Source organism: Hesperophylax consimilis, chromosome 27 (genome assembly GCF_061612785.1).
Source record: "Hesperophylax consimilis isolate HC1 chromosome 27, BYU_Hcon_1.0, whole genome shotgun sequence".
NCBI lineage: Eukaryota > Metazoa > Arthropoda > Insecta > Trichoptera > Limnephilidae > Hesperophylax > Hesperophylax consimilis.
Window position 1 is genome coordinate 25,662,289 of NC_142862.1, and position 115,223 is coordinate 25,777,511.

At 34.6% G+C, this 115,223-nt stretch overlaps 5 protein-coding genes, 1 long non-coding RNA gene and 1 other non-coding gene across 10 annotated transcripts; 4 read left to right on the top strand and 3 right to left on the bottom strand.

Annotated features, from left to right (window-relative positions):
- Positions 1-212: 212 nt before the first annotated feature.
- On the bottom strand, positions 213-65,210 carry LOC149410840 (acyl-CoA-binding domain-containing protein 4). Of its 3 annotated transcripts, none has more exons than XM_089647812.1 (8): positions 65,029-65,210; positions 15,919-16,030; positions 14,177-14,258; positions 13,891-14,041; positions 11,767-11,843; positions 10,101-10,221; positions 5,363-5,478; positions 213-4,274 (listed from the first exon to the last, which is right to left on the bottom strand). In XM_089647812.1, exons 1-8 carry the CDS (start codon positions 65,087-65,089, stop codon positions 4,143-4,145), a joined length of 852 nt encoding a protein of 283 aa, XP_089503938.1. In that variant the 5' UTR covers positions 65,090-65,210; the 3' UTR covers positions 213-4,142. The 3 variants fall into 3 exon arrangements, with proteins under 3 accessions (XP_089503938.1, XP_089503937.1, XP_089503936.1); XM_089647811.1 differs by having other exon boundaries at positions 11,761-11,843; XM_089647810.1 differs by having other exon boundaries at positions 11,722-11,843.
- On the top strand, positions 47,578-47,650 carry TRNAY-GUA (transfer RNA tyrosine (anticodon GUA)). Its single transcript has one exon. It is a non-coding gene; the product is annotated as a tRNA-Tyr (tRNA).
- LOC149410842 (uncharacterized) lies at positions 48,778-50,837 on the top strand. Its single transcript, XR_016304988.1, has 3 exons — positions 48,778-49,401; positions 50,191-50,317; positions 50,563-50,837. It is a non-coding gene; the product is annotated as an uncharacterized LOC149410842 (long non-coding RNA).
- Positions 65,211-68,086: 2,876 nt separating the features above from the next.
- Positions 68,087-80,483, bottom strand: Nacalpha (nascent polypeptide associated complex protein alpha subunit). Of its 2 annotated transcripts, none has more exons than XM_089647773.1 (6): positions 80,396-80,483; positions 76,117-76,277; positions 75,120-75,241; positions 73,562-73,786; positions 69,322-69,480; positions 68,087-68,523 (listed from the first exon to the last, which is right to left on the bottom strand). In XM_089647773.1, the coding sequence occupies exons 2-6, from the start codon at positions 76,238-76,240 to the stop codon at positions 68,509-68,511; spliced, it is 645 nt and encodes a 214-aa protein (XP_089503899.1). In that variant the 5' UTR covers positions 76,241-76,277; positions 80,396-80,483; the 3' UTR covers positions 68,087-68,508. The 2 variants fall into 2 exon arrangements, with proteins under 2 accessions (XP_089503899.1, XP_089503900.1); XM_089647774.1 differs by having other exon boundaries at positions 76,117-76,293; positions 80,396-80,467.
- A 967-nt stretch (positions 80,484-81,450) lies between these two features.
- On the top strand, positions 81,451-95,765 carry CCT5 (chaperonin containing TCP1 subunit 5). Its single transcript, XM_089648189.1, has 8 exons — positions 81,451-81,670; positions 84,729-84,963; positions 85,397-85,629; positions 86,357-86,515; positions 88,430-88,576; positions 89,401-89,763; positions 93,879-94,125; positions 95,005-95,765. Exons 1-8 carry the CDS (start codon positions 81,563-81,565, stop codon positions 95,133-95,135), a joined length of 1,623 nt encoding a protein of 540 aa, XP_089504315.1. The 5' UTR covers positions 81,451-81,562; the 3' UTR covers positions 95,136-95,765.
- A 4,867-nt stretch (positions 95,766-100,632) lies between these two features.
- RpL23 (ribosomal protein L23) lies at positions 100,633-104,454 on the bottom strand. Its single transcript, XM_089648066.1, has 4 exons — positions 104,381-104,454; positions 104,085-104,168; positions 101,731-101,858; positions 100,633-100,971 (listed from the first exon to the last, which is right to left on the bottom strand). The coding sequence occupies exons 1-4, from the start codon at positions 104,391-104,393 to the stop codon at positions 100,774-100,776; spliced, it is 423 nt and encodes a 140-aa protein (XP_089504192.1). The 5' UTR covers positions 104,394-104,454; the 3' UTR covers positions 100,633-100,773.
- Positions 104,455-106,195: 1,741 nt separating this feature from the next.
- Prosbeta7 (proteasome subunit beta type-4) lies at positions 106,196-111,870 on the top strand. Its single transcript, XM_089647713.1, has 5 exons — positions 106,196-106,482; positions 108,391-108,597; positions 109,580-109,715; positions 110,847-110,995; positions 111,633-111,870. Exons 1-5 carry the CDS (start codon positions 106,337-106,339, stop codon positions 111,793-111,795), a joined length of 801 nt encoding a protein of 266 aa, XP_089503839.1. The 5' UTR covers positions 106,196-106,336; the 3' UTR covers positions 111,796-111,870.
- The last annotated feature ends 3,353 nt before the right edge of the window (positions 111,871-115,223 follow it).

Consider the following 115,223-nt stretch of genomic DNA (forward strand, 5'->3'; position numbering starts at 1 on the left):
AGAGGTTTTAAAAAAATAAAATAAATGAATGGGGAAAAAAAACAGATATTACAAAATAATATATTTATTTAAATATACAAAGATTACATCTAATATCCATTTTGTGTTTCAAATCCCTTAACGTAAAGTGATGTCACATTGTTTAAAAATACACATAAAATTACACAAGGTGTTCGGGGGGGGGGGGGGTAAAGTGTTTAAAATGTATTCTAAAAGATAATTTGTTTGTTTATCGAAATTCCAAAACTTCTATTGAAAAATACTGTTTGTATCAATGTACCAAAAAAACTTTTGTTATTTCTTTTACTTCTACCATTGTGTAGAATCACTTCCGAAGTTAGTGCACTTTAATTCCGAACATCCTGTATAATGCTATTATTCACAGAGTAGGTACAACTTATTCATATAAAAACAAATGAATAGAGGGCGAGTGGTACCTGATGCTGAATATTGAGAAATTATAATCTTCATGTATTAAATTTTTTTGTGATGACAAAAAGAGTCCCAACTCAGTTACCAGTCGATTACAGCATCCCCATCATGTTATGAGGCTTAAGGGAGTGGGAAAGGGAAGGAGATGGGGTAGAGGAAGATTGGGAAGTATCCCCTGGCTATTCAGATCTGATCACCAAACACGGTTAAAGTCATTTTAAGCAAAATTTCGATTTTTAATGGTGGTCTTTCACCAGATACTTACTAGACATGTTTTGTTGAATTATTTTATCTGCAAGCATTATATATGATTATAAGTAAAAACACAGTGTGTCCCTTGAGACTCTCGAGGAAGACACTGTGTTTTTTCTAACTGCGGCAGTATTGTCTTAGTTCTAAGAAAAAATATGTTAATAAGACCATTCAAAAAATCTTCAAAATTGTCAAAAATTACCAACCACCTTTAAACGTAATGATAATTTCGATAATATTTTGAATACATAGTGCTTTGTTTTTCTTTTTCCAAATATTACTCCTCATTTGGACCCATACAAAACAATTTAAAATAATTATTATTGTCTTTCTACTGTGATCAAATTGAAGGTACATAATATTTATATAATATTACATACATTTGTATACATTATAATGTATGTGCATATTCATTAATTGAAAACTAAAAAAAAAACAATCGTCAGGACAATAGCGGAAACCAATTTTTGTAAGAACGGGTTTCCAACACCAAAAATTCTTCCATCTTAACAAATAAACATTAGCAGGCATATAATATATCGTCGAGACCATCCGGACAATAGCGGAAACCAGTTTTCGTAAGAACGGGTTTCCGACACCAAAAAATATTCCAAAATTTTTTTATTTTTACAAAACATCATTAGCAGGCATATAATATATCGTGGTTACCATTCGGACAGTAACGGAAACCAATTTTTGTAAGAATGGGTTTCTAATAACAAAAAATTCAATATGTCCTGTAGTTACAATGAACATTAGCAGTCATTATAAAGGGATGAAATTTAAATGAGTTATAGATTTTTTAATTGCATATTGATTGAATATATTTTTGGCACAAATAATGGCTTTAAGAAATATGATAAAAAAATTTAAAGGTCACAGCAAGCTGTGATAATATTATAATATGATAAAATTATTTTTTTCAATACCATTCTTACTTAAATACGTAATATGAAAATTTGACAACTTTTGAGATTTGTTTCCTTCTAGCTATAATATATGTTTTAGAGTCTCCTTTTTATTTGACAGAACATCGAACTAATCCCTGAATTGACAAAAGACCTGATGCTATATATGCAGAATAGTGTTAATCTACTTGTTAAAGGGGAAACTTGGACATTAAAAACAAGCTCAATTAACAAAATCTTAGAAATGTGGCTTTACGCCTTTCCAAGAGATGCCATAAATGTCATGGGTTATAATTGTGCTAAGGGAACTGGAAAATGGTGCAAACAAGACCGAAGCATTGGTGAAAGTGGGTGTATAGGAGTAAAAATCAGGTAAAACGGAACTCACAAGGGTGCTAAAAAAAAAAAAGCATTAGAAATGTGGCTGCACGGATAATAAATAAGTAGATTAACAAGATAAAAGCATTAGTTTGGATAGCATCGGTCTCATGCAAGTTCTAAAAAGATGAAACGATAGGAATGTGGCTTAGGTGCTAACGAGATAGATGCGTTAGGAATATGGTTTTACAAGAGATAGTAGTACGGACAGCACGGGTCTCAAGCAAGTTTTAAAAATATGAAGCGATAGGAATGTGGCTTTACAAGAGATAAGTTAAACAGCAAGGGTCATAAACAAATATGTGCTAACAAGATTAAAACGTTAGGAAATGTCTTTACAAGATATAGTATGAACAGCACAGGTCATAAACAAGTAGGTGCTAGTAATATCAAAACATTATATACAAAGATTTATAAGAGGTACTTTCGACAGCACGGGTCATAAACAGGTAGGCGCTAGCAAGGTCTTGAGGGGTTTTCAAGAGATAGTATGGATAGCATGGGTCTGAAACAAGTTTTAAAAATATCAAGCGATAGGAATTTGGCTTTACAAGAGATACTTCGGACAGCATGGCTAAGAGTGATATGAGTATAAATATGGTGAAAAATTAAAATTATAGCAGTTTTACCATTTGGCTGAGAACTGGGAGAGTTTTGGCAGGGTTATCTCCAACATTCTTAGAAGCATATATAGGACAAAGATAAGATTGAAGTAATATTGCCTTTTCCCAACATTGGCCATTCATTTTGGCTCACTCACCCGAAGGCAAGTAATTCATAGTGATGATTATTCTTTATGTTGCTAACTATATGCAGATACAATCATGGTAACATTATGACTAATTTTTCAATGAAAAATATTTATTTATTTTCCTCAATAGCATTTTTAGGCTAAATGATTTAACCTACAATTTTACCGAGTAATATCCTTAAAAATATAAAACAAATTCGTAATCACAATTATAATTAACTAGGTACCATTTTTTTTTATTTGATCAAAAAAAATTGCGCTATAAAAATGAAGTAACGTGAGCAACTAATTGATTTGTATTTTATTTGTATTATATTATTTTTACTTACTTCATTATTTGTTTTATGCAAATAACTAAATTAGTTAATATGCATAGATCTTTAAAAAAAATAATAATAAAGATATAAAAGTCTAATAAAAAAAATCGTTAACAAAAATATAATAATAAACTCTCTAATTTACATATATCTAAAATAATCACAAATAGATTCCATAGACGAAATTACAAAAAAACTAATTTGTTTTTCTTTGTAATTCTGTTTACGGAAAAACTACTTTATCAAATGAAACATTCTGACATATATTACTAATGTTTTTGGATGATACTTTCCACTAATTGATCCTCTCAAATGACACAAATCAATAGATGATGAGCATTTCAAAAGATGACAGATTCCATTAAATTCTTTTTAAGATTCCATGGAAAACCACATTTCATCGGATGGTTATTCCATCAAATGAAACATTCTAACAAATGTATCATTCCATCTTATTACGTATTCTAATATATGGTGCATTTCATCAGAAAACACACTGGTGACATATTTCATTAAATGATACACGGCATCATTTAAGAGATTCCATCAGATGACAAATGGCATATTTTATTAGCTGACACATTGCATCATTTGAGAGATTCCATCAGATGGCACATTCCACCATATATGACAAATGTCATCAGATGAAAGATTCCATCAGATTACAAATGGCATGTTCATAAGATGACAAATGGCATCACATGTAAAAATTCCATTAAATGACATGTTCCACCAGATATGACAAATGTCATCAGACGACAGATTCCATCAGATTACGAATGGCATATTTTAGTAGATGACACGTGGCATCACATGAAACATTCCATCAGATTACAAATGGCATATTTCATTAGATGACACATGGCATCACACGAAACATTCCATCAGATGACACGTTCCACCAGATATGAAAAATGTCATCAGATGACAGATTCCATCAGATTACAAATGGCATATTTCATTAGATGACACATGGCATCACCTGAAACATTCCATCAGATGATAGATTCCGCACACCAACAAGGATTTAAACTTCCCATATTCGGAGATAGGTACCCCACTAATTATTATTATTCATTGTATTTGTTAGTATAAGATAAGTGTTTAGTTTATTTTTCTTCTCTTGAGGATGGAGACGAGGCGGTTGGCAACCATCGGCCACACCACGATGGCGGCCAGAAGGGCAGGGCTCACGTCTTTCAGGGGCCACCAAGAAGGCCGCCGCCACATTAGACTCTGGAATAAAAAAACAATAAATAAAATAATTACCCAATTATTTATTTATTAGTGCATGAGTATAAATTTTGTATGTCTCAACAAAATAATAATTGTAATATCAAGATTTGCTCCATAACTAATATTATCTTTGATTTATCAGTAGAAAAATAATAGTAGATTCCTCTTTTACCATAGTAACTAGTGTCTTTTATTTGTCACCAGAACGACATTAGTAGATTCCTTTTTTACCATGATAACTAGTTTCTTTTATTTGTCACCAGACCGACATTAGTAGATTCCTTTTTTACCATAGTAACTAGTTTCAATTATTTGTCACCAGACCGACATTAGTAGATTTCTTTTTTACCATAGTAAGCATTGTTCTTTTGTTTTCGATATACTTTTTCTCTTCATATTTTCTAACTAAATGAACAACAGCTTGTGTCCGAAGTATCCTTGTGTTTTAATATTATAATAAAGAAAGGAAGTTGCAAACAAATGTGATTTGACACAGAAGAGTGCCTTTATTTAACAATGGCAAGAAAAAACATTGAAGAAAGGTGGAAAAAATAAACAAACAAACTAACCTAACCTACTATTTTATCACATTCTGTTTTGTCACTATTCTGTATTATCCAGTTGCTGCCCAAATGGGTTTCTACATATTCTATTATTAGGATACATAATAATATTACAGTGATACTGGAGTAAATTATTATTTGCTCAATAGGTAATAAATTAGAAATTTTTAAAGTTAGAAATTCCTCCCATGTAAATTTGAATGGATGTCAATGTCACCATTGACTTAGTACCTTTTGGTTCTAGCCCATTTAACACACGCTCTGCCTCTCTTGCACTGACTGACATTATAATATATTGGCATTCTTCATTCAGTGTTTTTATTTATTTTGTGCATCAGGATGATACTCCATGAAATGAAAATATATTAACGTCAGAAGATGCATTCCTCCAGATAAAAGATTCCTATCAGACATTCCATCATATGAAGGATTTCATCAAATGCCGCATTCTACACATTACATTAATTGGACAAGCACCCAATGAGATTATTGTGCATTTAGAATGTATACCAACGGATAACTAACCCTTTCAAGTCTATTTCGCTCCGTCTCGAAGCAAGAGACCCTCTCCTTCAGCTGCGCCACATCCTTCTCTAGGCAGCTCACCGTCCGCCGCAATTCGTCCAGTACTCTAGTGTTGTCTGTTGGCAGAAACACAACAACACTTTTATAATGCATAAATCATTACTTCTTTTCACTTCTGGGGCTCAATTATCCAATAGCGATCAAGAGTTATTCGTTATGCACCATCTACAACGAAAAATTAGCCATCGTCTCGATGAACTTTATCCAATGTTTCATTTATATGTGTTCTTGAAAGTCAAAGGGTTGAAGAGATGATTACATTGGCAGCGTGAATATTGTTTAACCACTTGAGCGATTTTTGTCATGTTATGCCAAATATGCAAAAACGTTTTGAGCGATCGCTTGTCATAATGTGCCAAATTTATATAACCTAAAAATATGGGACAAACGGCGAAATCTAGGTGGATTCATTGGCTTTAAACCACAGTAAGCAGTTCACATGTTTCCATATTAATATTTTGAGGAATGATATATACAGGGTGTATCGGCACTAACCCGACAAACTTTAACCAGCTATTCCTTAGCACATTTGGAGTAAAAAATGTTATGGGCACTTTGCTCTCCGGTAGCATTTTTTTTTCAATTAAAAACAAAAAAATTAAAAATTTCCACACTATATCACTGTCATTGGCATTGCTTTTCGTGTTCAACAGCTGTTATAAGCAAGTATGTCGAAGAGCGTCTTCGCTCTTTCGCACACACTAAATAATAATAGTAAAAAATGAGACGAATCGTGCCGTGCCATTTCGTTGTGATTGTAAAAGCGCGCCAATATAGGTACACACGTACATTATTCAACGGAATTCGAATAAAATATTGCCAGATGGGTTTTCAAACTGTGACAGAGGATAAAACAGTGGTGACATGTGGTGAAAATATGAATAGTAAATTTTTTATTAAAAAAAAACGTTACCGGACAGCAAAGTGCACATAAGATTTTTTACTCCAAATATGCTAAGGACATCTAGACATCTAGAGCTAAAAAACGGGATGGGGGTAGAGGTGAGGCGTATTTATCGTACCCAGTAAAAGTACCGGGTATTTCCATGCGATACTTTGTACTTGTGACAGATCTCTAAAATACCTGGTTCCAAAATACTCATGAGTATTTTATACCTAAATATTTTTAATAGGTACTTTTACCAGGTATTTTTGGTAGGTATTTTTGACAAGTATTTTTAATAAGTATTTTCGATTTTTTTTCCAGCGAAGTTCTGTAACAACCTCCCCCCCCATGGATTTCAAAATTGTGTGGGGAGTACATACAACCCCCCCCCCCCAGAATTTCGCGAGTTCATTAGAATTACTTATTCTGAATCAATCCTCAGGTCGGTATATTAAATACTTTTGAGTATTTTGTCACCGGTATTTTTACCAGATATTTTTTTGTACATGTACTCATTGTACCCAGTAACGAAAAGTACTCATAGGACCCATCTCTAGATGGGGGTGTTATGGATGGCGGGACGTAATAATGCTTTGCTAAGCCTAAAATTCCTGACGAAGTATTCATCTGTAAAATTAATGAAAGAGTTGAGCCTCTGGCGGAACGTTCTTGTTGGTCTCAAAGCAGATGCTTCAGATTACAGCCAACATCGCCGGTAAATCAGACATTATATGAGACCTTAAAAAATACGATGCTTGTCTTTTGAAGAGCATGCAGGAAACGATCTTAGGTTAGGATAGAATAGACGAAATTTTGACAGCCGTCGAAGACAAGTCGGTTTCAACTGGTTTGACCCACTGGTCGTTCGAGTGGAATAACTTTTGACGTTTGGTGTTTAAGTATGTACCTTTTACGAGACTTGAGAACAAGAGAGTTGACCAATGTATGTACTTTTAATGGCGATTGCGAGCGGCCTGGATTGGAGAATCGAGCCGCTGTAGCCTCCAAATGGCCAGTGACAGCAAATGAGAGAAATTGTTACGTAATTAATTCTTCTTCTTCTTACAGGGATATGCAAGTATCTGATACTTGACAATTTAAGTATCTTGGCAACTATCCCCACACATCTGCAAGGAGGTTCGTACACAGTCACACGTTGCCCACATTTTGTAAACTCGTCGACGATGCAAGTCTCCCGCAAACAGCCGGGCGAAGTCATTACCACTCACATCGTCGAGACTTTAAACATGGCAATAAACAGATACTTTGTAACAATTCAAGTGCTTTAGGAACAAAACAGTCGACAAAGAATGACAGGATATAAAAATGACACCTACAGCAACTGTTTGGTTGTGAGTGAGGTTATGAAAGCATTCTAGGTTTTAAGTTTCGAGAATTCAACAATGATTATTTATTGGTGGCGATGCGGGTCTCGTGATTTCAGTAGTGAAGTGTGGAGACGATGTGTGACAAGTTGTTTGCTACATGAGAATTGGATACGTTCATAGGAAGGTCCTTAGGAGACTTTAAACATAGGTGGTTGAACTGTATAGACGCATACATTGAATACTTAACCGCTTCTGTGCCAAGAGCGAGTTAACTCGCATTCTAGGCCTGCTGTGCACAGCTACACTTCTACCTACTGGCATTTAAAAGGTTAAGAATAAGTGGAGGTACACACCAGAAAACCGGTAGAAATGGAGGCGTTTATTAGAGGCAGTCAACTACAGGATTTTCCAATAAGAGGTGTTATTTTGATATTCAATCGTAAAAGATCAATGGTTTCGTTGCTTGTGTGGCACGTAGCGCCGTCTTGTTGAAAGTAAACGTTGTCCAGATCAATAACATCCAATTCCGGCCATAAAAAATCATTAATCATCTCTCGATAGCGCAATCCATTCACCGTAACTGTTGCTCCAGCCTCATTTTCGAAAAAGTAAGGTCCAATAACTCCGCCGGATCATAAACCGCACCAAACAGTCACACGTTGAGGATAGAGAGGCTTTTCAACAATAACTCTTGGGTTTTCCGAGCCCCAGATGCGACAATTTTGCTTGTTGACGAAGCCACCGAGGTGGAAATGGGCCTCATCACTCAAGATGATTTGCATTTGATTCACTCAAGTGAATTTTAATAATTTCAATGCGTTGTTGAAACGTGTATCATTCCATTTTTATTAATGGCGTAGTTTCTACTTGTCTAATGTCAAAAAATGACAGCTTCAAAAGTAACATCTACCGAAATAGCGGGCTATTCAAAATAACACCTCTTATTGGAAAACCCTGTACTTTCGAGGGTGGTAATGAGTGCCGTGGATGAGATGAATAAATTTAATTGCATTTCTGTAGAGAATGATGGTATGAAGAGTATAGAAGAGTATTTATGAGACGATGTATGAATGTGAATGAGGCAAGAAGTGTGTGCCGAGACCGAGTTGTTTGGCGGTCCGTCCTCTCTGCCTACCCCTGCGGGGAAACGGCGTGATGGTTAGTTAGTTAGTTAGAGAATGATTTCAGTATTTACAGGTTTAAGATAATAAGATTAAAATTAATTAAAGCTCAAAAATTGATAATGCAGACTATTTACAAAGTACACTATATTCACCCCACGAAGGACTTATTTAACGACTTCAAAGTACTCAACATAAAATCCTTATACATCAAAAACATATCCTCCTACTATAAATTCAAACATACGAAAAAAAATATTTTTGAATAGACCCATAATACAAGATATTCCAACAAATCCAATTATACTATTCCCCCAATAAAAACCTCAATGGCACAAAGACAATTTAACTTTCTTGCTCCAAAAATATTCAATAATTTAACGTTAGAAATAAAATCAATAGCCAAATACGACAGTTTCAGGAAAGCGCTCGGGGATTTTTTGATGTGTGATTGTTATAGTGTTAGTAGCCTATTCCAAGTACTCAGATAGAGGTGTATATATTGTTTATATGCGTGAGGATGCGTCATATGGGTGTATGTATACATGTGTTGTTATATGTATATAGGTACCTATGTCTGCTGCTATATACACATGTGTGCTTGCATGCATACATATTAAAAATTATATATATAATTATGTACATTTTTACAATCTAATACTAATTTACTTCTTTCTCCTTTCTAATTTCTATCTTCTACTTTTTATTACAATTTTTCCAAAATTTTAGCTTCATCTATAGTTACTAATTTAATATGTTTACACTAGATTTCATATTTCATACAAAGTAATTACACTCAATTGGTCACCATGAAACAGGCAGCCGCCTAGTATGGTGATTCATTATATCTACTTTATGTAAATTTCAAAACAATGTAACATGTATTAAATAAATAAAAAATAAAAAAATTTCGAAGAAAACTTCTTCTAACTAACAATGTTATTTGTGTTTTAATAAAAAAAAAAAAAAAAAAAAAAAATCATTATTGATTTCATATCAAAATCCTTTTTGATCGAGATTTTCATGGACAATAGACGTGTTATTGTAATTAATTTTTGGGTTATGACGCCAAGTTGCACTTTCTCCTTCATGGCAATGTTACGGAGAGTGTTACAGTGTCCATCATCAGGACAGATGTGTAGATTGTGGTGAAGTGTGTTTATGTGTGCAGAAGTGATCCCTTGTTGCGCACGTTAATCCTCTTAGGGCCGATATTTTCGTACAATAGTTGGTGAAAGGAATGTGGTTTTCGGCGTTTAGTTTTGTTGTAACAGCTAAATACGGAATAACAATTGGTGTCTAAATAAAAAGTGATAAATACATCTAAATGCAACAATACTTACTAGTATCAATGGCCTTTGCAGAACCGAAGGAGGAGTGTTCGGAGGCAGGTAGCGTTGCGTGGCCATTGGCTATTACGGTGTTGGCCGCTACGTGTCTCACCGGGATGTCTGATTCTTCACTCTGTAACACACATTCAACATTGGATACTATTGAATTAACCGCAGCAAAATGTCGGTCAACAATGAATACCTACGCCAAAGTTAAAAAAAAAGTTATTTTGATTATCCGCACACCAAGATGCTGTTTTTTTTTTGTTAATCCAAAACATACCGCATGATTTTTTTCCAGCGGGGAGCAGAGAGCTATGTTAGCATTTAATACATTTTCAGAAAATAAATTTCTTACTTATAAAAATATTTAATTAATTTCAAAATCAATAAAAGCATCTGGACCTAAGCAGGACCAGATAATACTTTTGAATAAAAATATTAAATTCAACCATGAACATGTCTCTAGGGTAAAACAAGTATAAACTCTTACAGCCCGCCACTGGTGGTGTTATGTCACCTCTGCCGTGTCAGGCATTTTCTGAGGGAATTGATTAATGATTCTTAATCCCATGCACAAAGCACTGTTGTATTTTTAAGTACATAGTATTTGTTGGCTACTACTAAAAAAACTAAAATTACAAAAACATCTTATATCCCAAAAACTTCAAACATAAACAACAAGTACAAAGGCTGTCAAAAACATTTACTACTCCACAAACTTCACACATAAACAAATACACTCACAGACATTTTATTTACCTTGTCACAAAGTTCAAACTTAACCACTCAGAACATTAGAACGTCAAAAGACGAAAATATGATAATAGCGGTCAAGACATTAGAACGTCTTTTCACGTAAACGCGCGAGATTTTACAAAAATCGATTTATTTCCATCACTAGTATACGGATTGCCATGATTTAAAAAACAGAGTATCGATAATGAATAACGCTACGCGTCTGTATTCAAGAATATCTATGGAACGTAGAAGTGCATTATCTAAGCCGATTGAATCTGTCATCTTGTTCGTTCATAATTTATTGCGTTTCTAAATAATTTATTAAAAATATTTTAGTTTGGACGGTTAATATTTTGAGGTGACTAATAGTTTTTAATTATATTTCTTCAATATATAAAGTGTTATTTCTTTATGATACTCAGAAAAAAGTACATTTTTCACGGCTTTTTGAACGGCGTTTTGACAGTTCTCAAAGGAACACATAGTAAATAAATGTCTTTGTCTGAGAGGTTAAATAACATACAGTACAAAAGCACTTAAAAACTTCTATGTGCATGTTTAAATAAATCTCAAACATAAACAGTTACAGTGCAAAATACTTAAAAAGATAAACAAAAAAAGGTACAATACAAAAGTACTTAAAAATTGCAATTTGAATTATTGTACATAATTATGGCAAGCCGCAAAGTAACTGCATTTTTCAATTACAAATTCAAAAACGTTTACTATTCCACAAAGTTCAAACATAAACAAGATACAGTACAAAAGCAACACAAATTTCTACTTTTCCTCAAACACACGGTACACTATACCAAAGTCACCTTAAAAACACTGTTTCCAGAAACTTATATTGTCTCTTCCACAAACATGAACATTTCAAAGAATTTCTAACCTCACATCCGTCCGCTTGACTACTGTAATCAATACACACATCTACCGTGTCAATATACTCGTCCTCAGAGTCAGCGCTGTGTCCGCTGTACAGTCCCGGCTCGTTCCTCAGAGGGCTTGAACCTAGAAATATATATGCAAAACGTAACCATACTGAGAATCCGTAATGCGCCAATGTTATAACAGATTCTCTGGAGAAGTTGGGTTGGAACGAGATTTAAAAATATATGTTTATGCAGATATATGTATGAGCCAATAATTTACAAAATATGTTTTTTTTAGCTTTCAGTTGAACGGCACAAATTGCATCGTTTGGTGCATTCAAATTTAGAAATTGACCAATAGACGGCTTGCACTCGGTTAAGTCAATATCGTGAATGAAACATCCCCACTAAAGAAGCAAGCAAAAAGAAGATCTAATGCAGTACAACACAAATAATCCAATGGCCATATTACATATGTGCCACAACTAATTTTGCACAGACGTAAACAATAGAATACAAAACAAACGGCTTTTACATTTATTTTTTATCTTTTTAATTGACAAAATGTTTTGTCCTTCCTGGACATTTTGACAAATAAATGGTTCTTCAGCGGTGTTGAACTTACACTGATGATATATTATGCAGAAGAGAAGTAATGTTATATATGAGTGGAGTGGAAATAATGTTTTGTGGGTGGTGCCGAAAGGTTTCATATGTGACAAAGAAACCACACAATATGAATGACTGGGAAAATAAATAATTTAAGGGTTGATGGGTGGGGTGGAAAAGTTTCATAAGTGGCAAATAAACTACATAAAGCTGGTGAGATAAGTATATGAGTGGAGTGGTAAGGATATATATGGGTGGAATGGAAAGCATATATATGAGTGGAGTAGAATGGATATATATGAGTGGAGTGGAAAGGATATATATGAGTGGAGTGGAATGGGTATATACAAGTGGAGTGGAAAGGATATAATATATGAATGAAGTGAAATGGATTTATGAGTGGAGTGGAAAGGATATATGTAATATATGAGTGAAGTGAAAAGGATATATGTATATGTGGAGTGGAAAGGATATATGAGTGGAATGGAAAGGATATATTATGTATGAGTGGAGTGGAAAGGATATATATGAATGGAGTGGAAAGGATATATGAGTGGGGTGGAAAAGACAATGTTGGAAAGAAATATTGTAGGGGAAGGAAATGGGGAAAGGATATAAGAAAAAAACATATTGGAAAGAAGCAGTCGGCAGTGGAGCAGAATGTGATTCTGGACTAATAAAAGAAATAAGAAAAAGTATAATTACATAAATAATAATCCAAGACAATATTAGAAATTAATCCATTAGTATTAAAAGCACACGGAAGCGTCATGGTTAAGATAAAGAAAAGAACTTAGGCATTAGAGATGTATACACTATGTTAGAAGAAAGGACAGAAAAGATTTTAGAATAAAGCAGAATGAGAAAAACTGGTCAGGGAGGAAAAGCGATTCTTATAATTAAGATATAATATGTAGGCATACATTCAAATTGAAAAAAAGAAACGAAAAAACATACAGAACAAAGTAAAAATCAGACGATATAGTTTAAATATAAGACATTAAATACTCATCAGTGAGCTGTAACCATAACCGCTGCAGACATATTAACCAAGCTGTGGTACACGAGAGCTGTATTGCAGGCGTTATATCGCCGCGAGTCACTCTCAAACCACGTTCAAACCATGATTTTTGGTTACATGGTTACTGTTACAGCTCGCTGATGAGTATGTGGCTTTATGATATAATTAATACTCCTCAGCTCTGGGCGAGTTCCAAGTGTTATTTTCATGTAGGTAAAAAATTGTTTGCGGAACGTCAATAACAAATAATTCAGAACAATTGTGAGACATCTTTTGCTAAAATGTGAAAATATTAAGTTATGCTTTGTGATATATCGGAGATTCCAACGCGCGGGAACTTTTGAAATAATTCTAATAAATGTTTTAAAATATCTCTTCGAATTAGCCACATTTTGGCCAGCAGACGCTTGCAGGTATTTGGAAATTGTCCAAAATACGCCAAGAACGCCCCAGTGCATAAAACAGGCCTTAATGGTACAATAACATAGCTGGGTGACCATAGAAAAGCCAAATGAGGGCAGGGCGGCCACTGGTGTGGAGGTGTGGTGTTTGTTACCGTTGGGGATAGGGGAGGGGGGCGGCGAAGCCTGCTTGTTGAGCACGTCGCCGGCCACCAGCAGCAGATCGTCCTTGAGCACGGGCGCCTGCGACTCCACCGTGTCGAAGAAGGCTGCCACGTTGTCCGTGTAAGACATGGTCTCCACTATCTGCAAATGGAAGAAAAAATAATTGATACAATTGAGTAATTAATTGATGCAATTGATACATTTGAATAACTGATATAATGGATACAATCATTATTGACTTTAGCGAAGTCCTGTTTAAACTCGACTATTTATTACCTTATGTAATTCAGCTACATATGACTCCATGGCTCTCTCTTGGGACATATCTCCCAGTTTATTCCAAGCATCCCATTTTGCCCTGGAATATCAAAGGAAATACAATAATTAGAATGAGACAATATAAACAATAATACAATAGTAATAACGAGACAATGGAAATAATGATACATTGGGAATAATGATAAAATAGGAACAATGAGACAATAGGAATAATGAGACAATCTGAACAATGAAACAATACGAATAATGAGACAATAGGAATAATGGGAAATAAGAATAATAGGAGAATAGTATTAATGGGTTGATAGTCAAATGTAAAAATAAAATAGACAATAGGAATAATGAGACAATAGGAATCAGGAGATAATAGGAATAATGAGACAATAAGAATAATGAGACAACAGAAATAATGAGACAACAGAAATAATGAGACAATAGGAATAGTGAGAAATGTTAATATTAAGAGAATAGGATTAATGGGATGGTAGTCAAAAAGTCTAAATTTAATAGACAATAGGATTAATGAGACAATAGGAATAGTGAGATAATTGGAATAATGTGACAATAGGAATAGTGATAAATAGGAATAATAAGAGAATAGGATTAATGGGATGATAGTCAAAATGTCAAAATATAATAAGACAATAGGAATAATGAGACAATATGAATAATAAGATAATAAGAATAAAGAGACAATAAGAATAATGAGACAAAAGGAATAATGAGACAATAAGAATAATGAGGCAATAGGAATAATGAAACAATAGAAATAATGAGACAATAGGATTAATGACACAATAGGAATAATGAGAGAGTGGGATTATAGGTAAAATATAATAACAACAACAAGAAGGTACTCTACATATAGCTCAGGTGAAAGACAACCATTCGGAATCGAAAAGTGGCTTGAAATTTCTTTATCCAGGTACTTCACAGCCTTTTTCCTCCCATCTCCTTACCTTCCCTGCTCCAATCAGCATCATAACATACACCAACTGAGGATGGCGTAATCCTACTGGTCCAAAAGTTGGGAGCAGTTGAAAAATTAGTGCGCGTGTTTCTTTATTCAAATGGGATGGTAATATACAATGTCAGGCTAGTGTAATAGAGACAGAGCGCATGCTAAAAGTTACGTCAGTGGCGACATTGGTTTCCATTCAAATCTACATCGGAACATTTAAAGTGAGTATTATCTATTTCGCTTGTGCGGTAAGATTTACTGAATCACCTGTTTCGTTACATTGATTATTTGCGCAGGTTAGGTTGGGTTATGTGCATGTTTGCTTTTTTATGTGAATACCGCACAAAGTCCCAACTACTGCCGAACCGAGTGAGACTATGGCATCCCAAATTGGGGTATGTGCGAGGCAAAAAGTAGTGGAGAGGGGGAGGAGACGGGGAAGTGGAAGGTGATGGAGTGCCTGGTATTCAATCTGGTCACCAAACACGGCTAAAACCATTTCAAACAATATTTCAATTCTGAATGGTGGTCTTACACCAGGGCGATACTGAGATTATCTTCCACTCTGGAACTTGCCGTAAGTAAACTATATATTATTTTAAATGAATAAATTGTAAAATAATACAATATCATAAAATAAAATTTACTTGCGCACGTCGGGATTTGAATCTGCAACCTTCGAATTGCTAGTCCAGAGCCTTACGCCTCGACCACGGAGATCTTCAAAATGTTAGCATATTACAATTGAACATTACAATAGCTTTAGAAAGACGCTTACCGATTAACTACGTCCCAGAAGCCGGGTTTCCCCTTCTTGCATTTCCCCTCTGTGGCCTGCTTAAAATACGAGTAGAATCTCAGCATCAGGTCATTGCTGGGCTGGTAAGAACCTGAAACAAAATATACAACATTATAAATAATTTACTTAGCTACAGTTGTTTCCTTGTGACCGCTATACACGATAATATTCTGATGAAAATTTTCTCTCTGAAATTCTTTTTTTTGGCTTTGATTTTGGCTCTTTATACACCTCATTTCTGTATTTGACTACCCACCTTATACAGGGTTTTCCAATAAGTGGTGTTATTTTGAATAGCCCGCTATTTCGGTAGATCTTACTTTTGCAGCCGTCACTTTTTGACATTTGACAAGTAGAAACTACGCCATTAATAAAAATGGAACGATACATGCTTCAACAACGCATTGAAATTATTTAAATTCACTTGAGTGAATCAAATGCAAATCATCTTGAGTGATGAGGCCCATTTCCACCTCGGTGGCTTCGTCAACAAGCAAAATTGTCGCATCTGGGGCTCGGAAAACCCAAGAGTTATTGTTTAAAAGCCTCTCTATCCTCAACGTGTGACTGTTTGGTGCAGTTTGTGGTCCGGCGGAGTCATTGGACCTTACTTTTTCGAAAATGAGGCTGGAGCAACAGCAGCGGTGAATGGATTGCGCTATCGAGAGATGATTAATGATTTTTTATGGCCGGAATTGGATGGTATTAATCTGGACAGCGTTTACTTTCAACAAGACGGCGCTATGTGCCACACAAGCAACGAAACCATTGATCTTTTACGATTGAATATCAAAATAACACCTCTTATTGGAAAACACTGGACAAACTCATTCTGAAATCGTGTTCTACGCATAATATTCATTTAGATCTGGGAAACATAGTAAGAAAAGACAAAAATAGGATTTTTTCACACATACGTGTGATTATTTTTCTCTCTTTTTGTTATCTGATTGAACCCCCAATAAGATTGGCTACGAACCGTCACTGATTGAAATCCAAGCAACAAGTTATGATAGTAATCGTGCCTCGGTAGCTATTAGCTTTACCCTGCAACAGCTTATAAAGGTTTTATGCATAGCACAAAGGATAACAAATTATTATAAGCAATAATTAGTCGCCTGAAATATCCATACAAATTTAAAATATCTCCTGAGTAAAAATAAATGCCACCGACGGGAATTTACCCCGTACCTTATAATGTCCGGTCAGATGTTATGGACCAGTGAGCCACGTCGTCTTATTTCCAACACGCCAAATAATTCAATATGTACTAGTACTTCAATCAACAATTACTGCTTATTATATTTTTTTTCATCTGTAAACAACCAAATTTATTTTGTAGAAAAGGCTTTGTTAGTGCTAAATTTCCCACTAGATGGCGTTGAGAAATATTATATCTACATTTTTTGGTGAAATATTTTGACTTGTCAAATATTATCTAATGTCTATAAGACAAGTTTTTAAAACCTTAAAGGCTTTAGTTTCTAAATCAAAATTGTATGAACGAAGAGGAAATTTTTTTACTTTGGATCAAGGAATACACGCTTACACGAATACACAGCAAGGAATACACGCTTTTGAGACTGCACCAATTAGCCAGGTATATCTTTCCTTGGTTACATTCAGAAATTCCATTGGGCAGGTACCAGGAGTACAGGATTAAGAGAAGTAAATATAAGAAAACATACAAGTCAAAAGCGGATGAATTTTTCCTTCAAGCTAGGAAATTTTTATCTTAATGCTTGGCTGTTAAAATAAATTCGAAGCCTTCATCTAAGCAAACTAATTTTCTTAGTTAATTTCCATGAGACTTGATCAAATTTACATGAGACTTGATCCGATTTACATGAGACTTGATCCAATTTACATGAGACTTGATCCGATTTACATGAGACTGGATCCAATTTACATGAGACTTGATCCAATTTACATGATACTTGATCCAATTTACATGATACTTGATCCAATTTGCAGTTCGTAAATAGTAGATACACACATTCGTTGCAGTTGAATTAACGTAAGTTCCTGTGAGTTCACGCATCACCATCCGATACACCATGGATGGGTGGTTTTGGTTTAAGTCTTTGAGATGTCGCAATACTCTGTGGTGTAGTGATTAGTAGGATACGATATCAGAATGAGTTTGTATGAGGCACTCAAATACTGAAATGAGATGTTGAAGCGTCCTACCTCAAATGAGGTGAAGTGTTGCAATATTTTCGTATCCGGGTATGGCAAGAGAATTTCAGAGAAAAATACGCTAAGCGTCAAACATGCCATACGAGTTTGTATGACATACTCAACTACTGAAATGAGATGTTTAAGTGTCCTACCTCAAATGAGGTGAAGTTTTGCAATATTTTCGTATCCAAGGAGGGCAAATTGCTAGAGAATTTCAGAGAAAAATATACTAAGTGTCAAACACGTCATACGATTTTGTATGAGAAACTCAATAATTGAAATGAGATTTCGAAGTGTCCTACCTCAAATGAGGTGAAGTTTTGCAATATTTTCGTATCCAAGGAGGGCGAATTGCTAGAGAATTTCAGAGAAAAATATGCTAAGCGTCAAACACGTCATACGAGTTTATATAAGGTACTTACTTAAATACTGAAATGATATGTTGAAGTGTCCTACCTCAAATGAGGTGAAATGATGCAATATTTTTGTATCCAAGAGAGGGTGCGACTAGAGAATTTCAGAGAAAAAATATGCTGAGCATCAAACACATCATACAAATGCATGTATTATTGTTGTGTGAGTAGTACTGCGTCCCCCAACTGGCTCCAGATGGTTGGGAGCAGTTGGGACTCCTGTGCGGTATTCACAAAATATAAACCCTGACCTACCCCACGCCTCATTCATCTAGCCTCACTCATTCCAACTCTCCATTAACCCTTGGAACCAGTTGGGACAATTACGCAGTGTTCACATAATAATGAATAACTAACTCCACCCTCCGCACCCCTTCCACCTCACGACCACTCGCTTGTAGAGAGTGGAGAGGGTAAGGAGATGTGTCAGAGTAAGGTAGGGTAGTTCCTAGCTATTCAGATCTGGTCACCAAACACGTCTAAAGACATTTCAAGCTACGTTTCAATTCTTAATAGTGGTTTTTCGCCAGAGCGATACTGAGAGTACGGCCTCCGTAGTCGAGGAGTAAGGTTCTCGACTAGCAATCCGAAGGTCGCAAGTTCAAATCCCGGCGTGTGCAAGTAAATTTTATTTGATTGATATGTGTTATATCACAATTTAATCACTTAAATAATATACGGTATATTTGCAGTACGTTCCAGATTGGAAGATACTATCAGTATTGCCCTGGTGTAAGACCACCATTCAGAATTGGAACGTCGCCTAAAATGGCTTTAGCCGTGTTTGGTGACCAGATCTGAAAATCCAGGTACTTCCCCACCATCCTCTTTCCTCCACACTACCTTCAGCCTCACAACATATCCCAATTAGGGATGCCATGGTCTCACTGGCTCCAGATGGTTGGGAGTAGTTGGGACTCTTGTGCGATATTCACATAAAAATTAAAATTAAATTATCTTCCACTGTAGAAACGATGGTTCCATGATAACTCAACACAGTGACAATTCAACACACTTTTAAAAAGTTATATAAAGTTATTAGAAACGATGAAAAAATTTTTTTTTAACCTAACCTATCCTACTTAACCCAGTTAATAAAGATTTTTTTTCATCACTTTCCGTGACTTTATATAACTTTTCAAAGATGTGATGAATTATCATTGTGATGATTTATCCGGTCACCGGATACGATAATTCACATAAATAATGGTGCCATAAAAATAAGCCAACATATCATTATTATATTTACTATAAAGCTGAAAAACTGATCATTATGAATAGAAATAAGTTCTGGCGAGATGAAATTTGCACTAGTATAAAATGCATAAGTCTCGTCTGACGAATTTGCTTTGGAAGAAAGCGTTAAGTCACGCTTCTCAAGCTGGGTCTGTTGTACTACTGATAATAATTATGCTAAAATGTACGATGTACGCAAAATGGGGCAATTTTTTACTAACGCAGTCGGTTCTGAGCCACTAGAGCGAAAAATCCGAAACGAATATGAATATAGTGCATAATTATTATAGCAAGTGGCGTTGCGATTGTGTGGGCAGTTTGGGCAGTCGCCTGGGGATTTGCGCACAGCCCTCCCTCACCCGGGTTACGATTTTAGCATCGCCTATTTATTCATTAAGACGAGACAATACCCTAAAAGAAAGCCGGTATGTAAGTCCCCGCATACTTAATTTCTACCGATTTATAACAAGTTTCTGGGTAACTCTTTAAGTTTTTAAGTTCCAAAAAAATATATGTTCATTTTGAAGGTAATATCTATACATTTGTAATGCAGAAACGTAAATTATGTGAAATTCTCTCGATAGAAAATAATCGCAAAGTAAGCTCCGAAAATTATTTAAAACACGTTTTGAGTACAAAAAACAATACAAACAGTGAGTTTTTTAAAACATCTCTAAATAGTATAAAATAAAGTCGCTATCCGCGTCTGTCTGTTTGTGCGCTTAGTTCTTCTAAACTACGCAACGGATTTTGATAGGGTTTTCATTATCATTTAGAGAATTTCTTCCGGAAGGTTTACATATATAATAAGTGCATATTATATTTATAGAAAATAGACAAAAGTCTATGTTTTATTAAGTCGAAAAAATATATTTTCGGGCACTAAATTGCTAACGCTGGCTAAACCTTATGAGATACATCAAAATGATGTACTACGGAATTTTATATCTTAAAAGGGCCTATAAAAGAGTCCGCGGTGGTATGCCTATATCTTAAGGATAACCCCCAGCAACCCCGAGTTCACATCAGCTAGTGTATAATAATATAAATACTGCTCATCTCGACACAGGAATTCCCTTATGAGATGAGCAGCGGAGGAAAAAAAAAAAAAAATAACAAATTATTGATGTATATGTATTATGATGTATATGTGGTAATGTTTTAATTACTTGCATTAAAAAATATCACTGAAATTATAAGAATAGTTTATTAAAAAACCTCAAAACTTTTTCGGGTTACGTGACGACAAGAAGAAAATGAGTTTTAAAATCCTGTTAAAAACGTGATAGCATCCCATTTCCTAACAAACTATTATTAAGGCGAAGCTTAGTGCTAAATCAATCGAATTGGTGTTACATTATGAATACCAAAAATATGCTTCAGATAAATTGAAGGTTTTCCTATCGCTTCGCTTGAGTAGAATACAAATTAAAAAATAAATTACAAAAAAAAAAATATAAATGTAAACTACTAAAATTTTTTTTAAAAATAGAAATGTATGAACGCGTAAAGAAAACAACTTTAAAAAAATACAGTATTATAGCTAAGATTATCTGTGACAGTTTCACATGATTAACTTTTTGCTTTCTTACAAAATTATTTATAAAACAAATAAAAACCGGTTTTGTGCTTGAAATTGAACGTTTCTAGACTCCGTTTGTCAAGCGATTTTAATGCCGATTACTTACAATATAAGGTGAACCAAGAATATACACATTTTGGCGGCACACACATTTAAACGATCATTTTCTAAAGAACTAATTGAAAAAAAAACTTTGTTAAATAATAAAAAAAACTGACCTATCAAATTTTTTTTTTGAATCACATCGTGTTTATGGATACTAAATACATATAAAAAATTAGCTATGCTTAAGGGACTACATTTAAAAAAATAAATTTCGACCAGTGCTATTAAAAAAAATATTTTTTCAATAGAAATGATTGAACGCATAAAGGAAACAACTTTTTAAAAATACAGTATTATAGCTAAGATTATTTGTGACAGTTTCACTTGATTAACATTTTTGCTTTCTTATAAAATTATTTACAAAATAAATAGAAACCAGTTTTGTGCTTGAAATCGAACGTTTCTAGACTCCGTTTGTCAAGCTATTTTAATGCCTATTACCTACAATATAAGGTATACCAAGAATACACACATTTGTGCTTGTAGCTTCCTCTTAATTATTAAATAATATATCGGAACACGTGTTCATGCATCCGTGCTTAAAAAATTTGAATTTTTATGTTCCGACATCGCCATAACACAATCGAGTTTTACGGAAATCTGTGAATTCACTCGTTAGAGGCCTGCTGTCCCGTTTTTAACAGTAATACGCATAATTTGACAAGATTTTGAATAAATTAGCAATATTTTATAGGAGTAAGTATTTTTTCCTGGACTATTGATTAAAAAGATAAAATTTTACATAAAAACTACTAATTTTCAGCTCACAAGTTCGTTTTCACCGTGAGCAAAGGAGCTTTGAAATGTTCATTAACCGTAAAAAATAAGATAAAGTGCCAACATAAATGGTTCATTCCACATTTCTCAATGATAAAATCTAAATACTATAAATTTTAAATTAATCGACTGGTTTAAAAGCTTGCCCAGGGGTCAAGAAATTAATAGCTACGCCACTAAATATACCACATCATGCTGTTTCGTGATACCCAACAAAGTAGGTTCGAAGTATTCAATGATCAAATCCTTGAACCTTTAATTAGATGCGTGCTATTAAGAGTTGTTGATTATTAACTGGAACACTATACTATGAATGGCTACTTATGTATATACATATAAATCAGGGGTAGTCGACTAGTTTATTGTATGTTCAGTTCATCTTCCTACTTAACCCCTTAGATAAGAGGTGGGTCCTGTGAGTACTTCTCGTTACTGGGTACAATGAGTACAGGTACAAAGAAATACCTGGTAAAAATATTCAAAAGTATTTAATACCGACCTGAGGATTGATTCAGAATAAGTAATTTCTAAACTGCACTCACATAAATTCTGCCCACAAATTTTCTACGTAACCTAGATTCCCCATTTATTATTCGAAATCCATGGGGGGGGGTTGTTGCAGAACTTCACTGAAAAAAATTTACCCACAAACAAAAATTCATATGTGATTCCCCACAATAATTTCCAAATCTATGGAGGGGGGGTGGCTACGGAATTCCCTGTCGAAAAATTCCCCATTTTTCCGATACCAAAAGATCATCATAAAAGTACGTAAGTAAAGTAAGTAGTCACAAATACCCACCAGGAATACCCGTCAAAAATCCCCATCAAAAATAGCCAACGAAAATACCCATCAAAAATACCTACTAAAAATACCCATCAAAAATACCTATTGAAAATACCCAACGAAAATACCCATCAAAAATACCTACTAAAAATACCCATCAAAAATACCTATTAAAAATACCAATCAAAAATACCCATCAAAAATGTCTTTTAAAAATACCCATTAAAATACCTATTAAAAATACCTATTAAAAATACTTATCAAAAATACCTATCAAAAAAACCTGATAAAAGTATCTATAAAAAATATTTAGTCCCGGTATAAAATACTTGTAAGTATTTTGGAACAGGGTATTTGGGAGATTTATCACAAGTACAAAGTGTCGCATGAAAATACCCGGTACTTTTACTGGGTACGATAAATACGCCTCACCTCTACTTTAGACTAATTTGTTCGCTTTTACAAACAACTCCAAAAAAACAAGAGGCATCCAAACATTTTTACCCTCGTAAACCACATCCCCCCTATCTGACATTTTTCCATATTCAAAGATGGATCCCGCTATTTGACGGCCTTCGTGGTCGAAGGGTAAGGCCCTCAACTAGCAAGCCGAAGGTAGCGGATTCGAATCATTCAGTTAAAACAGTTATTCATTTAAAATAATATATAGTACTAGCTGACGTGTACCTGGCGTTGCTCTAATTTTCTCTACTTTCAATAAATACAGGGTGTATTGGCAAGTACCCGACAAACTTTAACCAGCTATTCCTTAGCACATTTGGAGTTAAAAATGTTATGGGCACTTTGCCGTCCGGTAACATTTTTTTTAATAAAAAATTTACCATTCATATTTTCACCACATGTCACCACTGTTTTATCCTTTGTCACAGTTTGAAAACCCATCTGGCAATATTTTGTTCGAGTTTCGTTGAATAATGTACGTACGTACCTACGTTGGCGCGCTTTTACAATCACAACGAAATAGCATGGCACCATTCGTCTCATTTTTAACTATTATTATTTAGTGTGTATGAAAGAGCGAAGACGCTTTTTGACACGCTTGCTAATAACAGCTGTTGAACACGAGAAACAATGCCAATGACAGTGACGGAGTGTGGATTTTTTTTATATTTTTTTTGTTTTTAATTGAAAAAAAATGTTACCGGACAGCAAAGTGCTCATAACATTTTGTACTCCGAATGTGCTAAGGAAAAGCTGGTTAAAGTTTGTCGGGTACGTGCCGATACACCCTGTATAATATCCATGTTTTCCGAAAGAAATTCTCTAAATGATAGTGAAAACCCTATCAAACTCCGTTTCATAGTTTAGAAGAACTAAGCGCACAAACAGACAGGCGCGGATAGTGACTTTGTTTTATACTATTTAGAGATACTTGCGGCACGCTCCTGAGTGAAAGATACGTGGAAATGGCTTTAGCCGTGTTTGGTGACCAATCTGAATGGCCAGGTACTTCCCCACCATCCTCTTCCCCTCCACACTACCTTCAGCCTCACAACATATCCCAATTGGAGATGCCATAGTTTCAATGGCTCCAGACGGGGTTGGGAGCAGTTGGGACTCTTGTACGGTATTCAAATAAATAAATAAAATATTATTATAAATACTGCCGCTTTCGTCAAAAAAACAGTTTCGACTTGTTCACCACCCCTGTCCAATATGACGCCGAACGTGGTATTGGAATGAGGTTTGTGTTACATCAGGAACTAAACCGTTCCGCTGATAAATATTATATTATTATATAACTTGAAATAGATAAGGAATGATAATATTATATTATATAACCTGAAATAGATAAGGCAAATAAACGGTTTGCCGATGAAACCCGTAGTATAAGTGGGAAACTGGTGGGAATCACATAGAACTTTTTCTATGGAATTCCCCCTTTCGCAGTATCGGTCTGACCAGTGACGGTTCGTCATATGGGGGACAATTGGGTCCCCACCAGATAGTCCAGATACCTACTTATGACAGGCCAAGATGCCAAACAAAACGTCTGTAACCAAGTGGGTCTTCCGACGACCCCATGCATTTTTCTGTCTTATGGGCTTTTAAACTATGGAAATCCCAATTAGTCAGTCGATTATTAATGGGAACTTATGTTTTTGCGCACGAATACGTAAAATACTAAAATGACATGTCAAGTATTTAAGCTAATATAAGGAGGATAGTAATTTTGGGTACTACCTACTCCCCCACTTGGCTGTGGGATAGTTAAAGAGAAAAATAGTTGAAACATGGTCTTCATCACAATGAATTAATTCTTTCAACATTAGAGCAATTAACATTTGCAGAAATATAATTCGTAATATGGTTTGTGAATAATGTTTACGTCTCTATTGTTTATACCTCTATTATGATTTAATTTATATCTACAACCTCTCTCCATGGCTATAAATGTATTGATAAATGTTTTGTTTTGTACATTTTTCGTTTTACAAATCTTTTATTTTGTATAAATTTTTGATTTCATATTCCTTTCTTACAAATTTAATTTACTTATTCCTTATTATGCTGTCTCAGTAGAGGTAAAGTCACAAGGAGGAAATCCATAATTGGTTTTATTTTGGCCATATAATACTTAAATACAAACTGAAATAAATGTAAACTGTCGATTTTAGGAAAATTAATAAATAAATTAATAATTACGTAATTGTAAAAAGCATTCACTTTGTGGCTCATCATAATTTATAATAAAAACACATAAATTTGTTTTTGACCACGATAGTTTTATTTTCACTCTACCGGTTTCGGAAGAACCCTTCCTTCGTCAGGAGAATATTTTAAACTGATCTACTACACAAAATATTGACATATAAATTGGTAAGTGTTATAACATAACACGTCAAACCACCCGATATCACACAAACATTCTGCCTATCATTCAATGGTACACCGCTTAGTAAAAATCCCACTATCAGCTGTTAATATCGAAATTGAACTGTCAAAAATAAAACAAATTGCTCTAAATAATGGTTACTCGACACACTTAATTGATAAAATCCTGAATAAGAAACTTAAACTCATTTCGACGAATACATTTTTATTTGGTACACCTGAAACTAATAATAAAATCATAAATCCCTTTCAATGGCGTAAAATCTTATACATATCCAATTTTTCTTCACTTAGTACAAAAAATTTGCCTACCCACATTAAACCCGCGTTCTATACTGATAACAATTTGGGAAAATTACTTAAAAATACTAAAGATAAAGATCACAAATTTAGCCACTCAGGCATTTACCAACTATGTTGCAATGATTGTCCATCGTTCTACATAGGTAAGACAACTAGAAATATAAAACTTAATAAAACTTAATTAAAACCTAATATTTATCAAAATAATTCATTCTTACTTTCATTAGTAGCTTTCCCTAGTAACATCAAAATTATTATAAAAATTGCGAATCTTACAATTAAAAATTCTAACCATACTCTTCCTCTAAGCCAGTGCTCCGCAACCGGTGTGCCGTGGCACACTGGTGTGCCGTGAGCCGGACACATGTGTGCCGCGGTCAAATTCAATGTATTTGACATTTTACAATATTTCATTAAGTATTTAATACACAATGACAAAATATTTTTCATAATATTGTCTATTTTTCATTGTCTGCAGATACTGTTAAAAGACGTATTCACAATATATTAGAAACACTGATTAGAAAACTGTTATTGGCTGAAAAATTTGCGCTTCAGATCAACGAAACAACCGATATTAAAAATCAAGCACAGTTGATAGCTATTGTACTTTTCGTTGACGAGGACTTTATTAAAGAACATTATTTATTTTGTAAGGAGGTTCCAGAGCGAACTACCGGTGAAGATTTTTTTCAAGTAACCGATGATTTCTTCAAAATATATAATATTAAATGGAGCGATTGCATTGCTGTTTGTTGCACGGATGGCGCTGCGGCAATGACGGGTAGTAAAAAGGGTTTTGTCTTTTATGTAAAACAAAAAAATCCAACGTTACAATTTACACACTGCTGCATACATCGAGAAGCATTGATGGTCAAAAATTTACCGGAGGAACTTTTGAACACGATGAATGAATGCATTAAAATCGTAAACATAATTAAATCAAGAGCCCTAAACTCGCGAATCTTTGGAATACTCTGTGCAGAAATGGGAGCCCAATATATATCTTTATTGTTTTATACTGAAATTCGTTGGCTAACCCGAGGAAAAGTTTTGGCTAGATTGTTTGAGCTTCGTCACGAGGTGTGTGAGTTTCTTTTAAATCAAAATATGCCCAAACTATATCAGTACCTCGATGATAATTATTGGATAGCCAAACTTGCATACATGGCTGATATATTCGAGCATTTGAATGAACTTAATAACGAACTTTGGCAGAAAGAGTTGCAAAAAGGATGTTTGGAAATGTACCAAAGGATCAACCATAGTACAATTAAAAACAAACAATTAACTGTGGATCTGGCCCAACAATATTTAAATATGCTTAACCAGAAATTTGGTCAGTATTTTTATTCCATTAATACGGAACAATACTTCTCCATATTCGAGTGGAATTTACAGATTTAAATAATGACATGACATTAAAACTTCACTTTTCCGAAGATCAATTAGATGTTGTCTGGATTTACGTTAAAAAAGAATATCCTCACATTTCCGTCAAAGTATTCTTAACACTACTTCCATTTTCAACGACATATTTATGTGAGCAAAGTTTTTCAACGCTTGTATTAATTAAAAATGATAAGCGGTCATGCTTAAAAGGTCTTGACCAAGAATTTCGGGTTGCCCTGTAAAAAATCGAGCCGAATATAAAACTTTTGTGTTCATTGAAACAAGCGCAGGTTAATTGAACAATTAATCGCTCATTAATTTATTATTATTTTATAATAATTATTAAGATTGCGTATAAATAAATATGTTATAGTTATATGTATGTATGTATATTTTTCAAATAAAAAACAAGAAATTATTGTAAAATTTGTGTATCAATTTAATATGTATATATTTTAGCTTTTGGTGTGCCGCGGAATTCTAGGAAGAAATTTGGTGTGTCGTATGTGAGAAAAGGTTGCGGAGCACTGCTCTAAGCAACAAAAACCACGCTGTTTTAGTATTCTTTAAAATATCTGTTTACTGTGTAAATATTATTCTTCCTGCATGTTCTCGTAGGAATCAGAGTAGTAATATCTTATTTACTCACTATATGATGCTCTTATTTTCTTCAATAATCTTTTTATTTTGGCTAACTTTTATTATATTCACTTGTATTTACAGAATTTACATTAACTACAAATGCTCGAGCTCGGTCAAAATAATGTTTTTGTATTTCTCAAAAACCTTTACTACTGTTTTATTTACATATTTTATTCGCACATTTTTAATCATACTTTTGCATTTTTCACATGTTACTAAATTTAATTATTGTCCTTTATCACACCTAACAATTACAATCAGAAGCATTATGCACTATAGTATGCACTTTACGGTTAAAATATATTTTAAGTTGGAATACTATGTATCAACATTATCGTTCATGTTATATAATGTTCTCTCATTATCTCATAATATTGCACTCTCTCTATTCTCTCTCTCTGTGCTTCAATCAAACTCATATGTAAGTATCACAAGCAGCGAGAATCTTTGTAAGATTATGTTCCCAACAAATCTATGTAAATCTGGAAAAAATCTTAATTTACATAAATATGTCCTAGTATTGGTTCTTCTTTGCATTTTTCGCATGTTATGGTATTTAATTATTGTTTTTTGGGCATTTTTTTTCGCATCAACTCCTCTACAGAATCAGCACATACTTTACATTTGGCCATTTTATGGATTTTATTGTTTTCATATTTATTGTATTTGCAGCCTTCATGACAGATATCTACATAATCATCAACTGCTTAGATTGCTCTATACGAAACATACCAACACCATCATCTTTTATAACATCTTTTATATCTAATATAATTAGTGGAATCAACTTTCATCTCGAAGTAAAATACGCATCATACTCGAATTATCAGAACTCACAATCTACTATACAATATATTAATAAAACACTGATTAACAACACAGTAATTTACACTTTCGTTTTTAACTTTTTGTTTGCAGACTTTTCGCAAAAGAACTACGGGTTCACCACCACACATCATAGTAAATTTAATCATAATTATGTTTCAGTTACCTTCGGATAATTACAATGATTCTGTAATTAGCATTAATATGAATATAATTCGAGATCTGGAGAATTTAAACAACTATAACTGGGACTCATATAGTCTAAAAATCATACACCAGAATATTAGAAGCATATCAAATCTCGATGACTTTACAATTTTTCTGGATCAATTTAATTCATCTTTCGATGTTATAATATTAACCGAATGCTGGTTAAATAAATACTACACCGTAAAATCAATCCACAATTACTCTGAATATCACACCACAACCAACCTCAACAAATCCAGTGGAATTGTCATCTACATCAAGGACGGAATTAAAGCTCATGTAGAGGAAATTACTTTAGCACAATCAAACTGTATGAAAATAGTATTGAATAATAACATATGCATATTTGCCATTTACAGATCTCCTTCCTTCATCAATATTGACCCCTTCCTTTCTTCATTGCAAGCAATTTTAAACAATGCGAAAAAATTTGAACAGCAAATTATAATGGGAGATTTAAACATTAACACTATCCCTGACTACCACCGTCAATCAATCGATTATCTATGTCTACTCACGGAAAATGGTTTCACACAGACTATTAACAGCTTTACTCGTGAACAGGGCTCGAGTAAATCCTGTCTTGATCACATCAATGTAAAAAATATTAACTTTATTGACACTTTTGTTATACACTCAACTATTTCAGACCACTATACAACATATCTTTGTCTTAAAAACAAGCCTCCCACTTCTTCGAAAATTAAATACGTTGCTAAAACTAATTTCAACAAGTTAATTGAGGACTTGAGCGCAGAAAACTGGCTAAATGTTCTAGATAAAACAGACAGTGACTTAGCAATGAAAGAATTTATTATCAAACTACACGAGTATATATCAAAACACACAAGTAATATAACCGTATCTAATAAACAAATTAAATTCACACCATGGATCACCCTGGGGCTAGTTAAATCGATTCACAGAAGAAATCATCTTCATGAAAAGGCAAAAACATATCCTGAGAATTTGATATTACAATGTTATTATAAAAAATATAGGAATTTGTGTAAGAAATTAATTACATCGGCGAAAGAAAATTATTATAAAAAACTCATTTACGAAAACAACTGCAATCCAAAACGTTTTTGGGATACCTTTCGCAACATAACCAAATCCAAAATCAATAAATCTTCTGAAATAAAATCGCTATACATTAACACATCAAACTCTGAAGTCCCCAAAGATATGGCAAACTTTGCAAACAGTTACTTTTCATCTGTGGGTGACACACTTGCGAAAAAAATTCTCGATAAGTGTAAGAAATCAGAAACCGCTCTCGCCAATTTAACTATCCCTAGGATCGGTCACAAAATAGACTCAATCACAACTTCAACTAACGAAGTCATGAAGATAATTGACGACCTTAAGTCATCAAATGCATGTGGTCCCGATAAGATTTCATCAAATCTTCTAAAGATCATTAAAGTATACATAGCCATACCGATTGCGTTCATTGCGAATCTAAGCTTTAAATCAGGGAAATTCCCTAACCATTTAAAGCAGTCAATCGTCATTTTACTGCATAAAAGTGGGGACAAATCACTGATACATAATTACCGGCCTGTTTCCTTGCTCAACTCTGTCTCTAAAATTATGGAGAAAATTGTAAAGAACCGTCTCATCCTCTATCTCGAAAATAACAACATCCTTTCTAGTAGACAATTCGGCTTTCGCAAAGGTTTAAGCACCGAAAACGCCATCGCTAATTTGACAAAAATCATCTCTAATAATCTAGATAAAGGTAATAAATGCATTGCACTTTTTTTAGATCTAGCTAAAGCGTTCGACACTATCTCGCACAAAATTCTCCTGAATAAACTACAGCGAATTGGGATACAGGGTCAAATTTTCAAGTGGTTTGTTAGTTACCTAGAAAACAGGAGCCAAAGAGTGGATATTAACGGTACTCTAAGTGATCCAGCCAATATTAAATATGGCGTACCGCAAGGAAGTACACTAGGTCCCATATTGTTTAATGTTTATATAAATGACTTATGTAATACTTCATTTGCAGACCACATTATTACATTTGCTGACGATACAGTACTTTTATTCGAAGGCAAAACCTGGAATGAGTCTTGCATTAAAGCTGAATTTGGCATAAACAAAGTTAAACAGTGGCTAGATAGTAATCTCCTCACTCTAAACTCGGATAAAACGAAATTCATCTGCTTCAGTTCAACTCAAGCGGGTCAACCACAAGAAATTATTAACATTAGAATACACCATTGTTAAGACACTATTACATGTAAATGCAATACCTTAGAATGTGTGGACAATATAAGATACCTAGGAATTATCATTGATAAATTTCTGAGATGGGACAAACACATAGCCTTTACTTCCACAAAGGTCAGGAAACTTACACATCTGTTTATAGCAATAAGAAATATTCTATGTCTAAATGATTTGAAACGAATTTACTTTGCAATGTGCAATTCCATACTAGACTATGCTTCCTTAGGTTGGGGAGGTTGTGCTAAAACCATACTCGATCCCTTAGCTAAATCCCAGAAATCGCTTATAAGAGTCATACTGAAAAAACCTTTCAGGTACCCCAGCGATTCATTGTTCGCAGAGTTTCGTGTTCTTGATGTAAGACAATTATATATGAGGAAAATCATATTACATACTCAAAAACAGAGGCACTACTTAGCTTCCGTAAACCACTGTCATAATACAAGACATGCAAAAAAAAACCCAACAGTTCCGCCCACCACTTCCTCATCTTTAGCACAGAGACAATTCTCATACTTAGGCCCTAAACTGCTCAATCTCATACCTGATGCATGGAAGGCAAAGAGTACTAATATTCTGCGTATGCAGGTAAACAATTGGCTTCTGGTCTTGGGGAGAGCTGAATGCGAGAATATGCTAAAAAACAGTAATTAAATTGTAAATTTTGTTTTCTTTACATTCTTCTTTACATTTTAACTTATATTGGTATTATATTAGCATTACAGGAACTGTATTTTTACATAAAGAAAGTTCAAAAATTGTTCAATTCTTCGTGATATTTTTCCTTAAAGGAAAAGTTCCTTCTTTACTTTCATTTTTTATTTTTTGTTATTTTTCATTTCCTTGTTTTATCTTTTAATATTTCTTTAGTTTATTATATCAGCTAAACAATAGTAAAAAAAAAAAAATAAAAAAAAAAATGTCGTGGTATAACTGAAAGTATACTAGATTATGAATATACATTTGTATTACTTTACCAACAGAATTTCTTCAATTCAGTTTCATTTTCAAATTTATTTTCTTGTTTTTATCTATTAATATTTCTTTAGTTTATTATGTCAGCTAAACAATAGTAAAATATGTCGTGATATAACTGAAAGTATTCTAGAATATGAATATACATATGTATTTTTTTTAACAACAGAATAGTCAACACTATAATTTACTATAATTTTACATGTAAAAACATTATCATATTGGAATGTCCTAAAACGGGCAATCGCCTAGTTGGACATTTTAAGTTCATTAATTGTATTATGTAATATTTACAAACAAACAATAAATAAAAACAATAAAAAAAAATTAAAAAAAATTTAAAAAAAATATTAGAATCACGGAACATTTAAGATGTTTAAATAACAATAATTTTTCGGAGTTTGCCAATCATCTCATTTCCACCGATCATACTTTTAGTAAAGATACAGGGGTTAAAATTCTTCACCGTAGAAAATCCCTCAATAATAACTCCAGTATAATAAATAACCAAATTAATCTGTCTTATAGTCCACCCCTCACTCAAACACTTAACATTTTTGTATTTATGTGTCAATATTTTGTGTAGTAGATCAGTTTTAAATATTCTCCCGACGAAAGAAGGGATCTTCCGAAACCGGTAGAGTTAAAATAAAACTATCGTGGTCAAAAACAAATTTATGTGTTTTTATTATAAATTAATAATTATTTAGGATTTTTTCAAGCACGAAATTAGTGATGACATATTCTGATATTGTTAATTTTGAATTTGAAATATGAGATCGACAAATACAACGCTTAATAAATAGGTTCCAATGGTCGAGTGATTTAAGGGGTTCTTTCCTAGTTATGACCGTAATTTTTTTATGTGAATATCACACAAGAGTCCCAACTGTTCCTAACCGTCTGGAGCTAGTGAGACTATGGCATCCACATTTTGGGGAATGTTGTGAGGCTGAAGGTAGTGGGGAGGAGAGGGAGATGGAAAAGAGGAAGGTGGGGATTCAGATCTGGTAACCAAACGCGGCCAAAGACATTTTAAACAACCTTTTAATTCTGAATGGTGGTCTTACACAAGGGCGATACTGAGAGTATCTTCCACTCTGGAACGTGCCGCAAGTAGACTATGTATATTTTTTAAGGCGATGCCATACGTAGTAATGCAAAATCATGTTTTTTTGGTTTGAAAATTTGGTCGCCTAGAAATGTTTCAGATGCTTTAATTAAATACTGCGAGTAGAATACATCTTGACCTTTGAAATAATCGAGTATTTTTTAGATAAGTCTTTTTATAAGCCCAGAAAAAAATAATGTATAGGCCTCTGAAAACTGCTTTAAAGTTCAAAATCTCCTACTTATGAACCCATTTTCAGTTACGATTTTATTGTATAATGTGGCAAATTAAGTTATTTATAAAATTATCGAAAAAAAATTTAATATTTATGCCTGAACATCCACAAAATAAAATAAAAGGCACTTTTTGGCCATGTTTTTTTCTTTCATATATCAAAACAGGCGGATGGTGTTAAGAGGGAATTTAAACTTTATTGCCATCTACGTAAGCGTTTTTATTGATAGGGGCTCAATTTAAAATATTACACGACGTAGTGCATCGCCTTAATAAATAAATTGTGAAATAACACAAATTAATCAAATAAAATTTACTTGCGCACGCCGGGATTTGAACCCACGACCTTCGGCTTGCTAGTCGAGAGCCTTACCCCTCGACCACGGACGCCATTCTATTTCATGTTTAGTTTAGATTTATTAGTATTATCATCTTATTCAATGATATTGGAACAAGCAGGTGAATATACTAATTTCGTTAGTACTGCGTGAAATATAGCTAAGACATAACGTGGGATCAAGATGGCCGTGAATTATTTTGTGTAAACATATTTGATCAATCAATTTCCTTTTAATTTTAAGTATATTAATATTGAAGTATTCAAGACGTGCGTCGTATGACCTAAGACGGTAATGTAGACCACATTTGAAAGAAAGTATGTCATAAGTTGATTCAGAACTTGAAAAAAATGACCATCTTGCGTCACATATTCAAATGTATTTTTAATTTCCAACATTTCAAGTAATGCTCCAAAAATGTCTAGGAGAATGGGCTAACAAGTTAATTACGCCATGTCAATTCGAATAGTTTTATTACTCCACTCAGGTCGACCCTGACTTCTTTTTCCCTCTCGTAAAAGTAAAAATTTGAATTTTATGGTACATTTGGGTGGGTAGGTGCAATCAATGTAATCAATTAAATCTGTTTTGATTTAATTTTGACCTCTTAAAAGAGAGTCAAACGAAAAGGCTAACCGGCAAAAAAAGGTTACACGTTGTAAATATTTAAGCAGATTGCACAATGAGAAAAAAGTCGACAAAATGCATTGCTTACGGACATGATCGATTTCAAGACGAGATAACACCCTAAAATAAAATATAGATATTATCTTAAAAAATAAAGAGTTTTAAGGCGATGTACTACGTCGTGTAATATTTTAAATGGAGCCGTTATCAATAACACCCCTTACGTAGATGGCGATAAGGTTTAAATTCACGCTTAACACCATCTGCCTGTTTTGATTTATGCAAGAAAAAAACGTGGCCAAAAAGTGCCTATTATTTTATTTTGTGGATGTTCAGGCATAAATATTGACTTTTTTTTCGATCATTTTATAAATATCTTAATTTGCCACATTATACAATAAAATCATAACCAAAAATGGGTTCGTAAGTAGGAGATTTTGAACTTTAAAGCAGTTTTCATAGGCCTTATACATTATTTTTTTCTGGGCTTATAAAAAGACTTATCTAAAAAAAACTCGATTATTTCAAAGGCCAAGATGTATTCTACTCGCAGTATTTAATTAAAGCATCTGAAACATTTCTAGGCGACCAAATTTTCAAACCAAAAACCCATGATTTTGCATTACTACGTATAGCATCGCCTTAACGAGAAACGTGTTATAAATCGGTAGAAATTGGGTATGCGGGGGGCTTAAGGCGATGCATCACGTCGTTTAATATCTGAAATCGGGCAGCTAACTATATTAATCCTTACGTACATAGATGGCGATAAGGTTTAAATTCTCGCTTAAGGCGAAGCTTAATGCCAAATCACTATTTTGAATAATCTTTACGACGAATTGGTGTACATTATGAATAGCAAAAAATATGCTTTAAATAAATTAAGGTTTTCCTATCGTTTCGCTTGAGTAGAAAACAAATAAAAAATAAATTACCCAATAAAAATATGAATGTTAACTATTAAAAAAAATATTTTTTCAATAGAAATGATTGAACGCATAAAGGAAACAACTTTTTAAAAATACAGTATTATAGCTAAGATTATCTGTGACAGTTTCACTTGATTAAATTTTTTACTTCCTTATAAAAAAATTTACAAAATAAATAAAAACCAGTTTTGTGTTTGAAATCGAACGTTTCTAGACTCCGTTTGTCAAGCGATTTTAATGCCCATTACCTACAATATAAGGTATACCAAGAATATACACATTTTGGCTTGTAGCTTCCTCTTAACACCAGCGGCACACACATTCAAATGATCATTTTCTAAATAACTTAATTAGCCACATTACGCAATAAAACTATAACCGAAAAAGAATTCGTAAGTGGGAGATTTTGAACTTTAAAGCAGTTTTTATACGCCTGATACTTAATTTGTTTCTGGGCTTATAAAAAGACTTATCAAAAAAATTGATGATTATTTCAAATGCCAAGGATGTGTTCTATAGCGCATTTTTTAAATTTAAGCATCTAAAGTATTTTTAAGCAATCAAATTTGATTTTGCAGTACTTCTTAGTACTTCACCTTAAATGCAATTCTGCCTTAACTTAACGGAACTTTCTTTCTTTTTTACATAATTATTTAATAAGCATGCAATTTTAAAAAAAAAATCACAATCGGGCTTCAGATACAAAGATTAATCACTATTCAAGGTCCAGTATTTATAGTTGATGTTATCAATCAATTATAAAAATAAAATACAACATCGATAAATAATTGGAAAACCATCTTGAATTTTCGCATTAATTCGACAAATTAATTCGGCTTTCGCGTAGGTAAATACTGTAATTTTAAATCTTGCTTCCGGGAGTGCGTGATTGAGACCCAGTAATCATGTCAAAATCAAAAAGATACAGCTCAACAAGAACCTTAAATAAAGTCGGAATGTTAACGGCGTAAGTGAAGAAGACGTGTACAAAAATACGATACGCGCAGTTCCGGTGTATTGAACGGACTTAGGGTCGAAATTACCCTAGCAAATACTCTCAAAATAATGTGGGAATCTTAACGGCTTAAGTGAAGAAGGCGTGCACAAAAACTTTCGGCGCGCGGCCTGACGTAATTTATTTATTTATTTATTGGATGATTTTTATAGCGCCGCTTTTGCGAAATATCACCTCAGGGGCGCTGTACAGTTAATGCAGATATTACAAAAAAAAATAATATAAATATTACAAATTGAAATTAAGTTAAATAAAATGAAGTACAGAAACAGGTGACACGGAGATGGAGAGTCTGCTGCAAGAATCCTAGGTGGTGAATAATGTACGGACCTACTGTCGAATTTGCTCTAGCAGGCCTAGAAAATTGATCTTTCCGCGGGGTTTATTATAATTAATTCTGACAAACATATTACTAAAATCTCAGATGTATTATCGCCCAGAAAAATAAAATCTTATGCTTACAGCTATGTAATTGTATAGTTGAAACACGTTTTATAATTTTTTCAGACCGTTTTACGTAAAATATTTCAATGGTAAGGTACTGTTTTATTAATCTTAAATGTATCTTTCATCAACGGGTTTGAAAAAAAAGATATTAAGCAGGGTTTTCCAATAAGAGGTGTTATTTTGAATAGCCCGCTATTTCGGTAGATGTTACTTTTGAAGCTGTCATTTTTTTTACATTTGACAAGTAGAAACTACGCCATTAATAAAAATGGAACGATACACGCTTCAACAACGCATTGAAATTATTAAAATTCACTTGAGTGAATCAAATGCAAATCATCTTGAGTGATGAGGCCCATTTCCACCTCGGTGGCTTCGTCAACAAGCAAAATTGTCGCATCTGGGGCTCGGAAAACCCAAGAGTTATTGTTGAAAAGCCTCTCTATCCTCAACGTGTGACTGTTTGGTGCGGTTTATGGTCCGGCGGAGTCATTGGACCTTACTTTTTCGAAAATGAGGCTGGAGCAACAGTTACGGTGAATGAATCGCTATCGAGAGATAATTAATGATTTTTTATGGCCGGAATTGGATGGCATTGATCTGGACAACACAAGCAACGAAACCATTGATCTTTTACGATTGAATATCAAAATAACACCTCTTATTGGAAAACCCTGTAGTAACGAATTTGTCGTAATTAATTAAAATGTAAGCTTCAAACGAACCCCAGATAGAGTCTTAACTATGCAGTATTTAGTCTTTACACTACTAACTGTAGATTCCGGGTTCAGTTCAAGTTTCAAGTTTCGAACACAGGTCAAATAAATTATTATTAATATGTTTGAACGGTCAGTAGCTAAGTTGGCATCGCGTCTGGATCCCACCGGACGTCGTGAGTTAAATTCTTCGGCTGGCTGAGTCTTCCATCACGACACAAGCAACATTTTCCGCTATGTCTTTCTTTAAAATAAAAAAAATATTTAAATTTTTTTAATTATGATTACCGCGCAAGAGTCCCAACTGCTCCCAGCTGTCCGGAGCCAGTGGGACTATGGCATCTCCAATTATTATTGTGGCATATTGTGATGCCAAATAAAGTGGAAAGGGGAGATGTAGGGAAAGGGAAAATTGGCTATTCAGAGCAGGTCACCAAACACTGCTAAAGCCACGTTTCAATTATGAATGGTGGTACTGGACAGCAAAGTGCCCATAACATTTTTTACTCCAAATGTGCTAAGGAATAGCTGGTTAAAGTTTGTCGGGTACGTGCCGATACACCCTGTATTTCCTGAACTCGCTATCACTCTGAAACCTGATTTAAGTAGTGTATGTATAAATAACTACACTTTGAAGACTGACAATTTCCAATCAGTTTGTCATGAGAAAATCTACGTTACATCAATAATATACTTGTATCTATTGATATTTTTTTAAGTTGCAGCAATCAGTTAGACCCACACTTGAGAATAAGGTACGGCACAGTGCTGCAATGGATATTGCAAACCTTTTCCTATAAACAGTGGTTCCCAAAATGTTCAATTGTCAATTATCCAAAGAAATGTCCGAAGAAGCGAAGCTACGAGTAGCAATCCACAATGGAGTGCTGGTACCTACCCTGATGTACCTTTGGCAGTAATGCGTGAAACTGACAAAGGAAGGATGAAAGTAGACTGAATGCTGTAGGAATGAGATACATTAGGCGAATTTGTGGTAAAACCATGTATGATCGTGTGAGTGTGGAAGTGCGTAAATAATGCTAGGCTGATGTAAGGCGTAATGAGTAAGATTAAGAAAGGTACACTAACATGGGTTGGGCATGTAGAGCGAATGAACGAAGAAAAGAATTTAAGGAGTAAATACAATATGCGTGAATTATATGGTTCCATGATAACTCAACACAGTGACAATTCAACACACTTTTAAAAAGTGATATAAAGTCATTGGAAACGATAAATTTTTTTTAACCTAACCACACTAACCTACTTAACCCAGTTAATAAAGTTTTTGTTTCATCACTTTCCATGACTTTATATAACTTTTTAAAGATGTGATGATTTATCCGGTCACCGAATTATATATATATAAACTTTGAGGAAATAAATCTCTAAACGACAGAGAAAACCCTACCAAAATTCGTTGAGTAGTTTCGAAGGACTAAGCGCACAAACAGACAGATGCGGATAGCGACTTTATTTTATACTATTTAGAGATGTTTTGAAAAACTCACTGTTTGTATAGTTTTTTGTTCTCGTATGTGTACATAGGTAAATCTGTAATTATGTGCTATTTTAATATCTGTTTATGAAGTCAAGTCGAACTGGTTACGAGATGTGTGTATATTCAGTTCTAAACTATTTAGAGAAGAAGATACATTCGTATTTACATAAAAATCTAACTTTAAAACCATCTTCTTCTTCTTTTTAACGTTTATTACGTAGCCACTGTATTTGAATTCGATTCAAAGTTGTTGTTAACAAAGTTGAGGAAACTCTGATCACTGTCGGTGAACGGATAAGGCTACGAAGGTACTCGCATCATAACCAAGAAATGTTGTTAAGAAATTTTAGGCCTGACCACTTCTAAAACTAGTTATGCGGTCGTCGGGCTAATAGACTTCATAAAATCGAGAATAGAACGAATTGCTGAAATACGTATTTACATATAACTGAGTACCTACTTCTAACTTTGGAAAGAATATACTATAAAAAAAACCTTGGCGATGCAATATTGTAATAAGTACTTAAACGTTACATAGAAAACTCTCCAAACTTCTTCTTAGATATAATAGGCATTTGTGTATGTTCTTCTTCCGCGGTTATGTAAACGAATTACTTGACATATTTTGCTAAGTATTTTTGAAGTTGTTTGTCGTCGGTTGCAGAAAATGCCAAATTTTATTTCCTTCTACCATGCAACATGTTCAACAAACAAATTTACAAAGACAATATTCTAAATAAAAATCCACAATAAAAAACTCAGACAAACGTCAATTCTTCCAATTCTAAATAAATATATTAGATTAGTTATTATTCAATGAGTAAAATTTCCTAATTCATTACAAGAAATTATCAGAAATATTAATAATTCCATGTGCCGATTAGGAATACAAGACAAAATATAACATTCTTCTGCAAAACATACACGACCAACTATCAGACAAACTCACTGACCAATAGGATGCTTGATCTGGGCAACAAGTATGGGGGTGCTATTGATTTATTTATTGACTCCATTTATAGAATTAAACATAATCTATACCAACACTTTGTTGAATCCTACAAATTAGAGTAGCGTGGTAAATTAGTTTTAATGTTTTGTCTAATATGTAGTGTTGTTGTTATTTCTTTTTAATTTATGTTACTCTTACTTTTTACTAATATTGCTTCATATTTAGTTTTTTTGTCTTTATTTAGTTTTTCTTTTAATTATTTCTTAATATTTTCTCATTATAGTACTTGTAATCACTATTTTACAATTGTGTATTTTGTACCTACTTTACAATGGATTACGTCTATTTACTGTCAGTATTTCATGTATAATACAGATATTCTCCTATGTACACTGCTTCATGTATCACTTCTATGTAAAAGCCTTTTTAGGCGTATATTTAAATAAATTAAATACAACACGTATTCACTAAAATTCTAATATTTTCGCATTTCGACAATGTATTTATTTATTTCATGGGGCTTTTACAAACAATGCATGTTTTTTAAATGCAATAAAAATAAAGAGTTTACATAATATATAAGAATATACAGATTACATAAAATATAAAATTTAACAATGCATATGTTAACAAAATATAGGTAACATGAAACATAAGAGTTTACGAAACGTAGATAACTTGGAATTTAAGTAGGTGAAATAAAAATAGATGATCTGCCAATATCCTCCAAATCAATTGAATAAAAAAGTATGAAATTGTTGTTTACATTAGCCTATAAACTATGTAACTTTCATTAAGGCGATGCCATACGTAGTAATGCAAAATCATGTGTTTTTGGTTTGAAAATTTGGTCGCCTAGAAATGTTTCAGATGCTTTAAAAATACTGCGAGTAGAATACATCTTGGCCTTTGAAATAATCGAGTATTTTTTTAGATAAGTCTTTTTATAAGCCCAGAAAAAATAATGTACATATAAGGCCTATGAAAACTGCTTTAAAATTCAAAATCTCCTACTTACGAACCCATTTTCGGTTACGATTTTATTGTATAATGTGGCAAATTAAGTTATTTATAAAATGATCGAAAAAAAATTAAATATTAATGCCTTATAACATCCATAAAATAAAATAAAAGGCAATTTTTGTCCATGTTTTTTTCTTGCATAAATCAAAACAGGCGGATGGTGTTAAGCGGGAATTTAAACCTTATCGCCATCTACGTAAGGGTTGTTATGATAGCGGCACAATTAAAAATATTACACGACGTAGTGCATCGCCTTAACAATGTCTATTACGCAAGATAACGATAAGAATCGACAAAAGGTCTCATGGAAAAACATTGATATCTAATGTAAACATTCCATTAAACTGAGTTTAAATTTTGAGACTGATTGGCAGCGGTAAACATTGATTGAACTATACTTATTACCAAGTCTGTGTAATCTTTGAATAGGCGAGTTTACGAAATAATTGTTAGCAGATTTTGGAACATTATACATGGCAAAGTCGAGTGTCCCGTGTAGGTACTTGCAACGAAATAACGCTTGTTAAATCTATGGCGTCCAGTTTGCCATTCGATATTTTGAATAAACGTTCCATATCAGTCACTGTGCGTCTTATGATAAGTCGGTTAAGTTTAGCAAGTTCATTAAAAAAGTAAAATTAAGATCTTCGGTTGGAATTCGATTAGAATTTATTAGGATAAACGTAGATGCATGAATACCTGTTCCTATATATTCTGAACGTACTAATAGTTTGTTAGGAGACGGCCTGCCATCACGTTTTTAACAAATCTATGGCGTCCAGTCTGCCATTCGATATTTTGAATAAACATTCCATATCAGTCACTGTGCGCCTTATGATAAGTCGGTTAAGTTTAGCAAGTTCATTAAAAAGTATAATTAAGATCTTTGGTTGGAATTCGATTAGAATTTATTAGGATAAACGCAGATGCATGAATACGTGTTCCTATATATTCTGAACGTACTAATAGTTTGTTAGGATATGGCCTGCGATCACGTTTTTAACAGGATTTTAATACACCCGCAATACTAATTTTTCTCCGTGTGGGTCTCGAGTCAGAATTCCGAGTTTTGAATGTTCATTTTTTTCATTTGTCATCACCGATACACCTAACATGGTGCAGTAGCCATTCTAAACATTAGCGTTGCTGGGGGTTATCCTTAGGAGATATACATATACTATCGTGGACTTTTCTGTAGGCCTTTTCAAGATATACAATTCCGTAGTAAATTATTTTAATGTATCTCATAAGGTTTAGCCAACGTTTGCAATGTAAGCGCCCGAAAATATTTTTTACGACTTGATTACAAAACATCAACTTTTCTCTACTTTCTATATATATAACATGCATGTATTATTAATACCGTTCGGTGGCTGAGTTGACATCGCGTTTGGGTCCCACCCAGGCGTAGTGTGTTCAATTCCTCGGCTGGCTAAGTCCTCCGTCACAACGCAAGCAACATTTTCAGCTTACTGCGGTGGTAGTAGGAGATTTTCAAATATTGTCAGTTATTCGTAACCCGAGAAATGATTGTCTTTCTTTAAAAAAAAAAATGATAATTTAAAACGGTACACGATAAACGTATCTGACAGGGTGTATCGGCACGTACTCGACCAACTTTAACCAGCCCATAACATTTTTTACTCCAAATGTGCTAAGGAATAGCTGGTTAAAGTTTGTCGGGTTAGTGCCGATACACCCTGTATATATATAAAACGGCACACGATAAACTTATATAGCTGTGAGGGGGTAGTTTTTAAGGGTGGTTTTAAAAAAAGTCTATATAATGTGGCTCAAAGTATGCGTTACACACATATATGTTATATATTATTTTATATATACATATATTTTTTTTTTGGCTTGACTATAATTAACATATATATATTTATATTTGCTCTGTTAAAGCTGTTTGTCTCTCTACAAAAAAATAAAAATAAACCTTCCGGAAGAAATTATCTAAATGATAGTGAAAACCCTATCAAAATCCGTTAAGCAGTTTAGAAGAACTAAGCGCGGAAAAAGATAGGCGCGAATACCGACTTTATTTTATACTATTTAGAGATGTTTTGGACACGTAGAGATGGAAAGAGATCTTCTTCCCCTCCCCACTACCTTCAGCCACACAACATGCCCCAACTAGGGATGCCATAGCCTCACTGGCTTGGGAGCAGTTGAGACTCTTGTGCGGTATTAACATTTAAAAATATATATATTTGGTAAACCTTTTGATTAAAAAAATAATTTGTCAGTTTGGCCTCAAATCCGAAATTAAGTTTTTTACGAAATACGCCGAGATGTAATTTATAGGGCACGTGACACGTACAAAGTTCTGTAAATATCTAAGGCTGCCTTTACACTTGGAAGTTTTTTCCTGTAAGTTGCTCACGTAAGCGACTTACGACAAATTTACCAATGTAAACGACACCATAAGTCGCTTACCGTAATTTTTACCAAGTTACAGAAGTTTATCTTACGTAAATTTTTGACAGATCTAATCGCTCACGCGGGAATTTACGACTCTCTCACAGCTTATCAAAACAGATTGATAAGTTGAGTCGCTTACCGTAAGTTTTGACGTCACTGTCGGGATGGTAAAACAGAAATCTGCAACACTGACAGGTCTTTCTGCCGTTGCTCCTCGGGACTAATGTTTATGTTTATTTGTCGCCATTTGTCGCCATGAACAGCTTTATGAAATAATACACTGCAATAATCTATGGAGACTAACATAACATTATTTATCATTAACACAATGTCATCTTTAAAAAATGCCCGTGTAAATGCGTGATAATGATTCTAGTATTCGACTTCACGAACTGATGGATCAGCAAGGGATCAGCTATCAAACTTCACAACAAATTAATATCTCCAATGAATGCATACAAAAATGCAATACAGGAATACATAGAAAACATTACCTGACGACAAAAATCGAAGAGTCACCATTATTTTTCTAACTAACTAACTAACCATCACGCCGTTTCCCCGCAGGGGTAGGCTGAGAGGACGGACCGCCAAACAACTCGGTCACACCACACACTTCTTGCCTCATTCACATTCATACATCGTCTAATACATACTCTTCTATTATTCTGACTCTTGACATGGCCCGACTCAAGAATATGATTCACTTGGTCGTGCCATGTCTTCCTCGGGCGTCCCCGACTTCTGCTACCATTCACATTTGCATCGTATATTCTCCTTACACTCCTTTCTTTGCTCATTCGCTCTACATGCCCAAACCATCTAAGCGTCCCTTTCTTCATCTTACTCATTACGCTTACATCAGCCTTGTACTCTTTGCGGATCTCCGCATTTCTCACACGATCGTACATGGTGTTCACACATACGCCTCAGGAATCTAATTAATTTTTCAGTTGGTGAAATAGCATTCCGAAAACGAGTATCATTCTTTTTAATTAGCGGTCCAACCATTTCCAATATGTATTAGAAGTCAGTTGCTCTAATTTGGATAAAATTAAAGAATTTTCGTTCATCCTCAATTCTTAATTCTGCCGTTAAACGAACGAAAGCCCCATCAGTACTTTTTCTTTGAAGCCAACTCCTAATCCAACACTCTGCGGGCCCTTACGTTTTTGTTTGACAAAATTGTGCATATTATCGCAGCGGCAATCCGTTGTGTGCGGAAATGGGTACTATATGGGGATCCATGATCTAACCGTAAATAAACAAATCCCTTATCAAATATTACTAACTGACAGCTGTCAAAGTCGGCGGCAACGCGTTGTTGTCAGGAAGCCATCTTACCAAAAATAGAATTATTGGTGTAGCGGTCTCTGTGAGAAGTTCGTAAGTTAAACTTCCAAACAACTTCCGTGAGCATTATTTACGATAAGTTGGATGCATATGTAATCGCTCCTGTGAGTAACTTATCAAAAATTTACGAAAGTCGTAAATTTTACTTACAAGTGTAAACCTAGCCTGAGGTTGCCAGTAATACAATATACAATACATTGAAATATATTATTTACTGTCTGTTATTACAAAAATTAGATGACACCATTATCGAGATAAAGCAATTATTAAGGCCCTTTGTACAGTCTCTACAGTGTGCAATGTGACCCTATGAACCAACACCTGAAAGCAAGGACAATGGTTATCAAGTTATTACACAATGATTGCAACCGCGGAACATCACGCACATATAAGAGATTAGAACATCGACCTTCAATAATAACTGAACAGTTATTAAAAATAAACATATTCTAATCAAGTGATAAAAAAAATATGATGCCATTTCAGACCTCGAAATGTTACTGACTATCGACCACGAATATGGAAATCGTTAATTTTATTTGATTTTTTGTGTTATTTCACAATTGTGTGTATAAAATTTTAAAAAATACCATCCTATACAGGGTGTATCGGCAAGTACCCGACAAACTTTAACCAGCTATTCCTTAGCACATTTGGAGTAAAAAAAGTTATGGGCGCTTTGCTGTCCAGTAACATTTTTTTTCCATTAAAAACAAAAAATAAATAAAAAATCCACACTCCGTCACTGTCATTGGAATTGTTTCTCGTGACAACAGGTGTTATTAGCAAGTGTGTCAAAAAGTGTCCTCGCTCTTTCGTACACATTAAATAATAATAGTTAAAAATGAGACGAATGGTGCCGTGCCATTTCGTTGTGATTGTAAAAGCGCGCCAACGTAGGTACGTACGTACTTTATTCAACGAAACTCGAACAAAATATTGCCAGACGGGTTTTCAAACTTTGACAAAGAATAAAACATTGGTGACATGTGGTGAAAATATGAATAATAATATTTTTATTAACAAAAAAATGTTACCAGACAGCAAAGTGCCCATAACATGTTTTACTCCAAATGTGCCAAGGAATAGCTGGTTAAAGTTTGTCGGGTACGTGCCGATACACCCTGTATTTGCGGCACGGTTCAATATATTCATTATCGAAATTTCTTTATGAAAGATCACAATTCAAAATCTAAACGTGCTTAAAATGGCTTTAGCCGTGTTTGGTTACCAGATCTGAATAGCCAGGTACTTCCCCACCTTCCTTTCTCCAAGTCCATTTTGATCCCCGCTACCTCAAGCCTCAAACATACCCCACTTTAGGGTTGTCATAGTATCACGGTGCGGTACTTGCATAAAAATTTTAAAAAAATGACAAAGACAACACCACGACCCATAAAATGTATTATGTAATAGATAATATAAACAAGATACGACATGGAAGCGTGTCGACTGTCGCCGATCTAAAATCAAACTGCACGAACTGCAATATTTAAAAAACTTTAGCTGTGCTGTAAGAGTTTTTAGAAAATTGCCAGTGTCATGATGGAGGGTGGGTTTTTCTCCCTACGCATTTCTCAACTCAACCACTGACCGGTCAATAATATTACAATATCTATTTTTTAATGGTATAGATTGAATGCTGTTGAAATGAGATCCCTGAGGCGTATGTGTGGTAAAACCATGTTTGATCGTGTGAGGAATGTGGAGTTCCACAAAGAGTGTAATGAGTAAGATTAAGAAAGGGATGCTTAGATGGTTTGGGCATGTAAAGCGAATGAGCGAAGAAAGGAGTGTAAGGAGAATATATGATGCAAATGCGAATGGTAGCAGAAGTCGTGGACGCCCGAGGAAGACATGGCACGATCAAGTGAACCAGATACTCGAGTCGGGCCATGTCAAGAGTCAGAATAATAGAAGAGTATGTATGAGACGATGTATGAATGTGAATGAGGCAAGAAGTGTGTGCCAAGACCGAGTTGTTTTGCGGTCCGTCCTCTCTGCCTACCCCTGCGGGGGGGCGGCGTGATGGTTGGTCAGTTAGTTTAGTTAAAAAGGCCTTCTTCAAACAAATCTATATCTTATTTAAAAAAAAAACTAATCCATTAAAATAATTATGTTTCACCGTTTTATACACACAATAATGTCGTTATTACAATATTTTTTTTATTAATTTAATGATAAACTTATGTTTATAAAATAAGCTTTTTATCAATAATAATAATGTTTTTTTGTTAAATAATAAAATTTGAAAAGTCAAAATATTTCACCAACAAATGTAGATGTAATATATCTAGACGCCATCTAGTGGGAAATTCAGCACTAACAAAGCCTTTCCTACAAAAATAAATTTGGTTGTTTACAGGTGAAAAAAAATATAATAAGCAGTAATTGTCGATTGAAGTACTAGTACATATTGAATTATTTGGCGGGTTGGGAATAAGCCGACGTGGCTCAGTGGTCCAGAGCACCTGACCGTACATCAGAAGGTGCGGGTTCAATTCCCGTCGGCGGCATTTATTTTTACTTTGTATGGATATTTCATGCGAGTAATTAATGCTTATAATAATTTGTTAAAAAAATAATTATCTAAGAGCATTCTTTACGTACACGTGTAAATTTGAGATTGCAGAATGCCCGTGTCTTTCGAATTAATATTTAAAAGTTGAATATTTAATATTGAGAAATAATCAATTAACATCAATTAAATTGTCATTCACATTTGCAAAACAATACTTTGAAGATATTAATTTCATTATCGTAAATTAAATTGTGTTGATCGAGATTTTTGACAAACAAATTGATTGATTTGTGGCAGCATTTTTGGCGAAGGTCAAAGGCCTGTCGTAAAATCCAAGGTCACCCAAAAACTAAAATGTGGGTACCTGTAGTTTACAAACCTGTTTCTTGATGTAATTTCGCCAAAGAATAAATGGACTAAACTACAATTACTTCTATATTATACGTTCTAACAGTATTCTGACCATTGAGCTAATTCGACCACATCAAGATACGTCATTTTTAATTATCCCGCAGCCAAGTGAGGGAGTAGGTGGTACCCAAAATTACTATCCTCCTTATATTAGCTTAAATACTTGATATATCATTTTAGTATTTTACGTATTCCTGCGCAAATACATAAGTTACCATTAAAAATTGTCTGAATAATTGAGATTTCTATAGTTTAAAAGTCCATAAGACAGAAAAATGCATGGGGTCGTCGGAAGGCCCACTTGGTTACAGACGTTTTGTTTGGCATCTTGGCCTGTCAAGAATTAAGAGGAAGCTACAAGCCAAAAATGTGTGTATTCTTGGTATACCTTATATCGTAGGTAATAGGCATTAAAATCGCTTGACAAACGGAGTCTAGAAACGTTCGATTTCAAGCAAAAAACTGTTTTTTATTTATTTTGTAAATAATTTTATAAGAAAGCAAAAAAGTTAATCAAGTGAAACTGTCACAGATAATCTGAGCTATAATACTGTATTTTTTTAAAGTTGTTTCCTTTATGAGTTCATACATTTCTATTAAAAAAAAAAATTTTTTTTTTGTAGTTTGCATTTATATTTTTTATTGAGTAATTTATTTTCTATTTGTATTCTACACTGAAAAAAATGAGTTAGCTAAAGTGTTAAGCTAATTGAAGTTGTGTAACCATCGCCTAAAGTTCAGCTACTTTACCTAAAATACTTTATGTGCAGATACCGTCGTTGTTTAGTAAAATGTGCTTGAGCTAATACAACTAAACTTTAATAATAGCACACTAAAAGCATACTTACCTAAACAAAATAATCGGTTTGGTTAATCAAGCTAAAGTAATTTACTAAACCTATTTCACTTTAGTAACTTAAGTTTATGTGTTACTTCCCAAAGTATTTAGCTAAATTTAACTAAACATCTAGTTTGGTTAAATGTTTTGTTCATATAGCAAAACTGAGGTTGGAATATCTAAATTTGGTATTTTTACATAACAATTAGTTGCTTTGCACAAACTTAGGCAAAGTGCAACAAAACTTTAGTTAAAATCTCCCGAACTTTGGTAGATCTGTTTATCGCGCAGGTGTTCATTTACGACGCAGTTATCAGATCGCCACAGTTCGCACCATACGTGAATTGACGTTCGTTGCGCGCGTTGCGAATTTATTTTTGAATTGAATTGAATTTATGTTAACCGCTGTTCCTAGTTCCTAGTGATAATGGCAGACAAAACCGTGGAGGATTATTTAATTTCTTGGAATCTGGAGGCTTACATAGAAACATTTAAAGGTGAGTTTTCTTTTTTCATTTTTTTATTGATTTGGAATTTAGATCATGGAACTATGATATTATATATTATGATAATATCCATTCTATTTGATTTAGAAACTGGCACCTTCATTATTCCATGACTCAAGTACCTACGCAATAGATTTAGAAGATTTGTATTTATTATGTACCTAGTTTGAAGAGTGCGTGTTGACGCTACAACCAAGATTGTGTCAGGAGTCATGACACAAGTTACAGAGAGTGGTATATAAAAAAAATAATAATTGGATCACTTGTATAGCGCCGTTTTTGTGCAAAATCAACTCAAGGGCGCCTTTATTTCTTTGTTTGTTTCCGCCAGTATTATTTTGTATTGAACGAATGTTGTTTGAAACTGTAGTATTTTCTAAGTTACAATTTTACCCTAGCCAGAAACTAGAACCAACCAAACTAGCTTTGAAATCGTATATATTATATTTTAATAAATGTGTATTGCAAATTATTAATTCGGACATAACATTTTGAACATTGAATTCTGTTGTTTTTTTTGGGGAGGGATATTTTTTTTTAAATACAGGGTTTACCACCCATTGTTAATGTTTACATTTGAAATTTTCATATAAATGAAATAATTTCATTATTAAAACTATTTTATCTCCGCTTGATTCATGATACAGGGTGTTCGGTATCTGCTGTTGTATAAATATACATTTTTTTAATGAATAATTTTCATTCCTTTGAAAAATAAATTTTTATTTTCTTGTTTTGAAATTTTTTGTATTATCTCGTCGTTTTTTTTCTTTATTTCAGACTCAAGCCACTCCTGATAATATCTCAAGATGATATTAAAGAATTGATTCCGACTGTAGGGCACCGGGCACTGCCTACAGCACACATTAATGCGCTCAAGGATGTTATTAATCCACCTGTCATAAGTGTAAGTTTTTAAAAGCAGTAATGATGACATATTGTTTACCTAGGCCTTTTTTGGCTAACCATTTGGAAATAGTTGTACCGGACGCGAATTTGATACAAAAATAATAGTATTTAAAAAAATAATTCCTGTAATTAATGAATAAATCGACTGCCGGGGGGGTCAAGCAATTCCAAAGGGATAAAAACAAAGCTTGACCTCTTCACCCTTTCTTTCCCCTTTGTGTACATACCCGCTTTTTGTTTCAGATTGAAGATATACCTTCAACTTCCAAACAAACAACGCCCATATATTATCAACACGATGACTTCCTTGTAAATGACATTTCCTTGTTGGAAAATAAAAACAAATCACAAAGAATAACGCAAGAAGCTTTTGAAGAGCAAATTTCGAATGTAAGTTAAATAATTTTAGTAAGTTTCAGATACCTAAGTAACTTAGGTTAATTGTTTTATACATTCCGATATATGTATTTTAGTAGTGGCAGCGTAGAAAAGCCATCCTGTGACTGATATTATGATGATTATAGAAGTGGTTATTAGTTATGTAATCAATATGCAATTTAATTTTGTTTTCCAGTACTTACGCAATCATCTCCTATCAATCAATGAACGGCAAGCACTTTTAATGCAGTTTGAGTCAAAGGGTCTGTTGGACAATTCTGCCAGACTGTGCAGTACTATTATAAGTAAGGAATTGCAGGGTAATCCAGATAGATCCATTACAAGCAAGAGATTTTATGAATTTGCTTTTCAAATCACCAAAGTCTTTAATAAAGAAAGCGCAGCTGTATATTTCACCCCATATGTGTGTTTTGGGCCTACCCAAAAAATTGCTGCTAAAGGTAAATTACTAGACACATACAGGCAGCGCCTAAAAGAATTTGCCAAATCAGGACACAAACATCTTTTACTATATTTAAAAAAAAATTATAATAAAAAATGATAATATAAATGTGTGTATGATCAAACGTGTTTTCTTTTTTGAGGCTTTGCTGGTAGCTGGAAACAATATTTTGAGAGACGATTCTTAACAAAATAACTTTTATATGAATGAGGTTTTTAATAAGTACTTTCTAGTCTTACAAAACATAATATTTATTTATTTAGGTTTCATCTCTCAAAAGGGTTGTAATAAACTACCTGCAACTCAAAGTATTTAACCCATGATTCTGAATTATGGGTATAATCCTTCGAGTTGATGGTGGTAACATTTACACCCTGTATTGTTTTCAGCTAAACTGCAAAGCTGCACTTCCTATCTAATTTAGATAATCTAACCAAAAAGCTAAGCTACAGTACCTAAAGCTAACTAGCAGTAGAGAGCTAAAACACCTATATCGGTAGGGCTATTCCAACCGAAGTTTAGTTAATCAACCTAACCATTTTGTAATATTAACTAAATAATAAGGTTACTACATCTAAACAGTTCAGTTTTTCTAACCGAACACTACAAAATGGTTTAGGTATATAATTTTTAGTTTAGGTAACACAACTAAACACAAAGCTGTCTCAGCCGATTAGTTTAGCTAGAATACCTGAATCGTTAAGCTGTCATAAATACAGTTTAGGTAACACAACTAAACACAAAGCTGTCTCAACCGATTAGTTTAGCTAGAATATCTGAATTGTTAAGCTGTCATAAATACAGTTTAGGTAACACAACTAAACACAAAGCTGTCTCAACCGATTAATTTAGCTAGAATATCTTAATCGTTAAGCTGTCATAAATACAGTTTAGGTAACACAACTAAACACAGAAAGCTGTCTCAACCGATTAGTTTAGCTAGAATATCTGAATCGTTAAGCTGTCATAAATAAACTGCTGTTTAGCAAACAGTAGCTAAAAGTTCGGCAGTCACCACAGCAACTAAACTGTTTAGTAGATAATTACTGAAAATTTGGTAAATCGTACCTAAACATTTCTTTCAGTGTACTCAAGCGAAATTATAGGAAAACTTTCAATTTATCTAAAGCTTTTTGGTATTCATAATGTTCACCAATTCGTTATAAAGATTAATCAAAATAGTGATTTGGCATTAAGCTTCGCCTTAACTGAGAGCTACCAAAATTATCTATGTGGAAAAGTCTTAGATATCGCACTGACTGGACTGTTCAAACAGGAAATGGTCGAAACCTATTCTTGTCTTTTCTTAAGGACCGTTTTTTAGTAGCTATAGGTAAATCTTAGTAAAAAAAAGACAAAATATTTTGGAAGAAACATGTTATTATTTTTCTTCCATATTCCTGTTATTATCGTATAATTTAAAAATTAGAAAAGTCAATAGATGTCGCAAATATAAATAAAAATATTTATATATATCCAAGACACTACCTGATCGCATTTAGTTCGGGTAGAATCACACAATCATACATAAATATATCACCCAAAAAAATATGGGTTAGGAAAATGAAGATATCGTTTGTAGCTCTCAGTCGAAGTATTCTTCTTCATGTGCCGTATCAGGTCCCCCCGACGTTGGCGATCACTCTAGAAAATGTCTCTTTGTCTTGCGCTGCCCGGAATAGCTCCTCCACACTTCTAATGCCGGTCCACTCTCGTATATTTCGCAGCCAAGACATTTGTCTCCTACCAGGCCCTCTGCGACCCTCTATCTTGCCTTTCAATATTAACTGGAGCAAGTGATACTTCTCCCCTCGAAGTACATGACCCAGATATGAAATTTTCCTGATTTTTATTAATCTAAGCAGTTCTCTCTCTGCTCTAGCCCGCCTGAGAATTTCTGTGTTGGTGATCATGTCGGTCCATGGGACTTTGAGTATTCTCCGGTGAAGCCACATTTCAAAAGCCTCTAACCTGTTCATGGTATTTGGTCGAAGTATGATACAGTTAAACATGACCAAGTTGATATGGTCGAATTAGCTCAGTAGTCAGAGAACTTCCCCGGCAAGAAAGAAGTCCTGGGTTCAATTCCTAGACCCGAATGAACCCAGATTTTTACCGTCTTTTCTGTTTCACATCTTTCGTTTGAGAGTCGTTAAATACTGTCTTCATGAGGGTTCTACTCATTAAGTTATTCCATTATAATCTATTTTAAGAATTCTGAATACAGCCATTTACGAAGCTGGCTGTCAACTTAATCGTGTTTACATTAATATTCTCAGAATTCACTAGTAATTACTATTACCAGCGTCGTAATATTATTTTCCTCTTCAAGTCTTAGACCTATGGACCTCTCTAAACCGCTCTAACGCCTATAGTATTAGCAAAACAACTTAGCGAGTAGAAACCATTAAACTTGGAAGCCAACGCAATATTACTGAAGGTAGTTGGTGTTACAAAATCTCAATTATTTCACAGGCTATTCATTGCTTCAGCAGTTAACACATCATTAGAAAGGATGTAGGTACAGGTAAAACATTTTAAAGAGACCCTTTTTGTATAGTGGTGTACAGGTTCATCGCCAGCTTTCAAGCTAGGGGGCAGCTTAAATTTATAGAGGTTACAGGGAATAAACAAGGAAGTAGTCGTAACAAACAAGATTTTTTTTTCAAAAGAAGCAAACACATTGTGTTATAGTGATTTGCCGCAGTCGAAAATTTTTCTAGGACGAAGCGCAAACCAATAAATGCGTAAGGCGATGCACTACGTAGTAATTTAAAATCACGTGTTTTTGGTTTGAAAATTTGGTCGTCTAGAAATGTTTCAGATGCTTTAATTAAATACTGCGAGTAGAATACATCTCGCCCTTTGAAATAATCGAGTTTTTTTTAGATAATTCTTTTTATAACCCCAGAAAAAAATAATGTATAAGGCCTATGAAAACTGCTTTAAAGATCAAAATCTCCTACTTACGAACCCATTTTTGCTTATGATTTTATTGTATAATGTGGCAAATTAAGTTATTTATAAAATGATCGAAAAAAATTTAAATATTTGTGCCTGAACATTCACAAAATAAAATAAAAGGCACTTTTTGGCCATGTTTTTTCTTGCATAGATCAAAACAGGTGGATGGTGTGAAGTGGGAATTTAAGCCGTATCGCCATCTACGTAAGGTGTGTTATTGATAGCGGTTCGATTCAAAATATTACACGACGTAGTGCATCGCCTTAACATTTATATATTTCGGATAATCAATTTACCAACAATATTTAGACGAAAATCTATAAGTATTTTTTTAAACGAAATTATTTAATGTTAAATGAAAAAACACAATTTGTAATACACCACTTTTATTTTTTTCACCAACCAGGTTTCGCTTTTCCCAAGCTTCGTCAGGGCTTATTATTATTAACTAAAGATAGTAAAACAATGATGGTAATAGAAGATTTTAAAATATTGACAGGAAATTCTTAACCTGGGAATGATTGTCTTTCTTTTTAAAAAATGTCGTAATTGATGGCGTTTTCACAAACAGAAGTTTTCACAGACAGTTTTATGTGAACAATCAGTCGTGGTCAATATTTTATGGTAATTTCTAAATGTAAATTAAATTAACTGTTGGACGTGCGGTATATTGAGAAAAATTAATTAATTTGTGAAAAGCCATCTATATTTTAAAAGAAATGGAAAAGTGCGAATTTTGACAAAATCAAAACATCTACATATTTGAAAAAAAAAGTATACCTATCCGATCGGCATTTAGCGAAGCTGGAAGAGTTATGGACTCCAGTTCCTGCGTAGGAAGGTACAATCGTCGGTCAAACTATTTTTAATATTTTTTTCGACTTTATGTCCAGGATAAATCTTTCCCACAGGAAAAACTAAACCCTTCCACACACTTTTCCACAAATAATCATCTAGTCAATCCACATTATGCAAGTGCATTATATAAGCATAATAAATACAAAACAATAAAAGAACAACATGTATTGGTGATTGCACCAGAGATCAAATGGGAAAATAATTCACCGTCTCCAGATATTTTCATATCAGAGGGTTCGGCTCAGTAGAACTTCTAATTGGACCTATAAATCCGACTGACCACTTAATATAAATATTTTTAAAATCTTTCGTAATCCTACATGTATTTAAAATGACCGACTTTTGCATCTTTATATATAAATTTTTTGATAGATCTAATACGCCTAAATTTTTAATGAGAGAGCTAGGTACCTATACCTAATGCCAGTAGCCGAAATAACGAATGGTAATATTTTTATAGTCTGAGAATGCCAAATTCTTTTTATTTCATTTCCTAAATCTGTGTATTTTCTTATTTTTTCATTAACAGATTTTTGAATATTACAGGAATTTGGAAGAGTAATAATTAATAACTAGTTATTAATTTTGCATTTTTACGTATAAATTCTTTGACAGATCTAATATGCCTAAATTTTGAATGAGAGAGCTAGGTTTAATGCCAGTAGCCGAAATAACAAATAACAAATTTTAATATTAACATTTTATAACATGATATAATTTGTTATATTATTTAACTAGTAGAAATAGAAATAGCAATCAACGATACAAACCAAGTATTTATAACTTCACACCGTTAAATGACCTTTTATAATTATTCACCTGGGTTCACGACAGTACAGAATACGCAAGCATGCTGGTGCGTTTCGATAACCACACTATCGCCAGTCAACACACTCAATATAAATCGATAGTTGACGAGTTCCATTGTTGCCCGTGAATTGCTTACCGTAGTTTCAATTGATATGCAAATTGGTAGAATTTAAAATGCACTTTGAACGGTAAATCTACCTTGGTATTTTCTGCGTTAAGTATATCCTATATCTTAAGTCTTAAGTAGTGCTACCAATTGATATAGTATGCCTTTACGTGGAGTATTACTACGTTTTACAATGCAGTTTTTAGAAAACCGTTTTCAAATCATTTATGCATTTTGGTAACTCCGGAAAAAGTAAGTTTCTTCATTGCAACTGTCGAAAACAGCAAGTTTATTTTAATTTTGTTTTCTGTAACTCTATGAAACTTCACGTTTCTTCTTTTTAAATCCACATTTCTTCAATGTACAACCCACTTTTCTTCTTTGTAACTCTTTGTAAAGCCACAATTCTTCATTGTATAACTCACGTTTCTTCTTTGTAAATCACATTTCTTCTCTGTAACTCATTGTAAATCCACATTTCTTGAATGTACAACTCACGTTTCTTCTTTGTAACTATTTGTAAATCAACATTTCCTCAATTTAACTCAGTTTTACAATGCAGTTTGTACACAACCAAAAACTCCGGAAAATATACTTTCTTCTTTGCAACTGTCGGAAATAGCAAATTTATTTTAACTGTGTTTTCTGTAACTCTGTCAAACACTGTTTTTTTTTTTTTTTTAATAATATAGTGTTATTTAATAACACATCTGCCCTGATGATGGACACTGCAATGCTGTCCGAAACGTTGGCTAAAGAAGGAGTTAGCGCAACACGGCATAACACCCCAAAAACAAATTACAAAAATACTTTTGGCCGTGAAAATCTTAAATCATACTGCTTTTCTTCTTTATAACTTTTTGTAAATCCACATTTCCTCAATGTAACTCTGAGAAAATACAACTCACATTTTGTAAATGTTAGAAATTACACGTTTCTTTAGAGTTTCTCGTTTTTTTGACGAAAAATTACAACGATTGGTTATTATACGTTCAGGTTAATTTAAAAGACGCATTAGCATTCCATAAACTATCAACACTAGAAGATAGGAGAGATATATCCGACCAAAAATTCTTATTCAAAATCATCCACAACGCTGTTGACAATGACTACTTTCTGGAAAATGTTCACGTCCACTGTCCAGCACGAAACACACGATCAAACCAACTATTCCACATTCCATACTCAAAAACTAACTACACACAATATTCGTTCAAAATCGCACTTAGAAAATATGCACTTTCCCCTATAACTATGACAAATTAGTCTTCTTTGAAGTCCAGTAGAATCACACATCTCTTTTCTGTAACTATACGAAATTAAATGTTACGAAAAAATTGTACTTAACCTGTAACTCCGTACCAAGGTGTATAAAACTCCACATAAAGAAAGATAACATGTTATATACCTATCATAAAGACGAATATTTAAAACATGGTTTAATACGACACGACTATCAGTTGGTCGTATTATGGACATGGGTAATTTAAGTAGATTTATGCAGTACGACTTGGCGTAAGATCATTTTAAATATTGGAAAACGGACATTTATTTGCTGTGTAGTTAATATTTACATACTTTTATTTGATTTATACAGCGCAATTTTTTGCGTAAAATCACCACAAAAGCGCAGTAGAAAGCTAAACAGATAGTTGTTTTATGTACCTGAAACATACTTGGTAAAGCGAGAATTTATTGTTATATACCGTAAAATGGGGTGTCTTTGATAAATTTTATGAAAATATTTTAAAAAATACACCAGGGTATTTTCAGTGTTTTTTTCTTCTCGAATAAAATTGTTATAATGAAAGAATTTTTTTGGTAATCTGTTGTAATGTTTTATGCCGTAGTAAAAGAAATTTCTCAGTTTTAATGTTGTGTTAGTTTTTGTTTGTTGGACGGAGAAAACAAACTGATTTAAAATATTGCTAATACATGGTTTTCTAATAAGAGGTGTTATTTTGATATTCAATCGTAAAAGATCAATGGTTTCGTTGCTTGTGTGGCACGTAGCGCCGTCTTTTTTAAAGTAAACGTTGTCCAGATCAATACCATCAAATTCCGGCCATAAAAAATCATTAATCATCTCTCGATAGCGCAATCCATTCACCGTAACTGTTGCTCCAGCCTCATTTTCGAAAAAGTAAGGTTCAATGACTCCGCCGGACCATAAACCGCACCAAACAGTAACACGTTGAGGATAGAGAGGCTTTTCAACAATAACTCTTGGGTTTTCCGAGCCCCAGATGCGACAATTTTGCTTGTTGACGAAGCCACCGAGGTGGAAATGGGCCTCATCACTCAAGATGATTTGCATTTGATTCACGCAAGTGAATTTTAATAATTTCAATGCGTTGTTGAAGCGTGTATCATTCCATTTTTGTTAATGGCGTAGTTTCTACTTGTCAAATGTCAAAAAATGACAGCTTCAAAAGTAACATCTACCGAAATAGCGGGCTATTCAAAATAACACCTCTTATTGGAAAACCCTGTACTTATTTTTAATATACTTACAGTTATTGCAATATTATTATCTTGTCATTTTTGCTATATACATGTATCTAATGTAATGTTATAAATAAATATAAAAAATCTATTAAAATCATTCGTGTGTCTGTTAAAAACGGGACTGCGACATTTAACGAATGAATTGACAGATTTCCTATCAAATTATCAGTAAAACACGAATGTGTAGCAGGGACGGCGGAACACGTGCTCATAAAAAAACTACCATTGTCGTATTTCTACATTATATTTATCAGGAATAACGCAGCAGTATTAACACGTGTTCTGATATATTATTCGTAAATGGAATGCCATCACGTTTTTAACCTTTAAAGGATCTGGTGATTTTGTTAGGTTGGTTAATAATAGATCACGTGTATTAATTATTTTTGTGAGTATAAATAAGTAAGGTTTTGGCATTGAATTGTTTGAGTGACATGATATTTAGGACCGGTTGTTTCAGAGAAATTGAAGGACTGTGAAAGTTCTATTATTATTTCAGTTCTATGAAGCAAGTAGCCCATGCTGATTAATAACAAAACTTCAATAGGACTTTCACAGACCTTGAAAATTCACTTTGAAATTTGATGAATTGTTAAAATTTTCTGAAACAATCCGTCCATAGATCATTGAAAATAACTGCGCAGGTACTTTGAGTAGTATTTTCAAAATTTCAAAATCTAAATATTTCAAGTATTGTCTGCTCAGTATTATTTACAAAACGTCCAGGAAGACAAAAACAAAAAAGACACAAAAGATTCAATTTTCGCAACAGCACCAAATAAATATTAATTAACATAAATATTATAAGTAGGTACCGTAAAAAACGTTTATTTATTTATTATTAGATATTAGTCGCTTGGAAGCGTTATTTTTATTATTCTAAGGTCAATGAAACTAAGCCTGATTGAACGGATTAAAACATAATTATATTATATAGTTACGTAAGTCAGATTAAATGTATTCATCAGCGCCAATCATTTCGGGTTTACAAACATTCAACATAATATTTTTACTAAATGCATATTATAATGTTATTATGCAAGACATTAAATTGCAGTAATCCTAGAAAAAACACGGAAAATATTGGTGGCAAACCGGAAAAAACTCGAAACAAAAAAAGAACGGTGTTATTATGTGAATTATGAAGTGACCTCCGCGTGGTTTATTTCAGGTCAAAATCACGTTTACAAATGTATAGTATAAAAGTAAACAAATGACATTGGCCGGTATTGGCTAAGCGTATGTTTCTCACAAGTGGCGGCATGCGTTGATAGTGTTGGACTGAGCACTTTGACGCATTCCCTAAATTTCGGTAAATTCAGCGTCCAGTGAGTGACAGATGTTTGAATTCATCCCTCCCACTGCGGTGCAAAGCGACGCATACGGGTCAAGAGTAGAGGTGAGGCGTATTTATCGTAACCAGTAAAAGTACCGGGTATTTTCATGCGATACTTTGTACTTGTGACAAATCTCCAAAGTATCCGGTTCCAAAATACTCACAAGTATTTATAGTTTATACCGGAATTAAATATTTTTAATAGGTACTTTTACCAGGTATTTTTGATAAGTATTTTAATAGGTATCTTTAATGGGTGTTTTAATAGGTATTTTTGTAGGTACTTTTACGAGATAATTTTTAATAGGTATTTGTAACAGTTACTTTTATGTATTTTTTTATCGGAAAATGTGGGGAAAATTTCAGAGAATTTCGTAGCCCCCCCCCCCCCCCCCCATGGATTTTGAAAAACCACTCACATCAAATATGATTTTTTTTGTGGGGAATAAATTTTCACAGAAGTTCTCTACCAACCCCCCTCCCCGTGGTTTTGAAAAATTTTGTGGGTAATTACGCATCTGAAATTTTTGTGGGGAATAACTTTTCACAGAAATTCTCTAACAACCCTCCCCCATGGATTTCGAATAATTATTGGGGGAATCAAGCTTACGTAGAAAATTTGTGGGGAATCTGTGGGTAGAATTTTAGAATTTGAATACAGTTTAGAAATTATTTATCAATCCTCAGGTCGGTATTAAATGCTTGTGAGTATTTTGTAACCGGTATTTTTTTGTACCTGTACTCATTGTACCCAGTAACGAAAAGTACTCATAGGACCCACCTCTAGTCGAGAGATCTCCCTCAACGAGTCACCAAATCCGGCCCGCCAAGACCTTGACAATACTCTCAATCCTCATCCTATGAACCCAGGGCACCCCTGCCAAATCACTAACATACAACCAGTCAATAACCATTCGATTAAAAATTAAGTTGATGAGATCGAATTATTTTCACATATTTCGTTTAAGATTGGTCAATATTGTCTTCAATGATCAAATATTCCAATTTGAGATTAACTCATTAATTTATTCCACTATAAAAATACTAATACATTAATTTAAAAGCATTTTTTTTAATTCTGCATATCGAGTTGTCACAATAATATTTGTGGTAGTTCACAGCTTGTTTTCGACGATGAAAGATTAATATCTAGATTTTGACATAGATCAATAAATGGTGACAGGAATGTTTCAGAGATTTGTAACAATATCATTAATCATAAATAGAGACACCCATTCATAGCATTAATAATATTTTCGCGAATTAAAGAGATAAATGGTGTTTTTAGCGATAATAAAAAATATTTTTTGTAGCTATAATCTTGTATTGACAGATCGTAGAACGAACATGACACACTCTACTGTAGAAACATGTGCCATGTTGAATTTCAATCAATAATACAATAAACATGTTTCAAGTGATTTTTCTAATTTTTTAAGTTTTTCCCCTCTTACCGACTCCCTATTCCTTGACGTTATCCTATTTAGCTATAAACGCTATGAACACGCAAAATTAAAGCTATAAAAGCTATTTTTTTCAATAATTAATGCTACATTTCTTAAAAATTAAAGCTATGAATGGGTGTCTCTAATCATAATATTTAAAATAAATAATAGGGTATCATATGAATGCCAAAAATTCAATTAATGGAGGACTGAATGCAGTTAATAGCAAAATAGTAAAAAGTTGTGAGAGGAAGCGAAGCTAGCAGGTCCAATATGGAGTTTTAATAACAACCCTGATGTATAGCAGTGAGACTGGTAGGACTACTAACGGGACACTGTCATCTCAGGAGACACATGCAGATATTGGGAGTAGAATACACCAATAGATGCAGGAAATGTGAAGAGGATGAAGAGACTCCAATTCACCTATGGAGCCAATGTCCTGCCCTGGTGGGAACTAGGCTCAGATACCTGGGGAGACATACAGTAGAACCAGAAGACATAGCCACATACCCAATGACAACCCTGGTGAACTTTATTAAAGGGACTGGGTTGTTGTTAAAGGATTGAGGTAAAATGGGAGATAACACAATGGGCCTATGGCCTAAGTGCTCACGGGAACTACGTGTAAACCGTATCCGCCATTTAAAAAAAATATATGTACAAGGCAGTGAGAGCATGGAATTGGCAGATGATGCATGGAATACAGATAGTCTCCTCGACTACGAATCCGGAGTTGGAAATGACTTACTCCAGTGATTCCTGAAGTTATTTGGAATATCTTTACATTATGCGTACTCTTAATCATAAAGAGTTAGGCGGAGTTTTTCGTAAGAGTAAAGAGTACGCAGAGTTTTTCGAAATCAGATGCAGACAGTAATTTTCCATTGATTTTGAACATCAAGTATGCAAAATTTTGATTTAACGGGTGGGAAAAGGGAATGGGTGGTTATTAGAAATCTTATGTTAACAAATACATTCTTGTTTTGAAGGTCAAGTGTGCAAAATTTCATCAAAACTGTAGATTTGTACAAAAACAAAGCCAGGCCGCCCACTACAGACACCGTTACTTAAAACATTTTTGATGTAGTTATATTTAATTTACAAGTAGGTATGTTGTCCTTGTTCTACCGGTATTACAAATAAAGATGCTTCGAGGAACTAGCGTCATTGATCCCTTCGGCACCGGTGCATAGCCGGGAAACACGCCAAACACGCGCCCAACAGAATATGTACACCGTTGACATTTGTCACATGAGAACGGTTATTTTCTACGACTATTTATATTGTAATTTTATATCTATCCTCAAAGACTAGCAAGCGTTCAAATCACTTATGCTGACGCTTATGTTAAAATAACACATTACTATATTTGTGATATATAATAAGTTAGATAGATAAGTTCTAACTTGAGACACAACATTACATTTTAATTTATCTAATTTTAAATCGACTCCATTGTTTATTTATTAACGATTGCAGGCATGTTAATTGAGACGGGAATATCATTAGTTAGGTACTCAAGTACTGCGAGCGTTATTTACCGCTTTGGGCGTTTGAACAATACTTACTACTATTCGAATTTAGAATAGAACGGTCATTCTATTTTCAAATTACCAATGATAAGATCGCTGGCGACTGACGAGTGCGATGTTATCATTAATATATTATTATCTATAACTTAGGAAAGTGTGATGACAATTTGTCAAATGTGTTAGTGTAGAATTTGTAGTAGATAAAATCAAATCAAATTGAATTGAATTCATTTACAAATATATTTTATTTTATTTGGTTTTACGCTCGGCCGGGCACATGGATTTTAATAACAAAATGCGCTATCGAAAATTATACACAATGTTTTTAAAAGATGAAATAACGTTAAAATGAAAAACTGAATTTAAAACTATATTAGTAAAACAAGTAACATAAAATAATATAGAAAATAGAACAGTATAACTACATATAAGACAAATCACTAAAATTACATTACCAACGCTACTCTAATTTGTAGGATTCAACAAATTGCTGGTATAGATTACGCTTAATTCTATAAATGGAGTCAATGAATATATCAATAGTACCCTCAAACTTGTTGCCCAGATCATGCAACCTATTGGTTAGTGAGTGTGTCTGATAGTTGGTTGCGTATGTATTGCAGAGGAATGTTACATTTTGTCTTGTGTTCCTAGTCGGCACATATAACAGACATAATAATAAGATAAACTTGTCGAATTCTGCCTCACTTGGTAATTAAATTAGGTACTACAAAAAACAACTATTTATGTCGGGGGAGATGGTAAAAGGTATATTTTAAAGTTCAATTTTTTTTCATCCGAAGTTAAGTTTGAAGGTTGGGAAATACGCATAAATAATTAAAATAACCCAACTAACAACCTAAAAATCTGTTTGGTGAAAAGTCTACCGTATACAGAACTACTAGTATTTTGTGATTTCACGTCATATTTACCAGCTAACCAACCGGTTTCGATAGATTTTCATAATTATTTTTCTTCATTGAATAATTTACTATTTAAATTATGGTAAAAAAAATAATATTTCTTTTGTGTTATTTTTTTAGTCGAATTAGAATTTTATTATGAAAATTATGTTGGAAGCTGAAAATGTTTGGGAAAAACAATAAATTTTAGACAGAAAAACTGTTCTAACTTCAAGACGCCAGAGCTCACAGTTGAGTTTAAGCTGCTTCAGTACACAGATTTTCTGCAGTGTATTAACAAAAATTTAATTAATTTTCTATATTATATAACAACAGAAAGAGAAAATACATGTTTATATTGAATCCCAATAATTGAATACTTTCAAATTATGTATAATATTTATTAAAATACAATTTGGCTATCTACGTTAAAATATATTAGAAATCAATAATATTTATTTAAAAACGGTTACAATAAAATATGCAGATGTATATTACGTTGAGCTCTAAGTATAAAACATTGGTCAGTTTAGAACTAAAATTTTATTAACCACAAAACATCAATTATTGATTGCCTTCCTTGTAAATTGTCGTAAAAATCTTACAATTAGCACCTATAAACCTTGAAAACATTATTTATAAAGGCTCACTAAAATATTAACAAAACCCAAAGGTCAACAATTACTTCAAACGAACCGGTACAATCAATATTTATTTAGGTACTATTAAAAAAAAAACATAAAAGAAAAAATATTTATTCTTTGGGATATATTTTAAGTTCCTACCTAATTTTAAGAAAAAATGGAAGAGGAAAACGTTCGAATATCATTAATTATTTTATATTCTTGTGGTATTGTATTAAAAAAGTACTTGGCTATTTGCGTGATTTTTTATTTGTTTAAAAAAGTACCTGGCTGTAATGGTCAGTATTTTAAGTAGGTACCTACCTAATCCCAAAAAAACATATGAAAGGAAAAAAAGTCTTTTGAAGTTCGAACAAAGGAAGAACTCGAGAATCAAATAAATATGACAAATAATAAACAGTATATATGACGAATGGTTTGTCGTGCCATCCTGACGTATCAGTTATTATTGAACACATTTCATGCAAAGTAAATATTTTTAGATTCAGTTATGTAATTCAACGCAGTAAAACATTTCAAGATAACGGCAGGATTAAAATGAGGAAGTTAATGTTTAAACAACACGCTATAATATTATTAATAATAATAAAGAAAATGCGCGTATATTTGTTTGCATTGAAATGATTAGTTTGTGTGCGTAGGAACGTGTAGAAAGGATGAGGAAATGAAAGTGACGACTATCAACTTACGAAATGAAAGGGAAATCAAATAACAATTAACCAACGTCAATAGATTATCATTTTACTTTGTGCGTACTAACCGCTTTTTGGCAGGCCCCTGATGACGTTCACGGCTGCGTGGAACTTTTGTTCGGTCGTCATTTTATCACCAAATCGATCACAATGATTATTTATTCACGATAAAAACAATTGGATAATTTAATATTATTATATTCACAACGAGTCTCTCTCACGAACCAACTCGCCTGACAGCTGACACCTCGCGACTGATTAGCATAGATAAAGATAAACTTATTCTGAGGTGAGTGACGTAATCTATGGCTATAGAATGGCTGAAGGCTGGGGATGCCACACGTTCAAAATTTTAGGCAAAATAATAATATTGTTATAATTTTCTCACTAATATAATATTTGTTACATATCTATTTAGGTGTTGGAGTGGGAGGTGAAAAAAGGGTAAATATGGTTTACGCATTTACGGAGAGAACCTGGAAAAAAACTATGAGATATATTTAGTTGGTTATTCAGTTTATTCATATAAATATTATTTGGGATTTCCGATTTCAGAATGCTTCAAGTTATTTAATTTTATGCCTTTATTATTGCCCGCTGAAGATATAATACATACAAGAAATAATGCATTCTATGTAGATTTGAATGGAAACCAATGTTGCCGCTGACTTAGTACCTTCTGTTACTGGCCCATTTAGCATACCCTTGTTCTTACGCTTGCTTGATTTCATATTTCCAATTTGATTGAAATGAAAATTTATAAATTAATGAGAATACACATGCGGAATTTAAACAAATGAACTGACAAGATAAGCCTACTGCTAATTGAGAACACTGAAATACCAGCCTTCAATTAATTTTTTATGAATATTCGGCAAAAACTCAAAAAATATCTCTAGTTTTAACGATTCTTACCAGGTTTCTAAAACCGAGAATGTAATTTGCTGGCATTCGGATTCTGACCGTGCTAGGTGCCCATAATTATTTTTTTACTTCATGTGGAAATTGTGATGGTAATGTCATATGATGTATAATGTATATATATATTTTTTTGTTTTTTTTATTAGTAAAAAAAAGATACACGAATTACATAATATAACAATTACATAATATAATTACACAATATAGTAGGTTATTAATTACATAATATAAGTATTCGATGTACCCCCATAAATAAGCAGGGCTTGTGTGTATGGGGGTGATGTATAACGTATGTACTTTTTTACAGTCGGTAGTACATTGACAAAAAACGGTTATTCTGAACTCAGTCTTTCTTTTTGTTTGCTTCTTAAAATGCTGTTTTTTTCATTCTATGCCAACATTTGATGAGTATATTTACATACATAATATTATATTATGTATTATAATTTTTTTATTCTAAATTTAACCGACATTTAAGCGCGGCACATACATCAGCTACGATGCATTAAGAGGAAGCTAAAAGCCAAAAATGTGTATATTCTTGGTATATCTTATATTGTAGGTAATAGGCATTAAAATCGCTTGACAAACGGAGTCTAGAAACGTTCGATTTCAAGCACAAAACTGATTTTTATTTATTTTGTAAATAATTTTATAAGAAAGCAAAAAAGTTAACAAGTGAAACTGTCACAGATAATATTAGCTATAATACTGTATTTTTTTTAAAGTTGTTTCCTTTACGCGTTCATACATTTCTATTGAAAAAATATTTTTTGTAGTATTGTACATTTATATTTTTTATTGAGTAATTTATTTTTTATTTTTGAATTCAATCAAAACAATACGAAAACCTTCAATTTATCTAAAGCATATTTTTTGGCATATCTGTTGTGTTCCTACAAACAGTTCCCCAACTCCTCGTGGAAGGAGATTTTAAGGAATAAGTTCTTTGTGTTAAATTAGGGATTTATTCAATACTTCGCGTATTACAGTGCGTGACTCGATAGTCGACCTAACTAGGAGCTGGCCATAAATAAACCAACGAGCTGGCTAAATGAGATCTGCAAATCCCATGTTTGTCTGGAAGGAGTCTAACTGGCCCTGGCGACTACTGGCTACTAGCTGCCATCTTGTGGACTTCCAGGCAAGCTCTTTGCACTGCCCTCTATGAGTGCATCTGTGAAGCTCTTAGCTAACTGAGCTAACTCACTTCACACAATAATGTACACCAATTCAAGATTAATCAAAATAGTGATTTAGCTTTAAGCTTCGCCTTAATGTCAGATTAGCAGCCAATGATAATGTATTGATACTTACTTATTTAACAATGGGATTATATTACTGCAATATTGTGACTATTGGTTTTTCGCTGTTGCTACATATAAACTTTTTTCACAGATTAACACTAAAAATTATAATAAAAAAATTAAGTTGCTTTTTTTTTTTAAAGCAATTAATGTCAAAGAGTCAAGGTGACTTTTTTCAATGATAAATCTTGGAAAACCAGGCAGTGTTACTGTTGTGTGATGTCATCACTAGTAGCCAAGTGGACAAACATGTTCTCACCGGCATCAAGGTTCAATCCTCTCATAGACTTACCACTCAATCTGCTGGCAGATCCCCATAATTAAGTGACATAACGTCTATGGAAAATTCCCAAGATCTAGGGGCGAAAAACTCTTTTTTAGGAAAAATCACAAATATATAGGGAAATTCAGAAATGTTAACTACAAAAAAAGTTCTGGGGAAATTTCAAATATTCTAGGGAAATTGTGAAATATTCTGGGGAAATTTTGTCTAAAATTCTCTAGCCACCCATCATTGCATAAAGCCCCTAGTACACGTCGGGCCAACATTGACTCCAACCGGCCAACGAGTGATCGCAGTTTTTTTTTCAGATTTTTTTTTTGTGTGCATGAAAAACAGCCAGCGCATGGCTCAACGTGTACTATAAAATAAACCACTCACGATGCAGCATAATTGATGGATTTATTAGAAAATTTACTGTTAAAAAAACCAATTTTAGTGCAATCTCACAATATATTGATATTACTTTTCAATATGGTTGGATAATGAATAAATGCCAAGAAACCACGTTATTTCCCCCACAATATCCCTATTCTTGGAAAATGTCAGAAATTCCTCAATTGGGAATGCCATAGTCTCACTGTATTCACACTAAAAAAATAAATAAAGCACAAAAAATTCAGCTTTCTTCTGTTATATTTAAATGTTACTTATCATTAACATTTTATCAAATAAAAATACAACGAAACCAACACTCACTCTCGTAGCAATCAAAATCTGCAGATACAAAACAATAATTACACGGAATAAAGATCGTTATATATATATATACACGCGGCGTGAGAAAAATGTCAGAGTTGTTGTTCGAAAAGAGGAAATATTACAACATATTATTTAATAACAATAATAATGATGGGTTCTTCATTATATTATCCTCCATCATTGCTCCAGAGGGCTGGTGAGACATTACGGAGTAATCATTCGAGATTATTTTGATAGCCCTACAGTTTTCCAAAAAGCACTTTTTAATAATATGTGTGAGGAACGTCCAGACTTAAATGTTAGTTGACTCTTCTAAATTATTTATCCAGCGTGCTGCACTACATCGTGAGGTCCTGTGGAAGAAAAAAGACATGATTAGTATAAGAAAACAAACACTTTCAAAGCTGCACTTTTAGAAACAACGTATGGTGTTTTAGTGACACATAAATGTGCGATATCCGATAACCGCCGGTCATCGACCAACAATATCTAGACCGGGCAGATGGGTCTTACATAATAAGAAACAGGAACCAAAAAATGAAATGAAATATGAAAAGATCTATCAAAAAAAGTGTATCATCTCGTAGTCAAGGTCACAAGAAATCTTAAACGTGAAGATAAGTTACTAAGACAATGCGCCTGGTTTCACTGAACTAGGTCCAGAGCACATACTTCAGATTTACGGCATTTAGTATCACACATCACTTCGTTAGTCAGACAAGGTGTTATCAGCTGCCACAAACACGTCAATCTAGTCTCTTTTTTTTGTGAATAAATGCCTTTGTGTGCTTTTGAGAAGTGCAAAAACAGATCTCATAAAGTTTCTTTCCATTCGTAAATACACACAAATCACTTATTATTTCAAGAACTACAACTTTTCACATGGCTTTCAGCTACGCGAAAATGGTAAATTTTGAAATAAAATAAAATGAGATAGCGAACGTAGCAACACACAAGTATAAGAAGGATAACCTACTGGCAGTTAGAACAGAACTCTTGTGGGATATCTCATTATGTAAATATTGTGATGAATGCTCTCTCTATTCTTAGGCTGAACAACATTTGAATCCTGGGAAGGGTTTACTGACTTCGATCTTAGTGAAAGAGAAATATGAATGACAATGAAGACGAGGGTGGTGTGGTACACATACCATGATAGCGTTGACTATGTCGTTTTGGTTCTTCTTGAGGGCTCGGACGGCGCGGGGTCTCGACACAACGGCCTGCGACATGACGATCTCTATGTCCTTTTCATCCACTCCCGTTTCATCCACACTCTCTTCCTCTTCCTCGGCGATGGGGGCCACGGTCTGAAATGACAAAAACAAACATGGTTTAGTAATTAGTCAGATACAGCAGCAGTAACAACAGGCGTAGTGAGATAGTTCAAGTCTTTAACATAGCTCAGTCTGCCAAGGTTGTAGAATCACTCTGGGAGTCATACAATATAAGCGAAACCCTTGAGAATCATCATTGCTAAGTTTTCAATTAAAATTTTTATGATTTGACCAGATTTGAATACTCAGGGGTATATAAAACAATGTTTTTTTTCTCTTCATTTCTTGCCTAATTCCTAGTGCCCAATAAAATACAAGGATAAACGGTGTTAGCAATTGGATATCCAATGAGATTCATGATCGTAGTATAGTATATATCAATGAATCGTTTATGAAGGACGCAAAAGATAAAAATGTTATGCATGGAAGCTTGCCGACCGCTGCCGAGCTACGACCAAACTGCCGGCAGAGCAAAATAATGTGTTTGGCGTTTAAACAAGGGTATGGTGAATGATGTCGTGTGCATAGTTTCATACTATTAATAGTTCATGTCCCATCTCCTTCATTCCTACTGTCTATGGTTTGCATGTATATATGCATGCCCGTCTGATTGACCATCTCTAAAGCATGCAGGCAATGTGGGAATGCGGAGTCTTTTCTACAGGTATTTGATTGGAGCCTGCGCTAAGGGTCTCGCAGAATTGATCACCTGTGCACCGGTGCATGTAGGTGAAACTGGATATGAGAGGAATCTCCGTTCACACTTGATGTTGGCTTCATGAGAACAGGTTGTTTCATAGACTTGTTTTTGTGTAAGCCTACTTGTGTATGGAACGAGCTATGGGCATCTGTTTTTTTTTCCTTTTTATAATCAGGGAGTCTTTAATCTTTTGCACGCGGCCGTATCAACTGTTGTTACGGCAAAAAGTCTATACTCACACGCGGCCGTATCAACAGTTGATACGGAAACTTTGACGGCCGATATTCCAGCGCTCTTTCGTCATAAATGTATTTCTTGCTCGCTTGGACATTCGTAGAACTATCACGATGCTGACATCTACAAGTATTTCTCAAAAATAAAATTGTATTTCATAAAAAAAGATCCATAATCAAGTGCGCCTCTTCGCGCCTTTGAGTGCTTTAGTTCACAATTTTGTCAACGGATGGCGTTAGTACTAGTATGTTATCTGCGCTTGCGCGCGCCGAGTTGATCTGTGGAATCTGCGCCGATAACATTCTGTGTTCTGCTGTAATATTGAATTATTACGAAAAATTCAAATTAATTTGTTCACTTCAGAAATCATTTTTTTTTTTGATTTCTTGTGTTTCGTCTAGCAAATTCAATTTTACTGTATCCACGAGTGACCATATTGTGCCGATTGCGCGTATTTTTTAACATTTTACTGTGTTACAAAAGTGAGTTATTGACTTTACTATATACTTTATTAATTTAAATATATTTTGTTATATATATGTATTAGTTATATATTACTAAAGTGCGTGTTATTTTCGTGTTTTATATACTATTTCAAAATTTATTAGGAAACGTTCACAAGTTTTTAGTTTTTTAATTCATTTGATTTTTCGGATAAAAAATGGCCCATAGTTTGGAAGATGATGAAATTGAAAATATATTGAACGTTTTGGATTCTGATTATGAAATGTCCGAAGATGAATTTGAACCTTCGGAACTTTCAGATACAGAAACTCAAGCGAATGAGTCTGTAAGTGAAGAAGTGCTACACTCCTGGGTGTCTGGACCTCATATTCCAATAGTGCACGAATTTGATGATTTTCAATCCGGCGTTTCTGTACAATTTAACGAAAATTCAACAGAAAGTGATTTTTTTGAACATTTTTTAAATTGCTCGATTATGAATGAAATAGTTCGAGAAACAAACGACTACCATACTTTTCTTCTCATTTCAAAGGAATTTGGTGCGAAGTCACGAATTCATAAGTGGAAGGACACAAGTATTGAAGAAATGTATCTATTTTTTGCAATAACCATGCTTATGACAAGAAACGAACATTTGACTATTGAAGAGTATTGGAGTACAAATATATTTCTAAGTTCCCCTATTTTTGGCCAGATCATGAGTAGAGATCGATATCAATTGTTGTTGCAAAATTTACATTTCTGTGACTCAAATTCGCTTCCTATAGATCGTCTTTATAAAATAAGGTTAATTTTAAATCACACCCGAACACTATTTAAGGAGTCTGTGATACCTTATGAAGACCTATGTATAGATGAAAGTATCATTGTTTTCAAGGGTAGGCTAATTTTTAAGCAATATATTCCATCAAAACGACATCGCTTTGGAATCAAAATGTTTGTTTTGTGTGATGTGAAAACTGGATACATTCTAGATTTCATAATTTACTGCGGAGAAGGCACGGAAATTACAGATGAACAAAACTTGGGAATGACCGGCGCTGTTGTTACTACACTCCTAACTGATTATTTTGGCAAAGGGCACAATTTATGGTGTGACAATTGGTACTCAAGTCCAAATTTATTCAATTTTTTGCATTCGAAAAAAACAAATGCCTGTGGGACGGTAAAAAAGAACCGGAAGGAAATGCCAAAATTTATTAAACTGAAAAAAGGCGAATTTGAGTCAAAAAGCCGCGGTCCCCTTTTAGCATTAAAATGGTGTGATAAAAGGGATGTACACATGCTAACTACCTTGCACGATAACTCATTTAAGGAAACCAGTAAAATAAATCATCAAACTAAACAACCCATTCGCAAGCCCGCCTGTGTCATTGATTACAATAAATCTATGGGAGCTGTTGACAAAAGCGACATGATGCTGAGCAGTTTATCCTGTATGAGGAAGACCATAAAATGGTATAAAAAAGTATTTTTTCACATACTTGACCTATATTTATTGAATTCATTTATTTTGTACACCCAAGTGACAGGTATAAAAAAATCTCTAGCAGATTTTCAATTGGCGGTTATTATGCAACTAGTTGAGAAATATAAACCAGAGATTTCTCAAATACCAGAGCCTAATACATCAGCCCACCTCAACCCGTTTCGGGTTTTGCCTAAATATGCCGCAAAGCATATGGCCGAATTGATTCCATCAACTGGCAAAATAAAAAAACCGCGTAGACGATGTCGTGTATGCCGATTGAAAAATAAAAAAATGCAGTTAACGAGATACGTATGTAAAGAATGTGGTGTGTCTTTATGTATCGAACCCTGTTTTAAAGTTTACCATAGTTCCAAAAAAATGTGACAGACAGAGATTCCTCTAAAGTGCTTAAAAAACAATATTTATTAAGTGATATAAAATTTATGTGTTATTTTTAAGTGTTGAGTTTAGAAAAGAGTTTGAGAAAAAGTTTTCAGAACTAAAAATGATAAGTGATCATGGTGTCCCACTTATGTCTATCAACGCAGTGGCCTAAGTACACACACGGCGAGTGAATGGCGGGACCACATTCAAAAGATACGGTACGTCTTTGTATGAAATTTTATGTTTTTGTTTTTATAAACATCTAAGAGTGTTGACACACGAGGATTTGTTTTCATATTGTGGAGAATAATCTGTTCTGTCTATATAGTCCAATAAATAATGCCAGAATGCTATAATTTGACATTTAATTGCGTGCATAGGTATTTGAAAATATGTACCGCGTACGGGTATAGATAAAACGGAGCAAATTAACGCGTTCAAAAGGTTAAGAACCGCATTCATACATCCCTTTCTACAGCTCCTACCTTAACCCGCCTCACAATACTGCCCAACCGGGTGGCAATTTAGTTCCCTGTATTTACATTGTCCACTCTTGTATGTTTATTCTAATATAATTTACTAGGTGAAGTGTACGTGGCGTTGCTGGGGGTTATCCTAATTCCGTAGTACATTATTTTGATGTCTCTCATAAGGTAATTTTTTTTTAAATGACTGGATTACAAAACATTAACATTTCTCTACTTAAAATCTCTTAATGATAGTGAAAACCCTATCAAAATCCGTTGCATAGTTTAGAAGAACTAAACGCACAAACAGACAGACAGACACGGATAGTGACTTTATTTCCTACTATTTAGAGATTGTTTTTTAAATTTTTGTTTGGCTGGCTTGTGTCTCACCTGTGTAGCGGGCAGGTGCGCCAGGTCTGGCTGTGTGGGGGCCGCCTCGGAGGCGATGAACTTCTCAGCGGCAGCCACGGTAGCCTGCTGCGAGAGATCCTCGATCTTGGCCTCGCCGAACACAATGTAAGTGTCCACCATGGGGTTCTTGTACACGTCCGGGTTGTTGATCACAAACAGAATGTTCTTGGACTTGCGGATGGTCACGCGGTTCACTCCCAGCACCTGGAATAGACACATTCACACTATTAACATAATTACCTATTATAGTTGTCACAAGACAAGCTAAATGGCAGACTGGAGAATCAACAGATGTAAGTTATTTATGATTACAAATCAACAAACACAGCGAAACTCCCTTGTACTGGACACCTACACCAGTGACATCGACTGTAAAATGCCGGTTTCCTCTCGGGGGTACCTTGGGTAAGGATTTGCAATGAAACACAACTTCGCGAATGTCGTCGGACAACTGACTGGTTGGGCCAGTTGTTTGCGTATTTATTGGGTTAAAATACAGTTTCTACACGTGTTAATGGGGATCAATTATTCTTATATTTAATCAGAAATATTATAAGGCATCATAGCGCCGAGAATTAATTACTAAGGTCCCACAGTTTTGTCGTGCGAGAAATTCATCCTTGAACTGGCTATATGACACGTTTACGGTGATTTAAAATCTTATCATCGTGCGAGATAAGCCTCAAAGGAGTCGGCATCGTAAAATGTGTGATACCAGAATATTCATTTTCTTAATTATTTAGGTACATCCATCTGCTGTCCGGTACATCCCTTTTAAAGGTTTCAAAGGGAACGGAAAACACTTCTTAAGGGGGGAAAACCTTATGAGTGGGATAAATTGACCATTTTTAAAATTTTGTCTTCAAGGGACCGAAAAAACCAACTGAGTGTGAAAACTTCTTTGGTGAGAACTTCTGTGAGTTTCATTGTAATCTTGGTTAGTACTTCAATCATTGGAGAACACACGAAAAATGGGCATGCTGATGTTAAACTAATAGTTCTGTGAACAGTCCTCGCGTAATGTTGATTATTTCGATTTGACAGCTTGTAATGCAGAGTAAAAAGGTACTATCCAACACGGCATCATCTTCACAGGATTGACCAAAAACGAAACACACAAACAAATTTACAGAGGCGAAATGCACGGCGGTCAAGTTAAAAAAGGACTTTGCTGCGCTCAGTAAACAAAAATTCTAATAGAATGTGCTCTGACAAATTGGCGTTTTTCTCATTATCGCAACATAATCGTTAGCCTGGTGGGAAGGACATTTGACTGGCAGTTGTTGTAATTCCCCTTCGAGGTGATTTTTTCACATAAATTATCCAAATATAATCATTTAGTGAAGGGCAGGATTCAATGCTCACAGCAGGAAAACACTCTAATCCCTTTTCCGCAAAAGTAATGATGAATAATGGAAAGGTACAGTATCTACTTTAATCTTAGGTTGTTTTTATGTTTTCTAGGTTTTTGTTGATATAATTAGTAATAAGTGCGTATCCAATATTTTTTTCAGTAAAATATTAAAGCACTACTTACGGGCTTTAGTCCTAGCTTGCTCATGATCTTCCTCGCCTTCTTCTCTCCCCTAGACTGCTTGGCCTTGGAGACCATGTCGACACCGGGAATCGGGTTGACGATGCCGTCAGCTCCTGGCGCTCCTGTGGAAATACAATTCATTATAGCATTACATGGACAGCGAGTAGTGAGGACTACAAGGTGGAGAATAAAGCTCAGTCTGCCAAGGTTTTAGAATCACGCTGGAATCATACAAAAAAGCGAAACCTTTGAAAATCATCATAAGTTCAAAATAAATAGCTATTGTGTATTGTTTTTTTTGTTATTTGTTTTTGGGGTGTTATGCCGTGTTGCGCTAACTCCTTCTTTAGCCAACGTTTCGGACAACGTTACAGTGTCCATCCTCAGGGCAGATGTGTCATATACATGCCAAAAATAGGTACATTGCACTACATATTCAACTCTCCAGGTATTTTGAGCCGTCTTTCCATCAAGCAGAATTAACACCACAAATGAATCGGTGGTTCTTCATCGTTTACGTTGGTTATTTTGTTTTTATTAACTCCACGTAGGAGGCCCAGAGGGAATGTCTTGGGGATAATGTCATCGCTGGGAAGAAGTGAACCAGGGTTCTGAAGATACCAGTGTTGTAAAATGGAAGAAACACAGCCGAGCTGCTGATCAAAGGAACTACTCGTAGTTTTGATTGGCAGGCATCGAGGTGTTGGCTGCTTTACATTGACATGGAAATTCCCATCAGCAACCGTGCATTCAAACGGAAGGACCAATTAATTGCGATGGATATGAAAACAAGACATGAAGACAAATCTAGAAGCTGGGCATTCGATGGACGGAGGCCGCTGAAGCAGCGTAGGACAGGAACGCCTTGTCGATGCGATGCATCCCCGACCCTAATAAGACAAGGGGAAGCAGATGTATGTATGTAGATATGAAATTGGTAAGTATAAAAATTCTTCTTCCTTTTCCCACCCCTATAAAAAGTAGTGGGTGTACAAACCAGCATCTTCCAATTCGGGAATGGTGTCATCAGAGTCACTGTCTGATTCGGCTGTGTCCGCTGCCTTCTTCTCTGCCTTCTCGGGCGCGGCCGACGCTGTGGCGACTTCGGTCAGTTCTGGCATTGTGCTAATTGTGTAGGATCTCGGTCACTGGTGTTCACTGGAAAGAAAATATTCTAAATGGTAAATAGTATTTGAAGGGGACGTAAGTACTACTAAAGTGAATTTTTTTTTGATTTGGGCCAATGTCTGACCAATACACTGGACCATTTGATCAAGATAAATGTGGAAACTATCGCAGCCGTGCCAATTTACAGATTCAAAGATGGTGGATACTGACTATGGTGACCACGACGGATAAGGCCAACATGTGAACGCAGTTGGCGCCAAGATCCTTTGATGTGCGCACGAAAAACCGACACTGATTGGTTGCTCGGCCAACGCATGCAATGACCAATAAACCGACACTGATTGGTTGCTCGGCCAACGCATGCAATGACCAATATACACTTAGTAGTCTATGTTACTGGCCAGCTTTACTTTAAATATTGTAATTTATTATCAAAATGTGAGTTGTAACACACTACTAAGCAATAAGTTAATCACTAAAAACAATAAAAAAAATAAAAAAGCATTTCATTGATATCAAATGGTCTTGTACAAAGTGTTTTTTTTTTTTAAACCTTTTTATCCATTTTGAATCTGCAGTATGACATATCACTTTTCAACATATAACAATTATGGAATGCTCGGAAATAATAATAAGAATTTGTTATTTTAAGATATTAAATTTTTTAGCGAGACATATTTCAAAAATACTTTCACTTCACTTTTCAAAACTTGTATAATTACAATTCGTGAGCATATTATAATTCTTATTTTCAATTTATTTTTTCTCTCCACACACTTTCTTCCTTTAATAACTATTGCCCACACATTAATTTAAATTTAAAATCATTAGTTAAGTTTTCAGAACAATCTCAGGCGAAATTATGTAATGATATAGGGTTTTCCAATAAGAGGTGTTATTTTGAATAGCCTGCTATTTCGGTAGATGTTACTTTTGAATCTGTCATTTTTTGACATTTGACAAGTAGAAACTACGCCATTAATAAAATGGAACGATACACGCTTCAACAATGCATTGAAATTATTAAAATTCACTTGAGTGAATCAAATGCAAATCATCTTGAGTGATGAGGCCCATTTCCACCTCAGTGGCTTCGTCAACAAGCAAAATTGTAGCATCTGGGGCCCGGAAAACCCAATGGTTATTGTTGAAAAGCCTCTCTATCCTCAACGTGTGACTGTTTGGTGCGGTTTATGGTCCGGCGGAGTCATTGGACCTTACTTTTTCGAAAATGAGGCTGGAGCAACAGTTACGGTGAATGGATTGCGCTATCGAGAGATGATTAATGATTTTTTATGGCCGGAATTGGATGGTATTGATCTGGACAACGTTTACTTTCAACAAGACGGCGCTACGTGCCACACAAGCAACGAAACCATTGATCTTTTACAGGAAAAATATCAAAATAACACCTCTTATTGGAAACCCTGGACTTTTATGGACATACGTAATAGGTACTAAAACTATGTAATAATGAAAAATAAGTGTATCTTATTGTACTGTGTATGTCTTAATAAATAAAATTAAATGTACAGCTGTTATTTTTAAATAAGAGGGTTATTCCTTCTTATTATTCATGTGTGTTTTCACAATTTATTTAATTGACACTTGATTAACGGAAAACTATTTACATCATTATCAAGAGAGAGGGAAAGTTTTAAAAAGGTTGGGGTTAAGCGCACTTGAAGTGAAATGACACTAAACTTCGCTATATAAATGCCTTGTTATTATTATTATTATTAAGAAGCTAAGTTTTAACTTACCTAACCTTGACAAATGTATACTGGTAACTAGTTATTTAAAATCAACTAAAGCCAAGGTATCATACTTATTCTAGAAGCACATAAAGGTAAAATGATGGCCGTTTCATGATACTTTAAAAATTTGAAGGGAGGAATGCAGATTACGCCAAACTCTGGGAATTGAATAAAAATGCACTTTCTAGATGAGAAAAGTGTGTAGAAACTCATTAAAAAAGGAAGGTAAAGGTTACGAATTCCGCTTCACTCTTAATACGCAATATTTCACTTTCAAATAAATAGATTTAGCTTTATTAATTCAAAACATGATTTATTATGTCGGGGGAGACGGAAATATACGCACTTTTAATTTTAATTTCGTTTATTAAGTCACTTACGCGATATGTCACACGAAACAATTTCAAAGAAACAAAATAATTTGACATTTGCCGGAAATACCACAACTAGTTATTTACCTAGCCAGTGCTCGGGTTAGGTACAGTACCTACCTACGAACTCATTCAGTTAAAGAAAATAAAATCTTGAAAATATTAAATTAATATATATAACCTAACCTAATCTAACTGTGATTTTCTATAGCAAAAAAATGCCCCTTTAATAACGCCTGCTCGCGTCACCTTTAGAGTTATATCCCAGTTTTCAAATAGTAGGTATGTGGGCTACGCTAGGTTTGTATAGACTTGTTTGTGATTTAATTCTAATACCTATTTTCCATGTTCTAACCTAACCTAACCTAAACTACCTAAACGGAATACGTTTAATCACATTTTATTCTATTTGTTTGTTATTCGGGTTATTTTATTTAATTATATGTTGATTATTTGTTATAAATAATACATTGACTTACATTATTAATATGGATTAATTATACACGATGATATTATTTATTTTATATGGCAATACTAATTTTTTTTTGGTTGGCAGCAGTGTCTATGAAATACTTTGTAGGTATGAATTACGATATTATGAATATAATCCAACTCTTGATATGAACATAGTCGCTTTCGGCGGCGCCGCATACTAATTGACATATCGCGTAAGTGACTTAATAAACGAAATTAAAATTAAAAGTGCGTATATTTCCGTCTCCCCCGACATAATAAATCATGTTTTGAATTAATAAAGCTAAATAAATTTATTTGAAAGTGAAATATTGTGTATTAAGAGTGAAGCGGAATAGGAGAAAATTAATAAAAAGAATTAAGGCACGGAAGAATAAATTGAGGGAGATACAGCCGATCAAAGTTCAATAAAATTGCACTTCGCGATTTGATATTATGACCATATTAGGACAGTCCGCCGCCATATTTTGTCACTGTTGTGTTGGTAGACCTGATTGTAGCCGATTTTTTTAATGAGTCTCTACACACTTTTCTCATCTAGAAAGTGCATTTTTATTCAATTCCCAGAGTTTGGCGTAATCTGCATTCCAATTTGAATCTCAAAATCGTTGAGAGTGAAAGATGAGTTGTTGTCTGTTTTAAATAAAACTTTTTTTCATAATTGTCTAAGGATCTACAGTAAAAGCTGAGGAATCAAGTGAATGATTTACAAGGTTAAGCTATCTTGAAAACTGTACAATCGGACAATTTAATTTTATTAAATAAGGCAAATAACTTTTTTGCTGTATTATTATAAAATGGTTAAATTGATGTTCTCTATCCTACCTGTCTTTCGGATATTGATGCCGATTTTATTAAAATAATAAAATTATTAGAGAATGTGTTTTCGTCCTTTTTAGAAGTACGCCAATATTAAAACCACATCCTGTTATTAACATTTTAGATGGAAAGACAAATAGATATAGTTCGGTTATGTATAAATAGAGGTTAGAATGTCCAGAAGGTAAAATTCATGTCATTTTTTTCAGGCTAGGGATGTGATAGGGTGCAAGGTTAGATATCTACAGTTCTATAAATACATTGATAGATGCAGAAATAAATTAACTTCATCTGGTAGAAAAGTTTATGGCATCGTCTGGCAAACTATTCGTGGAAAACAGAGTTAAGCTAACGCCTAAATTGTATTCCGGTCTCAATTACAAATACTTACCGGTAATGGCGCCGAACAAAGTTTAAAAAAACTGACAATTTCAAACTAATCAAATAACTTGTTGGTCGGTTATTTTTATTGCATATTACACGAGTTATTTAATTGGACTTAGCTTTACTTAATCAAATAGGGTGAACTGGTAAAATCTCAAGTTTCATGTAAACAAGGACAATTCCCGGGGACATAGAGCATGTTATTATTCTAACTACTGCGCATTTCGCCGGCGAAGGATCGAGAAAATATATTACCAAAAATCACATTAACAGTTGAGGGAATTTAATACACTTATCAATACACCTTAAAATTAATGGATGTTTTAAATATTTTAAGATTTACCTTATAGAACACACTAAATTCGCACTAACCACAAATTTCTGACAAAAAGGGATTTTCAGTGTTGCAAGATCGAAAGACAAATATTTTGTTATAATAAAAATATTTTTCCTACCTAGGGGACCGCAGCAACGGGCAAATGTAAAATCGGGTAAGTTTAAAAACAATCGTGAAAACGTCACGGTAATAATCACAACGAATAAGAAATATTATAATAAATATCGTTTACTAGCATTTTCTTCTTCGTGTGTATGAGTTAATAAAGCTTGGTTATCATCAGGGCAATGTTTTCTCTACCAGGATAAAATATTTAATTTTAACCAAAAGAATTTACTTATTCTGGTATTTGTTTTCGTATCCATATTTTTGGATCACCTTACAACTGAAATGAGACTGGAAAAGAGGAAACCAACACAATTTAATTAAATAATGTATCCAACTTCTATTGACCAAAATATGATTTCTTTGCGTTGAAAGAAACGAATAATTGTTAGTATAGGCTTCCCCACACATACATTTCGGAGCAGCGGCACCACGCGCCACTCCAGGCCACAACGCAGAAAAGTAACACCCGAAAGTGAGATAACGGTTTACAGCGCATTCCATTGTGAGACTTTTCTGCGCGGTGGCCTGGAGCGTTGCGTCTTATGTATTATTAAAGAATTATAGTTCTCGTGATTTTAGTATTACGGAAATTTTTACCGCACAGTGCATTTTTGCTTTGGAAAGCGCTCTTGAGTTAATATTTCTCAGAAATCAGATTTTGAAAAATATAGTGTCAAATTACACGACTGTACATGCCAAATGTATGAACCCGGAAGATCAGAACAAAATAAAATGGCATGGCTCATTGTGTTGTCTAATACACGAAATATTTCTTATAAATTTTACTATTCTGTTGAAGCTTGAGAAAGTGAAATTAATTTTTAAAACTTCACTTGAAAAAAAAAATTTTTTTTGAAATTCTGACAAAATCTGAGTAAGTACCGGTGGAAACAAAAATATAATATTTCTTTTGTTTTTTCGTATGTTATTTACTTTGCCCCTGGCAGCACTTTGTCAATGTTCTTTCAAAATCAAAAATACAAATGGTCGCTTGAGTTAAAATGTTTATGTAAAAGTGTAATCGAGGATCATCTGTGAATTTTGATTTTGTAAAAGGCCGCCACCATGGCTGCTTTCCCCGGAACGGTCGCCTTCGACGAATACGGCCGCCCTTTTATTATTATTAGGGACCAGGAAAACCAAAAAAGGCTCACCGGCAACGATGCCCTGAAGGTAATTTTACTTGATGTTTCTAATTTATTTACGCCGTAATTACATTGAAAACTATGAAATATTCATAAGTTGTACTATTTTGTACAATTTTAATCAATTAAATACTATGTTTTAAGTTTTATATCCCTTCAAAAATTGTTTTTAAAATCAGCTGTCAAAATACTGAACTTCTAGATTGTTCTAATACTGAGTGGGAGGCAGTGCACACTATTATAAAATCATTAAATTTTCGAACAAAGCAGTCGAAAACGCACTATTTTTATATTGAATACTGTCAACAAGGCTTGAATACCTAACAACTCTAGTGTAATTGTTAGAATTTCTGACTTAATTTAAAAGTTTATTTAGGTTATGTCTGAGTCATGTGATGGAACACTCCTAGAAGTTTTCATTGTTTCTACTCAAAAATTATGTATAAAATAATCCACATTGGGTTCTTACTTATCCTTACACTAAATAATGTTTAAGTTATATATCTAAAGATCACGATTAAATTATTACATCCACACATTTAAGAAAATAACCAAAATTTAGTGCACTATTTTTTTTCTGGAACTTTCTTTACCCTACCTTTTATTCTAGAAGTTAAAGTTAAATATTTTAATTTGTATCTATTGAGCAAGAACCTTCTCAAAGCTTCTAATTATTCATGATGCTTATTTGAAATATGTAGGTACTTAACACAATTTCTTTGTTCAATAGTACTTATTTTGCAATGAAATATTAGTCCCTCTTATTTAAAAACATAAACAAAATATATTTGGGAGTGTCTTCATAATTGTATTTTTTTTTAAATTGAAGAGTATTCGGTTCTAAAATTCAACACTGCACAACATTATTATAGGGAAGCTAATAAAATTAATGTTTTCTTTTTATTAAAAACTACAAAGTATCATTTTATTAGCTGTGGTTCGCCTTCCTGGTCGCATTAATTAAAACTGCGGGAGGAATGCAGATCACGCCAAACTCTGGGAATTTAATAAAAATGCACTTTCTAGATGAAAAAAGTGTGTAGAAATTCATTAAAAAAAAGAATTAAGGCGCGGAAGAATAAATTGAGGGAGATACAGCCGATCAAAGTTTAATAAATTGCACTTCGCTATCTGATATTATCACCATATTCGGACAGTCCGCCGCCATATTTTGTCACGAAAATCAAATTAAAAACTTTTAATACTTTTGAAATTTCAGTAGTGCCATCCAAAAAATAAAAAGTGTTGCCATAAAATAATATCAATGCATGGAAAATTCTGAAAATTAAATATCATTTGCCAGATTGGTAGTTTATTATTTAAAATCTTGTAAATACTTAATTTATGTATATATATAACCTAACTGTGATTTTCTATAACAAAAAAATGACCCTTTAATAACGCCCACTCGCGTCCCCTTTAGAGTTTTATCCCAGTTTTCAAGTAGTTTGTGGGCTACGCTAGGTTTGTATAGACGGTTTGTGATTTAATACTAATACCTTTTTTCCATGTTATTTCGTGTTACACAAAATTGCCCCTTTAATAACGCCTGCTCGCGTCCCCTTTAGAGTTATATCCCAGTTTTCAAGTAGTTTGTGGGCTACGCTAGGTTTGTATAGACTGGTTTGTGATTTAATTCTAATACCTTTTTCCCATGTTCTTCTGCCTACTCTAACCCAAACTAAAAACCTAACCTATTTTGTAAAAAAATATTATTATTATATGGCAACACTTTTCTTTTTTGGTTGGCACTACTGAAATTTCAAAAGTAAATAGTTGTTAATTTGATTTTCTTAAGTCATAATTGATAAATAAAACATGGTTTCTATGTATCGCGTACGAAGTTTCAAAACCCTATAACTCAGTTAATAGTGCCGACCCCCACCTAATTCTTTCAGATTCGGATTCCCCAGCCCTAAATTAGTCTAAATCAAGTTCAATTTCGGTTATACTCCCATAAACCGAATTTTACCCTCAGATCGCGAAGTGCAATTTTATTAAGCTTTGATCGGCTGTATCTCCCTCAATTTATTCTTCCGCGCCTTAATTCTTTTTTTAATGAGTTTCTACACACTTTTCTCATCTAGAAAGTGCATTTTTATTCAATTCCCAGAGTTTGGCGTGATCTGCATTTCACCCAAAACTGCCTACACTGTGTTATTTACAGTCATAACTCATTGAAAAATTTACAGCTAACCATGCACTTACAGTGACCCCAGCCCTTTAGCAACATATGCAAAGATAGGCACATATATTGTTTAAATTCACTCATTTGAATTTCTTTCTGCATTTTTGTTTTCTGACATCTCCATGTTATTGTATTTTAGTAACAATATAATTAATGCACATCTCAAAATGTGTGAGAAGTGGGCAGTTCTTATTTTACTTTGTTGGCGGTTATTAAAACTATGAATGTTTATAATCAATTATATTCAGTCATTGTGCGTAGTTCAATTCAAATCATAAATAAACCACTCACTAGATCAATATCTTCGGGCTTTTTGTATGAAACAAATTGGTCCTAAAAAACCATAGATATGCCAATAAATAGACAGTACAATTCTCATTTAAAGCCTACTTAAAATACTATACACCAATGAAAAACTCTGAAAGTTAATTCCATAGACTTATAGGCAATCATATGATGTCACAATATTTCGGTTCCAATTTTCAATCGGAGTTATACCCCCTGATTCGAATCGATCTATTAGAATCTGCCGTCTGTCTGTCAGTGACTGGTCGGGCGAGTAGTTACTTTGCCGACAGGGAACTCAATCTCAAATGGATTGCAATCTTTACAGTACGGGTCAGGTGGGAATGTTGTCCTCGTTATACAATCTAGTTTTAATATAAGTGTGTTTGTCGGAAGTGACTTGCCAGGTAAGTATGTTTTGGTATCTTTTCTAAATAACAAATGTAGATCCTAGGAAATAAATTGTACAGCGCCCTTGAGGTGATTTTTCACAAAAACGGCGCTCTACAAATTATCCAATTATTATTATTAGTGGAGGATTAGCCAACCAGATGTCTGTGGCGCCAATATTCTAATGTGGTTCTAACAATTTTATTATTTTTGTTTATTCTAGTCGCACATAAATGCTGCGTGCCAGACAGCCGCCATGCTACGTACCTCGCTGGGCCCCCGTGGTCTCGACAAGCTGCTTGTGTCCCCCGACGGAGACGTGACAGTGACCAACGATGGAGCCACCATCCTGAAGCTGATGGACGCCGGCCACGAGATCGCCAAGCTGCTGGCTCAGCTGGCCCAGAGCCAGGATGACGAGATCGGAGACGGCACCACCGGAGTTGTTGTGTTGGCTGGTGAGACTATATTCTGTTAATACGAGGAGTTCCCAACATTAAAATCATCATCGCACTTCATTGAATTGAATTTTCCACTGTCTGCATTCCCTCGTCATATCTGGAATTCACTTTATTCACCAATGGAATTTCATTTTCATTAATTAGAGCACATGCTCATCAACAAAATTAATTATTTTCGAGAGAAATTCGTATTTTGCATTCAATATGTTTGACACTAATTTAAAACGGCAGTGAAAAATACAACACCAAAAAATATGCGCACAACAATCTTATTTTGAATTTTTTTCATACAAAAAGGACTTCTGTATTAGGGTAAACACCAACTATATTAGTGCACTTTTATTAATATGTATAGGCATGAAACACAACCTAATTTAATCAAAATATTATGGTGCTTGACCAATTTTTAACTCTATTTTTTTCTTCTTAGGTGCTCTCCTGGAGCAGGCCCTCAGCCTGATCGACAAGGGCATCCACCCTACGCGCATCGCTGACGGTTACGACGAGGCGGCGCGCGCCTGCCTTGCCCACCTTGACTCCATCGCCGAGCCCTTCCCCGTTGACCGCAACAACCCCGAGCCGCTGGTCAAGACCGCCATGACCACACTGGCCAGCAAGATCATCAACCGGTGCCATCGACAGATGGCAGAGATCGCCGTCGAGGTAGGAATATATTTAATATGCCGGGATCGGTGAATACTTTTGGGAATATCAGCAGTTGTCATTTTGATACATTTTCAATTTAGGCGATGAGCACCATAAATTATTTTATGTCAGCAGCATCTTTTGCAACCCAAAGAAAGTAGTTTTTTTTCAAAATGAACTCGAAAATCAATGCCACACCCCTTGGTTTTTTTTTTTTTTTTGCTTAAAAACACCATATCGAAATTGAAACACTTACAACCAATATTTAGTAAATATCAATTTTCATTCTATATGTTGATAATTTTTACAAATTTTAAATGTTGCCATTATACTTTTGTGTATTCTTGGAGGATAACGAAATATACAAAAGCCCTCTTAATCCTGTAACAGCCTTCATAAAGATGACACAAGGACGGAAAGAATAGGTTTCCTTCAGCATCTCCTGTCATTTAATATTGTCGACACTTTCTAAGGCAGACATTTCCTAAACTAAATAGCAGTTACAGTTGCAGTCCAAGCTCTAAATGTACAATTGTGAGGTAAGATTGCAAAACGCAGCGCAGACTGCAGTCTTAATACTTAATGTTATGATTATTATCGCCTCTTGTATTAAGTCTGTGGTCTGCCACTGCGGTTTGCAGTCTGCCGCTGACCTCAATATCGTACCTTTCTCAACTATTTCATATAATTCCCTGCTTATTATCGTTGTTATAGTCCAATCTAATGTATCTCCTTTGTCTCTTAGGCTGTCCTCACCGTTGCCGATCTTGAGAAGCGCGACGTAAACTTTGAGCTGATGAAAGTCGAAGGAAAGGTCGGGGGCAAGCTGGAAGACTCCATGCTGGTCCGCGGAGTGGTCATCGACAAGACCATGAGCCACCCTCAGATGCCAAAGCTCCTCAAGGTAACAATAAACACCTTTTCCACAATACAACTTAAATTGGTGACAAGTTCAGAAATAGCCGAAATATAAAAATTTCTCCACCTGTATCCATTTATCAAAAAGCCAAATTTAAATAAAAAATTATATTACCAAAGGAGCATTATCAATTGATTTTGTAGATAACAAACAAACGCTGGCAAAGTTTTTGATCTGGAGATACAGTTTGTGTAGTTCAGTTAGAAGCTGCTGATATGATTATTAACTGATTTAAGTTAGTGTTTCAAACACCATTTGATCACCAACAAATCTACGCACCTGTACCATTTTGGATATTAGACATTTGAACGGTACCCGTCAAGTTCTGATTCTCAGATCCGTTTCAGTAACCCTTCAGGCTTTAAAATATTTTTACCTACAAATCTAATCTAGTATTTTAAAGGTAAAAAAGAAAGAAAAAAAAATTACAATAGAAGCAATCGAAGTTTATAAACTTGAAATCGCTCTCCTGAAAAGTTGTTGTTTTGGACTTATTTTTTTAAGTTGTCGGAAAAGAAATACCATTTTTGAAACTAGATAAAATTATCTTTTAGATGTTTGTATTCAAAATAAACATCGATATTGAAAATGTTAACAAGAAAACTAACAAACATTTTCACTCGAAATGTTCATAATTTTGAAAGCATTCGATATTTAGGAAGTACGTTCCTTTTGTGTAGAGAGTTAGCAAGAAAACTGTCGATTCACTTTGTACACCGTTTAAACCAAGGCTGCCCAACCTTTTTAACAGTTGGGCCAAATTGACGATTTTGAATCACTGGCGGGCCACTGAATACCTGACGGTTCCTATTTCCATGGGGGGGGGGGGGGGGGGGGGGGTTGTTACGGAACTTCGCTGAGAAAAAATTCCGCGCACCCAAAAACATCATATGTGATTCCCCACAACAATTTTTCGAATTCCATGGGGGGGGGGTGGCTACAAGATTCATTTCGGACGCAGAAACTATATCAAAAACCGGTGTATTTTTGTTTAAAAAATAAGTTCAAGAGGTTAGATTTTTTCGTCGCTGATTCTTGTTCTGAGTAGCCTAAATAGCGATAAATCGCCTTCGTTGGCAACACTGGTGACCGCGCGCAAGCTGCATTGTTTGTTTTACCGCGGGCCCGCAACACTTTTCAAATTGGCGGATTGGCGGGTTTTTTGAAAATGGTTCACGCGGGCCACTTATAATTCGTTCGCGGGCCACATTGTGGCCCGCGGGCCTGGGGTTGGGCAGCCTTGGTTTAAACAATAAAAAAATAATTAATTTTTTTAAACTTTTTTCAACAAAAAAAATCCCACCAAAAGTTGTCTATACATATTGTCAATTTTTAAAATTTTTCCATGGAATCAAGTAACCAACAAATCACATAACTGTGTTATAGAAAAAAATATGAAAATACTTTTATAATGTGTTGACGCCCTGGTCAGATCTGACCCTTCAGAGGCCCTAATAGTATATGATGTTTGTGGTTAGTAATGTCCTGTGAGGCTTGAGAGGTTAAATTGTGGCTCAAGCACAAAGGTCATGCAAAACATGAAATGGGCTGAGAATCTATGTTTCACAGGGACCGTTCAAATGTCGAAAATTCAAAGAGCGCTGATTGTTGGGATGATGGTCAGAGTCAGGTAGGGTTTAATTCCAACTAGATTGAATTTGGCAATGATGATTCTCAAGGGTTTCGCTTATATTGTATGACTCCCAGAGTGATTCTACAACCTTGGCAGACTGAGCTTTATTCTATAGATTTATGTTAACTAACTTACGAAAGAAAGGAAAGCAGATTGTACCTGGCCATTCAGATCTAATTACTAAAGTCGTATAAAGCGACATTTGGATTATGTTTTTCGTATAGATTCTCATTGCAGTCTTCTATAATGTGTTTATTTGTTTGCAGGATGTAAAAATCGCTATTCTCACCTGCCCGTTTGAGCCCCCGAAGCCAAAGACCAAGCATAAGCTCACAGTTGGCTCCACTGAGGACTACAAGGCGCTCCGCCAGTACGAGCAGGACAAGTTCAGGCAGATGGTCAAACAAGTCAAGGTTAGTCACACATCCAACCACCCCTTACCCCGCTCTGGGACCAGCGCCAACTATCCACGCGACGAGAGGTAGCATGCCTGTCGAGTGTTGATAATGGCGCAAGATTATATTCCAGCCGTGGCACTAGGCGTTCCCTTCTCGATCAATCAATATCTGCGCGGGGCAGTGCCACTGTACATTTTACAATAGCCACTCGAATTATGGCTACTCACCGTAGACATTCAAATTGGGAGACGTGCCAATCAGGAAAAGGCAAATAAACCAACTCGTGTGCAGCGCAGGAGGTGGCGTGAGGCACTATCAGTGATTTGTCAATAAATGAATCTGACAATTTACAGACAATTCGCATTGTAATATTACCAGTCCTCGAAAATAAAATCTGCTTATGAATTACTAGTACCTGCTTAGTCATCAAATGTAGCTTGCCACTTGGGGTCACCTACAGCAGAGGTGTTGGTTATCCAATGAATAGTTCCTGAGGCGGCGGTACCCATATCTGCCTCCCCAAATGAAAATCTTTGCTCAAGTGATGAAACAAACGAGCTACCCTCAGATGCGTGGGATGCCAGTGGCGGGTCGTGGCTAACCCAACCTAACCACTCTAGCTCACTCAAAAATCATGTTCATATCCATAGCCATACCATTATGGGACACTAAATTCCACTTTAGGGGCTAAAATAAAACAAATTTTAACTCTATTCCCATCAGCTTAGTGCTTATTTTCCACCCTTTTCCTATTCAACACATTTATAATTATTGTATGTGGGCTGGTTGGAAGAAAAGTGTTAATAATAAAACTAATGGACATTATTTATCTTTGAAAGGATGCCGGTGCCACTTTAGCAATCTGCCAATGGGGCTTCGACGACGAGGCCAACCACCTCCTCCTCTCCGAAGACCTCCCGGCCATCCGTTGGGTAGGCGGACCTGAGATCGAGCTGGTGGCCATCGCCACCGGTGGTCGCATCGTGCCCCGCTTCGAGGAGCTGTCCCCCGCCAAGCTGGGCACAGCTGCTGTGGTGCGAGAGCTCACTTTCGGCACAACCAACGACCAGATGATGGTCATCGAGGGCTGCGGCAACACGAGGGCTGTGACTATCTTAGTCCGAGGAGGAACCAAGATGGCAGTGGATGAGGCCAAGAGGTCCATCCACGATGCCCTCTGCGTTGTCAGGAGTCTTGTTCAAGTGAGTTATTTTAATATCATTATTATTTCATGCCAAAAATTGACTTCTGTCTTTAATCCGCCAAACATGTTGTCTACCAGACATTGTCTGGATTGTCCAGATAATTCTCTTGATAATATGTGAATACCGCGCAAGAGTCTCTACTGCTCCCAAACATCTGGAGCCAGTGAGACTATGTCATCTCCATGGGGTATGTTAATCTGGTCTAAACGGCTAAAGCCATTTCAAAAATGTAAACACTTTGATTCTGAATTGAGGTCTTTCACCAGCACCATACTGAAATTATCTACTACTCTGGAATGTGCCGCAAATATATTATTTTTTAATGGTATAACACAAATTAATCAAATAAAATTTACTTCTGTACGCTGGGATATTAACCCATGACCTCCGGATTCATAACCGAGGATTGTAACCACTCAACCACAGAGGCTGTCGGAATTCTTGTTTATTCATTTGAATTTATACAGTTTTGTTTCATCATTCAAAGATACATTTTACATTCAGGCATTTAAAATAATAATAATAATAATAAAAACGTTTATTTGACAATAATTTTTTACATGTTTGCATATAGTTTGTACACATACATTTAGATGATTATATTGTCAAAAGGGCAACTGCTCAGCTGTACATTCCGGATTTCTCCGGGAATGTAGCTGGTTTTCAGCAGTGCCTTTAATATAATGTGTTATAAATCGATAAATACAAATTTCTTTAAAATAAAATAAAATATAAATTCAGGATTAAATTTACATAAAATACATAGATAAAAATAAAAAAAAATAATAATCACAAGTAGGTGTCCCTTTCATTTTAAATTCGATCAATGATGATGTTGTGCGGTTGACTGTGCTGTCAGCAACCATTCGCTGCAGAGCTTCTTAAAGCACTGCAACGATGTTGTTGTTCGAATAGGCAGTGGTATTTTATTCCAAAGTTTTGACGATGAGTAGCTAAAACTACCCTCAAAAACAGCAGTTTTATGTTTGGGGAGAACAAGTAAATGGTCTCTTTGGCGTGTTCTATGTGCATGTGAGTCACGGGACCACTGCAGTCTGTCAAACAGATAGGAAGGAACCTTTGAATTCATCAAGTTGAACAGTTGACACATTTGATGTAACTTCCTTCTGTTCGACATATTCAGTATTCGATGCCGATAGAGGTAAGGCGAGATATGCTCGCGTCTCGGGACATTATAGCAATATCGGACACATGCATTTTGGACTCGTTGTACTTGTTTTTGGGTTTTTTTCAATAAAGATGGACCGTAAACTGAGTCTCCATAGTCCAATATTGAGAGAACAAGACTATCAGTAATAATCTTGCGTAGTTTCACTGATATGTTATCTCTTATATTGTACAATAGACGAAGCCTCGAGTAGCACCACTGTGACCTGTTTTTAACATGTTCATCATACCTCAATCTACCGTCCACCATTATTCCAAGGTTGCGCGCAGCATCAACAAAGGGAACGGTGGTTTCATGTATTTTTACAACATGTCCTCCATTTTTTACGCATGATATTTTTTGCTTAGTTCCCATTAATAAAGCAACAGTTTTTTGAGGATTGAGAAGTAACGCGTGCTCCTTTGCCCAACTGCAAACTCTACGTAGGTCACCATTTACCATATCCACTGCCACATGAGTTTTACTTACGTCAAACGATAAATATAGTTGTGTGTCATCAGCATACATGTGCGAACCACAGTGTTCAATAGATTGCATCATGTCAGCGGTATATATAGCAAAAAGCAATGGCCCTAGTATCGATCCCTGGGGTACCCCTCTTGTTATTATAATGTCAGATGAATATTTTAGAGTCCCATTACTATCCTTGCAAACTGTGCGCTGAGTTCTATCTTTGAAGTAATTTTGAAACCATTTTATTGCTTCATCGTCAAAACCAAAGTAACGCAACTTTGCAATAAGTAATGGAATGCTCAGTAAGTCAAATGCCTTAGAGAAGTCCAGCAGAACTAGTATCGAGGCTTTGCCTGCATCAGTGGAGGCAAGAATATCATCTGTAATACATTGCAGAGCTGTTGTAGTGCTGTGGCCTTTACGAAACCCCGATTGATGACGAGGTATAATCCCGCATGTTTCAGCGTAGACTACTGTTTGCTCAAACACAACTTTTTCGAGTACCTTGGATAATGCTGGTAATATGCTAATCGGTCTGAGATCACTAATACTTGAAATTGGTTTCTTTTTCGGAATTGGTGTGACTAAACCATTTTTCCACAGTGCTGGAACTATACCTGTCCGTAATGATTGGTTAATAATGGTTGTTATAGTGCTGAGTGCATACGGAAGTATGAGTTTAATCATTGAGATACTTATTTTATCGCAACCGATAGCGTTTGATTTGATAGTATGAATGTGTTTTGATATTGTAGTTTCATCAACTATTTGAAGTGAAAATGATTTTGCTATAGAGTGATTTTGTGTATTATAATGGTTGACTAAAATTGGACTATGTTCTAGATTTTGACTGTGATTAATAAAATGATTATTTATGGCTTCTGGGTCATTTAAATGTGTTGGTATATCTCCGACTTTGTCTTTAACATGAAGGCAATTTTCTAAAGATTTCCAGAGTTTTTTTGAGTCATGTACATTATTATTGATGTTATATTCAAAAAATGCTTTTTTTTCTCTTTTCATGGAAGAGGTTACTAGATTTCGTAATTGTTTATAATAAGTGTAGTGTGAGTCTAATTTTGATTTTAAATACCTGATATACGCGCGATCTCGAATTTTCATCATATATTTAATGACATCTGTTATCCAAGGTTTGTGTTTGTCTTTAATGGTTATTGTCTGTTTTGGTGCATGCGTATCGTAGATATTCAATACGTACGCATTGAAGTGTGTGACCATACTGTCAACATCATTCAAAGCGCTTATGTGTTGCCATGGCCCGTTAGCCAAATCGGCATTTAGCCTATTCATGTCTATGTCTTTAGTGTTTCTGTAAGTTATTGTTTTTGGTATATATTTTGGTTTTGAAAATTTTAAGTCGCATATAACTAAACCATGGTCGCTTATAGTTTTATAATGGTAAATTTGTGTACGTGTAACTATTTCAGGTTTATTAGTGAATACCACATCTATAAGTGTCGAGGAAGTACCTGTTACTCTTGTTGGTTCGTTTACAGTTGGCGACATATTAAATGCTTGCAATGCATCTATTAACTTTTTTGCATCCGGTTCCTGTTTGTTTAATAAGTTTATATTTAAATCGCCAAGTAAAAAAAGTGTTTCACACTGAAACATGTGGTCAGATAAATTATCACTGATACAATCGATTGCGTCATTGACGAGGTTTTTACAAGTTCTGTATGCTGTGCCTAAACATATATCGATATTCGGAGCCTTAATTTTAAGCCACATTTGTTCCAAGTACTTGTTTTCGTGTGGTAGTATAACGCTTGATAATTCACGACGTACATAGAAACCAACACCTCCCCCACGTTTAGGACGAGGGGAAAGATATAAGTTATAACCCGGAATTGCTCTATCAGTTGTACCTCTGCTCGCATCAATCCAAGTTTCGTTCAAGGCTAATGCATCGATTTCGTGTTCTCTAATATAGATACATAGATCATCAAAGCCTGTACCAAGCGATTGTGCATTTAGAAAACCAATAGTCAGTCTACGTTTTTTATTATTATTTGGAGCCATTTATGTAATAAAAAGGGTTGTAAAATTCAAGTCAACATAATATGTACTTTTAACAGCAAGTAACATTACAAAAATTGGTACATAAATAATATTAAATTTGGCAATGATGATTTTCAAGGGTTTCGCTCATATTGTATGACTCCCAGAGTGATTATACATCCTTGGCAGACTGAGCTTTATTCTCCTCTTATTTACATATTTAAAAACAACAATTTTGACAGCACAGATGTACATGTAAATCATTTTAAAGACACACCGATAGTAGTTAAAACTGGTTAAAAAATGACAGTAATAATAATAGTTCACAGACGTGACGGTACCGAAGTTACTCTATAACGAAGTATACAGCGGTGGTGGGATGGGTATTAAACTTTAACGTTGCAAATGATCTTGTACTAAATGTTTTTTTTTTTTTTAATCTAATCAGGACTCCCGTGTGGTGTTTGGTGGTGGTGCAGCCGAGACATCCTGCTCTCTGGCCACGGCCGCCCTGGCCGACCAGCAGAAGGGACTGCGCCAGCACTCGTTCCGCGCCTTCTCCGACGCTCTCGAGTCCATCCCTCTGGCTCTTGCCGAGAACAGCGGCCTGTCGCCCATCGACGTGCTGTCGGAGCTGAAGACGCGCCAGATGGCCGAGAAGAACCCCGCCCTCGGAGTGGACTGCATGAACAATGGTCAGTATTTAGAACTTTAACCACCACAATGGAGGGAGATGGGCCATGAACCATTATTAATATTGCACCGCACGCATACTACTGCTGCTCGCATCTATGCGTAGTGGTGCCCTGATTTTGTTTCTACCTATTCACCAAATGTATAACTTTGATAGCGGCTGTTTGGTTGTAGGTCTGTGACAGTCTGCATGCTTCCATGCCGTATCTCCCCTTTTCTATTATCTATAGGTGTGTGTGTGATACACAGTGGGACTATGGCAGCCTTACTTGGTGGGGAAGGTTGTGAAGTAGCTGGTTATTTAGATCTAGTTATTAAATATGGTGAAATTATCTTACACAGTTTTTGAAGGTACAGGAAAAAATGTATGTTTGTTCAAACCCTTTACAACCAACCGGCTTCATACGAGCTTGAGTTTTCTTTAAAAAAATCCTGACAAAATAAATATGTCGATGGAACTTACAGGAGCTGCTTTTGTAGGGTACGTTATTCCCTTGCATTGCTGTATAGCTAAAGTCAATTCAAATAATGTTCTGAATAGTGGTATCTCATCTGTTCAATGCTTAATCTTCTATCTCCACTTTTGAGTAGTGCGGCATTTTATAAATAACACATTAACAATTTGGATCTGCCATTTCTGAACCCAAACCCAAGGATCTTATCTTCTGTTCCAGATGTCTTTAAATGTCCTTGTATTCTTTGTTTACCTGTTAAACTAAAATTATGTTTGAACATTGTACAATTGAGTGAACAAAATACTAAAGACATGTCAGAATAATGGTTTGTTTATGCATTTGCTGTAGTAGGGTGTAACCGTGTATCAGACAGTGGAACGTGAACGAAGCGAGGAGACTAAAACTAATGTATTATTTTCTGTGCAGGAACCAACGACATGAAGGCCATGCACGTCATTGAATCTCTCAACAGCAAGAAGCAGCAGATCTCTCTGGCCACGCAACTGGTCAAGATGATCCTGAAAATTGATGATGTACGATCACCCAATGACGGATAAACTTCATCCATCACCAACATCCCCCTCACATGCACATTGTCACCACTGCTGCTATTGATTATAGAATAACTTAGATAATTATTCCTATCTTAAATATTCTACATCACTGGACACCACAGCTTCTCCAACCGTCGGAGAACATTACGCTTCAAATTGTTACAATCGTTGAAATCTATGAAAATGCATTTAAGAAGATTTTTTTAATAATCTAGAATTCGTTTTTCACGATGCAGTATTATACGCAGCAAATCATCGTGAACTTTACAAGTAATTAACGATACTAAAATGTTGATAAATGATCGTTTTATGATATGATAAATTGTAACTCCGATATTTTTTACACGTTAAAAAGCTGTCGCAAGCGATAATAATTATAATTTAAAATGATACTCTCGCTTTTAAAACTTTATGATTTTTTATTCAGCGATACGTCGTTACTTTAATTTGGCCAATTATGGTTGGTCTTTGTCGCTACTTAATTTTAACATTTTTAATTATATCGCTTAATGATTTCACCGTCACAAATAAAGATCATCATTTCATACATTAACACTAGCTTTATACTTTTTTTTTGTTGAAGGGCCGTTTAACACCATGTTTTGTACATTTGTATCAGTGTATTGAATAAATTGGCCGTTATTTAACTAAATCTCTGTCTTTTAATTATTGTATTCAAATTTCTTTTGTCATGTATGCGACTAGATTTTAATGTGCAGATATTTATCTCTATCTAGATACAGTGGAACCCTCTTAAGAGGTTTTCCAAGGGACCGGCAAAAAAAAACTTCTTAAGCAGGAAAACATCTTAAGAGGGTTTTCAATTTTCTCTTAATTTTGTATCAAATTGACATCCAATCGAAGGATTTATAAATATTGTAATTGTATAATAGGTAGATGAAATAAAACATATGTTTCGTCTGCTTGCTACAAAAAGTTCACTTTAAGTTGATTTTAGACAACAAAAAAACTGCCTACTTATACCAAATAAATGTAAAGAAGATAAACTAACTTAAAATACCAAAAAAAAAACTAAAATGTTTATTACGAAAAGGGGGATGAAAGTGAAATGTAACAGCGCAACCACCAACCACGAAACGTAAACCCAAACTTTATTAAAGTTTATTTTCATTTTCATAATAAGGAAAGATGTCTAAAATATTGACAAAAAGGATAGGAAAAGATGACAAAAGTCAAATGTTTCGTCCTAATGCTAGGTCCCATTTAATGTAGAGTGTCAGATTAAGTCAATTTTACAAAGTGTTAAAAATTTACAACAGTCAAAAAATATTAGTATTTTAGAGATTTCCCCGACACAGCAAAGTTATGCGATAATGGGCTCTAAAGCCTGTAAAGGAAGACAATTTAGAGTCCATTATTTCATACATTCTGAATTTGGAAATTCCCGTTGGACAATGGACAATGCTTGTTGATAATGGCATTTATTTTGCCAATATTAGACAAAAGTGGTTTTATTTTGAGACTGCATAACAAAAGAAACCCGCATGGCCAGGACGCGAAGATGCCTATGTATTTACAAAGAGATAAGAAATTCTCCCGCTTAATTTTATTTTAGAAGACTGGCCTCTGTAAAGCTGATGAAATCGAATAAAGCACAGTTAAAATTTACGTATTTGAAAAGGTATTCACCAACCAGCTCATTTCAAAATTTGATAAAGGCAATGGTTTGACTCTCTGTCGAGTTTGCTTACTACTACTACTACTACTTGACAGCTGGGTACAGATAGCAGGTGTTGATACATGTTCTTTTAGTAAAAGGTGTTTCTCCAAAATTTAAAATCAAATATTGCTTTAATCAAAAATTAAAAAACTGAATATAAGGTACTTTTAATCTTTTTATATTATATAGGTTTTTATATTATATAGTTCATTAAACACGTGTTTTCCACTGCAAAAAAATCAGTTGAATGAATTCTCATACAATTTGAAAATTAAAAAGAAAAACTTTTTTTTGCCAAAAATTTGCGTAAATTAAAATACAATTGGCGCTTAACGCAACGGCCATATTTAAATTTGCAGATTCACGAAGTATGTAGTGATTTGAAATAATATAATATTGAAATGCAAACTTCGCGGCGCGGCGTTACCGACATGGACAGGCCTCTCAGATGCAGATTTACGAAGTATTGATTCGAGATAAGACGACATTTTTCCGCGGAAATTGAAATTTCGCGGCCCCCAACATTATTTAAATAATTAAATAAAAATACGATTTGAGTAGATGTCTCCTTTTTCTTTTCAAAGGATAACAATCCACATTGTTTATGCTTCTATCTCTATCGCACGCATTATGATTTATGTGAGAGTTGGAGATACATACATTCAGAATAACAGTTCCGTCCATCTGACACAGCAACGTTATGCGATAATGGTCTTTAGAGGAGGGTATTTTAGAGCTCACTATCCCATGCTTATACAATGTATCTTGCATTTGGTTATTCCCAGTGGGCAATGGTCATTTTTCAAATCGGTGAAATGGGTTTTATTGAGAGGCAGAATGACAACAAAGGAGCCGCATGTCGGAGCATAAAAATGGTTATTTTTGACAATTATATTTTGTGCTGTAAAACTTTTTAAAAGGGTAATTATTTTGTTGGGGGATTATATTTTGGCCCTTTTTAGGCGGGAAATCCTTTAAGGCGGGAAACATATTAAACGGGAAAAAAAGGCGTATTTTGTATGGGAATTTTTCGGGGTTGAAAAAACTGAACTTCTTAGACGGGAAAACATATTAAACGGGAACTTCTTAAGCGGGTTCCACTGTATAACTATCCCACTTCCGTCATTAAAGTATGGCCCATCAAGGAGACCTTCATGAGTGGGATTAAGATTTTCTTAAAGGCTCGCATACCCTGAACTCGCACGCGCTGAAAACGGAGCAAATTTGAAAAATTGATGTAATGGATAAATAGTGAAAAAAACAATTTGTTGATTTCACATTTTTTATTAACTTTTTTTATAAAAAAAAAATCTTTTAATATTAGTATTATTTTTAATGGGTATAAATAGAGTGCTGATGAGAACCATGGCGCCTCCTTGTCGACATCATAACTTCACCCAAAATTATCCAATCTGCAAAAATAAAATAGATCATTTTTGGTGAAGTTATGTTAATATTAAAAGATTTTTTTTCTCATAATTACAAATGTGAAATCAACAATAAAAAAATTTCACCATGAAGCTTTATAAAAATTCTTCAAATTTACTCAGTTTTTGGCGCACACTGAGGTAATAAAGAATATTGTGAGGTAATAAAGAAGAACATTAGAGATGCCTTCCATATAGATTTGAGTGAAAACCTTTGTCTTGGTATCTTTTGGTTCTCTAGCCCATTCAGCACGCGCTCTGTCTCTCGTAAGGTGCGGCGAAATGTTTTCAAAACTTCTGAAAAATATTGCGCCACAATTTTTTTGTTTTCAGAAAACAAAATGTTGTGGCCCCAATCCAACGATTTGTAAACATTTTGTCACTGGAGAACCGACTACATTTGTCTGACGTATATATATTATAGATCTTCCTTCTCACACGTCTTGTACGAAAACTAAAAAGAAGGAAGATTCTAGAATGATGATGGCACATACCTCTGTCTGAGCCTACTGCATGGCCATCCCATTCGAATTTCATGATAGTGAGACACAGTTCTGCATATGAAATTTAAGCAGGGAATCTTCAGACTTTTGGATGTGGTACTTGTGTAATTTATACAGGGTGCGCCAGAGAAACTTACTTATTTGAAAAAAATCCCGACCGTTGAGTTGGGCAGGTAGAGTGGCGAGAGGGGGCACATCTGGAGGGGGACGTCCCCAAGTTTGTTTCCCATTCTCGTCAGTTGCTATTATGCTGTGGTCTAGAGAGCAGCGGGCCTTCGCCGTCGAGAGCTTCTTTTGTAACGGTCGCTCAGTTGTTGCTACGCAACGTGCCTTTTGCGCTCGCTTCGAAATTCCTCCTCACAGACTCGTTCCTGGCCGTAATTTGATTCTGTCGTGGGTCAACTCATTTCGGGAGTGTGGAAGTGTCGCTAAACCCAGAAATGGACATCAACCATAGACATATGAATATTAGTAGACCTGCCCTAAGTGATTAAAAGCGTATTATTTCCCACTCCCCATACCGGTTCCATTGGAGCATGATCGAGGAATTTTTTATTCCAAGCCTCGAAGAAATGAACGTTAGGGACGTGTGGTTTCAGCAGGATGGAGCCACAGCACGAAACTCAATGAATTTGCTGCGACAACATTTCCCCAACCGCCTCATCTCTCTCCGAGGCGATCTCCCATGGCCGGCGCGCTCTCCGGATTTGACTCCATGTGATTTTTTTTATGGGGTTATTTGAAATCCCTTGTTTATGTCGATCGACCACAAACCATAGATCACCTGAAGAACAACATTCGCGATGCTATTGCCAATATTCCGATTGATATGCTGAGAAGAGTGGACGAGAACTTCAAAAAACGACTTAACCAGTGTATGCGCGATGAGGGTCGCCATTTAAAACATGTAATTTTTAAAACAGTATGAAAAAAAACTTGGTACATTGCATTTTCAAATAAAAAAAGAATTACAACAATAACTACAGTGCTTTTGTTTTTATTGAACTTTCAAATAAGTAAGTTTCTCTGACGCACCCTGTACTACAATTTCCAAATCTTGGTTATTGCTAAATTTATTTTATCAGATGGGAAATTTAATTTGATGTTGCACAATTTCAGAGCACAACTGAGAAATAAAGATCTCTCAGGATTTCTTTTCACCAAGGGTAGTTGGAGAGTGCGCTGCACAAATATGACTTCCTAGGCTCTATTTACTTATTTACAAATGTATAGTTTGTATAAGTCTCCTGCTTTCATTTAAATAGTCATTTTAAGATGTTTAGGTTATGCCACTTCCGAATTTATTGCCAGTAAAAAAATCAACCCAAGTTATTTTTTTACTAATAATCTTTTCGTATTCGCCAGTAGCCAACTTCAAAGATTAGTTTTTTTTGGTTTGAACCGTCCTTCCAAGGGACTGTAGCCAACCGCACTATCAACCTCGCCAAATGCCAATCGGGTAGGACTGACATTTATTTTGTATATTAACTGCAGTCATGTCATCCGATTTCAGAGAAATGTTTGTATATGTCTGAGATTCCCATCAATAGTTGATAGAACGCATGGTCACCGACAACAAGTATCTACCTGCTGAGTTTCATCTCGATCGGATGTCGAGAAGTGGGTTAACTACTACTTCCAAGATTTCCATATATACAATCCCGAAAATAGATGTATTTAACTGTATCTTATTGTACCGTGTATGTCTTAATAAATAAAGGCTTTGACAAGTAAAAAAAACATACAAAATTTGTATAAAAATACAAGTAATACATTTATTATAAAAATTCTCTCGCACAATTGACAAATGGGCAGTTTATTTAGTCAATACCTTTCCATCATCATAATCAGGGGGATTGGAATATGAATATAAAAATAACAAAACAAAATTAGTATCGTTATATACTTTTTTTATTGTGTATCGCAAAATACATGTTATATTTTTTTTAACCTTAACTTTGATGCCCGTAGCTGACCTGAGCTTTGCAACCCGTCTCGTGTGGGGTCGTTTGACCTGCTGTCAGGTCAGGTTAGGCTATAGAGCTGGCGTTGGAGGCGATCCTGGGCCACAGGTCGGCGCATTCCTTGGCCACGGGCCCCGTGATGGCGGAGCCCTTCATTTCGCCTTTGTTGTTGACAATCACCCCCGCATTGTCTTCAAAGTATATAAAGGTGCCGTCGCGCCTCCTGAACGGTTTTCTCTGCCTGATGATCACTGCAGGCATAACCTGGAAGAAGAGAAATCAAGATTAGCATTGTGAATGAATGATTGCGAAATTAAATGCATGCTCATAAGCTGTGCATCAATCTATAGGAGTTACAGAACCTTTGCATGTTGGGCAAAATATGTGAGATGTTCTTGGGCTGACCAGCCTAAAAACAGCTCTCAGCTTTGAATGGGTGAGAGTTGTCAAGATTTGACACAACGGGAAACATTAGAGGATATCAGAAGAAGTCTTCTTCTTCAGTTCATTATTTTTGGTGTGTTGAGACATGTTGTGATTCATCTTTGTTCTTGATTCATTTGTTTGGACAACATTTCCTCTGTTATCCGGAAGGATAAATCGATCAACTCTCATTAGCAAATCTTTGGAAATCAATGAACTGTAGTACTGTAGGATAGAATTCTACAGGAATAGTTAGCGTGTTATCAAATTAAGCTTGTCATCCCATCGGTGAGGGTAAGGAATCGACATACATTGTAAGACCCTGCGCAGTAAAGTCCCACAATAGCTGCACTGCAAACCATAGCAAACTTAACTTTTGCTCGCAGGGTCTTACGGCACTCGGTTTATACAGATTCCTTACTGGACCGTGGGACAGACTTAAGATTATATGTTATAGACATTGTGGAATAAAGCTCAGTCTGCCAAGGTTGTAGAATCACTCTGGGAGTCATACAATATAAGCGAAACCCTTGAGAATCATCATTGCTTAAGAAAATGTAATATATGGTGTAAAAACTGGCACACGTTTGTGATAATTACCTTTTTCCTGAGTTCAGGCTTTCCTTTCTTGACTGTGGCGACAATCATGTCCCCGGAGCCGGCCGCGGGCAGCCTGTTCAGGCGACCCTTGATACCATGTACGGCAATCACATAAAGATTCTTAGCACCTGCAATCGCAAAATAATCACACATTCATAATTCGGTAATAAACAGACACTTAAATGATAGGGACATGTGAAAGGGAAAAGAATTCATGGACACCCCGGGGAGAAATTGGCAAGATAGAGTGAGGGGGTATTTCACGATCCTCTCGATAAATATCCATTATAATGAATAAATACTCGAAATAAGGAGAAAACTCTGCTAACTTATCTGATATTTACAAATACCCGTGTTCAACACTCATAACGCGAAACTTCCGAGGGGTCATTATTCGTGATAATCTAAGAAAAAAATTTAAGTCTAGTGTAATCGTGGCTTTACTTTTCTAAGTTGTAATTGTTTGGTGTTATGTATGTGCTTAATAACAGAGGTTGTTGATTTGGAAACATATTCCAATTATCGTTCACAGATTAAAGAAAAAATTAAATTCAGAATCAAATGATAAAGGTCGGTTTAACACTTCGTAAAATGCACAAAAATAAGATATAACTTTTTTTTTGGGCGCTAATGAAAAAATGAAGTTTTTCAAAAATAATCATTCCCCCAAAGTTTTGAGGTATGATCGTGGAACGCAGTGCATAAGCCACTATTCATAGATTCAAATATAGAATAGTAAACTCAGACTTGACAAATAAATAAATCGTTGATCGAAAATATATTATCCTATGGATAGTGCTTAGAGACATGATTGTGAAATTGAATCAAATACTTGGAATAACTAGTCGAATGATGGCAACCATATTTAGGTCTCAGCGCTCTAGGCCTTGAACGATGGCTGCCTAAATTTAGGCAGATGATTTTTTCCCATTTATTTTTAAATTTCCGCAAACAGCTCAGTTATAAAACCTACAAATATGGGATAAACGATGAAATATAGGTGCATTCATTGGCTTTAAACCACAGTAAGCAGTCTATGTGTTAAAATGGCAGTTTAAAACCAGTAAACCTGTTTGCGGTTATTTTGAAAAAGTCGGCTACTTAAATTTAGGCAGCCATCACTCAAGGCATAGAGCGAAGATACCTAAATATGGGTAGCCATCGTCCGACTGCTTATAAAGTTGTTGCATGCTGTCAAGTTTACACTGTTAAGCTATCAAGATGTAATTAATGTAGAAATTAAAGTTACATTGAGGAGAGAAAGAAATTGAAATCAAAAATGTTATCTATTAAGAAAATCATACATTTTTTAAATCATCATTGGATGATGTCGTCTGTCGGGAAAGAGAAACAGAGATATTATAAAGTCGGACAACGAAAAGACGGCGTTGGAAGGATGGCAACTAGGTAAATTTGAGAAGTCTACATCCAAATAAGATAACATCTAAGAATACTTTACAGTCCAAGCATTTGACATTTCAGCGCAATAACATTATGACAGATGGTAGATTAACAGGTATACTAAAACAGCTTTTCAGCTATTAAAAGGGATAAATTCATAAAGCTCAGTCTGCCAAGGTTTTAGAATCACTCTGGGAGTCATACAAAATAGCGAAACCTTTGGGAATCATCATTGCTTAATAATTGTACAGTTAAAATAGTTGGGTTGAAACAATTGGCAATTATCTTACAAGATAAAATGGTAAATAACAATATCGAAAAGCTGCACAGAATTGTAACTCACCAGGATCAGAACTGTGAAAAATATATTCATAAAGCATGATAAGTCTATTGAGACTGATAAATAAACATTTAATTAACTCACAATAATTAATAAGGTCAGCATAGATTCACTGTATTGAAGACTAGAGATTATATTAAAGAAGAAATAAATGAGGGATGGTTCCTCTTTTTGTTACTTTTACAGTATACTATACAATGCATTTTGACTTGAAGATACAAAATCTAAACATTATTTATTTACAAAAACAGGCACGTTAATTTATCAACAAGTTATATAGTACGATTCAAAATGAAATTCTCGTAGAACTTTACCACGTACTGTCAAAGATTGATAAATTCTCAGTTGGAGATAATAAACCACACTTAGCGACTTTGCCTAACAAAGAACTAGTCTTGTCAAACTGTATTTAACTCTATTCCAACTACATTTACAACATTGCCTTACAAATTCAAAACAATTTAAAAGAGTAGTCACTGAATTCAACTTTATAGACTGGAATCAACTTTCCAAAGATTCGTTTAATAAAATCACAGGTATAACATGCAATAGCAAACCGCACTTCAGAACTTATAGGTTAAGTATTAGAAAATAGGTTTTGACAAGAACTTACCGGTGTTATCGGCGCAATTGATGACTGCTCCTACTGGCAGACCCAAAGATATGCGGAATTTAGCTCCCGCTGCTCCACCACGTCCTTAAATAACGAAAATAACACATCTGTCAGTGACATTACTACCCAACGTGAACATAAAACGAGCACAGGTTATTCTGACAGTAATCATAAGTTTCGGCGAGAAATACGCGGACAGATCAGTCATCTGCCACGCAAAAGAACTCGGAGTAAAGATATCTTGATAAAACAACACCATTTAACGCAGATTATTATAGATTTCACTGAAAACTCACCTCTCTTAGACATTTTGCCGTGTAGTACAGCGAAAGGAAATTACAAATGGACGAGTATTCGTTCTTCTTTTCACAACTTCCGGTGCCGAACGAAACGATCTTTTAACGTATGGCAATACTACAAAAAAGTGGGATCGTTCTTTTTACGATTTTTAAATATTTAAAATAATAATTTTATTCTGGGTGTTATTATCTTGCAAACTAAATAATTATAAAACTTATAAAATCAAATTACCACACAAGTTTACGAGATGCATGAAAAAAACCTAGTGATAATGTTTTATGTGTATTTTTTTTAATAATATGATAATAAGTTATCAAATAATGAACTGACTTACAACTTTTTTAGCTTTAACACTATCTGGACCTCGTAATTAAGTACATACATCATAGTTTATAAATAACTAGCGCAGCCCAGTGAAAATCACAGGTAGTCTGAATTATTGACAAATCAATTTCAATTTTGAAAATGGCAATTATTCACAAATTTCTGTCAAAAATGTAATATTACAGGTTGGTACTTTACCGCTGAGAGTGGTATATTTATGTTACCGCTTGTCTGAATTCTAAAACACTTCAAATTTATAAAATGACACTTAAATCAAATCAAAAGTTCTAGAGTTCATTGATTGAACTGCAGTTACAGACAGACAGATGGAGTCACAACTGAAATTTGTATTTTTAATAATGATCAAAAGAAACTATAATATCGGAACAAAACTTTATAAATTTTTTTAACATTTCGGTAAATAGTAAATACTAATTACAGACAATTATTATATTTGGTTTTTGAAATATTTCAGATATTGAATTCAAAAATAATATGTATGGTCGTTTTTATAAATTATTTTCTTTACTAAATATTAAAACTTATTTAACTTCATCAAGAATTATTTTGAAATGCTGAATAAATATAAAGGAAAGTAAATACTGAGTTGTTATTTTTCTTTTAGCTATATTATTTTAGTTATAATTTTTATTTTTAAATAGATAATGCTCATATTAATATTTATATGTATGGGCAACTTTATTTTGTGAGATTCTTTGAGATCAAATAAAACAACAAATATTACAGCACTCAGACTATATATATACATGTATTTCACAGAGGTAATTATCGTTTTTTTTTTTTTTTAATTAAGTAGCATGTTAAACGGGAAAGGGTATAATCTTACACGTACCGCCCAACCCTCATATATATATATATACATATAAAAAAACGATAATTACCCCTGTGACAGCATTTGAACCCGAAACCCTAATATTCGACGATAAATGTTCAGATCATACGGCTCGGAGGCTTTCATATAATTGTGTATTATTTAAAGTTGACAAGCAATTATCCCACGGTGATAGCATAGTAGTTTTGTAAATTTTATTTTTTAATAGTGTTCTAGTGTTGTAACATGATTAGTCAACAGATACTTGAATAATTCTAATATTATTGTGTATTTTTGGACATCTGCTGATAGTGATAACATTACAGGCACTAATTAGTACAACATACAAAGTTAAATTTATCTCCCTCTCTGGTTATGAATTAGATGTTAAAACCACATATTTTATTAATTTATTACAAATTAAAGACAGTCCATGGATACTGGATACCATAATTTCTAGTTGTAAGAAAAATATAATAAGAAGAGAAAGCATAAACCTATTTGCAGTATTTTTGAGAACTATTTTATTATTTACGAGAAACGATCGCAAACAAAATTGATGATATTTGTCCAGCATTCCTCATTTGAATTTTCATTCTTGATGAAAACAAAATATTTTAAATTACTGGCAGCTCTGTTCAACATAACCATAGAAAGCATAGAAACAAGAAATAAAGTTTTCTTTGAAACGTTCAATTTTTAGTTGTCATCTTGTTACTTACAAATTAATACATTGAGAACGCTTTATTTGTGCAAATAATTAATAATACACAAAAGTTAAGTTCATAGTCACAAAATGGCATATAATATTGGAACAACCGCACCACCTTTCTGGCACAATGGACCCGCTCCCGGCGCTATGTATAATTTCCCCGGAGGATGTTCCAATTTCGTCGATTTGAAAAACTTTTCTGGAACTCAGGATTATACCAAACGTTCGCAGTGAGTATTATCTATTTAAATTTCAAAAATATATATTTGCTTGTTATGGTTGAAAGAAAATAGAGTATTTGAATAGTCCTATGTTTCTTTTATCATAACCTGAAAAATGCCAGTCATACAAAGTTTGACAGTTTGCAAATAATGAAATCTTGGCTACATCGTCAATTAGGTTAATTTTTGCCGGTTTTCATCAACTTCTCCGTGCCATCATTTTTCCAAAATTCACTTTAGAGCTCTTAACTTGACAACAAAAATGAATGCAGTATTTAAATTCTAAACAAATGTCACATTTGTTCAATTCATTGACCCTATGCAATATAATATGTTTGCATTTAACTACCGATATGTCAAACGAAGAAATAGCAATTTATCTCGCCTAGTAATAACAAAAATAGAAAATTTCATGGTAAAGGTTACGAATTCCGCTTCACGGTAAATACGCAATATCACAGCGCCCTTGAGGTGTTTTTGCACAAAAACGGCGCTATACAAGTCATCCAAGTATTATTATTATTATTCACTTTCAAATAAATGGATTTAGCTTTATTAATTCAAAACATGATTTATTATGTCGGGGGAGACGGAAAAATACGCACTTTTAATTTTAATTTAGTTTATTAAGTCACTTACGCGATATGTCACACGAGATTTCAAAGAAACAAAATAATGTGACATTTGCCGGAATTGCCACAACTAGTAATTTACCTAGCCAGTGCGCGGGTTAGGTACAGTACCTACCTACGAACTTATTCAGTTAAAGAAAATAAAATCTTGAAAATATTGAATTAATATATATAACCTAACCTAATCTAACTGTGATTTTCTATAGCAAAAAAAATGCCCCTTTAATAATGCCTGCTCGCGTCCCCTTTAGAGTTACATCCCAGTTTTCAAGTAGTTTGTGGGCTACGCTAGGTTTGTATAGACTGGTTTGTGATTTAATTCTAATACCTATTTTCCATGTTCTAACCTAACCTAATCTAAACTACCTTAACGGAATACGTTTAATCACATTTTATTCTATTTGTTTGTTATTCGGGTTATTTAATTTAATTATATGTTGATTATTTGTTATAAATAATACATTGACTTACATATATGGATTAATTATACACGATGATATTATTTATTTTATATGGCAATACTAATTTTTTTTTGGTTGGTAGCAGTGTCTATGAAATATTTTGTAGGTATGAATTACGATATTATGAATATAATCCAACTCTTGATATGAATATAGTCGCCGTCGGCGGCGCCGCATACTAATTGACATATCGCGTAAGTGACTTAATAAACGAAATTAAAATTAAAAGTGCGTATATTTCCGTCTCCCCCGACATAATAAATCATGTTTTGAATTAATAAAGCTAAATTCATTTATTTGAAAGTGAAATATTGCGTATTAAGAGTGAAGCGGAATAAGAGAAAATTAATGAATAGATAATCTTTTGAAATAACACTTTGATTAAACTTACTCAACATAAAACTATTTGCATCCAGGGGAAGGAAAATACTGCATTTAAAATTACAATTACTTTGAATTAAAATTTGCTTTTGTATGAGACAACGTCACATTGATGTTTTACAATAATTTCTTTTCATATTCTATGACATTTTGGTTGTTGGTATTCCTGATGTCTTGTATTAATCTAAAATTCGTGTTTAGGCTAGTTTTTTTTATATTCAATTTTTTATTTTTTTTTATTTAAAAAAATCTTGTTTTTACCAAAAAAAATTCTCACGTTATGTTGCCTATTGCATTTTCATTAATTCCATGGAATTTTTTTAAAATTTGTTTACGACACTGATTTTGCTACTGAAAATGATACAGCCATTTCAAGAAACGTTTCCATTATGAATGGTGATCTGGATACTGGATAGAGAAGATTATGTTGTTTAATTTTGCAGGGCCCCAATCACCACATCTGCGTCCGTAATCGCAGTGAAATTTAACGGCGGTGTGGTCATCGGAGCTGACACCCTCGGCTCATACGGCTCGCTGGCCCGCTTCCGCGACTGCCCCCGCGTCCTCAACATGAACAAGAACATGTTGGTGGCTGCCGGAGGAGACTATGCAGACTTCCAGTACATGAAGGCCATCATGGAAAGGAAGATGTGAGTAATTGTTATTTTGTAGTGTTGTAAGGAAACGGCAAAAAAAATAAGAAAATTCGGATGGGTCACCTTCGGCAATCTGATGAAACCTCAATATTAACAGGTGGTATTTTGATAGATTCCCCTTTTTAACAACCATAAAGATTGCACTCTTTACAGCACAGACATTAGGTGGTAATGCTGTTCCCGTTTTACCGGTAATTCAATAGAAGGTGTTCCGAAGAATTAGCGTCCGCGATCTGTGCATTTGAAGCGCAAACATGGACCAAGAATGTTCTTACAAAAATGTCCATCACTAATTCTGGATATTTCTATTTTACAAGGTTAGTAATTCGAATGGGTGGACAAGGAGAGAGTCTGAGGTGGTCGTCTTTATCATTACAATCGCCAAACTGATTTGCAGAGGGGGGGTGTTAAATTTTATGATGTTTCCTGGGATCTTCAGTTTAAATAAACGCATTTATCTTCAGAATAACGGAACTTTTATTGCACTAATGAAATCACATTATAAATATATTTTTTCCCGGCCCGACACTTTGCAAACTCAGGTACAAAAGAGCTGTTTTAATGTTACCAGTTTTTGAAAAAGGAGAGAGAGATTATGACTAGTGTTTTGCTTTTAATAGTAAAAACAGTACTATTTACCTTTGAACATGGAATCTGTTTTACCAACTCCAATTATCTTGGAGATGGACGCTAGATGTCAGTGAACATCGCTTTTTTAACAGGGGGAATTGTTATGAAAATAATTCGAATCGTACTTAATTATTTCCGTAACTATTGACCCTCCATTCAGAAAACTGCAGGCTTTGGATGGGTGAAAGCTGCCAAAGATAGGCAAATCTATAAAAAATTGAGGAAGGTCCACGTTAAAAACTGGACGTCAGAAGGCTCATGAAGAACAAAAAGTAATACCTCGGAATGACTCGGGTGATAAAATATCCTTTTTTGCTTGTTGTTAACAGCTGTTTTATATTTGCAGCATCGACGAGCAGTGCCTAGACGACGGCATGCTTCTAAAGCCACGCTCCATGCACTGCTGGCTCACCCGTGTCCTCTACAACCGGAGGAGCAAGTTCGACCCCCTGTGGAACACATACGTCATTGGTGGCATGCAGGTCAGTCAACTTCTCTTTCTTACTTGCTGGAAAGTCGTTTATTTCAAGAGTCTGTGTCTTTATGTCCGTTACTTAAATTCTACACTTGTCAAGTAATGAATTTTATATGATTCAATCTTCTAGTCGTTTAGAATATTTTTTTAATACAGGGTGCGGCAAAACAGACGTGCAAAAACAGAAAGTGCAGTTTTGAAGGGCTATTAAAAATAAAAAGGCGCAACTTAATTCATTTATTGGATAATCAACATCTCCATCATAGGTCACCCCAAGTGACAAGCTGCTTTTGGTTTCTTAACAGGGGTACCCAGGCTCATCGGTTGAAGTTTATTCTGCTCACCAACTGTGAGGTGGGCCGGATTGGGAGAAGCAGGTTTACTGAGACCGTTTCACCTCTCCAGCTTGACTCTCCCGATCCATCACCTTGCACCGCAGTGGTCACTCCTGGGCAATCTGACCTCCAGATTCCTACACAATCCTTATACCTTTTTCCTTCCCAAAACCTCCTCTTCTTCATTTTTTTAAAAGTCCCTCAACACAACATCATAATAATAATAATAATTGGATGACTTGTATAGCGCCGTTTTTGTGCGAAATCACCTGAAGGGTGCTGTACAAATTTATAATACATTTCTACAGTGATCTATGTTATTACTAACTATTTATGGAGATAATTTACAGTACAATACTTACCTGGTACGTCACTTGAGATTAACTATTAATTAAAATTATCTAATTGTTTATTTGCGAAATTTAGATACAGGATTTAGGCCATAATTAGAAAATTGGATATAACTGGACTTTCTCTCAGGAATGGTATATTTAATTTAAGGGTATGACAGCTTAAAAAGGTAAGTTTTTAATATCCCCAAAGATTAAAATATTATTTTCCTCAGGACCTTTTGTGTGGAGCTAGAGTAAAAAAAAAAATATATCACTGGATAGCCACCGATGGATCACATAATATGTGACAACTGTGCAAATTAGGTCAAGAAGATGAAGGAGTGAGTATGTAGGATGGAGGAAACACAAAAGCTGATGAGACATTCCCCTTGTTAAGCTGTTGAGGACAACAAGTATTCTGCAAATGTCTACTATGTACCAATGTTATTAACAATATGTTTTCTGACTCAGGATGGAGAACCCTTCCTAGGCGCCGTGGATATGCTTGGAACGGCATACGAGGATGACTGCATCGCCACTGGCATGGGCTCGCACATGTCCAAGCCGCTGCTGCGCGAATACACGGAGCATGGCAAGGACATTGACGAGGCTAAGGCCAAGTGAGTTATTCTCAATATACTTTAAAATCCTCAAGAACCGAGGACAAACAAACAAGCAACGGTCCGGTTTCTACCCTAAACGAGGCAATTTCATCCCTGCTTAAGAAGGAATTTGTTAATGATCGCTTATGGGATATTAATATAAAAGGCGTCTCCATTCGTCCTGAGCTACGTCAGCAGCTTTCGTCCATTGCAGGCCCGGCCTCTCCTCGTACTGCCTCTAGGGACCTAGCACTGCCAAATCGATAATTTAACAACATCAATCGATGGGCTTAACTGACTGAATGATTTTGTATCGATTTCACATGTATATTAGTGCTCGTTAGGCGTATCGATAGTCAAGACGATGTTGATAATGAAATAAATAATAAATCATCCTACGATAGCAACACTGGTGGGAATTGCCTAGGCCGCCTAATAACTGCAGATGATGGATTTAGCCAATTTTTTTATCGACTGTACTAGGGCCCCTGGAGTTGCTTTCCCTAACGGCCTACTGGATATATTTCCTCTGGAACTGCTCTTCAAGAGTTCAAGAGACACCGTTTTGTTATTATTTACTAGAGCTCCCTGAGACATTGCTGTCAATATGGTCTTCCATGGAATTTGTCAAAACTATCCAATCTATCCCTTACAGAGAGCTGGTCACCAAGTGCCTCGAGGTCCTGTTCTACCGAGACGCCCGCTCCTACCCCCGCTACCAGATCGGAGTGGTAACGGCTGACGGATGCACTGTGGAGGGCCCCCTGGAACTGACGCACAACTGGGGCCTGGCGCACATGGTTTCCGGGTACAACTAAGTCACGTCGCAATGGAATAATTCATCTTTTGTATCTTATAATTCTTTGGAATAAAAAACTGCTCTTTTTAACATTTTTGTTGTTGTGATTGATAAAGAGTCGTCAACTGACTTGATCCTTTGGGACTTTTGTGTCCTCATTTGGGAAGTTTATGTTTTTTTTTTTATTTTTTCTATTTTTTTTTTTTTTTTTTTTTTTTTATAGTGAATACCTCACAAGAGTCCCAACTGCTCCCGTCTGGAGCCAGTGAGACTATGGCATCCCCAATTGGGGGATGTTGTGAGGCTGAAGGTAAGTGGGGAAGGGAAAGAGGAAGGTGGGGAAAGTACCTGGCTATTCAGATCTAGTCACTAAACACGGCTAAAGCCATTTGGAGCAACGTTTCAATTCTGAATGGTGGTCTTACACCAGGGCGATACTGGTAGTATCTTCCACTCTGGAACGTGCCGCAAATATACTATATATTATTTTTAATTAATTAATTGTGAAATAACACAAATTAATCAAATAAAATTTATTTGCGCACGCCGGGTTCGAACCCGCGACCTTCGGAATGGCAGTCCAATGCGTTACCACTGGACTATGCCGGCCGTCAGTGTCATTCAGTGTCAGTCATGTGACTGAAGGAAGTGGAAACGGAGAAGGGGAAAAGGAAGTTCTGAATAGGGATTTCTCACCAGGAGAATATAATTTGAATTCTTCACAAATCCAATGTATTTTTCATTATCTTAGATTTGTAGGCCATTTTCTTTTATTTTTAGTGGTTTATGATATGATTTATTTATTGTTTCAAAAATTTATATATTGTAGTGTTATCTGCAAAGAAAGATATTTCCCCATAGTCTAATTGACAGATGTAATTTGTGTATGTTTGGAATAGTAGTGGTCCCAGTATGGTTCCTTGAGGAACTCCTGAGTTTGTAGAATTGGGTTGACCATTTACATTGTCTATAAATACATTGTGGTTACTACATTCGTCAAGCTTCTTTTTCAATGCCGTTGTGTAACTTCCACTACTCAGGACTATTATTATATAAGTGGCAAAAATAACCGATAGTCATAAAACATAATTTTCTGTTAAAAATATTATATTATTGTTGGTTTTTTTTTTTTATTTATTTTTTTTTTTTATAGTGAATACCTCACAAGAGTCCCAACTGCTCCCGTCTGGAGCCAGTGAGACTATGGCATCCCCAATTGGGGGATTTTGTGAGGCTGAAGGTAAGTGGGGAAAGGAAAGAGGAAGGTGGGGAAGTACCTGGCTATTCAGATCTAGTCACTAAACACGGCTAAAGCCATTTGGAGCAACGTTTCAATTCTGAATGGTGGTCTTACACCAGGGCGATACTGGTAGTATCTTCCACTCTGGAACGTGCCGCAAATATACTATATATTATTTTAATTAATTAATTGTGAAATAACACAAATTAATCAAATAAAATTTATTTGCGCACGCCGGGTTCGAACCCGCGACCTTCGGAATGGCAGTCCAATGCGTTACCACTGGACTATGCCGGCCGTTTGTCTGAATTCTACACATGATTTGTTCCAATTTTGAAAATAGCTCTTAAATTCAAATCAAATCTGAGTTCATTGAATCAGAGTTATGCAGGATGTACAGACAACCGAAATTAGTAATTTTGTTGACGCAATTGTATGCATCTCACTTTAACATATCGACCCTTTCCCGGCAGAAGAAGCGGCAATATGATGATTTCCATTTTTTTTATTGAATCCGCTTAACCTGTTAACGGCCGGAGCATAAAACGGAAAAATATTAGTGGAACCTAAAGTTTAATTAGCCCAAACAATGTTGATTTTGTTTTTCATATATTTTTCGAAGCATTGAGGTCAAAATCCCATTGTAAATTATCCTAAGAAGAATCATATTAGAATGCTTCCATGTTCTCCAGAGATATCTGCGGTTAAAACACATCCACACGGACTGGCAAAAAATCTCATGAAATGCAGCAACCGGAGACATAATAAATGCATTTTATCATATGATTTTTTTTGAACATGTTGAAAAATAAATAGAAATAAAAGCATTAAGAAGTAAGAAATACCGTCCCAACGGAATTCAGAAATATAAAAAATATTAATGTACATGGTGTTCAGAACTCTTAATACAAGCATATACATTTTGTTTTCGAGTAAATTGAGTCCGAAGTAGGAATTTTTTAATGTTAAATTTGAAAAAATCGGTAGCTGGTTTATCAGCTTTTTAAGGTCTTTCTCTTGTAACAAATAATCTTACCTGTATTTAATACTTCCCTAAAAGGAACTCAAGATATATGTGGGTAGATTAAATGCTTCCACCAGTAATAAAACTCTTATAGCAAATATAAGATTTATTTTATAAAATGCGGTTTCTAAACACATAGCTCTAGGAAATTAATAAATGAAACAAGAGACTCAATATAAAGGTTATATCTCAAAGCGTGTCGAGATAGAAATTCTCGATAGTTAAAAATGCAAGTCATGTCAGTTGAAAATTTTACAAAGAATAAATGATGCTATAAGAATTAAATGGGCGCCAGCTCAGAATTAGATAATTCTGAACAAATTTATATATTATCAGTGTAATCCCTAAGAAACTAAAGTATATCAATCTCAATTTAAAAGGGCCTCTTACGTATATTCAGGGTCCGCCAAGGTCGGTAAGCCTTTCAGCGTTCCTTGTCACACGAGTTTCGAACCACAACTGACAGAACCAAAATTCAATGCAGCGCAGCGCCCTTCAGAGTAGTTCGCAAAACAAAACGGCAACTTGAGAATGCTGACTGTCGGTAAGGTAGGTACTTAACGGGCGAGACTGCTACACTCTATGTGATGTAGATTCACCAGTTAAGAGTTATCGGAATTGTAATGTACCGGAGTTGTAATGCTATGAGATACCGGGCAAAAATATTTGCCTGAAGAGGGAAAGACTGAGAGTATCTCGTGTCCATGCGTTTTTCGTAAAAAAATACAAACAAATTTATTTTTACAAAAATGGACAAATGTTGCTTTAGTTAGAAGCTTAAAAATATTACACCTGAAGAAAAAAATATAGAATTTCAAAGCAATGTTTATGAACACTATTTTGCTGACAAGGTTAAATGTAAAAAATCACTTTTAGCTAACTAAAAAAGAGAAAGAAGAATCATTTTTTTATATGCTAGTTTCGATTTACAGAAGGTCCTATAAAATATGTCTCTTATATTGAGAGCGTTTGTGATAGTGGGTACAAAACTGCGTCCTGTTTTATTTGGGGAGAAATAAGCAGATGGAAAAAGAGGATGCATGTTACTGAAAATTAATGATGCTGCAAAAAAAGTATTACATTTTACTGTGATAGTTATGTAGAACAAAACAGGAATAGTGCCGCGCTAGCCTTGATTTCCTATTTTTTGATAATGCCATATTTATTAAGGAAGTAACTATTA

What these genes read in the sequence shown, in the direction of transcription:
- LOC149410840 (XM_089647810.1), bottom strand. Translation starts at nt 65,089, where the DNA reads ATGACGACCGAACAAAAGTTCCACGCAGCCGTGAACGTCATCAGGGGC. An exon ending in CCCCTCCCCTATCCCCAACG is followed by an intron (nt 11,844 to 13,890) that starts GTAACAAACACC and finishes ATATATTTCTAG; the next exon opens with GTTCAAGCCCTCTGAGGAAC. An exon ending in TGCAAAGGCCATTGATACTA is followed by an intron (nt 5,479 to 10,100) that starts GTAAGTATTGTT and finishes TTCTGCCAACAG; the next exon opens with ACAACACTAGAGTACTGGAC.
- Nacalpha (XM_089647773.1), bottom strand. Translation starts at nt 76,240, where the DNA reads ATGCCAGAACTGACCGAAGTCGCCACAGCGTCGGCCGCGCCCGAGAAG. An exon ending in GCAAGCTAGGACTAAAGCCC is followed by an intron (nt 73,787 to 75,119) that starts GTAAGTAGTGCT and finishes TGTCTATTCCAG; the next exon opens with GTGCTGGGAGTGAACCGCGT. An exon ending in CGCACCTGCCCGCTACACAG is followed by an intron (nt 69,481 to 73,561) that starts GTGAGACACAAG and finishes TTGTCATTTCAG; the next exon opens with ACCGTGGCCCCCATCGCCGA.
- CCT5 (XM_089648189.1), top strand. Translation starts at nt 81,563, where the DNA reads ATGGCTGCTTTCCCCGGAACGGTCGCCTTCGACGAATACGGCCGCCCT. An exon ending in AGATGGTCAAACAAGTCAAG is followed by an intron (nt 88,577 to 89,400) that starts GTTAGTCACACA and finishes TATCTTTGAAAG; the next exon opens with GATGCCGGTGCCACTTTAGC. An exon ending in TTGTCAGGAGTCTTGTTCAA is followed by an intron (nt 89,764 to 93,878) that starts GTGAGTTATTTT and finishes TAATCTAATCAG; the next exon opens with GACTCCCGTGTGGTGTTTGG.
- RpL23 (XM_089648066.1), bottom strand. An exon ending in CAATTGCGCCGATAACACCG is followed by an intron (nt 101,859 to 104,084) that starts GTAAGTTCTTGT and finishes TTGCGATTGCAG; the next exon opens with GTGCTAAGAATCTTTATGTG. An exon ending in AGCCTGAACTCAGGAAAAAG is followed by an intron (nt 100,972 to 101,730) that starts GTAATTATCACA and finishes CTCTTCTTCCAG; the next exon opens with GTTATGCCTGCAGTGATCAT.
- Prosbeta7 (XM_089647713.1), top strand. Translation starts at nt 106,337, where the DNA reads ATGGCATATAATATTGGAACAACCGCACCACCTTTCTGGCACAATGGA. An exon ending in ACGTCATTGGTGGCATGCAG is followed by an intron (nt 109,716 to 110,846) that starts GTCAGTCAACTT and finishes TTTCTGACTCAG; the next exon opens with GATGGAGAACCCTTCCTAGG. An exon ending in ATTGACGAGGCTAAGGCCAA is followed by an intron (nt 110,996 to 111,632) that starts GTGAGTTATTCT and finishes TATCCCTTACAG; the next exon opens with AGAGCTGGTCACCAAGTGCC.